Source organism: Cornus florida, unplaced genomic scaffold (assembly GCF_030987335.1).
Source record: "Cornus florida cultivar Cherokee Brave unplaced genomic scaffold, ASM3098733v1 CherokeeBrave_3.0.0_Hap2_Chr07, whole genome shotgun sequence".
In the NCBI taxonomy this organism is placed as follows: Eukaryota; Viridiplantae; Streptophyta; class Magnoliopsida; order Cornales; family Cornaceae; genus Cornus; species Cornus florida.
This window is the reverse complement of record NW_026775577.1, coordinates 14,288,366-14,406,630: the sequence shown is the minus strand read 5'-3', so window position 1 is coordinate 14,406,630 and position 118,265 is coordinate 14,288,366. Positions and strand designations below refer to the sequence as shown.

Genomic DNA, 118,265 nt, shown 5'->3' with positions numbered 1-118,265 from the left:
TTAGCAAAAATAACTGCACAGGTCTCCTGGGCCACCTAACTTTGGGTCATAACAAACCAAAAATGTGATTTAATCACACAAGATAGAGGTGGTTGATCGATAACCAACGTACCTGACCTAGCTTACACAATTTCCTTGCAAGTTTTGCTTACCAAATATATATACATCAGTATATGCATACATCAGTTCATACACTCTAAGGTCAATAGTAACACCCACGGCACCTCCAATTTAACAACAAAATTGACCAAAAAAAAAAAAAAAACACATACACACACACATAAATTCGGATCCTCTCATGTGTACTGAGAACGGAATCCTCTTCAGTGGAACAGTTAAATCTATTCGGTCTAGACCGGAATGTACCTTGCAAAAAGATTATGATGTTTAGCAAATATTACAACATTTTTGTAAGGTACTTTCTGAATTGAACGGAACAAAATGTACTGTTTAGAATGAGAAATTTTCTTCGTATGCACCGAATGGTATAAGCCACCTCTTTCTGTACTAAAAATGATATATATATATATATATAAAAATAAAAATCACGATCGATATATTGTCTAAATTTCGGACAATCAAAAGAGAGGGGGTGTGGGCTTATCCAACCACCCCACAATAGTGAGCCCCACATCCCCCGCTCCCTTCCGTGATTCAAAAACATTTTTTCCTATTTTTCTTTACATCAATCACCATAGAAGATTAGCAAAATTAATTAGAAGCAATTAAGAAGGCCATTATAATAATATTATTATAATAATTATTATTTTGGTGCTACAATTATATTTATCCTTTTGTGTCTAATCAACTTCAATGCACACATTTCAACGATGGCATTGCCTTTGATTATGGCCTATGAATTGCCTTTGATTATGGTCTATGAATGTTTGTTCCTGAATTTTTCCCATAATAAAGTATTTTTTATTACCCTCTATTCCAAAATAATTATTAAAATGAACAATTATTTTAGGATAGATTATTAAAATTAGAGTAAACACAAACACATTGTTTCCGTGTTATTAAGTAAAACTCACTCAACGAAAATAGATTATACGATTGAATTATAAGTCCTTAAGTAAATATTTACAAAAATCTATTCACGAGAAAAAATCTATTCACTATCACCTACTTTACGGTGCTTAATTTCAACCATTTGTTTTATCTTACGTCATCAATTTGACCCTATTTGGAATATTGTTAACCTCAATCTTAACAACAAAATTGGCACCAAAAAAAAAACACGCACACACACCAATATATATATATATATATATATATATATTTCAAATCATCTCATGTGCACTAGGAGCGAAATCATTTTTAGTGGGACAGTAAAACCTATTCGGTCTATTCAGAATGTACCTTTGCAAAAAAATTATGATATTTAGCAAATATCATAACCTTTTTGTAAGGTACTTTCCGAACTGAACAAACTAAAATGTGCTGTTGAAGAAATTTTCTTCGAATGCACCGAATGGTGTAAGCCACCTCTTTCTGTACTAAAAGATATATATATATATATAAAAGTCACGATCGGTATGTTGTCTAAATTTCGAACCATCGAGAAAGAGAGGTGTGGGCTTATCCAACCACCCCCACAATAATGAGGCCCACAACCCCGCTCTCTTCCGAGATTCAAAAAAACATTTTTTTCTATTTTTCTTTATGTCAATCACAACAGAAGATTAGCAAAATTAATTAGAAGCAATTAAGATGGTCATTATTATTATTATTTCGGTGCTACAATTATATGTACCCTTTTCTGTCTAATCAACTTCAATGCACACATTTCAACAATGGCATTGTCTTTGATTATGGTCATGAATGTTTGTTCCTTTCTGAATTTTTTCCCATAATAAAGTATTTTTATTTCTTAACCTTTGAATGTGACTAATCCACACTTGCATATGACTGCCCGGCCCTCAAGTAAATATTTAATTATTATTATTACTCCAAATCATTACTCCGCCGATTCTAAAATAATTATTAAGATGAACAAATATTTTCGAACGTAATGTTAAATTGAACATAATAAACTTATTATTTTCATATTACTATGTAAAACTCAGTCAACCTCCTCAACCTCCTCGTTTAAAGAGAAGAGATTATATATACCATTAAATTATAAATTCTTTAATAACTATGAATACATGTGAGTTTTAATTTATACAAAAATTAATTCACGAAAAAAAATCTATTCACTAACCCCTACTTTATGGTGTTTAATTTCAACCATTTGTTTTATCTTATATCATCAATTTGACCCTATTTGGAATATTGTTACATAGTATTTAATAGTGACAACTTTCTCTAAAATTAAGCAAGTTGTTCACTATGTCATAAAGCAACATACACTTGTCTCACTAATAGAGAACATAATATACCTACTTGCTGCCCATAAATAAAACAAGGTTAGCTACTTAGAGAAGGAAAAAATGGCGCGTTAAAAGTCAAACTTTGTTAGACTGTCACACACACATAGAGTTTACAGCTTAATTAATTTAAACAACTTGTGCATTTCATGGCCAAAACAATCTTAGTTGTTATAGTCCACACAAACCAACTCATAGATACCAATCCAGTCTAATCTTATAAATTAATTCTAACCACTTCAATTTTAGTCACCTTATTTGAAAAGAGACACTTCTTCATTTTCTTTTTCCCTTGTCCCCATTCGCATTCAATAATTTCATTCCTTTTTGGTCTTATTATATGGTTACCAAATTTAATATACCATAACAAATTTAATATACCATAGTGCATGATTATATTAATATATATGTGTGTGTGTGAGAGAGAGAGAGAGAGAGAGAGATTTGGGTCATATCCACGTTTTGAATATATACATCCAAAATCTACAAATCCACCTACACTTACCTCCTCTCTAATTAGGATTTATTACACTACATCTCATGTGTTTTAAATTATTATAATTATCTCCCTTCTAATTACATGTAGGCAACAAAACGACTCTTGACATTATTAGTTTCACCAAGATTCATAGATTGTCAACGCTAATGTAACAAGCTAGGTTTTCATTTTTATATGAAAAAATTTATAAATTAATTACACTTATCTCCCCTCTTGTTGGGGTTTATTACACTCAACTTACTTGTGTTTTGAATTATCACAGCTGCCCCCCTTCTAATTATATATGCGTGTATCAAAACAAATCATGTCGGTAGTTTTACTAACAGTCATAGACAATCAAGTCTAATGTGACAAGTTTTTTTAGCTTACTATGGCAAATATGCCCTTCAAATTAGAGGTCCGGTTGTCTTTTTGCACAACAAACACTGAAAAAAAGTGTATTCACAGCAAAAAATAATAATACTCCCTCCGTCCTAAATAAGTGCCGCTTTTTGAAAATCTAACTTTTTTAAAAAATGATTTTTATGATTATTTTATTGTATTAATAGTGAATGAAAAATCAAATTTACTCCTAGTGGGTTTACAATGATGTGCTATGAAGCACGGACACTTCTAGAAAGGAGTAGTACTCATGTCGTGTCTGTGTCGGACACTTCATATACGTGTCCGTAAATAAAAATATTTTTTTATTATTTTAGACACTTTCTCGACACTTCTGTAAATGCACTTCGCCGACACTTCTTGGACACTTAAGCCAATACTTCAAAATATTTCTAACACAAATCTAACTAGTACATAATCTTTAAAATAATAATAATATATTCTAAAGTATTTAATTTTTTTTCTTGAAGAAAAATTTACATTATAAACATATAATAAGCATTAAATGATATTTGTTCATTTAAAATAAAAACACTATTGTAACAAAGTAGTGGAATAATTGTATATATGATATAAAAGTCATTACAACTCTTAATATAAAAATTAGAAATGAATTAAGTTTTATAATACTATTGCTTAACAGATATATATAAATAAAAAAAATCATATTTATATATAACAGTGTCCAAGCAATACTCGTGTCCTACTTTTTAAAAATTTGACGTGTTGACGTATTCGTGTCATATCGTATTTGTGTCTCGTACCCGTTTCCATGCTACATAGGTGATGTGATACGATATATAATATTTTTTATAGGCTCAATGCAAGAAAGTTAAATTGATAATATTACAAAAAAATATTAACTTTTCAAGTGTAACACTTATTTTGGGACGGATATAAATAAAAATCTGGATACTTATTTTGAAACTAATGAAATAGTAATTATTATAATTAAATAAATAAACCTACCACATCGACGTCGACCATTTCTGGTCGTTAGTGAAACACACAGTAGGAATGTTGTGTTACACAAATGTAATTAGAAGGGGGCAACTATAATAATTCAAAACACAAGTAAAATAATAAGTGTAATAAACCCTAACTAAACAGGAGGTAAGTGTAATTTACCTTACTAAATTATACTCCAAACCAAAGTGATTATATAAATATATACATATATTATATATATGTGATTTGGGTCACATTCACGCTGTGTATACATCAAAAAGTCTACAAATCCACCGATTTCCATATCCCTTCCTTTCCTTCCACACCAACTTGGAATCATTTTCCTTCCTCTCCAAAAAAGTCATTATTGGCTCTTATTTATAAACCTGTTCCAGAGTTCCGCAACAAACTTTCATTTGTGTGAGTCCAATGGGTCACATGAGCTACGAGAAGGTGGTAATCAAGAGAAGCCATAGAAGTAGAACAAGAGGTTTCAGGATAAATTCAAGAAGATTCTCAGTGCAGAGGCTAAGAGAAAGGTTCTTGTATTTGTTTAGGTTTTTCAATAGATGGAGATCTTCTTATGGGGACACTTTCAAGTCACTGAAGAAAGGGATTGCCAGAAGTTGCAGCAAGAGGGATGCAGGCAGTGGGAGGAATCTGATGGTGCCAAACACAGCTCCAGCAGCTGATCGTTGTAGGCTGAGCTCGTTCGCGCGGTCAAATTCTTTTTATTCAGAAGCCATTGCAGATTGTTTGGAGTTCATTAAGAGAACTTCTATCTCTGTGGATGATAATTCAGTCAGCCAGAGATAGAGAGATTCAGAAGAGTATGTATAAAGATCAATATATATAGGTAGTTTTTAATTTTCTGTCATGTTTTGCTCTCTCTCTCTCTGTGTGATTTTGTGTTTACATGGAATTGACCGTGTTGGATCATAAGGCTCAAGGTCCTCTTTTTTTTTTGGTTTCATGTTGTTTAAAACTGAAACTTCTCTCTCTCCAGGTGTATAAACAACTACACTAGGTTTTTTTTTTTTTCTTCCTTCTTGTGGTGTTTGTTTGATTTTGTGGTTATATGGAATTGAGATTCAAAGGGTTCATTTTGTTTTATTGTTTTTGGTGTTCCATCTCTCTCTGTCTGACAATTAAAAGAGATCGATAGTGATTCAAAAATAAAATAAAATTTTTTTGAAAAATGTTGGCAAATTTTTGTTTTTTATTTTTTTTATTAATATTGAAAGAAAAGGAGAGAATTGTGAGATATGTAATGGGGAGGTGACAATCTTGGAAGGTTCTTTAGTAGGTATGAATGAAGATTCAAAAGATTGTGCTACCACCTAACACAAAGTCATTATTTGACTAATTAAACACAATATATACTAAAAGAAAGACTATGAAATTGAGAAAGGTGATATATTTTGTTGAAATATAGAATGAGAGACACCATCATTTTTCAAACTTGGTGAAAGTTATGGCACTATGATTATTACTCAACTTTTGTACTACTTAATTGATAAAATAGGGTGGTTCCATTGTCACTAATCATTTTACGCGCCATTTACTAATTGCTTGCCTTTTCTTTTCATGGAATCATTTTCACATTTGGGGACTTTAAGGGTGGGTTGCTGGGTCTAGCACAGAATTCAGTGATTGAAAATGCATTATCATTAGTGGGGTCTCATTTATCAATTCAATTTCAATCAGTGAATTATGTGTTGGACCATTCCTGTGTGAGAGAGAATCCTTGTCCGGGTTGGGTGGCTATGCTTTATAAGGCTAGATTCATAATGGGCCAACCCCTAAAATTTTCAACTTGTGATATGGGCCTAATGGGCCAACCCCTAATATAGTATTGTACACTTCACAACGTTTTGGACTAGTTGTAGTTGTTATATTGTTGGATGGATCATAACCAGTTTTGTTATGTGACTATGACAATATATGGACTCTTATGGTTACTCTTATTAGGTCTGGTCTAATCGAATTGTTTTTTCCCCTAGCTTGATGTACTAATATATAGGACTCGTTTGGTAATCACTTTTGTTTTTTACTTTTTGTTTTTACTTTGCTTCGAAGCAGGTTTTTTCTTTGATTTGAAGCAAAAATCGTATTTCTGCTTTAGAGTGTGTTCAATACTATTTCAAAATTTATTCGGTAATGTAAATTTGTAAAACAAATTTTATAAAGTAAAAACATAAAAGCATGTTTGGTAAAAAAATGTTTTAAAGTTGAAAATTTGAATGAGTAATTAAAAATGTCATTTTAGAAAAGAAAATTAATTTTTTTAAAAAAATAGTACTTTGCTACAGTGCGGAAGCAATCAAAAACATCATTTTTATGTTTCAGATTTTGACCTCTTTTTCAAAAGCGCTTTAATACTGTAATACCCCTAATTTTAAAATGATAGTCTCGGTATTTATTTATTTATTTTAATTGTATTTTTTAATTATTTAATTGATTAGTTGACTAATTGCTTATGTGTTTAATTGAATTAGGTATTTCTTGATTATTTGATTATGTGTCTATGTATTATTTGTATTTGTCTATGTGTTAATTATTTTATTTTATTTTTCTTTTATGGTTATGGTTAGTAGTAATGGGCCAACCAATTGGGTCCCATGGACTACTTGGATAGGAGGTTGGATGTGTATGGATTATTACCCATGGATAATGTATGTATATATATAGATATATATTATATACATATATAAAAAGGAAAGTAATTTATTAATTATTTTTATGATAACTTGGGTAGTAATATTTAATCTGATATATATGTTTTATATTTAAATAATAAAAATTTACATAGATTTGATACGTGTTATGTTTTAAATTACTTTATAATATTATGGTAACTTAAGTATTATTGGATAGTCCATTAATAAATAATGGAATGTGTATAATTTATTTATTTAATAAACATATACGTAAATTATATACGTAACATGATACGTGTTATGTCTTAAGTTACTTTATAATATTATGGTAACTTAAATATTATTGGATAATCCATTAATAAATAATGGAATGTGTATAATTTATTTATTTAATAAACATATACATAAATTATATACATAACATATTTTGCTTACCTTTTTAATATTTTTATTTTCATTTTTTTTTAGTTGACTTGGATTGGGAAAAGGGTTAGAGTTATTTTATTTAACCTATAAATATATAGCTATAGGTTGTAAAAGAAATATTCACGTGATATATACTGGAAAGATAGTGTTAGAGAAGGAAGGAGGAAAAGGAAGGAATGATGAGAAAAACCCTATGGAGAGAAGATCAAGGAAGAAAAAGTTTAACTTTCGATCCGAAAGTTTAAGGCAAGTTCTTCTTCTGTCTCTTTCCCTTTGATTCGTGTTTCTGTACATGCCTAGGAAATTCCAGAATTTATTAAACACATAAAATTAAATAATTATGCATGTTTAATTGGGTTAGAACATAGGTTTTATGAAATTGGTTCATATCTGTTCTTGTGTTATGAATTGATAAAATGTATGATTTTGATTTGATTTCTTATGTAAATTTTTACATGTTTAAATTATGTATTTTACATATCTATGGAATGATGGAACGTAGAAACATGCTTAGGATTCCTGAACATTAAATAGGGACTAGGTTTGGGTTTTAATAAATTTAAATAGACTCAATCATAATGATACTTGCTATTTGAATGTTTTAAACAAACGAATGGATTTAATCTTTTAAAATATTTTAGCAATTGAGATTAAATGTATAGGATGAATTGGATATAGAGAATCCTTATTTAACGGTATAATAAAATATCATCATGTATAAGATTCAGTTTGTGTAAGACATATGATATAGGAAGTTTAAAGAAATAATAAGTCATTCCTATTATGTGATAACTTGATATCATATTTATCATAGTTATTTATGGAATGTTTGATGTATTTTCTTAATTGTTACATCAATTATTGGATTGTGTGGTTTAATGCACCGGTATGGGACGGTGGCATTCTAGGGATGGATTAACTTATCAGTTAAGTCCTACCTATTTTATATAAGGGAATGGATTAACTAAAATGTTAAGTCCTACTTATATTTAAATCAGGTCAGCTGAACAAGTTGAATGACTTATGGAGGATTAATTTATTATATAAGGGAATGGATTAACTAAAATGTTAAGTCCTACTTATATTCAAGTCAGGTCAGCTGAACAAGTTGAATGACTTATGGAGGATTAATTTATATTGGATAGGATGGTTACTAGATTATATATATATAAGTATGGTGCCATGATATGAGCTTGAGTTTCAGGATCAATGGTTAGGGCGCGTATATCGCCAAGGATGTGTAGCTAGATATAGTGTAGTTATATACCCTGGTAGGTCTAGGTACTCATGCCCACTATATGTGCGTTTTGCATGTTGCCTACTATTCAGGTTGAGACAACCCTATAGTCTAGTGAGGTTCCTTTAGTGTGTATATATATATATACGGACTACTAGTTACTGTTGGATTGACTAGAATGTATACGTGTATCGGATCTCTGCTTGGACTGTAGTAGAGTAGAACTTGTTTGTGGGCCTGACCCACCATTATTTTTCAGGTGTTCGTCACGAGTAGAGGTTGTTCGTGCTGAGCGGGGATCAGTCTACTTCATTCTTCCGATGCTACATAGGAGTTCCTTTATGATTCAGTTTCCTGTTTCAGATTACGGTCATTTGTTTAGTTTGGATTTTCTAGGGGTCCACACAGTATGAATTCTCGAGTTGTATTTTGGAGGATCAGTTGTATCAGAAGAGTTTATTAATTAATGAAAATATATTATGAGGTTTATTATTAAATTATCATTTTAGTTTCTTGTCAGCATTTTATTTATTCTTCTTTATTATTTTGTACTCTGTGTTTGTTTATTATCAATTTGTTTTGATATCCTCGGGTATTCAGGCGTGGGCCTGGCCAACCCGTATTCGGAAATTCGGGGGTATCACAAATACTATTCAAATGACTTACCAAACATATTTCATGCTTTTGATTCACAATAATACATTAATAAAAACGAAAAAACACGAAGCAAAAATAGTTGTCAAGTGGTCTCATCCACCTATACAAGACTTAAGAAGTAATCAAGTAAATCTTTTCTAAAGTAATCGAGTACATCTTTTCTTGGCTATATTTTGAAAACACTAATTTCAAGACTTAGGCCTTGTTTGATACCGTAGGGATTTTAAAAAACCAAGCGTATTTGTTAACCATTTAGCCAACCTTAAAATATTTAAAACGATCAAATATTTACAGTTATTTTGTGCTTTTGCTTTGATCCTGAGTAAAAGTAATATTTTTGATTTTAGAGTGTGTTCAACACTATTTAGAAATTTGTTTGGTAACGTAAATTTATTATAAGATTTTTAAAAGCAAAAATATGAAAGCATATTTGGTAAAAAATATTACAAATTAAAAATTTTAAATGGTTAGTTAAAAATGTTATTTAAAAAAAAAAAAAATGGAACAATGCTTTGATACAGTGCGGAAGCAAACAAAAATATCATTTTGATGATTTTGATTTTGGTCTTAATTTTGGAAGCGCTTTGATACTATTCAAAAGTACAATAAATATTACCAAACATGCTTCATATTTTTACTTCGCTACAGTACATTAGTAAAAGCAAAAAAGAAGAAGTAAAAGCACTAACAAGCTAGAGATTTTACTTAACGCGTATTGCAATGTAGGTAATTTTAGGTTTTAAAAATAAATAATGAGGATGTTGATATCATTTTCTCTCTTTAATCTCCCCTACAAAAATAAAGCAAATATATCTTTTGGTTACATTCTATAATAAACCTGTTGATTGGGTTTGTAAGTTTTCTCATTCTTGTTGCATTTTTGTTCCCTTCTTGGATTGCGGATCCATGAATTTTTGCTTTTAGGGTTCATTTAAATTTATAATCAACAGTCATGCAATGCAATTTCTCTCACCATTGTTATGATGCAAAACTACTATAAGTAAAAATAAAACAAATTGTGTGTGAATTCTGATCTCTTTTTTCATAAATATTTCAGTTTTATAAGTCATTCATAGTATATTATTTTATTTCATTTGATTGTCAATTTTAACAATATAATTTTATATTTGTGTTTAATTTACATGAAAATATTGTACATCTAATAGTTGGACGAGAACACATTAAGTTTTGAACATCTCTTTATAAACAAATGTATGAATATATCAATTATAAATCATGAATCGCTCTATTGGATTAAAGAAGGGAGAAAACCATGATTCAACTTTTACTTCAAAATAATATGAAATTAACCTTTTGAAATTGAACAACCAAGTTCTACTTTTACAATATTTTCAAGAAACTACCGAAAAAAAGAAAAAGAAAATTCATATTTATGAAAATATGCCATAACTCTAATCAAAACAAGAAATCTAGCTTAGAATATTATGAAAATTATTATATAGTTCTAAGACTACTTATTTCTGATCTATTACAACCCATATTTAATTAAATGTCTTAGTGTAATTTAATTTTTTTACTATTATTGATTCGATAGTGGGCCGTGTAAATTTTTTTCCAAAATCATTGGGTCTTAGAATTATTATTCCATGCATAAACGTAGCCTCACAGCACAGATGGAGAAATATACCTTGCTTTTCTTGGCTTCATTGTCAAGAAAAAGAAATATATATATATATATATATATATATATATATGGATATAGTCGATTCGAAACCCTAGTTTCATGTGTTCATAGAATTTGCTTTTCATTCAAACGCGCCCAGTTTTCGCGCGTAAAAACGTTTCTGAGAACGCGGCTTTTTTGGACTCTTTGACTCTTGAGATTTCACGAATAAATGCTAGATAGAGAAATGCACTGTTTCCCAAGGCTCAGAAACGCGTTGAGAAGAGCTCGCGACTTGGTGGGTCTCGCCACAACCTCCTCCGCCGCCGCCTCTTTCACATCGGCGACATCCCCGAAGATCGCAGCCATGGAGGACCTCCAGAAGCTCAAGACCCGCCTCTGCATCATCGGCAGCGGCCCGGCTGCCCACACCGCCGCCATCTACGCCGCCCGCGCCGAGCTCGAGCCCATCCTTTTCGAGGGCTTTATGGCCAACGGCATCGCCCCCGGCGGCCAGCTCACCACCACCACCGACGTCGAGAACTTCCCCGGCTTCCCCAAAGGCATCCTCGGCTACGAGTTCATGGAGCGTTGCCGAGACCAGTCCGTCCGATTCGGAACCCAGATACACACCGAAACAGTGAATCGGGTCGACTTCTCGACCCACCCGTTCAAAGTATTCACCGATTCCAGGGCGGTGATCGCCGATTCGGTGATCGTCGCCACCGGTGCAGTCGCCAAGCGCCTGAATTTCCCCGGCTCAGGCGAGGGCAAGGAAGGGTTCTGGAACCGGGGGATTTCTGCTTGCGCGGTGTGCGACGGCGCCGCCCCGATTTTCCGGAACAAGCCGCTGGCAGTGATCGGCGGCGGCGATTCGGCGATGGAGGAGGCCACTTTTCTAACAAAATACGGATCGAAGGTGTATATAATTCACCGGAGGGACGAGTTTAGGGCTTCGAAGATAATGCAGAACAGGGCAATGAGTAACCCTAAGATTGATGTACTGTGGAATTCGGTGGTGGTGGAGGCTTATGGAGAAGAAGAGAAGGGGGTTTTGGGAGGCTTGAAGGTGAAGAACTTGGTGAGCGAAGAGGTTTCGGATTTGAAGGTGTCTGGTTTGTTCTTTGCTATTGGGCATGAACCTGCCACCAAGTTCTTGGATGGGCAGCTGAAGCTTGATTCAGAGAAGTACGTCGTGACGAAGCCGGGGACAACACAGACCAGTGTCCCTGGAGTTTTTGCGGCCGGCGACGTTCAGGATAAAAAGTACAGGCAGGCTGTCACTGCTGCTGGGACTGGTTAGTAATTTTGTGCTCTCTAGCTTCAAGCCATTGTTATTTTCTTCAATTCATTTATTTTATTTATGGGTTATATTTATCTTTCTTGACATTGTCCATTACTGATTTCATTCTTCACCATGGTTATTGAGCTTTGGAAAATGACTATGAAATTGCGATTTTATATATACCTTGGATTGGTAGATACTATATTATGCATGATAAGTGTTTCTGGAAAATTTGTCTTCCCTTGAATTGAAGCCTCAGTTTTAATCTTAGGAATGATGAGATTAGAGAAATGAAAATGCTTAAGAAAGGAATTTGTTTTTTTAAGGTTCCTTCCTTTGATTTATGTCATTCTTTTCTTGAGCTAAATGCAATATGAAACACTAAAGCTCCATTTTCTAATTCATCCTTAGAGAGGCTTTTAATTGCAATACAATGTTTCATAGTTTATAACCTACTAATTAAGGACTGATATTTAGTATATAGATTAGAGAAGGTATTGCTTGATGACTTAACATGGCAATCTTGTGTATCAACTATCAATACAAAACTTATAGCTTGAATCCTACCCTGGGGTGAAAGTGCAAATGAGTAATTTTGGAGGCATTTAGACTATGATCCTTACTGCTATGTACCCAATTTATATATGATTTTGTGTATTGCTAGAATTTTAGGGGTAATAATGGCCAAACTGGATGGATTGACTAAGGCTATGACCTTAAATAGAGTGGAATGGAAACATAGGATCCATGCAGCTGACCCCAAATACTTTGATGAGGCTTGGTGGTTGTTGTTGTTCGTAATGGCCACACTGGATCTCCTAAAGAATTATTAAGGATGGCAGTGTGGTGTATATAGGATCACACCATGTAATCCTGGCCCTGCCTCACCAAAAAGAAGACCACTGCCCCAACTCTGTCCATACAGACTATACCTCGGTTGGCTTGACATCTCCCATCCTGGGGGATTCATGATCCCTTCAGCCTTATCCTGCCCCATTTCATACATATCAACAAAAATAACTTTTATATAGAAATTTAAGAAGTGGAAAAAGCAATAGCATATTCAAGGCCACATGAAAATTGATCAATGGAAACATTAATGAATTTACCTTCCATTTTAACAATAATAAAAAATAAAACCTGAAAAAAAACTTAAAACAAGGGAGTCTTTCTCTAATATGTGTGCATAGAGAGAGAGAGAGACCACGATTCTTGATGTCAATGGTGAACTTTAATTGAGACAGCATATAATATATTGGAGAAGAGGAAATCTGGTGTAATGAATGATGGAGGTGGAAAGTAAAAACAACAATGGAGATACGCTTGCTCTAAAATGATGGAGGAGGAAAGTAAGAACAATAATGGAGATACCCTTGCTCTAATTTTACACACATATTGGGGCAATATTGGTGACTTTTGAAGGTGCAGGAATGTATTAGTAAAATATCTATATAATCAGGGGAGATCTATTAAACCTACTTTTTTTCCAAACCCTGATCTGGATGCCTCTCTTCAAACTGTCTCTACCTAATAAGGCCCACCAAAATTTAATCCCTTTAGCTGCAGTTGAGGTAGTTTATCCATTTTAAAATGAGTTGGTTTCCATCCTTCAGAATGATAGTTAAGGTTTATGGATTTGAAGGGGATGGTCCATGAGGTGCATATTATTAGCATAGACAACAATGCGTTAGAATGTGATTAATCCAAGAATGTTAGTTAACCAAGCAATAGAAGGCCATTTTTAGAAGTTAGCAAGCAATACAGAATTACAAATTAAATGTTCTTTTTTTTTTTTTTCTTCAGTTTTCTCAGCATCCATGCAGTTGATATAGTTAATAATGATTAATGATTGATTACACTTTTGTAATTGATAGAGAGAGGGATACATTAATAATATCTCTTCTCATTTTCTGCTCCTCTGTTTCAAACTGTATGCTATGCTTATTGCTGACCAGGAATGAGTCACATGTGTGAATCTAATTGGATTCAAGTTGGTGACATTCACTGTGACAAACGCTGTGATGCTAATGTCTTGAGCTGACCCTTTGAGATTCGGTCAGGAACTAAAATTCTTTGAACCTAATCTATTTAACTCACTCGTTAAATAACAGAATAGATGTTACTAGAAATTCCTTTTGTTCTATGCTATGTCAGGTTGCATTTTCCATTTGTCCTATGATTAAGTTAATTCCTCTTTTATCAGAAGCATCTATCATTATGTTCTGATCTATAAGCATTTAACACTGTTCTAGAACTTGTCGTCATCTGCTAATTGCTATCTGCTGCAGAGTTCATTTCTGATTTACTTCAGTGACCTCTATTCTGTGTAAAGCAGATACGCAAGATAGCTCACTGGAATGGATATAAGACACAACATTAATGTAAACATACTCCACCGATTCCAACACATTAATCAATTGAGTTTACCATCTGGACCAACCACAACCTCCCTTATATAAGTAAAGAGGATTGTTGTTTGTCAAACAAATTTTTTTTTTCCCGGTTCTTGTTTCATTTTTGAAGATTCTTATGGTTTAAGAAGATTGTCGCCAACCTTCATTTGAAGGAAGATCAATAAACAGCCTAAGCAGGACAAGCAAACAAAAGTGGATTTATAATTCTAGAAACTTGCTGATTAAGTGTTGTAATATTAGATTGGTAGCATCAAAAATTTTAGTAACAAGCTTGTTACATGAGCTTATATTTGTTGAGGTCTAAAGTGGTTTATTATTGTTTCATTTGGGTGCAGGATGCATGGCAGCCTTGGAAGCAGAACATTATTTGCAAGAAATTGGATCCCAAGAGGGCAAGAGTGATTGATTGCCCAAGATGTGCCAGAGACATAAAGTGCTCCACTTGTAAGCTTTACATTTGGAAGAATAGTTTCCTCAGGGCCAATCAAAGTGCCTGATTCTTTGTCTTGTTTATATTGGTCACTAGCGGTTATTGGTTACCGTACTGTTAAATTTAGAATGCAACTGTTGCATGCTCTCTGGATGTTGATCTCGCTTTTCATCTTCTTCATTTGCTGTTTGTTTCTAGATTATATGGTAAGAGAATTTGAAATATTGAACCTGTTCTTATGCATTTTAGATGGTTTTGATTCAGTTCTTTTCACATCCATGGAATGGATGAAATCAGTAGTCTGGTTTAAGGATACCTGCAGCCGCCGAGCTGTGGAAATTAGTGGTGTATATTGGCCGACACACGATTTATCGCCCGGTTCGTAACCCTTTTTCAAGGGTCCGATACCATTACAGACTTCCATAAACTGGCCGGTTCGGCTAATTTACACCGATATTCGTCCGATTCTGTTATACTGCGACCGCGATTGTTACCGCAATTGCGAACCATAGGTCTAACTTTGAATTGGGGCAGTTTTTTGGGAAGAAATTTTATTCATTTGATTAGAAAGTTGGTTCATTTGGCAATTTTGAATCTTTTCCACATTGTCCCAACTTCAAACCATACCACTGAAGCCACTATATTAGAAGTGTGCTTATATGTTGTGGTTGTCCAGTATACATTTTTCTTTATGCCCAATAACATTTACTTGGAAGAGTGAACTCCAATCTTTGAATGCTCTGCTATATGAGCTATATATATCTAATATTCTTCCAATGGCTTGAAATAGATTGGGTTTGACTTCAAAACTTATCCGATTTGAAGTTCATTTTAAAAACTTGGATATTAATTTTGGATCTGAATTTTGAAAAGGTGTCACAATCTTCATTGAAAGATTCATCATGAATTTGGGTCCAACATGGATGTAAGAAAAAGATTTTTTCCATGTTGAGTATATTTTACCATATTTCAATCTTATTTCAATAATCTGGTTATCCGATCGGATGTGCTAGTGTTTAAGCCTCCTCCCTCTAAATTTGTCGGGATAAAAAAATAATAATAAAAAAACGATTATATTGTGTGCATGGTCTTGGGACTTTGGGAGAAAGAAATGGAGGCTGAGAAGTGAGAACTCTTTTCTTGTCTAGATAATTTGAGAGTAAAAAAAATGACAAAGATTGGTAAATTCTCTTGGTTGGAAAAGTTCTTGTAAAAACAATTTTTTATACAACGCATATTCTTTCTCCAACTTCACTCTCCCAAATTAATTAATATTTCTCCCTTATTTTTCTTTTTAATTTTTGTTTCCATATGCATTCTGATGGAAGAAAATGTAAATCTCTCTGTTCCTTCTACAGAAAATAATAATAATAATAATTAAAATAAAGAACAAATAATTGACTATTTATTTGATTACTAATATAACCCTATTGTAACAAATTCATGTGTGAGGAAAAGAAAAAGAAAACACAGAATTCATGTTTTACCTAATCTCTTACAAAATAAAAAATCATCTCATTTTACATCATGACTTACAAAATAAAATAATCATCATTTTTTTCTCTACATTATATAATTCAAACACGATGAAGGGTTATTCTGGCCATTTTCTTATTATTAATATGTTTTTCTAGGGTTATTCTAGTCCTTTCTTATTATTATTATTATGTTTTTCTTCTTTACTTGAATTCAGGACTTCTTTCCTTTTCCTAATAATTATTCAAAACAAATGTAAGTTATTTAATATATTCTTTCTTTTTCCTTCCCTTCCCATTCATTAATTTTTCCTTCTATAAAAAAACCAAAGGCTCAGTTTAGTTAATTGAAAAAAAAAAAAATCATAAAATTTTCCTACACAAAATATAAAGAAATTTTGATTTCTTAAAAAAAAAATTATAAACTTACAATGATAATGCCTTTCATGTTATTCGAATGATAAAATGTGCATTTTTCATAATTTTTTTTTTTTAAAAAAATTCAATTTAAACTATACCATAAAAAATATATTTTTTATTCTTTCATTCACCTCAAAAAAAATTCAATTTAAACTATACCATAAAAAATATATTTTTTATTCTTTCAATCACCTCTTCTTTTTTTTCTTTTTCTTTTTTTCTTTTGTCATTTTTCACTATTAATTTTCATCTAAAATAAAATAAAATTCAAACGATAGACCAAATAGATACAGGGGCGAGTCATAAAGAGTTAACTCGTTCCGAGTCATTGCACCAATACGGCCGGTCCGTCTGAGACTGGACTGACTAGTGTTTTAGCAGTGCATTCGATCTCATTCATCTGCTAAAAACCATTCTCTTCCTTCCTTCACATATTCATAACATTCCATTTCCAAACCCTAATTTACAAAAACCTACCACGAACACAAGTACACAACCATCTCAATCAACAGATCAAAGAAATATCAACACAGACACAGATGGAAGAGTATCCCGAAGAGCTGCGAACTCCACCGGTGGCTCTGGTTTCGCTGGTCGGATGTCCAGATCTTCACACACTCATCTCGACTCATCTCCACTCGGAGCAACCACCAATCAATACCCTAGCATTACCCGATTTCTCCAAGATCTCTGTAATGGCCAAAATTCCTAAGGAAAATTCAGCTTCTGGTCAAACTGCTGGAATTTTGAAGAGAGATTGGCTTCCGAAGCACCGGACTAGGGTTCCGGCAGTCGTCGCTGCTCTCTTCAGCTCCGATCACGTCTCCGGCGATCCCGCTCAGTGGCTACAGGTCTGCACCGATCTAGAAAACCTCAAGTACGATTTCCTTTCCATTGCTGTTGTCTGGCATTTCCCAAAATTAGCAGAATGTTTACTGCAAAAAATTTACTCTTTTTTTTTTTTTGGTTTTTGATTGATGCATATTCAGTTATGAATTGTTTCTCAATTCGTATATGCTTATATGGTTATGTAAAAATGGACAGAACCGTGATTCGAGGAAGGAGCATCAAATTGGTTCTTCTTGTTGTGCAGTCTACTTCTAAGGGTAAGTTGTCGTGCTTATACCTTATGCGTAGTTCACTGTATAAATTTGACAGAATATGCAATCCATTAACTAGCAATCAGAACTCCAAAAAAACCTAATAAGATACTCATATTCCATCTGCTATTGTTGGGTTTATTTGTCTTTAAAAGTAGGATCTTTAACTAGAGTACCTTCAAATAAACACACTTGATTTTGTTGGAACCTTCCAACCAGATCCAATTCATTATATTTTTTTTTACCTATTCTATGAATGAATTTTCCATTTCAATTAACCCATTTTCAAAATATCAAATGAGCGGATAAGAATCCTGATAAAGTTTTCCATTTGTCGATGATTATAGGTAATACCATTTAGATTATCGATGGAATTTGAACTTGAAATCTATTTACAATTCATTATTGCTATCTCATAATTCTCATCAGCCCTTCTTATTTCTTGTTTCAGCATAATTTTCTTTATGATGAATCTGTTTTTTATCTGATTGTATGCTTATGATATGCACTTTTTTGAAAGCCAAGAAACATCAGTTATAGCAGGAGATGAAATATGATTGCTTTTATTTTATGTCTTCTGCATTCATGCACTAATTTCATTTAATTATTGTTAAAAATGTGTAAGAAAGTGAAAGAGAACGGAATTTGATCGGATAAATAAGATTCCTAGAATCTTTAATATCATGTGCAGTAAAATATAAAATGTGTTGGGTAATGCCACATTCTACTAAGGATTTGATTCATGCCTGGAGAGGATGTCATGTGAGTAGGGGTGTACGTGATTATTGGAGATCTGTCCCATATTGCGTATGGTGGTGCATCTGGAAGGAGAGAAATAGTAGAATGTTTGAAAGGAAGGAGTCGTCTACGGCGACATTGAAACTTGTTATTATTCGTTCTCTCTTTATTTATGTGAAGAGGAGTTCTTGTTCGTCTTTTGATGATTTAATTTCTTTTTAGATTTTTTGGTTAGACCCTGGTTCCTCTAATGTAAGGGACGCGTTCCCCTTTTGAACGCCTTTTTTAATTCATTATTACTTATCAAAATATATATATATATATATAAAATGATAATTATCTTAGGGAATACTTGCATGAGTGAACTAATCAGTTTCTTTTGTATAACTGGCAAAGGGTCCTGTTATTCCTTAGTCTCTATTTTAATGGCGAACTTTAGTAGATAATATATTTATATTGACTAGCGAGTTTTATGTGCTTATGTTTAGGAGTGTAATATATGCACATATCTAATCTCTCTATATATATATACACGTTTATAGGCACGTATATACATGTGAGCTAGTCATATGTATGCATATATACATGTGTGTACACGTCTTTATTTGGGCTTGTTTCAAGGAAACTTGCTTCCTTATCGTTTTCTTTTTCAAGCATTCGAAGATAATTAGTATTATCAGGCTATGTTACCTGGACTCGGGTGCTAATGTCTGGTATGGATATGTATATGAATGTCGGATGTATCAAATTCTCAAATAAAAGGATATAGGGACACTGCTAAGTAGTCATATTATTTAATAATATTCTTTTTATTTTTGGAGTAAAATAACATTTCTATGAAACATAGGGATGAAAATAGACCTCTAACTTGTTTTGAAGGAATAAATATATAATTGAATTATTGGATATGTTTTTAGGTACATCTCATGCCCTTGTCTGAGTATCAAGTATCTGAGTTTCACGTACATAGTTATCAATAACATTTGATAATATGGTTAAGTTATTTTGATGCAGATGATATAAGTGAAGATCGTATGATTGCTCTACGTAAGCGTGCGGAAGTAGATTCCAAGTACATTATTGTCTTTGTCCCTATCGATGGTCCAGAACTAGAACAATCGCTTAACAGGTATGATATTGTGCTAATAATATCCAGATTAGACTTTTTTGCCTTGATGTTTGTTACACATTGTTGTCATTGTATAGCAACCCTTGTGCAGGCTAGGGAACACATTTGCAGAATTAGCAAATACATATTACAGGGAAGAAGGACGAAGGATTAAAACGCGTCTTGAAAAGAAAAGCTTCAGTTCTGTAGAGTTGAATATCCGCTATTGCTTTAAAGTGAGGATCTCATTCCTTATGATTGAAATATATATAAATATATTCTTAAAATATTCATTCTTTATCAGTTGCATTATCTTTTTGCAATATATGCTCAAAACATTCATTTCTTTATTTGTTGCAGTATACGCAATTTCTTGGTATCATGTTATTATTAAAAACAATTATGTTTCATTTTGCATTGAATAATGACCCAAATACTGCCTTATTCTCTGAAATTGTGTATCCTTCTGCTGTATTTATCACTTAGCAGTTGACAATATTAAAGAAATCCTACCAAAGAGGGCTTCTTAGTGTTTTATTGTCAATAAATCAGTACCAACACTGTCAAGGAACTAGGGTAATCCTCTTAACTTCACTATTCCGAACTTGCATGAGCAATGAAATTTACTGAACATGATATGAAATTCATCCTCAGGCTGTATTTGGTTCAAAAACTCGGAATTGGCCCTTCTGTTCTCAAATTTACAAAGATGTAGAATTTAAAATTCACCTTTCAGGTTGGCCTTTTGAGATCCAACTTTTCTTAATTCTAATATTGATAGATTTATGGTGGAGTTATTGGTGGTTCAGATGTGATGTTGAATGTGATGGAATGTGCGAGCAACTAGTGCTGTAAATGAACCGAACTATTTGTAAACAGCTCGGTTATGGTTCAATATGGGCTCAGTTTGTGTTCATTTGTTTAGTAAATGAGCTGACCTCAAGCAAAAAAATTATGCTTGTTTATTAAATGAGTCAAGCTTAAATATATCTCTCTGTGATTTATTTCTTCGTGAACACGTTTGTTAATAGGCTTGTTTTGAGCTCAAAATACAGGCATTTTTAAGAGAGATAAGTTTAGTCCACATACAAAAACGTCTCTTAAAACTTTTTGATTATCTTCCACTTGTCCAGTCCAACCCAACCCAAATAATCTCATCCCTTTTTTGAAAAAACCCAATTAGCTTAAGCCCGTGACTACTTCCGAGCCACACATGCACGCACACGCACACTTCTTTCTCCAATTTCCTTTACCAACAAAATGGCGGGAACCCTAGCAGCCACACCAGCACATTACACTCATTGGTGATGAACCGTCTCTCATCTTCCGTGCTTTTATTGACTCTCTCTCTCTCTCTCTCTCTCTCATATGTTAAATAGGGCTATAAACCATTTCGGTACCCAACTCTCTGCCTCTTTCATCTCTCAACTACAATGGCACCTTCCAGCGATGATCCCTCTCTCAACGGCATCATCCACCGACAGCCCCTTTCTCAATGGCATCTTCTCTTGAGTTAGGCGTGTTTTATTATACAAGCTATGGGGCCAAGCTTGAACTTTCTCAACCATAGGCTAGCCAAGTCCGAATGCCATTGTGGGAGCTCAAGCCAAGTTCAAACACCCTTTTTACATTTTCGAGTGGAACAGACCACTACTTGGCACGGTTCGGCTCATTTACAGCCTACGGGCAACGTACAACAGTGGTGCTACTGCATCATTGGATTTTGTGATTGTGATGGTAATTATGGTGGAATAGGGGAGTAAAGTTTATAATAACTATTTGATGTCTAATGATAAAGGTGGTAGTAGTAGCAGCATCCATTGTGCGTTGGTGTAGATGGTGGTGTGATTATGGATGTGGAGATGGTGATGATGGCAGAAAATCTGGCAATGTTATAGGTGGTGACTGGTGATATATATCATGGAAGTAGTGGCAATTGTGATGACTGGGCAGCGCGGTAGCATTGGTTTGCATTGATGTCTATGGTGATTCTGCTGATGCAAGAGTCCATGAGCCCATGACTATTGGGGTTGCTCAAGTGTTATTGGCTGCAGTCACAATGTCAATGATGTTCTAAGTCTCTCCCCCCCTCCCCGTCATTCCCCCCCCCCCCCCCCCAGGTTTCTTTCAATTAGTGGGATTTGCAATTACAACTTGCCCCTAGAGTACATAAGCCTCCTTTTTATAACTAAAACAAAATTCTTAAATTGCGGTAGAATTCTAAATCTTATTTGAGGTTTGCGTCCCAAAAACAAATTTTGGATTAAAAGAGCCCAATCCAAATTTTGCCTCCTTAGTTCACCCCAAAACCTTGACCTAAACACACCCTTATTAATTTACGATGGGGCACATAGCTTTTGTTTTTAAATTATTGATGGTTTGAATTAATAAATAATGTTCTGTATCCATCAAAACCTTAAAAAGCACTTATAACTTTTTCCCTGCTCACAGAATCAAAAAAAAAAAACTGATGCTAATAGCTCAATGATGTAGAGCATCTAGAGATCTGTCGATTTTGTGTCTTTGTTTATATTGCTTGTTATTTATCTAAACCTTGTGGTTGCTAGGTTGCTGTATATGCAGAATTCCGGAGAGACTGGGTTGAAGCTTTGAGGTCATATGAGGATGCCTATCATATCCTACGGGAGGTAATCTATTTGTTTTTTGATACTTAAAACTCATATTTTGAACTAATGTTGTTAATCTAATCACTGATGGTCCATGTGGCACTTTTGACTGGGTTCTGGTGGGGCCTTTTGTTGTAGATGTAACTTTATTCCAAACAAGTTCATCGTGAGGATTTTAACAGAGATGGTAACGTGGCTGTCTATTTTCCTTCAATAAATAATGAAATAATGTAACACCAAAGGTAAAAAGATATAGACTGTAATACACACCGAGTCATGGACTATGATAAAAGAGAACAACACAAGTTTTTGACCTTTGCCAAATTAATAAAGAATCTGCATTGAAGTATTATCTTTTCTTAATTTTTTATTCACTATATAATTTGAAATAATTGAAGTCAATTGCTACAAGCTTTGCGTCCCTTGGTAATTCACATATCGGCTCCCAGGTCTTGCGACTCCTGAAAATTAGTACTGTCCTTATGGTGGCCAGCCTAATTTAATTTTATACTGCCCTCTCTAACTTAAAATATTTAATCGGGTAGCCACTACAAAGTTTGTTTATGTAACCACAAATATCACATAGAATCCACATTTTGTCAAACTTGGATGAAAATGCCAATTTAGATTCCATATGTCATTAAATTAAAGAGAAAGGAATATGCATGTAAATATCACTTGCTCTTTTGGCCATTATTTTATTTAATCAATTAATTGTGAAAAATAGAATAAAGTTGAAAGAATACTTGGAAAAATCAGACCATGTGAATTGTCTAGACAATGCTAGTGAGCCCACTTAGCATGTGAACCACATCCACGGGACAAAATAATGGAGATTAGTATATTATAGTGTATTATTATTTCTATTTGTTAGGGGAAAAAAAGAACCCCAAGGGGTTGGCTCAAGTGGGCAAGTGTTACAAGGAGATATTTGTCCCACATCGGATCCAGATGGGAGAGTGATTGGGTATAAATGGGTGGGTATGCAGCACTAGAATCCACATTTTGTCAAACTTGGATGAAAATGCCAATTTAGATTCCATATATCATTAAATTAAAGAGAAAGGAATATGCATGTAAATATCACTTGCTCTTTTGGCCATTATTTTATTTAATAAATTAATTGTGAAAATTGGAATAAAGTTGAAAGAATACTTGGAAAAATCAGGCCATTTGAATTGTCTAGACAATGCTAATGAGCCCACTTAGCATGTGAACCACATCCACGGGACAAAATAATGGAGATTAGTATTTTATAGTGTATTATTTCTTCTATTTGTCAGGGAAAAAAAGAACCCCAAGGGGTTGGCTCAAGTGGGTAAGTGTTACAAGAGGATATTTGTCCCACATCGGATCCGGATGGGAGAGTGATTGGGTATAAATGGGTGGATATGCAACACTACCCAACAATTGGAGCTTTTGGGTAAATGGGTAAGCGCCTACCCGTTATAGTTGGTATTAGACCCAAACCTAATCCTTGATCCGGTGTCACACCAAGCGTCCGGGTGAGCCACCCTGGGTAGGTAGGGTGGCCTGACCGCAACGAGGGCATTGTGAGTTCTCGTTGCGGGCGTTGCGAGTTCGGGTAGGGGAGAATGTTACAAGGGGATATTTGTCCTACATCGGATCCGGATGAGAGAATGATTGGGTACAAATGGGTGGGTATTCAGTATTCAGCACTACCCAACAGCTTGAGCTTTTGGGTAAATGTACAAGCGCTCACCCGTTACAGTAAGTCACTTGGCTCTGGTGCCTCATGCATCATCAACTAGGAAAAAAAGAAGAGGGGATCATTATATCTATCCTCAGAAGCTTCAGAATTATACTGGAAGCATTATTCGTATTTCTGTTTTCTGGAGCTTTGGAATATGTAAGGCATGAACCTGAGGAGTGAACTGATACACTGTCTGTACTTTTCATGTAGCCCATTAAATGGTAGACATGGTTTGTAATTTATAAATTAGATATCCCGAAAGTAAAGCAAGATTGCTTCAATATGCAGCAGGAAATCTGTTGTCATAATGTGGTTCTATGGTGCCCATTTCGCTGGTTGTCTGTTTTTTTTTTTTACTGCTTTCACTTGCCTATATTAGTGCAGCTTCTTGTTTTTATTATCCTTTCATATTGTATTCCCACTTCTTGTATATGTACATACACACAGATGATTGGGACATCAACAAGATTGCCTGCAGCTCAACGCTTAGTTGAGATAAAAACAGTTGCTGAGCAATTGCACTTCAAGATATCAACACTCTTGCTGCATGGTGGAAAACTTTCAGAAGCAATCACACGGTTCCGCCAGCACAATGCTTCTTACAGGAGGCTCGTGGGTATACCACAAGCTATTTTTCTTCACTGGGAATGGCTGAGCAGACAATTTTTGGTTTTTGCTGAATTACTAGAGACGAGCTCTGCTATTACTCAAAGCAATCCATCTCCAGTTACAGGCGGTTCAGATAAATTGACTGAGTGGGAATTTAGCTCAGCTTATTATTATCAGGCAGGTGGCCTATACTTCCTAGCTCCTACCATATTTAGTTATTTACGGTTTATATTATGTTAAGGATGATAGGACACTTCCTTCTATGCCGGACTCTTCAAGTGTTTGAGATATCTGTAGGAGACATGTCAATGAATTTGTACGGGTATTTGTATGAGATATGGACTTGCATCCATTTAGTGTGTTAATATACATAAAACTTCCTTGTTATGTACCTTTAATACATGGTTACTTCAGTCAAGTGCCTATGCTTAATACTCCTTAAGTTCCATAAGCGCAGCTTGTTGTCCAAGGAAATAAAAGAAAAAAATGAAGGAATTTTGATTATTTAGCTTTATAAAGCATAAGATTTGAAATTTCTTTTATTCTTGCTAATTCCTTTTATGGCCTTTTTTGGGCTGATGACCCTGCGCTTGCTTTACAGTCTTTTGGTCAAACTCCTCTGCTTTTTTTTTAATTTTTAACCCCGTAGTCTTTTTTGTTGTCTTTGGTTTCATTTGCTTGTAATTCTGTTTTCTCAACTGAACGCCATTGCACATTGGTGAACCTTCTCGACTTATCTTTTTCTTCTTCTTTTTTCACTTACTGCAACTGTTGCTTAGATTTTCATCGATGCATTAATTTTGTGTTCCAAGAAAGAAAAAAAAATTCCCAAAAGGGGTTTCAAGAAGTTGATTTGGGTAATAATAGCAATATTTGGATAGTTGATCGAGGGTTGGCCTTGGCGCAATGATAAAGTTGCTCCGTTGTGATCTGGTGGTCACAGGTCTGAAACGGGAAACAGCCCCTTCACATGCAGATGTAAGGCTATGTACATCTCATCCTCCCTAGACCCCACAATGGCGAGAGCTTTATGCACTGGGCTAGCCCTTTTTTTTTTTTTGGATAGTTGATGATCTGGTCAAGATGTTATGTTGGTTAGAATCTTCCGTGTCTTCCATATTTTGAATTTCATTTATTTATACTAATTCTGGATCATATTTCAACATTTCATCTTGTAACAGTTAGCTGCTCACTACTTGAAGGAGAAAAGGTCTTGTTTGGAACTTGCGCTTTCTATGTCAGACTCTACTAATGAGATTGATAGCATGGCTGAATCTGTGGTACCTTCTGTTTATGTGGGTCAATTTGCTCGATTACTTGAGCAAGGGGATCAATTTTTAATGCAATCGTAAGCCCTTTAACAAATTACATTTTAGGATGCTTCCTGCAGTATGCATTACTTTTTTGAACATGCTGATATTTTCATTTGACTTTGCAGTCTTACTGATGAAGAGTATATCCGTTACGCTCTAGCTGAAGGGAAGAGATTCCAGGATTCCTTTGAAATTATTGCTCTGCTCAAAAAATCTTTTGAAACATATAGCAACTCCAAAGCCCAGAGGATGGCTTCTAATTGTGGGTTCCAAATGGCCAGAGAATATTTTGCTTTGAGTGATTTCAGTAATGCTAAACAGTTTTTTGATAGTGTTGCAAGTCTTTACAGACAAGATGGTTGGGTGACTTTGTTATGGGAAGTTCTGGGTTACCTGCGAGAGTGCACAAGGAGGCTTGGTTCTGTAAAAGATTTTGTTGAGTATTCCCTTGAAATGGCTGCTCTGCCAGTATCATCTATGTCTGGTGTCCAATCATTTAGTTTTAAGGATAGTGGCCTGGCTGGGCCTGCAAGTCTTGCACAGAGAGAAATCATACACAAGGAAGTATTTGGTATTGTCAAAGAAGAACCTGGGCTGTCATCCGATGAAGATAATAATAACCTAAAAGTGACTGGTGATCATCCCCTTCATCTTGAGATTGATCTTGTCAGTCCCCTCCGAGTGGTACTTCTTGCGTCAGTTGCTTTTCATGAACAGATAGTTAAGCCTGGTGTACCTACCTTGATTACGATAAGCCTACTATCTCAATTGCCCCATCCTGTTGAGATAGATTACTTGGAAATTCAGTTCAATCAATCTGATTGTAATTTTACCATCATCAATGGTCAGAGACCTCAGGTATCTGCAATTTCTAGTGATCAATCGGATTGCCGAGTGGAGACTGCTCCTGTTCTGGCACTTGTTACAAACAAATGGCTACGGTTGACATATGACATCAAATCTGGTAAGCTAGTTATTCTTTTTTACTCTTTATATAGTATTTAAGTTTCTGTACGATTGTTGGACGCACATAGTGCACATATATAGCATTATGTCACTAAATGGCTTCACGTGGGAGGTATCTGAAGCTTGATCCAGCTTATAGTGTTGGCACAATCCATCCTACAGAACATCATTTCATCTGTCAAAATTTTGTGGGTTTGTCATTTTATATTTTGCCAGAACAATGGATTGTCGGCGCATCCAATGCAATAATAATTCTCTTGATATTTTGGCCTTTGCTCCACCAGCTTAAACTTTTACAAGGTATGGAAGAAATTAGTGAGCCAGATTTTTTTCCTTGGTTTGCAATTGACCCATAGGTTGTGGCTGTGTATTGATTTATTCAAGCTTGGTTGCGACATAAAAATATAATTGATATCCCATCTCTGTAGATTAGCATTACCTTTTTTGAAAAGTAAAGGCTGGATCGCATTCATTATGTCAAAGTATTACGGGCATACAAGTGGTGCACTACCTTAGTAGGAGAGTAGACACTGTCTTTAAGTTGCAGAATACATGTTAATTTCCATGAAATGTGCAATTCCACCTTGGTTGTTTCGAGTCATTTGGTTATTTTCCCTGGGCCTTTGCCAAGTTGGTCTACAGTTTGGCTTTTAGAGCATTGCTTAATGGTTAAATGTTCTTTGCTGCATGCATTCCCGTCATGCTAAAAAATCCTCTCAATATCATTGTAGCATAGTTTTCCACTGTGTCCCATCTTTCATTGTATTGTAAATGTAAGACAACATTATGACTGATGCAGAACAAAGTGGAAAGCTTGAATGTGTATCTGTAATTGCAAGAATGGGACCCCACTTCACAATCTGTTGCAGAGCTGAAAGTCCTGCCTCGATGAACGATTTACCACTTTGGAAATTTGAAGACCGTGTAGAAACTTTTCCAACCAAGGATCCTGCTCTTGCATTCTCTGGTCAGAAGGCAACCGAGGTGGAAGAACCAGATCCACAAGTGGACGTTCAATTAGGTGCTTCTGGCCCTGCATTGGTTGGAGAGAATTTTATTGTACCTGTTAGAGTCGCCTCAAAAGGCCATGCCATCCATTCTGGGGAATTGAAGATTAACCTGGTGGATACAAGAGGTGGGGGGTTGCTTAGTCCACGGGAAGAAGAACCTTTTTCTGCAGACAATCTTCATGTTGAGCTTCTCGGAGTATCTGGACGAGAATGTGAAGATGAGTCTCAAAGTTCTACTGATAATATCAGGAAAATTCAGCACTCCTTTGGATTGATTCCTGTTCCATTTGTAAATGTGGGAGACTCGTGGTTGTGCAAACTGGAAATAAAATGGCACCGCCCCAAGCCGATTATGCTTTATGTGTCATTGGGCTATTCAACACATAGCAGCGAGCCTAGTGTGCAGAAAGTTCATGTCCACAAAAGCTTGCAGATTGAAGGCAAGACTGCTGTGTTAATTAGCCATCAGTTCATGTTACCATTCCGACGTGACCCTCTGTTGATCTCAAAGATCAAGCCAGTTCGTGATCCTGATCAGATGCCATCATTGCCTCTAAATGAAAAAAGCGTACTCATTGTTAGTACTAAAAACTGCACGGAGGTGCCATTGCGATTATTATCAATGTCTATTGAAGTGGAGGATGATGGCAGTGGACGGTCATGCATTGTGCAACATGGGGGTGAGGACATCGTAGACCCTGCTCTCCTCGTGCCTGGCGAAGAGTTTAAGAAGGTTTTTTCTGTCATTCCTGAAGTAAATTTGCCAAAGCTTAATGTAGGGACAGTGTGTCTAAGATGGAGGAGAGATTATGGACCTGAAGAGTTATCTCATTCTGATACAACAGATATATCGGAGGTTTTGACACAACACAGACTTCCTGATGTAAATGTTGAGTTGTCTCCATTAGTTGTGAGTTTGGAGTGTCCCTCTCATGCCATCCTCGGGAACCCCTTTACGTACTTCATCAAAATTCAGAATCAAACAAAGTTGCTGCAAGAGATTAAGTTCTCATTGGCGGATTCACAAAGTTTTGTGTTGTCTGGGTACCATAATGACACGATATTTGTTCTACCAAAATCCGAGCATATACTCAGTTACAAGCTTGTACCACTGGCCTCAGGTTACCAACAGCTACCCAAAGTCTCTGTGACCTCAGTGAGATATTCAGCTGGATTTCAACCATCAATAGCTGCAGCTACAGTTTTCATCTTCCCCACCAAGCCTCGTTTTATGACAGCTGATGTGGAGGCTAGGCCAGACGCTGTAGCGATTGAGTAAATTCGTTTCCTGATGAGAAATTGTGCGCATAAACGAGGTGCTATGCAGACACCATCTGATGATGATCATTGCATCTTGTTTCGATGGTGTCTCAGTCTGGACCAAATCAATCAATAATAGAGACTCTGAACAAGATTTTTGTTGGGTGCATTTTCTGAAAGGGTTTCTCTCAACAATGCTCGATTCCGGAACCAGCCTCTCATTCATATTCACGCAGACCTATCCGGGGAGATCATGGTGGTTACTGTTACAATTAGTGTTTTTTATTATTATTATTATTTATATATATATATATATATATATATATATAAAACCGCATGTCAGTCGGTCAGGTGTTCTGGAAAATCTGTGTTCCATCAGAATGGTCTGATATTGTGAATGTTTTAACAAATACGTACTAGTCTAAACAAATTCATTCTGCCAGTGAGGTGATTAAAATGTTAAATTGTAGAACTGGTCTACTGCAAAATTGTATAACATAATTAAATAATACCATTTTGATAATATTTTGAGGTTGATTCATGTCATGAAACACCGGTTTTAGTTCCTAATATATCCTATTTTATCTAATGGTTTCTTGGAATTCTGATAATAAGCCAATTTTGCTTCATTATTTTTTTATTTCTTTTATTTTGTTATATGGACATTTTAGACATTTCAATAGCTAAATTGATATAATGTGGGTTAATTAAAGGTATTTGCGTATTTAGTTAAATAGCAGGGGATTTTTTTTTTTTTTTTCCCTCCATAGAGAGCATAACATATCTATTCTCATTTCCTCTATTTAAAAAATAACTAGATTTTGTTGAATTTTTTTCTCTTATCTGTCCCATGAAATTATTTTGCTTAAATCAGAAATGAGGGCAAAAAGCTATAAATGCAGGCATGAGCTAATTAGAGTAGCTTAATAAAATTAAAATTGGAAAAAAAAATAGTTCATCCGCATTTTGATAATTAAAATTAATTTTAATTAACAATTGCCTTGTCAAAGCTTGGTGCTTGAGCAATACAACATCCAAATTGAGGACCTGGTGTACTAACAAATTACCTTCTCTAGAACAAACTCTCTGTATAAACAATGACAACACAGAAAACCATAATACCATTCAAAACAGCTTCCAAGCCCAAAAGGTCAAAAACAGCTTATGAAAAGCCAATCCAAACAGGCACTAAATGAATATTCATATAACTCCGTAAAATGATACATGTTTCAGCGAAACTAGCACAAAAGAAGATTGTACCAATTCAAAAATTATATTGGCTCTGAACTACCAATCATGCGATAAATATTAACTATATTTAGATTGAGTGGACAAATATTACAAAAATTTGCGTGAGTGAAGTTGAGGAAATAAGAAATCACAAAACTGCAGTACCAACATTACTGCTGAACTCACTCTAGCCAGACATCTTTCACATCTCACTGGAGACTCAGCATCCTTCTTCAATCTTTCGCGTCTTGGCCCCTGACTCATGCCTTTGAAGTGGCGATGAGCAATCATACGGCAAAACTGGTGGATGAAGTCGACAAATACATTTTCCGGGTCACAAAAAGTATTAAGTATATTCCACAATTAAGGAGAAAAAAACCTGGATCACAAGGACTCGGGACTAGTGGATGGTCTGATTCTGGAGGGCATTTGCATGGGTCGCTGCAATTCACCTCCAAATCTGTAGTTCAAAGAATTCTTGGGTGTGATGGACATTTTGTTCAATGCATAGTCAAATTCATCAATATCGAATTCAAGCTCCTCACAACTGCTGGAGGCACCACCATCCTCAATGTCTAATCCATTCCCCCTGAGACAGATCTCATCAACATCCTCATCGCAGCTATCTTCTTCGTCGTCGTCGTCGTCATCATAAGTGGTTCTAACCATCGACCAGTAAATGAAATTTGGCTGGATGAATCTTCAGATTAAAAAAATCCAAAAAGGAACATGATAAAGTCAGAAAAATCAGGCAAAAGCACCACAAGAGGTCTCAACTATATTGCAGGACATCTTTGTTAATTACAGGCTTGGAAAAGTTGTGTCTCTGCTACACTTTGATCTAGAAAGAAATGGACTTAAAGAGGATCATTCACGATATCATCTTCTACTACTTTACGAGCTATTAGCTTGCATTTGGTTTGATGTATTCAAAAGAAAAGTTGATTTAGTGTTCAAGTTTACATAAATATATAACAGAATCGCCTATTGTAGTTGGACTGACAAATAAGAGATTATATGACACAGGTAGAGACATATATCTAACAAGCATCCCTGTGAAACAGAACCCTTCAAGCAATAAATTTCAAATGCATGAGAAAATGAAAGGCTTTCATGGAACATGAAATTTAAATCTCAGTGATAGTCCTAAGATGCTTAAGTCAAAGTCTGTCCATTTCAAACCCATCAATCCAAATGCAAACTTGAGGACATAAAGCCCATCCTTCCAAACAAACTTGTTCTAAATTTTCTAGGGACAAGCTGAAATTACAAGCAACTGAAAATGCCATGCTAAAAAACCCTTGTTCCAGAATTTTGGGATCTAAAGCAGCAGTCAAAAAGACAGGCATAAAGAACGGCCATTTTCTGTATTTATCCAAAAGAGAGCCTACTATGTCACGTGCAATTTTTGACTATTTCCCTGGGTAAAAGGCTAGACCAAAAGATCAGAATACGAACCTGTCAGATTTTTTCAGTAAATACGGGTCAAATGGAAAGAACATGTCAAGCCTTTCCATCCCACCAAAAGCCCTGGAAAATTCTGATTCCAGTAGATCATCAAAGACAAAGTTCTCAGATATGGTAAATAGATGAGCTGCCTTGGCCTGCCGAAGAAATTCTTCTACTATGGATGGCAAGCACACCTGTCGGGGAAGACATTAAGGAAGATTAGGCCCCATTTATGTTAAATTTACAAATGGATTCTGCAAGTTCACGTGACATGAATGTACCATAAAAAAGGACTGGACTAGAAGACACAGACTAAATCATATGGTTAAGAGAAAAAAAGGATGTCAAAGGTATGAACTTGTGACCAAAATAAAGGAAAATTCATTTTACAAACTTAAACATTGTGCCATGTTCACCTTCAGTGGGTCCAATGGATGCTTCAAGATTGCCTCAATAGGCAAAAGGTGAAGTAGTGATTTGAGATGGGGGTCAACCATTATTGATCTCATACGAAAGCAAAGCACATACATAATGGCCTGCACAACAGAAAATTGACATCAGAAATCCACATCTACAACTACATTTTTTTTTTCAAAATAAAATTCTATTCAAAATTAAAATTGCAAATAGCACATAAAGGCTCTCTTCTTTGCTTTCAGCCTGCACAATTAAATAGTGGGTATCAAATAAAGTTCCCAAACTATACTGCTTCATGAATAACCGTATAACCGTCAAGATTTATATAAAAGTGACTAGGAGACAGAAAAGAACCACTAATAGGATTTGCAATTTCCTGGGCAAAAATCACTATTCAAGAAATTAAAAAGTTCCTCGTATATAACAAACCCAAAAAAAGAAAAAGGGAAAGAAATAGTTCCCTTTCTTTCTCTATGTTAAAATTTTATCTACCGCCAATATGAATATAATTTATTCACTTTAAGAGACCAAACCTTTACCCATTAGGAAACGCTAAAAAGCAAGGAACTTTTTGAAACTTTTAATCAATAAAAAGAATGTTACTACCTCTTCACATGACTTCATATTTATCAACTGTAACTATTTAACTCATGCCGAACATAACTGAATGTCAAAGCATCATTATACCTGGCATCCAGAATAAAAAACTCTATGAGCTTCTGGATTGATTTCACCATCCCGGATTTGACAATATTCGAAACACCAATCTACCAGCCTGAAATATCATAAATATAGGGAGAGACTGCATAAGAAACTATACTTCCTGTTCTTATTTTAGACACATTGAATAGAATAGAAATAAAGAAGCAAGTTTTATGAGTGAATATAAAACTGCTCAGCAACCTCTTCAACATGATAGCAACAATAGAGGCTGACACAAACTTTGCACGAGACAAATAGCTAGCAAGAAAAGCAATAGCACTCATCCTGCATAGAACCAATAAAGAAATTAGCACTATATAGACCTTTGAAAATTTGTGCATGACAAACTAGATAAATAGAAGTTTCATAGCATTTACATTTCTGGTTCTATTTTGTCAACATTGTAACAGAGTAAATCAAGAATACTAAATGTTGGAACTGAACTGCATCATTATTAAAAAATAAAAATAAAAAAATTTAGCTAGTCAAATCAAAATGGCCTAATGACTGCAGTTGTCTGGTTTTCAATAAACTAGAAATCAAACACATTTTCATCCATCATTGACACCATTTATGTAGTAGGCCTATGGTAGAGAACAAAAAGAGAATGCAAGAAATATAGAGAGAGGCAGGGAGGGGGAAGTATTAATAAGACAAAACTTACAAAAGAAAAAGTGCACAGCTTATTTCAAACTCCTGTTGAATATGTATAAGACGTATGTTGCACAGAAATACTCGAGTAAATCTGACAAATACTCCTTAAAATTTCTTCATACAAAACACGCGCGCGCGCGCGCACAAATTTTTTTTAATAAAAAATCCATTACAGTGCATGAAATGTGAAGCTCATTAAATAAGATGTATGTAAAGAAAAAAAGAAATACTAAGCTCATCGAGCCTTTGCTCATGCATACACAACATAATTCATAGGATAATTATATAAAAGCAGCAACAAACCTTGCTGTAAACTACCATCGTGTAACAACTAACAAGTTCAGAAATTTTTCTCTTTCACCCTCCCCCAGCCCCCCATATCTGCTGTAATTGAAACTCCTTGCAGTTTCATGTTTTAGCAGAAGTATCCTTAATTGTAAGAATGAAAAATAACGAGCTTGTGTCCATCTAAAACGGTTCAAAGATAACAAGTAAAAGGTTGCGTAAATAAAAAGATCGTGTAGTCTAAAAAATGAAATAAGCATCAGAAAACTAATCCCCCCATGACCTCATTAGTTACCTATCAAGTGGGGATTGACCACCCATAAAAATATCTGCAAGCATATTGGCAAATCTCACACCACAGTTATCAGGATCCAATGAACATGCATAGAACATCACAAACTGCAAAATGTAAAGCAAAAAAGTTAAAGACAATGTGTGTAATTTAAAGCACGATTTAACAAAATCCATTCCTAAATCCAAGATAAGTATATCCAATGAATATAAATGAACAAAGAAAAACAAAAACAAATCAATAAGAGCAATTTTTGTTTGTTCATAATACTTTTGTGAGATCTACTCACCTGAGCAAATTTTGACTTGTACACAGTCAAAACAGTTTTCTGGAATGACTGGAGTAGAGTTCCGAATACCTAACCAATGGATAGGTGAAGAAATATAGATTAGGGGACCTGGGACAGCAGCATGACAGTTTTTTTTTTTTTTTTGGATGGATAGCAAAATAACGTTTTGAAAAATGATAGTGACAAAGATAACCTCAATCAAACGGCCAGCTTCATTACAGGACTTGAGATGCTCAAAGGTTAGGACCATCAAGCTATCCAACTTTTCAGCAACCACAAGTTCCACATAACTCTTCCGACCCAAAGATTCTATTAAAAGCTGGGCAAAAAATAGCATTAGCATATAAGGAAGGTAGAAACAACAATCAAATGCACTTTAAGTATCACAATCTCCAAGGGAAATTTAAAACCTATTTTTTTTTTTTTTTTTTTAACTTTTGGCACTTAACCTAGTGCATCTTCTTATACGTAATAGTTTTCCTCTCAATTTGAATATTGACGTGTTTTTAACTTTTGACATCAACTGCCCACTGCAAAATGTTCCAGCCATCGTCATTCAGCATCTGGAAGTAATCTGTTGATGATATTGCCGCCACTACTTTACCATCATAAGCTTCTTTTTCTTGTTCTTTTTCCAATTCTTCATCCTCCTTTTGCAACGGAGTTATTCTTGGGACTCAGAAATCAGTATTTTCTTCCCTCATCCAAGACAACAAGCTAATAAGAGGCTTAAACATTTATTCACAACTAAAATCCAAGAACTTCACAAAAAAATTCTACAGACCTTTTATGGTGGCAAAGGTCGAACATTTTGGTCAACCTCCACCTAATCGACAAAATATTAGAAACTACAAAAAAAATATTGATGGACCAACAAAAATATTGAGGTCCCACTTACATAAACTACACGTAGAAAGCCAAAAAAAAAGGGCTATATATAGAATTTAATTGTAAAATAATTTTCCTTCTTCCAATTCCTTTGCTAATTTTTGCAAGTTTTAAGCAAAATCTTTTCACACACACTGTGATTTAGCCAGTACCAAGAGAGACTGTATTGCCTTTTAATGCATCAGTATATGATCTTGAATCTGATCAGTTTAGCTACTACCACGAAGATTTACAGATATAAATTCAGGTTAAAATCAGTACAATGTTACATATCATATATATATATATATACACACACATATATTTAAAAGCATTAATTTCCAGCCTCTGTGCATTGATGAGTATCAACCAGTATCAATTTGGGCTTCTAAATCCTTTTTTTTCCCTACAAAAAAATATTTAAAGATTTGCTCAGCTGAATTGCAAAGTATCCTGTCTTATCCCAGCCATATCCAATTTCGGAAAAAAGAATATTTTTATTGTTTGGGATACTTTGCAGCCATATCAGACATGTATCCGACGTGTATCCATGTCAGACATGCGTCAGATATTGCCACAGCAACCTTGGAGAAGTATTTGTCAGTTCTAGACTACAACTGAACCGCACTACTTGAGTTTGTATCAAGATCAAGTAACAGAAGCTCATTCAATATTTATTTGCCATATAAACCAGCCAAGTTCCATTCAAGTCCCAATTTAGTTCACATTTCAAGCTGGCTTAAGCAGCCTACCACTTGATTCAACTTGGCTTGGCTATAAAAGCCAGATTGTTGGACTCTTAACACCATACAGATTACTAAGGAAATATAATTGTGTAAACTGTACCTCAGCAAGACATGACGACTGTATGATTAACAATTCATCATACTTGTCAACAATTTCATGGGTAAAACATCACAACAGAACAGTATCAACCTTCAACTAAAGAGAATGCAGTGGCAATCAAATAAAACAAATTAACAAGAATATAAAACACACCTCATCACAGTCTTTCTCGGCATCATATGCAGTTCCTTCCATCTCTCCAAGCTCCATCTCAAAGATGCCTTTACTAGAATCATCCTGTAAAATATCATTCCAATCTATCTGCACCTGTATGAAGATCAATTAAAAGATTTTTGAAATAGCTGACTTTAACTCCCTTTTCATTCACAAATTTACAAGATAACTTGAAATAACTCACATCCAAGTCTATCAGCCTATCCACCACTCCAATAAGCATCATGCTTCCAATAATTTCTCCCATTGCACCACTCTCCAATCTCAGCATGTTCTCTATATATATCACAATCAACTACAACAACAAATGGGTATTACTTCAGATCAAATGATGTGCTGCAACAAATTTTAATTCATAATGAAGACATTGTATGGCGATAAAATATGGAGTGATGTCTAGAAGTACTTGATTCATGCATGACATTAATTGAGACAAACAGTTTTAGGGCAAATGTCCCAATTACCATAGCAAATTCTTCATCATGCCTGCTTGCATGACTACCTTAATCTGAGATGCTGGCATAAATAACCACCAATGTCACTCAAAATCGGCATGCATAGACAATATTGGCATCAAGCAAGGTAACATAAGAGCATATAGGTAACACAACAGAAAAGTAAGGCCTCTTATCTGAACAAGTGTCTCATATGGTAAAAGGGCTAGCCCAGTGCACAAGGGGGTCATCAGATCTACACAGCCTTATCTCCGTATAGAGAGGCCGTTTCCAGTTTCGAACCCACGACCTCCAGCTCACAATGGAGCAACATTAACATTGTGCCAAGGCCCACCCTCAAGAGCCTGAGTCTTGTATGGTACCTTACAAAACACCATCACCACCAGTTGGATTGGTTGGAGTGCCCATTTGAACCAACCAACCCCCCCCCCCCCCCCCCCCCAATTTTTTTTTTTTTTTATAAATCCCAATCATTGCATCAACGTGGACTTGCACAAATGCACCCCAAGGATGCTATGGCACAAGTAAGAAGCCAAATTATGTGCAAGTTAGTTGGCAGGGAATTCAATTGAACGCAAAAGACATCTAATTCTTTATTTGGATGACATTACTTAATTAAGCAGAACCTTCGACAACCAGGGAGGGTACAAAATCTTCAAAATGACAGTACTACAAACCTTGAAGTAAACCTCACTTGCATGGCCTTACAGAAATATGCATAGAGGCATGAGACAACACTACCAATTTTATTGCTCAAATATAATTTGAACTTACAGATTCTTCAGCATATATATTCGGCATTCTTTCGGTTATTAAGTCCTGTAGTTTCAAAGGGGCGAGAGGCACTAAATCAGCAATGTCTTTCAGCGCTGAATGCACGCGATAAAGAACTTGGTCCTTTCTTGCAACACCGCATGGCTGCTTCAAGAAGGAATAAGGTGGGCCAGGTGGAATGAAATTGTTTACAAACATATTCAAGCATGAATCAACATAATTTCCACTTGAGGCAGCCTACAACATTATAAGAGAGTGAAATATCCGTCTGTTAGGAGTGCAAAAAATAATAAATATAATATATATTGGATGAACAACTAAACTACTTAAAAACAACTTCTCAGATAATCAATTTCACCCACATACCAAGGCTATTACTAGTTCAACTATTGAATCCATCACATCAGGCCCATAGTTCCACAAGCTCATTGCAAATATCTGAAGACCACTCGCCAATAAGAAAATCAAAACAATCAACAAATTACTGCAATGTTCATGTATTGGACTTACAGAAGTAAGAAGGGACCGATGGTGAACATTATCTATACAAGAAACTGCTCCAGATAGTGCTTTTAAACATGTCTGCCAAGCACACAAAAAAATAAAAATAAATGTGAAAAGTAACTATAGAACAAAGATTACAATTGAATTGAAGTTTGCTTTTGAGTAGCAACCTACCACAAGAAGAGCAACCTCATCAGGGGTGAGATGTTCAGTGTGGTGGATGACCCCAATCAGCTGGTTATAACTGTTGCTGTCACCCTGGTCATAAATATTCAGATTTTGTACAAGTTATGACATCAAAGCACACGTCGACAGAAAAAAAAAATATGCCAAACAATACACTTACTTTCTATGCATCAAAAGGACTACCATTTTTCTCTATAAAGTCTAAGAGAATAAAAAGGGGCAAATATTCCATAAAGCTGGCCAAAAAGAAAACTGGAAATCAAAAAATTAATTTTATATATTTTTTTAAAGAAAATTAAATAAGGAAATCAGACTGAAATAATTATCATATATTAATTAACTAAGAAAATCAGATTGAAATAATTACCATATATTTACCAAAAAGAAAAATGGAAATGATTACCAACTATCAAAAGATTTGGGCTCTAATAATTCAGCATTATATTGAACGATACAAATATATTTTGGTATGGTCCAATGAAAATACACCTGAATCCACATATAGAAATTATGCTTGTGAATGACAAAGCCTTGTCCTAACATGCACTACAACTCCTGTTATACAATCAGACCATCAAATATCCATAGGTCATTAAACACGCATGTAGATAAACTATCACCGGAAGGGGAAAAAATGAAGTTACTCGCAATGCTGAACAGTGAACACCTATGTGCCAAATATAAATCAACTCAAAAATCCTGTGGTCGGGTATTCAAATTTGCCAATCAAGAATACGAACATTAAATAAAAACTTTTTATTATAATAAAAAAGGTATATTTTGACTGGCTCTTACTATACCTGATATTGTAATAACAGTATGGTGTTACAAGAGAACTGAACAATCAACATAGGTATATTTGGAGAAAGCTTACCAGGGTAACTAATCTAAGGGCATCCCGAACGTGATAGACCAGCTCTGAATCGCTAAAATTAACATCCTCAATTTCATCAAGTCCTGTCATCTCAGATTCTAATTCCACTCCCATGATCTCTGTGGGACCGTGATGCTAGTGATACTTCTGTATAAGGCCATGGAATAAGGAAAGTAATAAACCAAACCTACAAAGATGGGAAACAACAGTATGTGTGCATGCATGTAGCAACCAAAATCCGTATGTAAGCCTCAGAATTGTTTTGGCTAATAATCTGATGCTTGTATAACATAGTTATTCATCACATGTGATACATTTCTATCTTTTATGAGTATGAAATTCCAATCAAAACGAAAAAAAAAGTACAACCCTTCTTACCATAAGGTACTCTTATTAAGAAAAATCAATTCTTTTGATAAGCAAAAACAAAAAAATCAAATACAAAACGCGTCACAAGGCTATATGATCCCATATTGAGAGAAAATCATACAATGCACTACTCTCTGAAAACAGTAACCGAATAGCCTAAAATTAGATAGCATAAAATATGTATAAGTATAAATATATATATATATATATATATATATATAATTTAACAATTTATCATGTGAGCTAGGGTAAAGTTCGAGTTGCAGGAGACAATTCAACAGTTCAACATCGAATTCATGTGTGTGTGTGACTGTGTGTACGTATCACGTGTTGAAAATACATTGGGGGCGATCATTGTGTTACAGACCTGAGATTGAATTCAGTTAAAGCGATATCGAGAGAGATGTGAGAGAGATGAGAGCAGGAAGTTGAAGCAGGCAGCTCTCTGTCTCGCGAAGTTGAAGCAGGCAGCTCTCTGTCTCTCTTCACTCTCTCTCTCTCTCTCTCTTTCTTGCCTCGGGGATTGCTTGCCAGTTGCCGCAACACCAACGGACGCCAGTTGGGGACTTCAAACATAAACCCTAACCCTTAACTTTACCAGCCTAAAACTTAACCATGGTTATATTTAAACCAAGGTTGTCCTTTTTAATCACAAAATAAAAGCCAACAAAAACAATTTCTTTGATAATTTATTAATTAAAAATACACTTTAATTTATTTATTAATGAAAAATATCGGTGAACTTGCCTATTAAATTATAACCTTTTTTATTTCTTTTTAATTTAATTTATTCACAATCATGTTCGGGGATTCTAATATTTAATTCAATTTTGTACTTTGTATATCGATATAAAAATCATACAAATACACTTGTATATTGGTACGACAAGTATAAAATTAGACATATATAAATATTCGTGTGATTGTGGACATTATTGAGATAAATTATTAAATGATCATGAACCATTTGACACTGCTAACTAATCCAATAAACAAGCTAAGATTTGTTACCAAACCCCTAAAAATGTTTTTTATACCCTACATAAATTGTTAGTTTATATAAATACCTCTACTTTTGACTCCCAAAACTCATAAAAAATATTCATTGGCCCTTCCAAATAATAATAATAATAATAATAATTTCAAAGCACTTAGTTACTTGCCCCAATAATTATGAATTTACAAATAAAAATAATTTGTATCATCTCAAAACTAATACAAAATTTTAATTGAAGCTCAAATCTTGTCTAACAAAGGTATAAATTCAACTCTTTTTTTTTTTTTTTTACTGCAATATCATTGTTTTGTTTACATTTACACTTACATATACACAGCTAGAATATCCATTATATGAATTCAAGAGATATAAAGCAAATTTTCATTAATGTCTCCTCATATTTAATAAAAATACATAAACTTTCCTAGTCACTCATTTTCGTGTGAAATAGAAAAAATTAAAATACTGTGACACCAATATGACAATAATGCCAGTAAAGATAATATTATTATACATACTAATATTTTTAATTGTCACTTGTTTGATGACATATTTTATAATTATTTCTTGTATAGGTTATTTAAGCACTTCTATATTTTGTTCCTGCTAACTAATGATGTTTTGTTTATCTAAAATATTATATTTTCTCTTAGAATTTCTTTATTTAGTTCATGCTAATTGTGTTTTGTTTAGTTAAAATATTATATACTTTTCTTAGCATTTATTTAATTGTTCATGCTAATTGTGTTTTGTTTTGTTAAAATGTTATATTTTTCTCCTAATATTTCATTAAGGTAACAATGACATATTTTCATAAAGTGAAATCAAAGTAATCAATTTTTTTATTTTCAAAAATTAAAACAATTGTTGAATAAAATTTAATCCTTCAAAATCTTTTCCTTCAAAACTTCTTCTTTTACATGTAACTTATCATTCCATCTACTCTATTTTATTATATTTTTTATTTTTTCTTTTTTCCATTTCATTTTCCATTACTAACTATTTGGGTTATTAAATTTATCAATTTTTGGATTGTATATTGCTCAATATATTCACTGATAAGAATAATATTGTAAATAAAATAAAAAAGACATCATATTGCGATTGATTAATAAAATTTCAATTTTTAATTACATAGTACTAGTTTGCCCCAACCATGCAATAATGGGAGTCTCATGCGATGTTGATCTTTTAGTCCCTCCCTCCCCCAAATTCCTCATGATCATTTTCTCAAATGTCATTAGTTTAGGACCCTCTATAATTTCTCTAAGCTTTAGAGGGTCACGATGCAACGGGTTGATGAGTTGGAAGACTAATCTAATGGCTAGTCGTGATTAAGATTTTGAAATGTATATAATATACATGAAACTATAAAAACATTAAAAATAAATGTAGAATTTTGGTTCATATCGAGTTGGTGATATTTGAACTCTGAGTAACCATAATTAAGTTTGTATTGATATTTATAACCAATTCTAATCCAAATTGTAAAAACTCGTGAAAAATTTGGTCCGGCATAGAGTATAGCTTAGGTTCGCGTTGCCTTGCCCAAATTTTGACGGGCTCTAACTGAAATAACTTTTTAGAATTTGAAATTTCTTTGTACGTACTCTCACTTTATTCAACTTGTTACACAAGAAAATAATAAAGTTATTTGCATTTTTTTTTTATTTGAGATTGAAAATATAAATTTAAGAAATAACATTGGATCAAACCGTAGTTTTATTACGTAACTAATAAATAATAGTTATTTGTAAATTTATGAACAAGAGATCATATATTATTGACATACACGATAGGCATGATGTGAAACCAATTTTGTTGAGGAGACTTAACTCCTCCATGTAACACTTTGAAAGAAAAAATATATATCAAAGCATATGGGTTGATGATAAATTATTACTAGTTAATTTAGATGGGTGAGAGTTTGTCAAATATTTTTTTTGAAAATATAAGGCCGATTTTTAAAGACGTAAAAGATATTACATACATGTACGTATGTCGTATGTGTGTTTCAAATTCACAACTTGATGCATAAATTATAATGTACTTCACTGCTTTGGTAAGTAGTAAATCAATGGTAAATTCTTACTAGTTAGATGGTTGAGAATTTGTCAATTTTTTTTTTAAAAATAGAATTAAAGTTTCAAAGACGTAAAGGAGAATACACATGCGCATGTTTTAAGTTCACAACTTTATTTAGAAATTATAATATATTTTATTATATATCAGCATGACGCGGTTTTGATATACATGCAAATACTATTTCAAACATAAAAATTAGGTGCAACGTTTATTCCATCTAAAATACACATGTAACACCAATTATTTTCAGTATTGCATTATCAATGTAATTGTATTTGCATTTTCGAAATAATTATGTTGCATGCGATGCAATTTCAATAATAATAAAAATAAGTGAAATGCAACATAAAATCCACAAATTCCTTTTTGCATATTATTTTGGACGGGTCGGAGAATCTTCTGGAAGCTTTTATGCACATATAACACTTGTTGTGCGATGCAATTTCAATCATTTGTAACATAATTTGTGGTATTAATTAGCGTGTTTTAGTGCTCAAATGTTTATTTATTGATGGCAAAAAAAAAAAAAAAAAAAAAAAAAAAAAAAAAAAAAAAAAACCATTTAAGCACATGGGTCAATGGTAAATTCTTCTCGATTTGGTGGAAGGTTGAACTTTGGATATAATAAGTGTTACATGCTTTAAAAACCACAAATTACCATATGCATATTTGATTTTGGGCAAACGAGAAAGTGACTTTTAAGTGTTATACCAGTAATAGTGGAGGATAAAATTGTTATTTTATAAAATAACTTTACATGTTAAATTTAGAAAAATATTAAAGTAATTAGAGTGTTTTCTAGCGTATGAAATTTGGACAGTTGCATAAAATTAAAGTATTGGAATTAAAATTGATGGAATTTGAAAAAAAAATTTAATTCAATTATCTTAATTGTTTTACTCTAACTATACAATTTTTTTTTTAAGACTGCAATTCTATACAACAGAACGGTTAATGTTTTTTAAAATGGTTAAGATTAAAGAAAGGCAAAATGATAGTTTTGTTATTCCGCCTACAAAGGGAGGTCAATTATGGAAATTAAGATAAGAGCACAATAAAAAGTAGAAAACGCAAGCGTGAGTAGATCTTATCAACGGCTAATCATTCGATAATCGAATCCAAGGTGTATTTTCCACGAATTATCAGATAAATTTTCTATATTCATATATTGTAATACACTATATATATCACACAAAACGGAGAGATGTAATGGAGCAGAATATTTGTATAATTATTACAAAGTCACTGGATTTTCCATACATCGAACAAAGACCCATTTCTTCACACAGTACCTGGTTTTTCTCCCCACAGATTAATCACACACGAAAATATGAAATTCGAACGCTCCTAAGTCCTAACAAGGTTGTTCCCTCTATTTTTCTCATAGATTTTTATTTATTTTTGTTTTATTTTTCTGGGTTGGTTTATTTTATTAGAGGTTTTTGTTTGTTACTGTGTGCGCTTTTCACTAAATACGGCAAGAGCTGGTTTTCATTTCCATGGTTCAATCTTATTGATTGAAGTCTTGTTTATTATAATTATATTAATTATTCATTGTTGAATTTTATATAATTTGTTACATATTCTCTATTATTGATCTGGGTTTGCTTTGAATATTGATGTATATTTTTTTAATGGATAATGTTGAATTTGATTCAGTTTTTTCCTTTCGTTTTCTTTGTTTTTGATCTGGGGTTGCTTTGGAAAACCAAAAAAAAAACAGTTTTGATTAGATATTTGTAGTTCTGATTGTTTGGGAAGAAATGGAGCCGTCTCTGAAATCAATTGATGAGGTGGTTGAAGAGATCATGAGAATTCACAGATCTTTGCCGACGAGACCTGAGATTGATGAGGTTGAAGCTGCGAAGACATTGATTGAGAACGTGGAGAAGGAGGACCAGCTGAGAATTGAGGCCATAGCGAGGCAGACGAAGAGTGCCAACGTGCCCGAAGAGCTGTTCATGGTGTTACAAGAGATGCAGAAGAGTTTGGTTTATTTTCAGAGCCAAGAACAGAAGAGGGAAGCTATGAGATTGCTGGATCTTGAGAACATCCACACCCTGTTCGGTGATTTGATCCAGAGAGCTGCGAAATGCGCTTCTTCCAACCCGGCCTCCATTTCTCATCAATCCAATTACCCCAGCACCTCCAATTTGTCCACGAATTCGAGCAAATTTTCATTGATGAATTCTGCTTCCTTTTCTGGTCGGGAGTTGAATTCGCCTGTTGCTACCACTACCACTTCGTCGTCGAGCTTGTACTATGAGAAAGATCCTGTTAGGAATTCGGAGTTGTTCACCAGAGATGACAGTTATTTGAAGAAGGTGAAGTCCGCATTATATGTTGATGGAATTGGTTCTCGATTTCAACCCAGCGACATGTCAGCAACGCAGATTATGGATTCCACTCTAAAATCTCCAAGGAGTTCAGGTGAGATTCATTCCCCTTTTACATTGGCATCAATTCATGCCTTTCGAGTTTTGGCTGTTGTTAACTTGTGTTTACGGTAATGTTTCTTCTTTAGAATGATTGGGATATGGGGATATGCTTGAACTTTGAAATTTTTTTATTTTAGTGAATGTGTAGTATTGGAATTAAGACTGAACAGAAGGAGTATTCATTATGATCCTTTTGTTTAAGTTCTTTGTTTTATGTGAAAACAATGGTTTATTTTGTAGGTCAAGATGCTGAGAAATTCAGTCTAATAAAGCTTGCTAGTCTGATTGAAGTATCTTCAAAGAAAGGCACTCGAGATCTTAATCTTCAGAATAAATTGTTGGACCAAATTGATTGGCTCCCTGATTCGATCGGGAAGTTGTCAAGTTTGATCACGCTAGATTTGTCTGAGAATCAGATTGTGACCTTGCCAGCAACGATTGGAGGACTTGCATCATTGACAAAATTGGATCTTCATTCAAACAGAATCAATGAACTCCCAGAGTCCATTGTCAATCTCCTTAGCCTGGTCTTTCTTGACCTGAGGGCTAACCGGCTAACACATCTGCCTCCTGCATTCGGCCAATTGGTCCATCTCGAGGAGCTTGATTTGAGCTCGAATCAGCTCTCTACACTCCCTCAGTCAACAGGGTCTCTTGTCAGCCTCAAGAAATTGAATGTAGAGACTAATAACATTGAAGAATTTCCGCACACAATTGGCCAGTTGTCTTCACTCAAGGAGCTTCGAGCTGACTATAACCGTCTTAAAGCCCTTCCTGAAGCTGTAGGGCGACTTGGATCCCTGGAAATTTTAACTGTACGTTACAATAACATTAAACAATTGCCTACCACAATGTCTTCTTTATCAAGCTTGATGGAGCTTGATGTAAGTTTTAATGAGCTCGAGTCGGTGCCTGAGAGCTTATGTTTTGCTACTTCACTTGTCAAGATAAACATTAGCAACAATTTTGCTGATTTAAGATCACTTCCGAGGTCTATCGGGAACCTTGAAATGCTTGAAGAGTTGGATATTAGCAATAATCAAATACGGGTCCTTCCGGATTCCTTTGGGATGCTATTGCGACTACGTATACTACGCGTGGAAGGGAATCCTATTGAAGTTCCACCAAACAATATACTTGAAATAGGTCCACAGGTAAATTTCATTTGTTCCAATGTGATTATATGGGATCTGTTGCTTTTGTTCCAAAGTTATTCATGATTTTCTACTTCTCAGTCTGTTGTAAAGTACATGGCTGAACTTGTTGCAAAGAGGGGCGTCAAGTCACAACCAGTTAAGCAGAAGAAAGCTTGGTATCAGATATGCTGCTGTTCAAGGTCTAACAAACGGAAGCGAAATGGTATGAGCACGTGAAGGAAAGATTTTGCAGTGTTTAGGACCAAGTGACACACAACAAAATTTTTGCTGGGTATGTTGTTATATATTCAATTATCGACTTTTGATTCACTTAAAAATAAATTAACTCTTCTATGGATGCTAGTGTATGTAGACTGAAATTCATTGCATAGGATTCTCACCTTAAAGTGGTGAAGATTTCGTCCTTACACTGATTAGATGCATCTGTCTAGGACTAGAATATCTCCCCTCCCCTTCCTTTATAAATGATAAATTTAGAAGAGAGAATAAAAGGTTTGGTATGAACAGCATATAAAATCAACATAATCCTGATCTAAAGTGAGATACCTTATGTTTTATTATTTATTGTACAGGGAAATTGAGCTGTCAGTGGGTTTGAAGAAATCCGAGATCTCAGAGGAACCTTCTGCCCACAGTTAATGAGGCACTAGCTTTTCAGATATGGTTTTGATCCTTCTTCTCAAGTTGTAGATTTTTTTTTGGTCCTAATATCTCCCATTCTCCCTTTCCCTCTTTTCCACTTGTATTTATTATGTTCTTGATCTAAAATAAGATGTACAATTGATTGTCTTCAACCAGCAAAATGTGGTTGAAAAATGTTGTATGTATTATGTAATATCCCTAAATGTTAAATGAAGTATGAGTTTACCTTATCTCAAAATGTTTTCAGACAATGCCTCCTACACTTCCTTCACCTACTCTATTTGATAGAGGTGTGGAAGCTTTTGGTAGTTCCTTTTGGGAACTTTAGGTAGCGCCTTCTGTGGAGCTCATCTTCATCTTTTGCAATGCAAGGTAGTGTTGCAGCTATAACTGCTATGCCTGGAAGATTCTTTACCTTTACAGCCGAAGTGAGACCTCTGTTCAAAGATGATGACAAAGGAAAAGTGGAACTTTCCCTCGCTTCACGTATTGATGAGTAGTATTACTGCTCCTGGGCTAGTTTCTTTTCCTAGAGAAACTTGAACCTGCTTCTGTCTTCTCCATCTTCTCTAGCTTAGTCGAATACAGTGTTAAAGTTTATACCAACTTTAGTACTAGCATTATTGTTCTGTCTAGTGGGTGAAGAAGGACTCCATAGACAGTTTAGCGCATCCTTTTACCGTCCAGTACTTAACTGCTTTGTAAATGTGAAACGGTGTCTCATTAGCCAAATAGTATGGCTAAATCATAACAGCATAATGATAAATTATCCACTATTCTTCTATAGCTAGTATGACCATGTTCTTGTAGACAATACCATAGTCAAAATGGAATCTGGGTATGGTTGGTAGCAAGTCTGGATCAGATTCTACCTGGAACAAAGTCAAGTTTTTGAGTCTATTTGTAGACTTGTTTTTTGGGTCTAAATAATATGATGTCTGTCTTACACTCTTACTAATACAGCACTGACCTTTTTTCTAGTATTCCCTTGAGGAATAGAAGTTTGTTAAGTTTGTGGTGCATCTTATTGCTTGAATCAATCTACTATAAAACCATGCTTGAAGATCATATCTCTTGAAGTTCAGCTTTGGAACGAAAGAGGAATATGTATGATTTAATGCATGTGTTATAGATGCAATAAAGCTCAATTTGTAACTAAAAAGACCTCCATAAGTTGTTCAAGATGAGGATCGGAAATTAGGGAAGGGCACATTCTATTAGGTTCAGCGGGACAACCTATGTTTTCAGGGGCGATCTCATAATCAGATTATGAGGAAAAGGGAAGTGCTTGACCCTTTGCTGCTCCTTTAAAACCCCAGAAGTATTTCTGGATTAAATATTACTCTGGCTGTTATGGATACCATTTGGCACTAGGTTGTTATTTGCCTGCAGTATCATCTTCATTTAACCTTGAAACTTTGGTCCTACAACCTCAGTATTACATGCTCATATTGAGGAATACGCCCAAGCGCAAGTTAGCCATACTAATCAAGACCACAGCGGCTTTGCTGCATTCCGAACAAGCAAGCAAGGAATGAGCAGCTTTAAATGGATAGGGGAACTAACTTCCATTACTGACACTGACTCCATTTGTTTAACCATTTGTTTTGGGGCTGCTTTTTGTGCACTATGTTCTGTCTGTTTAACTCTTGACTCAGTGATATGTTTGGTTTTGGGAATACGACAATCCCTTACATGGTTAAGTTTATATTTCTACTGCAACTGTCATCCCCCCTCCTCTACAGCTATCAAAGGGTCTAATAGCCTCCCAATGGCAGTTTTTCGTTACCTGGAAAGCTGAGAGCTACTGTTTTTCTTAATGTTCGGTGTGGCCCAGTAGAAGTTGTGGTTCACTAATTTGGAAGAGGATCCTGCACCCCTCAACTGTAATAGGGACGGCTTAGAAAATTTTGAGCTAAACAGCAGTAGGATGCTGATATTGGCACGGGATAAAGGCAAAGATGATAAAGTGTAGGATGCTGATATTCAAGACAAAGCGAGTAGCTTCTCTGTTATCGGAAATTCTGCAGTGCAGCGAATTGCACAAGTTGCTTGAACAGCCTTGAACCCTATCAGCCTTTGGCGTTGCCTTTGTAGTATACTGCTATACTGGTTCAGACCAGTTCCCGGCAAAATCTGACCTGAATTTTCCATGTATTGTTGAGGTTTATGTATGCTTTAGAGACCTGAATTTTTTATGTCATCAGTTAATAATGTTGTCAATAACTATGTTTGCTTTAGATGTCTTTCTTTACTACTTTCATTAATTTTGATTTAAACATGTCAGTGGGTTTGTTCTGGCTTTTGTTTTAGCCAACTTGGCAATGTCTTTGTAACTCCCCTTTCTTATGATCGAACTTGGAGAATTTGAAGGTTTGAGAAATTCCTGTTTATGAAATTCCTATCTGACCAGTACTTAAGAAGTTTCTATTTTTGTCACTCTGCTGTGTTCAACTTTACTTCTAGAATCAAGAGCACTGTGGGAGTTCTTTGTCCGGAAAAATAAAAAAGAGAAAACCTTCTCTGACCAAAATTCTGTAGGAGGTGATGGTATAATGTGAATAAAATAGATCATTATTTGACACCATCTTTAATTTTGTTAATAATTCTACATCGGTTGCTGCAAACTTATGTGTGTGTGTATATATATATTCAATACATATTCAAATGTATGCATTTGTTAATGATGTTTAGCAAGTGGGGCCCGAAACACAAAATTGCATAAAATTTTACTACCTGGACTTGGCTCAGTATTAGCCTCACAGGCTAGATCATAGACACGGTTAGCATTAAATCAGTCGACCCAATATCAATTGGGCTTCTATCTGGACTAACCCAACTTCAAGTAAGTGACAAGTATTGGGTTTATTAGCGGCCAGCAAAGGGGGGCAGAAAACTTGGGCCGTCTTATCAGCAGGCCCATTTGGCATCACAACGAACTCACCACGTGTAGTTGGACTCGGTGGGCCTGCCTTACTAGAACATTCCTGCCTGACGTCTCCACTACACACCACAGGACTTACGTCACACAATTCTTCTCAACAAATGTCGTTTTTACATTCCGAGCACGCTCTCGCTCTTAGGCTCCGCGCTCGTTTTCACTCAAATTCTGATAGTTTATAACTTAATTTTATCGCTCTTACGCTCCCGCTTTCGAATTCACTTTCGTTCCTATGTGATTTAGGAGAGGTCTATTCATTACTTCCTCCATCCCTCAATAGAAGTCCATGTTTAAAAATTAGAGTTTTTAAGGGGACATGCAATCCTTTTTAAAATTACTAAATTATACTTTTTAATTTAGATATATATAATTATAAAGTTTGAAAATTTTAAAAAAGATAAAGGATAATGATAGAAATATAATGAAAATATGTTTTAACTTTTTAAAGGGAATAACTAATTTGAGATACGTAAAAATAAAAAAATAAATTACTAATATGAGATAGCGGGAGTATCTTTGACTTGCGAGGAAAAGATTGGCAGGCCACCGTACACCACACAAACCGAGGACTGCTTGGAGGCCAAGCAAAACGTGCCGGAATGGATTGAGACTTTTCTTCATTTGACAGGTTGAGGGGGAAAAAGGAATTCTGGGGATTGGATTCATTGTTTGGTCAATGTCATCTTTCCAATGACTAGTATAATATTGTATTGAGTTGGATTGCAACGTAAAGTTAAACAAATAAATGGATCAATTGTTTCAGTTTTTTAATATGTAAATTTCTCTATCATTAGCTAAAATTTTAAATTAAGGGAGTCATAAGTGAAGAGTTATTATCATGATCAACATGCTATACTTATTTTAGGGCTCAAGCTAAAATTATAAATTAAGGGAGTAATAAAAAAAAAAATTAAAAATTATAATTTAAAGTGATAAGTAAGAAATACTAAAGTAGGTAAAGAGTTATTATTATGATTAACTTATATATATGTACGGCATTACCTAATAATAAACTAGAAAATAAAATTTCTATCTCTAACATGTCTTTTTTAGCCTATTATTAAGTAATACTGTATACCCGCACTTATATGTCCAAATTTATTGTGAAATAAAACCTCTTTAATAGAAGAAGCTCAACTCGAGTTGAAGATGAATATTAACTTAATTTATATTAATCTATAATATACACACACATATACGTTTATAATAGTGATCTACCATGTTTTCTGATTTATTTTTTTAAAATCTTGATTTTTGTACATAATTTTTTGAGATTTTGGATATAAATTTTCTAATATAAAATTAACACGAGATTAACTCAATTTGAAGCACGCTTTTTTCAACTCGATTTTGAAAATTTGAGCATGGGTTAGATTCATGTTTAAAGGTTTTATGTTTTCTGGGTTGCTCTTCAACTTTTCTGATCCAATATTAGCTTTAATAATTAAAATTATCAATAACACATCTCGTCATAGAAGTAATATGTGATTTTTATTTTTAAACATTTTAAATTTGAACAATTTAATTTTTTTTTTTAAAAGAGAAGTTAATTTTTAATTTTTTTTAATAGAGAAGGTAACAGTGATGTTAAAAAATATTTATTGTAACACGCATTTAAGTATTGTCCTATTTTGCATTAGAAAGTATTCTAATTCCTTCACCACATGTTGACACTTGGTAGGGTAAGAATTTGACAATTATTGAAAGTTATTTTAGGGAAAAAAAAATTATAAAATTATAAGCTACTACGTATTAAATAAAAATCAGTCCCCTTTTTATTTTGGAGTTGGGACAATTAAAAAAACCCTAGCATAAAACCCTAATTGGACATTGGTGTTTGTTAAACCTGCGGAGCTGGGCAAAACGAAACCCTTTCGACGACCTGAACTCTCTGAATACTAGTCCTTCAGGTAATCAATTTTTCTAATTAGGGTTTAGTTCACCTTCACTTCTGATCCTGGAAAACATGCTTTCGTACGATTTTCTCCTTAATCTTTTTGTATATATATTCGTATATGTTTCCTGAACCAAGTACGCGTGAATTATCACAAACGCAGATCCATATTCTCTGTATCAATCTTCGTTCGGTTCGTTTTCTTCTCATCATGGCAACTAGTAAGTTCTCCAAAGGACTATCTTTTGTGTGTATTCGCAATCATATATATTTGTGCAATACATGTATGTATCAATAATTATTGTTAGCATGTGAATATTTCTTGTGGGTGACTTTGTGCAGGACTTCAATTTGAGAATTCATGTGAAATTGGAGTGTTCTCGAAACTGACCAATGCGTATTGTTTGGTCGCAATTGGAGGTTCAGAGAATTTCTACAGGTTCGTTTGTATGTTGGGGAAGTGTGGAATCTCGTTTCTTTTGTTTACTGGGTTTTGAATAGGCTAAATTTTCATTATGGTTTTGTGTGCAGCACTTTCGAATCTGAGTTAGCAGATGCTATCCCCGTCGTCAAGACCTCCATTGCAGGAACTAGGATAATCGGTCGGCTTTGTGCTGGTGTGGATTTTGAAGGCTCTTTGTAGTTTTATATAAAGAACACTTTTTTGATATTTGAGCTTTTTTAAATATCTCCATATGATCATTTGAATTTAATTGCAGGAAACAAAAATGGGCTCCTCTTACCTCACAATACCACTGACCAAGGTAATCTTGTGGCAGATATTATTTTTTTAGCTTGGATTTCTTATTTATGTTGCTCTTATTTTCGTTATTGTTCGAGAGGTTCTTAGCTTTTATTTGAGCAAAGCTCTTCCTTTATACCTATCTCTTTCTCTTTCAAAATATACTTTTAGGTATACTGTCATATGTATATAACTTGTTTGGGTGAAAGTTATAATGAGAAAGAATAGCCAATTAGAGGTGACGAAACACTTGTATTGAAGGCACGATTCTCCATGCCTTTGAAATATAAATCAGCCTCGAATAAATAGCTACATTCAATATCTCTATTTTCTTACTCATAGGAAAGGGTTGTTTGGGTCCAATCTTGATAGTTAAGTGGTATTGTTAGATTTAAATTAAATCATTCAAGTCTCTTTTCGTATAGAATGCAACTAAAATCAAAGGGAAGATAATTTAGAAGGATTAATTGAGTTCCCATGATTTTCCTTTCTTGTTATACTAGAGTGATTTGCCAGACTGTTATGTATTCAAGTGATTGATATTTTTCAGTAGCCATTAAATATGTTGAAAAAAACATTCATTTTGGTCATTTTTTTTTATTGAATTTCTTTGAGATAATCATTGTGTTAACTACCTCTAAGTTTCAGATGAAGTTTATGACTATGTGAGTGTCTTAGTTTGAAAATATAATTTATACAATTCCTGCAGGAAAAGTACTTTTCAGAGTTATGATTCTTTTTGTTTTTCCAGTTCCAGAAGCATCTTCCTCCCTTGCAGCACCATAAAGAATTTTGCGTTCTTTTGTTCTTGAAGGACAATTGAAAATTTTGACCCTTGTGCATAAGTGCTATGCTTTATGTTCATATGGAATTTTTGACCATTGACTCTACCTCTTTGAATTTGTTATAAATGTTTTGTATATGTGTTTATACATCTAATGCTACCTAAAATTATTTGGATTAAGCATTTTGAGAGAGTGGCAGATAGCAGAGAGAGAGTTCCAGACAAAAGGCACCCTGTTGGAGTTACTCTCAAGCACAGCACAGGGTGCACTTGAAAAATGAATAACATAAAAGCTTAAATGAAGATACAAAAAGAAGACCAAGCATTACAAATAAAATAAATAATTCACCAAGAACTAAATCACTTCCCCTTGAGTTGCCAAGCTGAGGCATTGGTCCCCACAGAGTAAGAGGAAAATAAGTCCAATTCTATCTACAGACAAGATAATCCATTTTGACTGATGACTAATATATGAGTGTGTATATATATATAGTTTTGTTAGACCCATGAAAAAGTAATAGTGAAATAAAATTGAATGGCTCTCATGAGGTGGAGTGATGGAAAACCTCTGAGGACCTTCTTGAATGAGGTCCTCCCTGCTGCTGCAGGTTCTGAAAACAGTGACAGGAACACGCCTTCTTCAGAATTCTCTTGAGGACTTGGCCTTATTTTGGTATCCAACGAGTTACAATGAGTGTGGGGTGTTTGGGACAGCAGGTACGTGGTCTCTGGAACTGTCTAAGCGGTGGTGGCATTGCTGTGGTGGTTTGAGTCCGGGAAGCCATATTGATATGGCTCCAAATTAAGTGGTAGTTGAGTACTGGGAGGCACACTTTTGCAATGCTATTTGCTTACACATACTACCGACTTGGTATAGATATAGGTAGTGTCAAAATACGCATGTGGGAAAGATGAACGGGTGAGAAGCATGTTTGAAATGTGAGTTAGTTGATGGTAATCTTGTAACAAATATTCTCTTGTTATTGCTATTGCTCTAGAGGTTCTTAGCTTTTATTTGGGCAAAGCTCTTCCTTTATCCATCTCTTTCTCTTTCAAAATCTACTTTTAGGTATTACTGTCATAATTTGTTTGGGCAAAGGTTGTAATGAGAAAGAACAGCCAATTAGCAGAGCAAGGGCGTCTGATTAGGTGACGAAACACTTGCATTGAAAGTTGGCGACATGTAAAATCGATTCTCCGTGCCTTCCAAATATGAATCACGATTTTGGTTACGGCCTCGAACAAATCGCTACATTCAATGTCTTTATTTTGTTACTTATATAAATAGGTTGTTTAGTTCCCATCTTGATAGCTAATGGTATTGTTAGATTTAAATTAAATCTTTCAAGTGCCTTTTTGTATAAAATGCAACTAAAATCAAAGGGAAGATAATTTAGAAGGTTTAAAATTTTCATTTCTTGTTATACTGGAGTGGTTTGCGAGGCAGTTATGTATTCAAGTGATTGATTTTTTTCAGCAACCTTCAAAATAAGTTGAAAAGATATTCGTGTTGCTCATTCTTATTTGTTGATTCCTTTGAGAGAATCATCACTTAAACCATCTCTAACTTACTGAGTTCAAATAGCTGAAGTGAGTCTATAATTATTGTTTTATTACTTCTAGTTGATGATTTGTGAAGCTTATTGTCATCGTGTTATAGTTTCACAACGTTTACCACTTCATGGTAAACAGCCATAGATTGCTGTGTTCTTCAGAAAGATGTTACACTTAACATAGTATTGGTCTTGTTGAATGTACAGTTTGATTTGGATTCATATGTGTTTTAGACACGGGCCTCACATTCATATTTTTCTTATTCATACTGAAGAACTTCAGCACTTGAGGAATAGTCTGCCAGATCAAGTTGTTGTTCAGCGCGTCGAAGAGAGACTGTCTGCTCTAGGGAATTGCATTGCATGCAATGATCACGTTGCTCTTACACACACTGATCTTGACAGGGTAAAGTTTTCTACTACTTAGCTAATCTTTGGAAATCTAATTTCTTTTGCTAATTAATTTGAAGAAGATATTTTCCCTTCTCCTTTCTTTTTTCACTTGCAAAAGGTCTATTGAAGCTCCTAGAATATTCCTGCAATTGAAGATGTGTGTAATACTAATAGCACATACATGAGCAGCAGGCGGTGACATGATGCTACATGGATATATTGATACAGTGAATCCTTAAAAAATAAAAATAAAAAGGCACTGCCATGACAATTATTTTAATTAATTTTTTGATTTTCTATGCCAATTGTAGCATAGTATGGAAGATGAAACTCAATAAATTTCACAAAGATTATTATATTATATGCACTACTGCCCTCTTACTATTTTTATTTAATTTATGTCCTTAAATTTTTTTAAGAGCAATGCTAAGGACAGTCACCTTAGCGATTGTCAATTAACAGTTGATCTTCTCATTGGTCCTAAGATTTGTAATTAATGCATTCATTAATAGTTTGTTTCTTATTTTTATAAAACACTAAAAATATATATTTGTTTGACAATACTGCCCTTTCAACCCCCCCTCACTTGAATGCATATACATACAGTGTGTATATATATACATATATAAACATCTACTTTCCTCTTTATTTAGGAAAAAAAACTACTCTTCTCTTTATTTACCGAAAGAAAAAATTAACTTACTTTCCTTTTCTTTCTTTCTTTTTTTTTTTTTTTTTTCTCTCTCCTCATTTAATCCATATGACTGCGTATGTATATAAACATATAAACAACTCCGTCCCTTACTTTTTTTTGTCAATTGTCTTTTAATTATATATATGTGTGTGTGTGTGTATCAATTGCTATCATCTAATTTTATCCTTTACTAACTAAATCATCTTTATCTCTTATATAGAGAATGAATTCTTATCTCTCAATAACCAAAAAAAAAAAAAAAATCTTATCCCTCAACTTTCACTGTTAAACAATAACTAAAAGAAAAGAAAAGAATCCATTGTTATATATGCACACGGACGAAGGGGTGGGAAGTAGAGGCAAATGAAAGAAATAAGGTAGTTTTGTGTTAAAATTAATAATTTAATGTCCTATTAAAAGTAGGAAACATGTAATGCATTAATGACACCTTTGATATGGTTTAAGTGAGGAGAGAGACTAAAAGGGTAGTATTGTCAAAAAAAAAATATTTTTAGTGTTCATTAAAATAGGAAACATACCATTAATAAATGCATTAATTACAAATCTTAGGACCAATGAGAAGAGCGACTGTTAATTGACAGTCTCTAAGTCGACTGTCCTTAGCATTGCTCTTTTTTTAATTGCGTGCTTTACCACTGATGGATCTTAGTGGAAGTTTTGATGCTTTTTAGCTATTGTTTGTGTTCATGCTCTACTCTGCTTTAGTTAATGTTATATTTAAAGTTTCGTCTACTGCTTGGTTTTCTAGTAATGTGGAAGTACATCTTTTATCAACGTGGGAGTGATATTGTGTGGGTATAATTTACCTTTATAGAAGCAATAGTAAAAGTAACCCTACAGTAGCAATAAATTTATATGACGGGAACAGAGGGTTCTTTTTTGCTGTTTGTGTGTGTCACTTTGAAAATTGACTATTTTGTGCCAGTATTGAAGAGCTGCCTTTTGCAATTCGACTATGATTTTTTGCATGTGTATCGAGTGAAGAGCTGCCATTTGGGCATCTCCGAAACCTTAAAAAACTCCGATGGGGTTTGTTTCTTTTCCTGGGAAAGTCTACTTGTTTTAACGATGCAGCTGTATTCAACTACTCTTTATAGAATACATGATTCCTTTTTAACCATTTGCAGGATCTAGGATGTATTTTCTTTAAAAATAATAAGCTGTTATGTCTTCTTGCAGCTTCGACTCTCTCCCTTTCTCTCAATGCTTTCTTCTGTTTTCAGAAAAAATTCTTAATGTTCTTCTTGACTCTGAAGTTGCTTCTAGTTCTTTGGTTTTTGTTGTTTCACATTGCTAAATTATCTTTTAGATAACGTCCTCCTGTTTGGTCCCCAATTGGTGAGGCCTCTAACTGATTCCTCATGTGTGCTTTCAACTAAAATTCTATTTTTCAATGTCTTGTTATAATCCCTTTTAATATTATTATTTTGGCAAATTCAGGTCATTAATGTTATCATCTTCTTGTATATTTACTTCTCATCGCCCTGATACCACAAAACATCCCGACCTTATAGCCATCATATACAATTTTTTCCTTAATTAGGTAAAGCATTTGAGACAAAGCTATATTCCAGAGGCACTTATCAACTTCATCTATGGGAATTTGCACTTGTAATTTGCAGTTTTTGTAATTTTCAATATACCCATTCTATGGATAAATGCTGCAGTAATAAGGAGCCACTTTCAGTTAGTATTCAGTTTCTGTATCTTTATTTTCTACTCTTTAAGTTTACTAAATTAAACTTGATGTTTGTCCCTGTAATTCTAGGAACTTATAGTGTTATTGTTGACCTTTGTTGTAAGGCTATGTGGTAGCAATTCTGCATGCTTGTTCAATTTTGTCCCACTGAGTCCTTGATCGTTTTTTATGCTCCTTTTGTGTATGAAATTAATTGAAGTATCCCTGCCGTCATTCCATCGTATGTTCTCTTTCTCTCAAACACATTCCATTTTCAAATATGAAGTAAAATATAGATAAGTAAATACACTCACACACACATTCCCTCACCAGGGTTTGAGCCCTCAACCTCTCCTTTGAGTAGGTGGAGGACATACATTCAAGCCAAGGCTTTGGTGATTAAAGTAAATATTTTATTACTAGAACAAAAGAAAGTTTTAGGTTACCTCAAAGGACATACTAAATGTATTAAATTTGAAGAAATGATCCCACAATTCAACAGCGGGTGCACAAAGATGGATCTAGACAAAGTATGCGACTATCTTTTCAAACATCCATCTAGAGTAAATTCTAATCAATATTTTCTCAAATACTTTGGAATCCAAGGCTCGTGAAGGATTGCTTTCAAAATGTTGAGGGTTTTCCTGTTTGTTAGAAGCACAGTAAAGAATTTGGTTTGGCATTATCATTTTTCCTGATACTTAGGTGGGATCTTTTGGTGGATTGCCCATTTTAAAGTGTTATAACCATGCAGTTAATGATGCCTTTTTCTGTCTGATGCATAATTTCTTGTCATCATAACTTTACTGGGTATTATTCTCTCATGTTAATTTTCTGTGTAAACTGTTGTCAGGAAACTGAGGAGATGATAGCAGATGTTCTTGGGGTTGAAGTTTTTCGCCAGACAGTTGCTGGGAATATTCTTGTGGGCAGCTACTGTGCCTTCTCCAATAGAGGCGGCTTGGTAAGAAATTATTTCTGCTGATATGCAGATTTTTACTAAAAAACATTTGGTGAAATTTGTCATGTCAGTCTCCTGTATTAAGTGAAAACTAAGTGAAAACTGGTGTTGGGGCAGGTCCATCCTCATACATCCATTGAAGACTTGGATGAACTCTCGACCCTCCTTCAGGTCCCTTTGGTGGCAGGGACTGTGAACCGTGGTAGTGAAGTGATAGCTGCTGGCTTGACTGTAAACGATTGGACAGCATTCTGTGGATCAGACACTACAGCAACAGAATTGTCTGTCATTGAGAGCGTCTTCAAGTTGAGAGAAGCCCAACCTTCCTCCATTGTTGATGAGATGAGGAAATCATTGATTGACAGCTATGTGTGATATTTAATGTTGGCCATTAGGTCAGTGCATCAAAGGCACTATTTGTGTTATTTTGGGATTTAAACAGTTTAATTTTTTTGATGTTTGCTTTTGGGATAAAATGTTCATTTGCCCTATTATATAAACATATTTTTATGTCACTGATAAATTACTTACTATTATTTTGATATTTTGATATGCGGTTGTTGCCATTGGTATTAAAGTAGGCACAATTTCAGATTCTAGAATTGTAAAATTTAAATAGATTCCTAATAGTGGTTATATTTCAGATTCTAGAATTGTAGAATTTAAATACATTCGTAGGGAGGCCTTCAAGATTATTAATTCTTATTCAGGGGGTGAATTTAGAAATACTAATAGCTATTCTATCCGGAATACAACATATAATTACTCCTCAAAGATATTACACAAAATCAGAGATTTTCACCCTTGTTCTTGCATCTTCTTGTTACAAATGACACCTTATATAAACTCCTATTAATTTACCTTATATAAGCTCCTATTTACCTTCTAAATCTCTCTTACAACTCTATCAAACTTACTCTACACGTCTGCAAACTAATCTTTCGACTCTCTCTACCATTCTTCACATCCAATACTCTCCACTCTACACACGTCTACAAACTATTCAACATTCTAAAATCTTAACTCTCTCTACGATTCTTCACATCCACTCTACTCATGCCATGCTGTGCTTGGGTCTACAATACCTTCACATTCACTCTACTCATGCCATATAGAATCCTCCTCTGCGTTTGCGTGTTGCCATGATGTAGCAATTCCAATTCTCTTGATTCTCGAAGCATTGTAATACCATTGAAAATTTGGCTGGAGTTGAGGATAGTATTTTCCTACGCTAACAGAAACAACACCAAATTATCCGCACAATACTTTATACAGGTTCTGCCCAACAACACTTCAGTTTGTTTGGATGTAAAATATATCTATATTTTTATTTTTTTTGGCGTTTGATTGTCGTAAGATATTTACGAAGAAAAAAATATTAAAATCTAACAAAAATAACTTATTCATTAAAGTTATTTTACACGCCTCATTCGACGGACTTGACCTCAATCTTGACCAAGACCTTTGTCAAAAATGGAAAAATAAAAATAAAAATAAAATATTTTATTTAAAAAAGGAAAAAACTTTAAGAGCCGTTCTGCCCTAGTATATACACTCTACAGCAGTTGCAAATTGAAATTGGTGAGGGTTAATGGTGTAGAATGTAGTGGGTACAATCCTTTCACATTTGGATTTTGATCTTAAACATCAAGGCCTCCAAAGAAAAATAAAATATACTTTGTGGCAATATTAGTGGAGCTATTACCAAGAATGTGCAAAACGAGATCAAAATTATATTAGTATACAATATTTTTTTACAAATCTTTCAAACACAATTTGTAAAACCTTTGGGGGAATCCAAACAATTCAACATTGGATAAGATTACATTAACAAATTCATTCAGGATAACCAAGCTAACAGGTGGAACTATAAATTAATAAATTCTCCTAATTTATGTAAATTCATTCAAATCCAATTAATTCTTTCAACATGGTAAAAATAATTAAAAAGAAAGAATGTCAATTAATTAGGTCTGAAGTTACCTTACAAATCACGCGTTTTATAGCATAGTGCCACGGATGGATTGCTAACAACACTACAAGCAAGGAAGATACACATGCTGGTTGGTTAAGAGCAACAATTGACTGGGAATGATTCCAGAGAAGGGGTGTGTAGGACCACAAGGTGGTATCTTTTTAGAGTTCAGACAGGTCAACTCGGTTCAGTTAAAGAAGCTTGTCGCTAGTCGTGGACTTGACTATGAAGAAGGGAGTTGGCCATCCTCTCACAAATTGATCGGGAGCTGAAGCAGTTCCTCTGATGAGATCAAGACAAGTCGAAACCAGTCAACATGTAGCCTCATAAATATGCTACATGCTGGAGTGGCTGCTGGAGTGAGCATTTTTGTTACACTCATAAATATGCTACCATATATTATTTTGACTATTGCATTAAAAATTATTGTTTCTCGTTAATTTATCCCACTTATTTATTAGTGAAAGTGAGGTGATATTTGCACTTCAAAAAGTGTTATTGTATTAAAGATGTGCAGCAAGAAGAGCGGAATGTGATTACCCTTCAGAGTATCAAAATATCACCTCATTGGATGAGTTATTAACATTTCTAATACATTACTAAAATTATCTACACCTGAAATTTTACTTCCTTTTTTTCTTTCACGAACAAACCCACAGCTGGCTTCCGCCTTGATAGGGCAGTGCTATGATCAATTAAATTACAATCGGAGGGAAATAGGAGACATAGCATAAATTTCTATTTATTTCTATTTATTTTTTTATTTTTTTTATAAGTAGTGTGATAGGGGAACAAATTATTATTCCTGAATTTTTATCGAATCTCTATGTGACGAAATCACGTGACACGTTCATTAAAATTCATAAAATGAGTTTTTAACATTTCCTCTTAAGACATGGGTTAACCAGACCTCAAGCCTCAATATATGTGTTTTGTTTACGGAACGATGATTTTCACCCACAATCTAAATTTGAACTCTGTTCGATCACCGATCTCAAAACGAAAAAGAAAAAATGAAATGGTTTCTTCGAGTACTGCAATTGATAAGAAAACACAAATATCAAATCAGCAAAGAGAATATTCAATAGAAGCCAACACTAATTGCAACCAGAAGTTGATCCGATATAGTTTTCGAATCCTCTCACATATAATTTGACTCTTTTTGGTAAGAAAAAAATTTGAAAGCCAGATTCCCAAAGGCGGAATTGGAGAACACACTCTCTCATGACCCCTCCTCCCTTTTCTTCTATGTTTTTGGTTTTTCGTCAAATCATAGTCAAGTGGATCACGAGTGCTAGGACGTGGTTTGTGAGGTTGAAAGAGACAAAACCTACCCAAGCCACGTGAGGTTAGAGAAGACGTTAAAATACTCACGTAAAAGTCTTTTAACCAATTTGACTCAAATTCGGGGAAAGTTCGGATATAATCATTCACTTTTTCTATCATTATTCTTCTTTTATTCCTCCCCAACAGGTATTTTTAAAGGATAAATGAGTTAATACTAGTCCATGATAGATTGGTGAATTACGTATATACTTGCCTGACCCCGGCATCATACTATGATCGTGACATGAATAGTTTTAAAAATCGTCAACATAATGGAATGGCATAATTAGTACTAAGGAATCTTTCCGTTTTTCATGATTCCATAGAACATTTTGATTTATTTGTTGGTATTCATGTTCATGAATCATACATTCTAATTGCTATTCAATAAAAATATATTTATAAGAACCTATATCAATATATTATTTATATTATACTAAATTAAAAAAATTAAAAAATAGAATTAACACAAAGGATAAGATTCGTTCAGGTAGTGATTTACCATCATAAAAAAAGGGGGATTAAGTTACATTTCTCCCATTTTCATTCATTGTTGGGAAGAGAGATCAAGAAATTATCTGATATAGTTTCTTCTCTAATATTAATACTACACTAATAATTTTTATTTAAAAATTATTCTCCTATTAAAAGAAACTTGTACTGACTAACCAATAAAAGAGCAATTGTATTAATTTAATAATTAATATATCAAACAAAACATAACTAATACATTAAAAGAAATATATAAATAATATAATAAGTTCACATGGATGGAATTCTTCTTCTATTGGAGGCTTTAGACGACTACTTTAATTGTCTTATGGTTGAGCCAGTCTTGCAACTGTGCAGTTGGTCGTGTGTAATCATAATTATTGAGAGTTTTAGGTGAGGTCAACAAAATTATCAAAGTTATACTCCCCTTGTCCCTTATCAGTAGTCCATTTTTTTCTTTTTACATGTCCCAAATTAGTTGTCCTTTTTGAAAAGTTAAAGCATCTTTTCTTTATATTTCCATCACCGTCCTTTATCTTTTTAAAAAATTTCAAATTTTGTAACTATATATATTTAAATTAAATAGGACAATTTGGTAATTTTAAAAGGGGACAATGCATTCATTGCATGTCCCCTTAAAAAAAATTATAAAACCAAAGATGGATAACTAATAAGTAGTTCAATTATATATATATATATATATATATCTCACTTATACCACCTGACCTCCCCAAGTTGCCATCGCACCTATGTAAGGACATGCATGAGAGATGAAGTAATCACCAGAATCACTCCTTGTCTTAATTACAAGTCAAACTTTGCATTGGCATATATGTGACAAACAAACTAGCAAAGATAGTCATCAAAATTTCAGACACTCGATCATGAGGCTGGTTTTGCAAACAAACTACACATTTAATTTCATTTTAGGAACTAGACACAACTAAACAAACACAGAAAGCTGAAAACACAACAAAGCCCTCTTCACCCACCCACTCCCCAAACGAAAAACGAAGGCAGACAGGAAAAGCATAAGAACAAAGACACCAACTTTAACTATATTTTTTATGTCTTCACTTTCAGAGCTCAGCCCCATGATTGGTTCCCGAGAAAAAAGGGAAGCCGGAACGATGGATGGTCTTCACCGGAGGGTTGGTTGGTCACCATAGAGTTTACAATTGGGAATGTGGAGGATCCTAGTGGGAAAACGCGGCCACTCTGACTCAGTTCACCAGTCATGGGATTAGGGTTGTACATGTGAGTAAGGCTGAAAGGCTGGGATATGGCCGGAACCGGTGGTTTGGGGTTTGGGGGGACTCTGTGCCTCTGAGGCAGCGAGAGTGAGGTGGAGTTGACAGACTGGATGTCATGAATGCTTGGGCGACGCCGATCGCGCGGCGTGGAGCTGTTCTGGCGCCTGAAGAACTTTTGGGCATGGCTAGCAACTTGAGTAGGGTTCTTGGTCACAACATAGTGCCTTGATATGCTCCTCCAGTCACCTTTCCCATACTTGTTTAGTCCCATTAGGAACAACCTCCATGATCGAACAATCCAAAAAGAGAGAAAAAGAACAGAAATAATTAGGTGAATGCAACAAAAAAGGAAATTAAAGTGCTAATAAACATGCACAAATATTAAGACACACTAGAAAAATTAAGGAGAGCTTCATAAGAAAATAATCATATACAGTAGTTTCATGACTAGCTGGCTAGGAAAATAAATTATCCACCGAGAAAGTGAAGGAAAGTGAAAGAGAAAATGGTTCCAATGGAGGAATTTGTGTTTTGACTAGTGGAAAATTGTCAACATTAATTAAGTAGGCATCTTTAGTTTGATGGAGTGCTCAAATTGTTATATATGACAAAAGAATAGTGATTATCACCTCTGAATAGTCCACGTAAGTAATTAATAAAGTTTTAAAAGAGTCTTTTTATGTATTTTTAATTTTAAATAGATCCAGCTATGATCTTATTTCACCAATCAATTAATTAAATTAATTTGCAGAAAATTACATTCAGATTTAATAGAACCACCTCTCTTTAAAAAAAATAAAAAAAAAAAACCCAAGAAAATGATAGAAAAACAAGATTATTCTTAAAAAAAAAAAAAAAAAACCTAACATGCATGCAATTCTTAAGCTCAAGAAGAGGGAAATCCACCAAAAGCTAACCTGCAAACAAAGTACCAGAAAAAGAAAAAAACTCGAGATTAAATGAATCTATATATATATATATATATATATATAAAGCTTAATTAAGAGCTATACTTGTGTTCTTCTTCAGTCCATGGAAGCCCCCTTCGCCGTGAATGGTTGTCATTAGGCTTTTTAGCGCACGAAGAAGATCCTTTCCCATTCTTGATCTCCATGCCACCTTGAGGCTCCTCTGCAGCTTCACGATAATCGGGCATGGGGACAAGACCAGATTCTATCATCTCTATGTCTTCGACAAGTGCCTCGTAGTGCTTTTTGATCTGTCCAATGGACTTCCATGGTACCTTGGAAGCAACATTTTCGAAGAAGAATGGCGAGGTAGGATCAAATTCAGCCAAAGCATCCTCGAACTGCTTGTTTTCTTCATAAGTCCACTCCGCCGTGTGCTCGAATTCAAATTCTGGTGTCGAGAGAGTGCTGAACAAAGGAAGATCTGGAAGTGGTAATTCATCAAAGCCTGGCAATTCCATTGCTTATGACTTATCTTTGAAGCTTGAACTGAAAAGAGAGAAAGAGATACATTGAGTAAGTAATCAACACACACAAAAACACACAGACAGAGAGAGAGAGAGAGAGAGAGAGAGATTCTGGACTTGTCACCTTAGGTGAGATTTGCCAAGCACTTCTTCCAGTGTTTAAATTTGGCTCAAGTGCGTTTGTGAGTCATCATGGGTAGTTGGTTCTTATAGAATGGGAAAGTGATCGAAATTACCAAAATGGACATTGAGCTTATTAATTGGTGAGATGTTGCATCCAGGGTCATAGATCTCACACGATCCTGCGAGATGTCTATTTGGTTTGCCTGAAAGGAAACATAATTAAAATTAACTCAAAATTAAAGGAAATAATTATATTTTGTACCCTCCTTGACATTGAGGAAAAATAACCAAGGGAATGGCAAAGGGAGAGAGAGGGCAATACTACACTCCTATTTTTTAAAAGAAGGTTAAGGGTTTGAGTTTTAGTGGAAACTATAGTCCACTATTAAAGTACGTGTAGTCTTTTTACCCTTGCACGTACGTTCACACTAGACAATTAGTGAAAAAAAGTTAAGCGACTCCAATGCTTTGTTCAATAGGAAGGAAAATAAATTAGATAGAAGGGAGAGAAAAATGGATGGATCAGAAATCTTTAGAGAAGGATTGTTCGGTTGGACGAAAAAGAAGAGAAAAAACTATTAACTTATTGTGTTCGTTAAACTATAAGAGAAATTAAATAGAGTTTTAAATTATTTTTACCATTAATTATACTCGTCACTATTTATAGTATTGTAATTTATGAAAGATAATATTATAATTTAAAACGTTTATAATAGTTTTACTTGTCTTCCCTTCCTTCCTTTTATCCATCCATGTTTATAGGGATGAAAATTTGTGAATTAAAAATGAATCATTCATCTTATTATCCTTTCTCTTGTTGTCTCCTTACTACCGAACGAATGAAGTTTGTTCATTTATTTCTATCTTCCATTCACCTCTCTTCCTTCTTACGGAACGAGGAAGAAAGAAATCTAAATAGTCAACTTCTAAGACGTGAAGTGAAAGTCATATCATTTTCTCACTATTTAGAAAAGTGGAACTTTTGAACAAGATATTCTCGTCTCCCTTGTTTATAGGTTCTCAAGCAAAATCAAAACCTTACGTGTTGGTAGGCTATTGACTTAATCTAAAAAGCACCTTATCGGGCACTGATGGAAGAAAGTTTTCGCTTGTCGCCTTTTGATTAATAACTTTCTCCTAACTATTTTGGATTGACTGCTATTAAGATTGATTGGACGTATCGAATTGGGCATTGATAGAAGAAAGTTTTCGCTTGTCGCCTTTTGATTAATAACTTTCTCGAACTATTTTGGATTGACTCCCATTAAGATCGATTGGACGTATCGAAAAAGCTTTGCTAGAATAACATGGTCAACAGGCGGTTAATTTATTGCAAATAAATAAATGAAATTGTTCTCCATAATGTTACGGAAACTTAATTTGTTGGTTACCGCATCTCAATCAAAGCCAAAATCCTAACTGAAACTTAATTTGTTAGATATTATATTTCGATCGAAGCCAAAACCGTCTACATTGGAAATGCCCCCATGTAGTTCTTGGGATTCAATTCATGTCTATCGGAGATCATCTCGTAAGATTCTCCTAAGGGCATGTATCGATTGGATGATTATGAGATTCTCCTACTATGATATTAATGTACCGATGTACTAGAAAGTGAAAGTAGAATAATTAATGTATCCGGTAATCCATCAATCATTCCCATTTTCTATATAGGATTGACTATTATATAAGATCAATTGGATGTATCGAAAAAGCTTTGTTAGGACAACAAGGGGAACAAACGGTTACATAATTGCAAAATACATAAGTATATAAATAAAATTATTCTATGATATGTTAACAGAAAATTAATTTATGAAATATCGTATCTCAATCGAAGCCAAAATACTAATGAAAAATTAATTTGTCGGATATCGTATCTCAAGCCAAAACCCTAAGCAAAGGATGTTTGGAGAAAATGAACATTTCTTTAGTATATTTGTCTATCTAAAATAGTACATTAATAAAGTAAGTTATTGCTAAATTGGTTATATATTAAGAGAAAAATATGAACATGACATTTAAAATAGAGGGGTAAAGTTAAAGAATCAAATTCATATTTACAAAAATAAAAGAGACTTAAGTAAATTATTTTCCAGAAAGGGATTGGTAAAATCATTTAGTAATATAATCAGAAAATTTTAAAAACTTTAACATACCACATCACAAGCATATAAAATTGCCACCATACAACAATTAACTGTGGCCGTAACTATTTTCATGTTAAATATCAATTAGCATGGCATTTTTTCATCTTGAGATGATATTTTGACGAGATAATAGAATGTATGAATCATTAATTTTGCATGCTATACGTGTCAGATGGACACAACAATATTATATATACATATATATATGCATCATATATATATATATATGAAAATTCAATGTTACCTTCTGTTTTTTGGAATATTTCATTAAATATTTCAACGAAAATGACCACGTGTTCATTCCTCTACCATTTGTGGTACATGTACCCAAAGTGTGTTCACACTGCTTTCCTCCCTTGCTTATCTTTCTAAACTACTTTATAGTGTCTGTATTTTTGTGCCTAATTGTCGTGTACAAATTAAAAGCGTCTTTAATTTGAAAATTTTCCATCATTTATACTTAAAATAAATAAAATATATATATATATATATATATATATATATATATATATATATTTGTTGAAGCAATAGATATTTGTTTAGGCAATGGATATTTGTTTGGCAAGTAGAAGTGAAATATCTAGAGAGAGATTGATTTTTGAAATGAGAATAATTATCAAAAGTGCTTTGCAAACTGCTGCGTTGCCAAACACCAACTAATTTTTTAAAACAATAGTCTTGTTTGATTTGTAATCCTATAAATAATTTTTTATTCTTAGAAAACTGAAAATAAAAAATTATACAAAAATTTTTGCTTGGTTTAATTTTTTCAAAACTCAGTTATAAAAGATCTCTTTTCAGAGAATTGTCTTTTTTAAAAATTGCTTTCTGTTATCTGAATTCTTGATAACTATTATCAAAATTACAAATCAAGTAAGTCCAATATTTTTTGATGGCTCGACAATTTTTTATTTTTTTTTTGAAAAAAAAAATACTTGTAAAAACAAGATTAAACAATGAATAATATATATATATATATGTGGAAGATGATTATCAATTTGTTACACTCTATTCTTTCTCTAATTTCTTCTTGTTTTTGTAGATCAACAATTGAAATTTCTCTCTTAATTATTTCAAAAAACACATGATAAACCTCCATTTATTATCTCAGTTCCATTTGCTTTCTCTCTTTTTCCCAACTACCCCATCTGAACGGACCAAAAAAATGAATAGAAGCTAACTGTGCATTTGTCTTTGCATTAGATATTCTAGAAATTGATAGAACCGGCTAAGTATTACTGTCAATATAAATAATATTGTTGTGTAAGAAAAATGTTAGTTCAATGCACAAGACTTTTGGAAACTCTTGTCATTGCAAGATTTGTCATTGTAAGGTTTAGAAAGAGTAAATTTTTGAAAAGTGCATTTGTTCATAGACGAAATGGTGAAGAATAAATAAATTGAAAACAAATATTTTTAAAATAAAATAATAAACATAATAATTTTTATAAATAGTGGGGTAAAAAATGTGAAATGGAGTTTTTTAAAAATTAAGTGGGGGCATTTTTGAAATTTTATTTGAAACTATAGGTAATAATGTAAATTAGAAAATTCAAGTGGGGGCATTTTTAAAATTTTAATTGAAATATATGTAATAATGTAAATTGGAAAAAATCCAGTGGGGGTATTTTTTAAATTTTGGTTGAAACAATAGGTAATAATTTAAATTAGAAAAATTGAGTAGGAACATTTTTAAAATTTTAATTAAAACTATAGCTAATAATGTAAATTAAAAAAATTCTAGTGGTGGCAACCGCCCCCACTGGCCTGAATTGAGCCCGTGCCTGTATTTGTTTTTGCATTTTATGATTTAGAAATTTATGGAGAATCGTGTCATTGTGAGGTTCTGAAAATATTGATTTTCAAAAAGCACATTTGTCTTTACATTCTATGATGTAGAAATTTAATGAATAATCTAAGAAGCACTATCAATATAAATGATACTGCGCTTCAGAAAAATTAGTATTTCAGTGCAGAAGACTTTTACCATTCCTATCATTGTGAGGTCTTTCATGGTGATTTTTGAAAGTACGTTTATATTTACATTATATGATCTAGAAATTTATAGAACAATTTAAGTAGTACCATCAATATAAATAATATTGTTACCATAAAAAATAAAAATTAAGTCACGAGACTCTTATTATTGCAAGATTTAGGAGTGTTAATTTATGAAAAGTACAAGTGATTTTACATTCTATAATCTAAAAATTTATAGAATAGCCTAATTAGTATTCTTAATGTAAATGATATTGCTGCCTAAAAAAGGCTAGCCTTGTTACGAGATAATGCTCATTTATTGCAATTGATTTATTGAAAAATGATGCAAGTTCACCGTCCAGATAACGCTTCGATCTCATAATAGACTTACTCTTAATAATTTTAGTAACTCTTTAAATTAAAATTAGTTAATATACCATATATCATTGGACCAAGCAATATAAATATGTATGATATATACAATGGTACATTAGGGAATGATAACATTGCTATTAGCATTCAAACACAAGCATAACAACTAAAATTCAACTCAATTTAATTTTTGAAAAAAAATAAAACTCAAACAAAATCCAAGTTGCTCTGGTAGAGTTTATATATTAAGACTCCGTTTGTTTGGATATAAAATATTTTTCAATTTTTTTATTTTTATTTTTTGGTGTTTGGTTATCGTAAAATATTTACGAAGCAAAAAAATATTAAAATTTAACAAAAAATAACTTATCCATCAATTTTCGGCAAGTTATTTTACGTGCTTTGCTGGACTCCCTCAACCTCGACATAAACTTTTAGCAAACACAAAAAAAGTAAAAATAAAAAATATTTTATCTAAAAAAGGTCGAAACAAACAAAGCCTAAAAATAAATAAACTTTCCAAAGTGGGTCACATTTAGGATGTGTAACATTTGGGCTAGGATGAAAATTGTGAATCAAATCCACGATTAGAATTGTTGGGCCAGCCTCGGTAATTTACTAATTATATGTATTGCAATTTCTTGGTGGATGAGTTTTGGCCCAACGTAAAATTGTTCTATTACGACTCAAAAGTAAGGCTACACTGAAGCCTTGTGCAAAAATCAAAGGAAAGACCCTCCCCAGATCATACAATAGAAAGAGTCTTGTGAACTGAGTTTGCCTTTTTGATGGAAGAAAATTCTTCTAACTTTTGATTTTTTTTTTTTTAATTTTAATTTTTTTTTTAAGTAAATGTGTTTTTTTATAAATCAGAGGAAAGATTTAAAAAAGTAAATTCTGATTTTCTTGTGTTTTTTTAGGGGTAATTAAATAAGTGTGTGCAGCTCAAAGGAAAGATAACCCATAGTCCACTGTCATTAGCCCAATAGGCCTACAAAAAGAACAGGCCCATTAGGACAGAACTCTACAACAGCAGCCCAAGTCGATTCAACCCAATCTAATTCCATGCCCCAGTCTTCTCTACTCTACTCCGTTCGTCAGTTGCAGAGGTGTCTACACAGCTCATCGTCATCTTAAACCTTCGTCGATTGTGGTTAGGGTTTCGCATGCATTCGCTCGGTAAGAACTTTTATTCAGCAATTCTTCTGGCAGAGTAATTCGTTTTTGTTGATTTATATATAAAAGATTAGGGTTAAGGTTAGGGTTAGGGTTTAGTCTTTGCTTGAAGTCCAAGAATGAGTACATCATTGAAGAGTCGTCGAGGTGATGGAGAGAGTTTTGATAGATTCAGCAACATTCCCGATTACATTCTTCTTGAAATTCTCACCCTCCTTCCCACCAAAGACATCGCTCGAATGAGTCTCGTCTCCAAACGATTCAGAGAGCTATGTCTTTATGTCCCAGATCTGTTTCTTGATTTTGCTTCACACAGTCTGGAAAATTTGGGCAATTGGACCGAAAGGTTTCTTACTTTGCGTGATGGCGCGAAATTGCGGCGATTTGCTCTGACCACGTCCAATTCTCTTGGTCCGACTCAGATTGATCGTGTATGCAAATGGATTCACAATGCTACAGTCATTTGCAACGCTGAAGAGCTCGATCTATCTCTTGAAATGTCCGAAGAAGAAAGCATTTATCTACCGCTATCCATCTTCTTAAGAACGGTCAATTTCAGACTTGGAAGGGGCATTCTCAAACTGCCATCCTCTATCTCTACCAGCAGTTTCAGTTCCCTCCAGGTTTTGGAGATAAGAAGCTTCTTTGCTCCCCAGAACTTAGAAGAGGATTGGGTTTCATCTCTCTTCCCGGTGATTAAAAAGTTGAATCTCGAAGTTATAAGTGATCTAAACAATCTCAATATCATAAGCTCGTCTCTTGAATGTTTGACCTTAATGGTCTGTGGCCTTCTCTCAGTCATTGTGTCTGCAGATAGACTCCAGACACTGCATGTGGAGTATTGTTACGAGAGTAGCAGCTACAAATGGGACGGTTGGTTGTTTAGAATTTATGCTCCCAGCCTTCAAAAAATCAATTGGTGTCAAGATCAATTTGCCTTCTATGGGAGCTCTATATGCCTTCAAAGTGCCAGCTTTGATGCTACGAGGCTCGTACAGTGTGCTGATGTGCTTCTTCAATATATAAAACATGCCAAATCAGTTACACTAAGAGACCGTTTTCTTGAGGAGGTACTTAAACATTGATGCTTCACACAATTGCTATATATATATATATATATTTATCTTAGACAGCAACTTCACTATTCAACACCACCAATTGCACCAAATAATATTAAAGCTAACTTTAGTTATGGGTGCTATTTTAGGATATATTTACACAAGATTTGGGACTGTTGGATAATGTGCAAAATTTGGAGCTGGAACTTCCTTGCGGGAATGAGGATCGTAAAATGCCGGCATTGGCCACTTTTTTTACAAGATTGCCTAATGTGAAGACCCTGACCATGAGAGACATCGAGTATTGCATTTTTGGTTATAACGAAGTAATATTACTATTCAATTAAGTCTATCTTTGCTTTTCTTTTTGTTTGCCTCATTTTTTTGTTTTGTTGTTGATATCATTGCTTTTTTGTTTCAGTCACATGATTTCGATATAGAGTACTGGGAGTCTCAAGAGGTTGCATTTATTCTTCATTTGAAGGAAGTGGAGATTGAGATTCATCATTGGGGATTTGAAGTTGGACTGATAAAATATTTGATCAAGCACGCGACAGCACTAGAGAGGATCACTGTCACTTTCTCAAGACATGTTGGTATTAGTAGATCGCCGATTTGCAAAGAGTTGTCAGAATTCCATGAAACTTTTTCTTGTGCAACGCTAGATTTTGTGTTGGAATGAAGGTGTTAGGAAATTATTTTTATGTCTTTAAGACTTATATTTTGACAGAGTTAGAATTTAAGGTCTTATGAGAACTTAACTTTACACTTTGTATTGAGAAGACTGATGCTCAACTAAATTGCACTCATATTGTTGAGACCTGATAGAACAAATATATTAGCTGATGTCATTTTTCATCATGCTACGTGCTGGTTTGATATTTTATTAGCACCGAATATCCAATCACTTCTTTTATTTATTATTATTATTATTATTATTATTTTTTTTTTTTATGAGTGCTTCTGTTGGAGGGAGTTAGACTACTGTGCACAAGAAAGACAAGGAAGAAACTATCTGGCAATTTCCTTCTACATAGATGATTGTTACGGACAAAGGATTTTGGCAAAGATGCAATTATGTGCATTTGCTGGCAGAATCAAGGAGACAACTTATAGGAAAATTTGAAAGTCATCACGATCATAATATATAAAGGTATACTCCTGACGCCCTTTCAATCATAAAATCTTCATGCTCAGTCAGTGGGAAGTTGCCACAAGCAAAGGGGTTCTCACATCGAATTGATACCAATTCAGATTTGCATTCCAATTGAATTATCTGGTGATTTAGAAACATAGTAAAATTTATCAGTTGTACTAGCTTTCATGCATTTTATCATTCTGTGTGAACATATATGTCAGCATTACCGACATAGGTAAATTACATTATTGAGCTTCCATGTTTTGGTGATCACTAGTTTGAATGCAAAAATAATGGAGTAATGTTTTTGTTCTGAATTTTCAATCACCCAATTGAACTTGCAGAGTATTTTTGGTGATTGCATGCGTTCCCTGGTTTCAGCTGGCTGTGATCAGCGACAAAGAATGTGGAATATGATATGTCCTACTCAAATTTTAGATTTCTTGGAGACTGCCTGTCATTTATTGATATGGTGGTCTCACAGTCTTGTTACAAACGAAACTGCGGGATTTGTTAATCTAGAAAGAACTGCATAAACTAATAAATAGACCATTCTTAATGTATATATGGTATTGACTCAGACTTGCACTCAGTCCTATTATGCTTGATAATTAATAGGAACATTATTTTTAATTTAAAGAAAAAATATCCAAGTTTAGGTTCTTAGAATAGACCCATTCCAAGATTTTCCCTTGTCTTTCATCCATTTCCTTTTCTCATTTTTAATTTTTCTTTCTTTCGAATCTTTTCTTCTCCTACTCTTAGCCTGCCTGAACGTTCAGCTGTATATAGTCTTCTCTCAACGCTCAGGCTCCCTGTCAACTTCACCCTTTCCAAAACCCTAAATCTCAATTTAGAATTTTCGTTCATCGATTGGCTTGCAAGGCTCGCTCTCTCAAAATCCCTAGACGCAACAACATCAATTGCCTAGATTTTGCCTCATTGTTGTATGCAGATGCACAGATTCTGATTGGAGAAGAAAGGTAAGTCCCTCTATATATGTGTATGCATCTTCATTTTTGTGTATATATGAGTTAGTATTGTTAGATTACTAATTATTATGAGTTCAAAATGTTTGAATTTTCTATAAATTCTTTAGAACATTCCCATTTCTTGTTTGTAATATAACAATTGTTCTGAAAAAAAAATCAATTTCTCATGTGTACTGTGAACAGTGAACCACTGTTATTTTTGTGTCCATTTCTATCCCAGGATTTTCTGCATTGTCGTGTATTTGCAGTGCCAATTATGTATTCAATCTGTTTCATTTTAAACATGGTGTCTCAAATTTTAGTTCAATGAACCAGAAATGTGGGACTACACTCTACAATTAGCCTTTTCAATTTTGAATTTTGAATTTTCTTTTATTTTTTATTTTTTGTTGTGTTTCAACTTTCTGTTTTGATTCTTATTACCCATCTCCTAATACTGTACATTCTTCCCGTCAGCTCTGACAATTATATAGGTACACCTTGCACATGCTAAATGGAGCAAACAAGTCAACTTCCTCCAGCATTGAGGCAGTTAAATTTAAAGAAGTCATTCAAGCTGGATATACATTTCTCTGCTCACGTTCGAAGGAGGTTTTTAGTGTTGGATATATTGTGCTTTCCTATTCTATTTTATCCATTTATACATATTTTTTGCCTTTGTTTTTACTTTTAAAGAGAGATTTCAAGATTCAGCCATCTCTCTTACAGTCTCTCTGAGAAAAGAATATAGTTTAGAACCTTCTCTTCCTCCTTCCCTGCTCAAGTATTGGTCTTTTTGTTAATTAATAGGATCTTAGTGTGTGTATATATGTATATATTAAAAGGTGACACTTACATAGAATGTTTGAATAATAAGCAATGAAAGTTCGTTTAATTATTTATCATAAAGCTTTTTTGTCAATCTTCTCATTTTATTTGTATTTCTTTAGAGGTTTTGGGTGCTAGGTCTTATTTATTTTATTTTTGCATAAAGGAGGTCTCCAAAGCATTACCAAGGTTTACTAATGTTGAGCAAGAAGGTCTCCATCGGCTATTTATACAGGTCTTTCACATGAATTTATATTAAGCTTATAATAAATTATAAATATTTTTTCTTTTCTTTGATAAAGTCACTTTGGGGATTTGAAATGCATTGAACATGACCCTTTGCAGATTTATATTGACGTGGTTTTGACAAATTTCCTTTTGTAATAAACTGTCTTGGGAGATTGGCAGGTTGCTTGAGAACAGGAAGGGAAATTAGATCATGGGTTTTATAAAGTTTCTTCTTGGGCTTGCGCAATGGGTTTAATAATCATATACAATTAGTTGGTATTTTGTGATGCAAGGCAAGTTCTTATGTTACTAAAAGTCTTCTTGTATAAAAGCTTGTTCTTATAATTGCATTTTGTAGTTTCTGGCTTATCTTCTTTACAATAAACTTAATAAGAAATTCAGTAGAAATATAGAAGCTACACTACATTTGCACTTTATAAACTTCTCTTGCACTGCTGACCTTCTTACTCTTCTTCTTCAAATTTCTTTTTATTCTTTCATTGCCAAATTGGTGAAAAAGATAAACATAATTATGCTAGTTGTCTTATTGCTAGATTTATTTTGGGTCATGCATAGCATATAACTCCCCCATCCTCCTCTCGCCCCCCCCCGGCGGCAAATTCCTGGCGCTGCCCCTGTCAAGTTGTGATATACTGTATTACCTTATGTCCTGTTTAAAATTCTATATTCAACCCAGAGTTTCGTCAGCGAGAATTTATGTTCAGATTAAAGTCTTTATTTTTTCTTTTTTGTTTTTGGTAATTAAGAAGTTGTTTGTTTCCAATCAAGCATGGTTGTGAGAGATTTTTTCGTTTTTTTTTTTGGTTGTTAACAAGTAGGTTTTTCCACATTATGGTTGTGGTGGTAATTTGTTTCAGAGAGAGGAAGGGCATACTACTACCTTGTTACATTTAATTTTTTTTGGATGGAGTAGAAGAATTGGGTGGTTTCTCAAAGTTAAATGTTAGGAAATGCCAACAGTATTCAGTTTTGTTATGACAAGGTGCTGAAGGAGCGATTTTAGATTTTCTCAGAATCATAGTGCATGCTGTAGCTTCTGGCACCGATTGTGTTTTTTTAGTATAATAATGTAAAATGAACAATAATTTAGTGCATTTAGTAAGCTTCAAAGATTCCATTTTGGGTTATTATCTGTATCTTTAAATCCTTTAATGTTTCTAGGTGTCCTGAAATACTACACTTGTACTAATACTCCATGCTATGCCGTCAAATTTTCTGGTTATTACTTCTTTACATGAAAATATTGAGGTACACATTGTCTCATTCTAGTTGTATACTCTTAGAACAAAAGAGACAACCGGCCAGTCGCCTAGCGGTATCAGCCTCTTACTTCCCAAAGGGAGGTTAGAGGTTCAAGTCTCAGAAGAGACAAGTGTGTGTGAGTACCAACTAGGAAAAAAAAAAAGAGGAAAAGAGGAGAGAGACAGCTCAACTGGTGTAGTAGTAAATTTCAATTTTTTTATTATTTTTCATTGGAGGAGCAATGGCTAAACTAACTCTCTCTCTCTCACACACACACAAACACACGAAATGATCATTTTGTATCTTTCAATATCCAACATGCTCGTAAAATATTTTTATGTCAAAGCATTTATCAGCTGAAGAATTTTTTCCTAAATGTTTAGAAATGTTTGCAAACATATGATCAATTTTGTAGACATGTACATGGGATGACCTTGTAGGCACATAGATGAGTGCTAAGGTAGCTTCAGGGACCATCCCCTTTGTTTGAATAGTTTTTATTATTATTTTTTTATTTTTTAAGTTGGTTATAATTTGCTTTTTAAGTTATTAGTTGGACTTGAATAGTAACTTCTCTTTTTGGATTTTACAGGATGAGTTTGAGTGTTTATGCCCTGAAAAACAGGTGTGCCTTTTATTACCGTCATTGTAATTCTATGAAGTTGTAAGTGAAATTATAGTACTGATTTGATAGAGGTTCTGATTGGCCTTCTCAAGTGCTATTATCTTTGTGCATCATATAGAGTAATCAAATTGTATGTGTCGAAAAACTGATATCCGGTGATGTGGCTTCTTTTATTTTTTTTAATTGTTTAGAGGTTTTCATTAATGATAGTTTATATTTAGGATATCATTGCATTTGGCCGTCTTCATTAGGAACCGCTCTTTAATGAGTACGTGCTTTCTGGTATCCATGATTGTGATACTTAATTGGGTAAAATTGTTGAAGAAAAGTTTAGATGGTACATGTTTAGATCGTGGAAGAACATAATCTGGACTCTGTTTTTTTGATGAGTACGTGTTTTCTGGTATCCATGACTGATACTTATATTGGGTAAAATTGTTGAAGAAAAGTTTAGATGGTTATACGTGAAACTGGACAAATTTCCCTTCTTTGTTCAGAAAACTTGTTTGAAATGTTTTAGATCTATTATTTAACAAATTATTGTGTTAAATTATGTCAGAAGTTTCTGTTATGTAGTTCAATGACACGCATTTTCTTGAGAAACCATTTCTCTGGTGCATGAGCTACACTAACACAATATGCTGTTAATTTAAAATACCTATGTCTGTGTTCGGCCGCATGGAGTTGGAGCCTTGGAATTGGTATTGGTGAAAATTTTAGTTTAATTTTCTGAGTTGCTTTTCTCCAATTCCAATTCCAAGGCTCCAATTTCATGCAGCCGAACATAGCCTATAACGGAATTCAGAGAATTCAAATATTGGAATTATGTACTTCTATATTCTATTGTAGTTATGCTCTAGTTTCTTTAGAAAGAGGGAATAGGTTCCCATTTTTTTCCCGTGTATTGAAAGAGGGAATAGATTGGTTTGTTAGAGCGTAGGATTGTATCATTGAAGCTTTGGTTTCTGTCTGCCCCTTTTCAAGGAGTTCAGAATACCTTTCTTTCCAGGAAATTATTTTTCATATATGTGTCCTTGTGTGATTGTAGGTGTTCCTTTTTGAGTTTGTCTCATTCAATAATTATTTAGTACATTAAGTAAGCTTCAAAGATTCCATTCTGTGTCTTTATCTATATCTTCAATGTTTTTAGGTTTCCTCAAATACTACATTTGTACTTAATACTCCATGCTTTGCTGTCAAATTTCAGGTCATTACTTCTCTGCATAAAAATATTGTTTCATTCAATTTGCGTACTCTTTTCCTTTTTAATCTGTTCAACACATTTGGCTTTGTTAGGAAATAGAGAAAAAGAAGGTTGATTACTCTCTATATCTCACACGCACACATATATGGACTGACCATTTTTGTATCAAATTACACGCACATGCATGAGAAGCTGGTTGGACCCACCAGAGTCGGCTAATTTAAATTACATGACTTTATATTTTGCATTCTTTAAATCATCATCATTATCATCGCTGTAAACAAATCAATTGATTCCTTATCTTACGATTGATCTACTCTTACTTGCCCCATTGACTTCAGTTATTTATGTCATTTTTTAATTAATTAAAGAAGTTAAGAATTAAACTACAAATGGACGGCCTAGATCATCAACCAGTCACGTTTACTTTCTTTTTGAATAACCCTCGGAACGCCCTTCAACAATGTTATGCATGTCTTCATTCACTTCGGGGCCTCTCTTAAGTTTAGCTCATCACCTTCCTTCTCTCTTCCTCTTCATGAACGATGAACCTTCTCTACACCTCCGTCAATTGCAATTCTGTAAAACACTCCCTGCCCTTCTCTTGACTGCAGTAGCGGCTTAGTCATCAGCTACTACCCATTTTGGGCAGAAGGCCACCAATTTGAACTCTGTGGATTCCCAGGCTTTGGCCTCTCATGCAGTGACCAACAACCAATGCTCCACCTCTACGGTGTCAAAGAATTTACTTTTTTGAAAATACCGTTACCATTGCCTATAGTGACATAATCAACCGTGTATCCACCTTCACTTCCATCTATAGAATGTTTACAATACGGTTCTAAGCATTCTTATGTGTTCACCATGGGAGCGATTCCGGAGTTTGATTGTGAGTCAACAGTTACCGTCCTGGTGCTTGACGAGGCAGTAAATCATGTTCTTCTGGTTAATGGTTATGCAGGAGCCTTGCATGGTGGATTCAAATTAACATGGTGAATACTGGAAAGTTTTTGCGGATCGTGTGAGGCCACTGGTGTTGTGGATACGGTAATGGTCTCCTTTGCTTTTCTAAAGATGGACAATATTTCTCTAATTGTCATGACAATGATAATTTCTTCATACATATATATAAGTTGTTCCACTAGCTTTATGCAAATTGTGTAATCCTCTAATTTAACTTAGCGGAGTTAATATATAATATACAGGTGATTGCTAATTTTTCATTATTATAGCTGTACTTGGGTTGAAATTTATCTTTATGAATATTAATGCAAAATTTCATGGGCATGATTATGAAGAGGACTTCGTGTGTATATATATATATACCATCTGCTCTCCCTCCAATTCAACAATTTCTTTCTTCATCTATCTAAAAGTTTTGGTTTTCACAAACAAAGACTTCTAAAAGCTCTACTTCTATAATTGCTATTGGGCTTAAGAAACTAAATCTTTTGGGTTTAAACTAACTAAAGGCCGAATGACACTCACAGTCATAGAGTGGTTTTTTTTGAAGCCATGTTTGGGCTTAAGCACCTTGAAATCCTTCTGGGCCATAGCCCATTAGGCCTACATAAAGAACAGGTCCATTAGGATAGAACTCTACAACAAGAGCCCAGGTTGATTCAACCCAGTCTAATTCCATGCCCCAAAAATCTTCCCCGATTGTCAGTTGCAGAGGGCCTCTACAGAGCTCGTGGCCATCATCAACCTTGGTCGATTGTTGTTAGGGTTTCGCATGCATTCGCTTGTTAAGAACTTTTATCCAGCAATTCTTCTGGCAGAGTATTTTTTTTTGTTGATTTATATATAAAAATATTAGGGTTAGGGTTTAGTCTTTGCTTGAAGTCCAAGAATGAGTACCTCATTGTAAGAGAGTCCTCGAGGTGATGGAGAGAGTTTTGATAGATTCAGCAACATTCCCGATTGTATTTTTCATGAAATTCTCTCCCTCCTTCCCACCAAAGACATCGCTCGAACCAGTCTCATCTCCAAACGTTTCAGAGAGCTATGTCTCTATGTCCCAGATCTGTTTCTTGATTTTGCTTCACACAGTCTGGAAAATTTGGGCAATTGGACCGAAAGGTTTCTTACTCTGCGTAATGGCGCGAAATTGCGGCGATTTGTTCTGAACTCGTGCAATCTGGAACTTTGTAGGCATATGGATGCTCTTCGTGTAAGCAAATGGATTCACAATGCTATAGTGATTTGTAACGCTGAGGAGCTCGATCTATGTCTTGAAATATCCAAAGATGAATGCATTTCTCTACCACTATCCATCTTCGTAAGAACTTATCAATTTCAGTATTGGAAAGGGCGTTCTCAAACTTCCCTCCTCTAACTCTACCAGCAGTTTCAGTTCCCTCCGGGTTTTGGAGATAAGATGCTTATCTGCTCCTCAGAACTTAGAAGAGGATTGGGTATCATCTCTCTTCCCGGTGATTAAAAAGCTGACTCTGAAACATATAAGGAATCTAAACAATCTCAATATCACAAGTTCCTCACTTGAATGTTTGAGATTAGACTGCTGTGGGTTTCTCAGTCTCACTGTATCTGCAGAGGGACTCCAGACACTTAATGTGGACAAGTGTTACCATAGTACTAGCATGTTGGACGATTGGTTGTTTAGAATTTACGCACCAAGCCTTCAAAAAGTCTATTGGGGTTGAGATTTTTTTGTCTTCCAGTCGAGCTCCATATGCCTACAAAGTGCCAGCTTTGATGCTTCGAAGCTTGTACAGAGTGCTGATGTGCTTCTTCAATATATAAAACATGCCAAATCAGTTACACTAGGAAACCGCTTTCTTGTAGAGGTACTTAAACATTGATGCTTCACACAATTGCTATATCTATTTATATATATAGTTATTTTTGACAGCAACTTCACTATTCAACACCACCAATTGCACCAAATAATAATAAAGCTAACTTTAGTTATGGGTGCTATTTTAGGATATGTTTACACAAGATTGGGTACTGTTGGATAATGTGCAAAATTTGGATCTGGAACTTCTTTATGGGGATGAGTTTCGTAAAATGCCTGCATTGGCCACTTTTTTTACAAGATTGCCTAATCTGAAGACCCTGACCATGAGGGACAAAGAGCATTACATTTTTGGTTATGACGAAGTAATATTACTATTCAATTAAGTTTTTCTTTGCTTTTCTTCTTGTTTGCCTCATTTTTTGTTTTGTTTTTGATATCATTGCTTTTTATGTTTCAGTCACTTGATTTCTTTTTCGATATAGAGTATTGGGAGTCTCAAGAGGTTGCATTTATTCATCATTTGAAGGAAGCTAAGATTGAGATTTATCATTTTGGTCTTGAAGTTGGATTGATAAAATATTTGATCAAGCACGCGACAGCACTAGAGAGGATGACTGTCACTTTCAAAAGACATGTTGGTATTATTAGTAGATCGCCGATTCGCAAAGAGTTGTCAGAATTCCATGAGACTTTTTCTCGTGCAACACTAGATTTTGTGTTGGAATGAAGGTGTTCGGAAATTATTTTTATGTCTTACTTATATTTTGACAGAGTTAGAATTTAAGGTCTTATGAGAACTTAACTTTACACTTTGTATTGAGAAGACTGATGCTCAACTAAATTGCACCCATGTTATTGAGACCTGATAGAACAAATATATTAGCTGATGTCATTTTTCATCATACTACATGTTGGATTGATATATTATTAGCACCGTATGTCCAATCAATTGGGTGAATTTTCAATCACCCAATTGAACTTTTGGCAGGTTGCTTATGTTGCTTGAGAACAGGAAGGGAAATTAGATCATGGGTTTTAGAAAGTTTCTTCTTGGACTTGCTCAATGGGTTTAATGATCATATACAATTAGTCGGTAAAGCTCAACTGGTATAGCAGTAAATTTCATTTTTTTTTTTTCCATTGGAGGATCAATGGCTAAACTCTGTCTCACACACACACACACACGGAATGATCATTTTGTATCTTTCAATAGCCAACATGCTCGTAAGTGAAATTATAGTACTGATTTGTTAGAGGTTCTGATAGGCCTTCTCAAGTGCTATTATTGTTGTGCATCATATAGAGTAACCAAATTGTGGTTCCATACCATTCTGGAAAGAGAGTCAGGGTGATCCAATCCCTTGGGGAGAATAATATTAATGACTTTAATTTGGGATCTTATTGACTGGTTTATCCAATTTCTGGATCCATGCCATATTACCCTACATGTTAATTCAAGGACTATGTAAAATGTATTTTATTCATATTAGGTTCAATTCCTACTCTGCAGGACTAATTAAACACGATCAAGATTTAGAGTTACCATTATTTGACTTTGAGACCATAGCTAACACCACAACAGGGCCGGCTCGACCCTTTGGCGACTTAGGCGGTCGCCTAAGGCTCCAGCCAATAGGAAGTCCCAAAAATTTTAAAATTTCCTTATATTAAGTTCTACTATAATTATTTCCTAATATTATTAAACTTTAATAAATATAAAAATTTTATATTAGGCCTCAAATATTTATATCCTAAAATAACTTTTTTGTTGTTTATTCACCACTCATTTCGATTTTATATTAGGCCTCAAATATTTATATCCTAAAATAACTTATTTTTTTATCTCTCCTTATTCATTCCGATTTTATATTAGGCCTCAAATTTTTATATTCTAATTTAACTTCTTCTTTTTTCTCTTTTCTCTCTCCTCCCTTGTTATGTTGAACTCTAATTGATACATAAATTTAATATTATCCTCCAAAGATTTACTTCCTTATATGACTTTTTTTCCCTCTTTTTTCTACTCTCATTCACGTTTTACAATAAAACCAATATAGAAATTTAATTTTAGGCCCTAAAAATTTGTATCATTAAATTTTTTTTTTCCCTCTTTCTTTCTCTCTCATTCATATTTTTTACCGCAGCACTAAAAACATTTTGGGTAAGATCCACCAATAGTAAAATATTAAATATCTATTTAATGTTGTTTGGAAAAATGACCAAGATTTTTCATTATTTATTTTATTTTTTATTTTTTATTATGTTTTATGTTTTTCTTTTGAATAAGTCTTCTCCTCTCACTTTCATTACAAGTTTACAGTTATTATGAACACATTTTTATTTTATTGAAAATTTGTAGAAGTATTGGATTTGGGTTTTCCAAATCAGGTTAAATGGTTCTTTTTCTTTAATTATTTTTTAATTTTATTAACTTTTGTTATTATAAATTTGGTGTGTGTATATTTGTATATTTTATTTTTGAGTTATGACTAATTTTATTTATATTATTAAAAAGGCTACTTTTTTTTTCGCCTAAAACAAATTAGATTGTTAAAAAGGCCACTTTTTATTTTTTTGCCGAAGGCCCCAAATTAGATTGAGCCGCCCCTGCGCCATAAGTAACTTTTCGATTGACAATAAGTTTGGAGAGGGCGGTTTTGGACCTATCTACAAGGTAATGATCATATTTATATAAAGCTATGCAGCATCTAGGAAAATTAGTTTCTGCTACCAACGTTCTTATGGTACCATCTCTATGCATCAAACCAGTATTTGAATAAATAGTTTTCAGTGACTAGTTTGTCCTGAATATTTCTCAATTTAAAACTCTTCATTCTGAATGCTCAGCAATGTTATTCAGTGCTATTCTTTTCAAAGATATTCAATCTAATTTTTTTTCCCGGACGAAGGACTTTGTATACCTCTTCGAATGGTAATGATTGAGAAAAGATGCTTTCTTGGGCATATAGCATATAACTAAAAAAGTGTGCCGAATTGAGATGTAATGAATTTGATTATAATAAATATTTTTGGTTTTATTTCAGGCTTCATGTTGCACTAGCAAGTAGGACCTAAACACCATTGAGATGTAATGAATTTGATGGCATTTTCTATTTGTGGCAGTTATTTAGTACTTTATGTTTAGTATTTATGATATTCTGTACTTTAAGTTAGTTGTATATTGATGTATTTTAAGACTTTATGTTGAGAATATATTGATATATTTTGAGATTTTATGTTGTTGTATAGGTTTTAAAAATTGGATTGTGACAGACATAGCACGTATTTTGGAATATCAATTGCTGTAACAAGTTTTAAGAATTTGCAATCCTAACGGGTTTTAAAAATTGGATTGTATTAGGTTCTGATTTAGAGGTTTAAAAAAAAATTACAATTGTTTTACAGGTTTTCAATTTAAATTCAAATTTGGTTGCCAATTGCTTTACAGGATTGTAACAGCTGCTTTTTTTCCCAAAAAAAAAAAAAAATGATAATTAAGGTGATATTGGGAAAAAAAAAAAATTAGTGCTGCTTGTAAGCTTACTTGGGGATATTTTTGTCATGAAAAAATTGAAATACACTTTTTTAAAGTCAACAGATGGTCAAAATGGTAGAATAGTTATTTTATACTTAAAAAGTATTTCACTTACATCCCAAAATTTACACCCCCAAATTGACATTATAAGTGAAATACAAAATTACTTTTTAAAATATGAGTGAAAATTAAAACTAAATTCTTCATTGAGGTAAGAAATGATCTAACTTCAGGGAGTTTAAGTATAATTTACCCTAGTTTATATTTATGATATCATTGCAGTTGCCCATCTTCATCATGTCAAGAATGTTTCTTTTTCCCCCTATTTTCAAGTAGGAACTGCTCTTTAATGAGTATGTGTTTTCTGCTATTCATGATTGTGATACTTACATTGGCTACAAACATCTCTCTCATATATATGTTCAAAGTTCAAACCAACAAATACTCCGTAGTTGCTAATTCCTGAGAAGTTCATTAAAGACCAACCGAGAGTCTGAAGCTTCAACCATAAACAATCCGGTGGAGAGGAAAGAGGAATAGTGAGAAAAAGGGCAAAAAATAAAAATAAAAATAAAGGGTAAAATGTTAATGGGCAAAAGGGTCATTTGTTATTTCGAGATATTTTGATTTTTTTTAAGGACTAATTTCAAAAACAGACCCATTGATTCTGTGTATAAATAGGTAGGAAGGGAAAGTCACATTACTATTTAATTTCAAAAACAGACCCATTGATTTTTTTTAAGGACTAATTTCAAGAACAGACCCATTGATTTTGAAACAGATTGGGGATTTATGATTAAAATTTGAAAGTAACAGTTTTTTTTTTTTTTTGCAATTAGCCCTATTTTTAATAATATAATAATAAGTGTATATGAGTAAATTCACTATAAAATCTGACATTGGGAGTCTTTGCAAAAGAATAACAAATTTTAAGTTTAGTTGCATTTAGGCCAAACCTCATAGAGGTCATTGTAGTTTATCCTTGTTTTTTTAGAAGCCATTTTTCGGCTTAAGCACCTTGAAATCCTTCAGGGTCATGGACTCATAACCCATTAGGCCTACATAAAGAACAAGCCCATTCCCAACAAGAGCCCAGGTTGATTCAACCCAGTCTAATTCCATTCCCAAAATCTTCTCCGTTTGTCAGTTGCAGTGGTCTCTACAGAGCTCGTGGGCATCATCAACCTTGGTCGATTGTGGTTAGGTTTCGCGTGCATTCGCTTGCTAAGAACTTTTATCCAGCAATTCTTCTGGCAGAGTATTTTTTTGTTGATTTATATATAAAATATTAGGGTTAGGGTTTAGTCTTTGCTTGAAGTCCAAGAATGAGTACCTCATTGAAAAAGAGTCGTCGAGGTGATGGAGAGAGTTTTGATAGATTCAGCAACATTCCCGACTGTATTGTTCATAAAATTCTCTCCCTCCTTCCCACCAAAGACATCGCTCGAACCAGTCTCGTCTCCAAACGATTCAGAGAGCTATGTCTCTATGTCCCAGATCTGTTTCTTGATTTTGCTTCACACATTCTGAAAAATTTGGGCAATTGGACCGAAAGGTTTCTGACTCTGCGTAATGGCGCGAAATTGCGGCGATTTGTTCTGAACTCGTCCAATCTACTTGCTCGGTCTCCGAGATTGGATGCTCTTCGTGTAAGCAAATGGATTCACAATGCTACAGTGATTTGTAACGCTGAGGAGCTTGATGTATCCCTTGAAATGTCCGAAGATGAATGCATTTCTCTACCACTATCCATCTTCGTAAGAACAATCAATTTCCGTCTTGGAAAGGGCATTCTCAAACTGCCCTCCTCTATATCTACCAGCAGTTTCAGTTCCCTCCAGGTTTTGGAGATAAGAAGCTTATCTCCTCCTCAGAACTTAGAAGAGGATTGGGTATCATCTCTCTTCCCCGTGATTAAAAAGTTGACTCTGGAAAATATAATGAATCTAAACAATCTCAATATCACAAGCTCCTCTCTTGAATGTTTGAGCTTAATCTTCTGTGGGCTTCTCAGTGTCACTGTATCTGCAGAGAGACTCCAGACACTTGATGTGGACATATGTTACCATAGTAGCATGTCCGTCTTGGACGATTGGTTGTTTAGAATTTACGCACCCAGCCTTCAAAAAGTCTATTGGGGTGAAGATCTTTTTGTCTTCAAGTCGAGCTCCATATGCCTACAAAGTGCCAGCTTTGATACTTCCAGGCTTGTACAGAGTGCTGACGTGCTTCTTCAATTTATAAAACATGCCAAATCAGTTGCACTGTTTAACAGCTTTCTTGAGGAGGTACTTAAACATTGATGCTTCACACAATTGCTATATCTCCTTATATATAGTATATTATCTTAGATAGCAACTTCACAATTCAACACCAATTACACCAAATAATATTAAAGCTAAGTAATTTTAGTTGTGGGTGCTATTTTAGGGGATGTTTACAGAAGATTTAAGGCTGCTGGATAATGTGCAAAACTTGGATACAGAAGTTCGTTGTGGGAAGAATCACGAAATGACTGCATTGGCCGGTTTTTTTAGAAGATTGCCTAATCTGGAGACCCTGACTATGAGATGCGATGAGTATTGCTTTTCTGTTTATAAAGAAGTAATATTACTATTCAATTAAGTTTTTCTTTGCTTTTCTTCTTGTTTGCCTCATTTTTTGTTTTGTTTTTGATATCATTGCTTTTTATGTTTCAGTCAAATGACTTGTTGGCTTTAGAGCCACATGATTTTGATATAGAGTACTGGGAGTCTCAGGAGATTGCATTTATTCATCATTTGAAGGAAGCAAATATTGAGATTCATCATTGGGGATTTGAAGTTGGACTGATAAAGTATTTGATCAAGCACGCGACAGCACTAGAGAGGATGACTGTCACTTTCTCAAGATATGTTGATATTAGTAGATCGCCGATTCGCAAAAAATTGTCAGAATTCCATGAGACTTTTTCTCGCGCAACATTAGATTTTGTGTTGAAATGAAGCTGTTAGAAAATTACTTTTATGTCTTTAATACTTATATTTTCATAAAGTTAGAACTTCAATGTCTTAATGAGAACTTAACTTTACACTTTGTATTCAGAAGAATGATGCTCAACTAAATTGCACTTATGTTATTGACAACTGATATAGCAAAGATATTTTCTGATTTCATTTTTCATCATGCTACATGCTGGTTTGATTTATTATTAGCACCGTGTGTCCAATAAATTTTTATTTTTATTTTTTTATGAGTGCTTCTGTTGGAGGGAGTTAGACTAATGTGCAACGATTGTTACCGACAAACAATTTTGGCAAAGATGCAATTATGTGTATTTGCTGGCAGAGTCAAGGAGACAACTTAAAGGAAAATTTGAACGTCACCAAGATCATCGAATTGATGCCAATTAAGATTTGCATCCCAATTGAATTTTTTGTTGATTTAGAAACATAGTGAAATTTATCAGTTGTATTAGCTTTCATGCATTTTATCACTCTGAGTGAACCTATATGTCAGCATTACTGACATAGGTAAATTACTCTTACCGAGCTTCCATGTTTCGGTGATTGCTAGGTTGAATGCATAAATAATGGACTGATATTTTTGTTCTGAATTTTCAATCACCCAATTCAACTTGCAGAGTATTTGTGGTGATTGCATGCATTCCCTGGTTTCAGCTGGCTGTGATCAGTGATAAAGAATGTGGAATGTGATATGTCCTACTCTAATTTTAGATTTCTTGGTTACTTATCAAAAAAAAAAATTTAGATTTCTTGGTTACTTATAAAAAAAAAAAAAAAAAAAAAAAATTTAGATTTCTTGGAGACTGCCCGTCATTTATTTATATGGTCTCATAATCTTGTTACAAATGAAGCTGCAGGATTTGTTAATCTAGAAAGAACTGCATAAACTAATATATAGACTATTCTTAATGTATATATAGTATTGACTCAGACTTGCACTCAGTCCTATTATGCTTGATAATTAATAGGAGCATTATTTTTAATTTAAAGAAAAAAAATGCAAGTTTAGGTTCTTAGAATAGTCCCTTTCCAAGATTTTCCCTTGTCTTTCATCCCTTTCCATCTCTCATTTTTAATTTTCTTTTTTGAATCTTTTTTTTCTTCCGCTCTTAGCCTGCCTGAACCTTCAGCTATACATGTTCTTCTCTCAACGCTCAGGCTCCCTGTCAACTTCAGCCTTTCCAAAAACCTAAATCTCGATCTAGAATTTTCATTCATTGATCGGCTTGCAAGGTTCGCTCTCTCAAAAACCCTAGACACAACAACATCAATTGCCTAGATTATTATGACTCATTGTTGTATACAGATCTACAGAATTTTATTGGCAAGGAAAGGTAAGTCCCTCTATATACGTGTATGCATCTGCATTTTTGTGTATATACGAGTTAGGATTTTCTGCATTGTTGTGTATTTGCAGTGTCAATTATATATTCAATCTGTTTCGTTTGTCACATGGTGTCTCAAATTTTTGTTCAATGAAGCAGACGTGTGGAGTCACACTCTTCAATTAGCATTTTCAATTTTCTGTTTATTTTGATTTTTTTCTGTTTTCAATTTTCTGTTTTGATTCTTATTACCCATCTCCTAAATACTCTACATTATTCCCTTCAGTTTAGCAGCCCTGACAATTATATAGGCACACCTTTCACGTACTTAATGGAGCAAACAAGTCAACTTCCTCCTGAATTGAGGCATTTGAATTTGAAGAAGTCATTGAAACTGGGGTATACAGTCTCTGCTAACATCATGTTCGAATGAGGTGATTAGTGTTGGATATATTGTGCTTTCCGATTCTATTTTATCCATTTGTACATATTATTTACCTTTGTTTTTACTTTTAAGGGGAGATTTCTAGATTCAGCCAGCTCTCTAAGAAAAGAATATTCTTTAGAACCTTCTCCTCCTCCTTCCCTGCTCAAGTATTGGTCTTTTTGTTAATTAATAGGACGTTAGTGTGTATATTTTATATATATATATATATATTTATATATATTTTAAAAGGTGACGCATACATAGAATGTTGAATAATAAGCAGTGAAAGTTGGTTTAATTATTTATCATAAAGCTTTTTTGTCAATCCCCTCTTTTTATTTATATTTCTTTAGAGGTTTTGGGTGTTTGTTCTTTTTTATTTTATTTTTGCTTTAAGGGATTCTCCAAAGCATTTCCAAGGTTTACTAATGTTGAGCAAGAAGTTCTCCATCGGCTAGTTATACAGGTCTTTCACATGAATTTATATTAAGCTTATAATAATTATAAATATTTTTTCTTTTTTTGATAAAGTCACTTTGGGGATTTGAATTGGATAGAGTATGACCATTTGCAGATTTATATTGACATGGTTTGACAATTTTCCTTTTGTATAAACTGTCTTGGGAGATTGGCAGGTTGCTCATGCTGGTTGAGAACAGGGGAAATTAGATCATGGGATTTAGAAAGTTTCTTCTTGGGCTTGCTCAATGGGTTTAATAATTATATACAATTAGTTGGGATTTTGTGATGCAAGCCAAGTTCTTATGTTACTAAAAGTCATGTTGTATACAAAGCTTGTTCATATAATTGCATTTTGTAGTTTCTGGAAAATCCTGTAGAATATTAAAGCTACATTTGTACTTTAGAAATCCAACCAAACCCCCGCAAACCCCCCCCCCCCCCCCCCCCCCCCCCCCCCTCTTTTTTTTTGTAAAAATATGTTAAATTCTTTATTTCTTTTCCTTGTTATTCTTATTCTTCAAATTTCTTTTTATTGTCTTCAAAAAAATTTGCATTTCCTTTTTTCAATGGAAACCTAATTTTCCCCCTTTAAAGTTCTCTTATATGCAGTAACCTTCTTTTCTCTCTTCTTATTCATTTTTATTCACTTATTCTTTAAATTTATTAGTGAAATTTTATACACTGAAGGCATGTTTGACAATTGTTTTCTGGTTTGCGTTTTCATTGTCAAATTGGTGAAAAAGATAAACAAGTCATGAAAATACATTAATGCATTGTTATTACATAACTATATTTCGGCTTGTTGTCTTATTGCTAGTTGGAAATCTTTCTTTTTGCTATTGCATAACTATATTTCTTATTGTTATTACATAACTATATTTCTGCGCCCCTGACTGCTGTCAAGTTGTGATATACGGTATTACCCTATGTCCTGTGATGACAAGCTACATTTAAAATACTGCGGCAGAAAGACTACAAAGAGAAAAACATCAGATTCAACCCAGAGTTTGGTCGATGAGAATTTAAGTTCAGATATAATAGTCTTTATTTTTTCTTTTTCATTTTTGGGAATTAAGAAGTTGTTTATTATTGTTGGATAATGTGCAAAATTTGGATCTGGAACTTCTTTGTGGGGATGAGGATCATAAAATGCCTGCATTGGCCACTATTTTTACGAGATTGCCGAATCTGAAGACCTTGACCATGAGAGACACTGAGTATTGCATTTTTTGTTATGACGAGTAATATTACTATTCAATTTAGTTTTTCTTTGCTTTTCTTCTTGTTTGCCTCATTTTTTGTTTTGTTTTGTTTTTGATATCATTGCTTTTTATGTTTCAGTCACTTGATTTCAATATAGAGTACTGGGAATCTCAAGAGGTTGCATTTATTCATCATTTGAAGGAAGCTAAGATTGAGATTTATCATTGGGGTCTTGAAGTTGGATTGATAAAATATTTGATCAAGCACGCGAAAGCACTAGAAAGGATGACTGTCAGTTTCAGAAGACATGTTGATAGTAGATCGCCAATTCGCAAAGAGTTGTCAGACTTCCATGAAACTTTTTCTCGTGCAACACTAGATTTTGTGTTGGAATGAAGGTGTTAGGAAATTATTTTTATGTCTTTAAGACTTATATTTTGACAAGAGTTAGTATTTAAGGTCTTATGAGAACTTAACTTTACACTTTGTATTGAGAAGACTGATGCTCAACTAAATTGCACTCCATGTTATTGAGACCTGATAGAACAAATATATTAGCTGATGTCATTTTTCATCCTGCTACATGCTGGTTTGATATATTATTAGCACCATATGTCCAATCACTTCTTTATTTATTTATTTATTTATTTTTATTATTATTATTATTTTTATGAGTAAGAACCTATCTGGCAGTTTACTTTCTACATAGATGATTGTTACCGGGAAAGGATTTTGGCAAAGATGCAATTACGTGCATTTGCTGGCAGAATCAAGGAGACAGCTTATAGGAAAATTTGAACGTCATCAAGATCATAATATATAAAGGTATTCTCCTGCCGCCCTTTGAATCATAAAATCTTCATGCTCAGTAAGTGGGAAGTTACCACAAGCAAAGGGATTCTCACTCACATCGAATTGATGCCAATTCAGATTTGCATTCCAATTGAATTTTCTGGTGATTTAGAAACATTGTGAAATTTTTCAGTTGTACTAGCTTTCATGCATTTTATCAGTCTGTGTGAACATGTATGTAAGCATTACTGACATAGGTAAATTACTGTTACTGAGCTTCCATGTTTTGGTGATTGCTAGGTTGAACTTGCAGAGTATTTTTTGAGAACAGGAAGGGAAATTAGATCATGCTTATATTGGTTGAGAACAGGAAGGGAAATTAGATCATGGGTTTTAGAAAGTTTCTTGTTGGGCTTGCACAATGGGTTTAATGATCATGTACAATTAGTTGGTAAAGCTCAACTGGTGTTGTAGTAAATTTCAATTTATTTATTTATTTATTTTTTTTTTTTCATTGGAGGATCAATGTCTAAACTCTACGTCTCACACACACACGAAATGATCATTTTGTATCTTTCAATATCCAACATGCTCGTAAAATGTTATTATGTCAAAGCATTTATCAGCTGAAGAATTTTTTTCTTAAATGTTAGTAATGTTTGCAAACATGATCAATTTTCTAGACATACATGGTATGACCTTGTAGGCACGTAGATGAGTGCTAAGGCAGCTTCAGGGGCCATCCTTTTGTTTGAAAAGTTTTTTTTTTTTTTTTTACATTGATTATAATTTACTTTTTAAGTTATTAGTTGGACTTGAGTACTTCTCTTTTTTGGATTTTACAGGATGAGTTGAGTGTTTATGCCCTGGAAAACAGGTGTGCGTTTTATTACCATCATTGTAATTATATGGAGTTGCAAGACTGAAGTTATAGTACTGATTTGTTCGAGGTTCTGATAGGGCTTCTCAAGTGTTATTATCGTTGTGCATCATATACAGTAATCAAATTGTATGCGTCGAAAAACTGATATCTGGTGATGTGGTTCCTTTGATTTTTTATTGTTTAGAGGTTTTCATTATTAATAGTTTATATTTATGATATCATTGCAGTTGCCCGTCTTCATCGTGTCAAGAATGTTTTCTGGTATTCATGATTGTGATACTTATATTGGCTACAAACATCTCTCTCATTCGCTATATATGTTCAAAGTTCAAACCAACCAAGAAGTTCATTGAAGACCAACCAAGGGCCTGAAGCTTCAACCATAAACAATCTGGTGGAGAGGAAAGAGGAATAGTGAGAAAAAGGGCAAAAAAAAAATAAAAAAATAAAAAAATTATTGGGTAAAATGTTAATAGGCAAATATTAATGGCGACCTGGAGTTCTGTCCCATAAGTCACATAATCCTTTTAACACAGGTCTTGCTTTCATATTCCGCGCACGCTCTTACTTTCATATTCCGTGCACACTCTTACTCAAATTCTTACTATTTATGACATAATTTTACCGTTCTCACACTTCCGCTATCAAATTCGTTCTCGCTCCCGCTTTATGTGACTTAGCCATAAAACCCAATGTGTTTCTTCTTCCATTTTGCATTGCGGATAGTGTTTTATCGATTTGGGGATTGGCAATTCATAGAGCTATTTCGTATGTGTATTGATAATTTATTTTGTTAGGGCTTGCAAATGATAATTTATTTTGTTAGGGGTGCAAATTCATAGAGATTTATACACAGAATCCATGGGTTTGTTTTAGAGAGAGAGAGGGGCAGAAGTGAGAGTTAGAGAGAGAGAAGGGGTGAAGAAGAAGTCACAGGTATTTTTGTAATTTTAGAAATAGTTATTATATTTTTTAATTTAATATTAAATAGCAAGGTCAAATTTGACATTTCACAGCCCAATTAACATGTCGGATACAGATATTGGGGCAATCTGATCACTTTTAAAGTGTAAGGGTTTTTTTTTAAATAGGTTGGGAGTTTATGAACAAAATTTGAAAGTAGTGAGATTTTTTTGAAACTAACCCTATTTTTAATAATATAATATTTAGGGTGTATGAGTAAATTCATTATAAAATCTAACATTGGGGTCTTTCCCAAAAAAAAAAATATAGCAAACCTTAGTTTTAGTTAAAATTAGACAAAACCTCGTGGAGGTCATTGTAGTTTATCTTTTTTTTTTTATTTTACTGGAAGCCATGTTTGGGCCTAAGCACCTTGAAATCCTTCTGGGTCATAGACCCATAGCCCATTAGGCCTACATAAAGAACAGGTCCATTAGGGTAGAACTCTACAACAAGAGCCAGGTTGATTCAGCCTAGTCTAATTCCATTCCCAAAATCTTCTCCGTTCGTCAGTTGCAGAGGGGTCTCTACAGAGCTCGTGGCCATCATCAACCTTGGTCGATTGTGGTTAGGGTTTCGCATGCATTCGCTTGGTAAGAACTTTTATCCAGCAATTCTTCTGGCAGAGTATTTTTTTTGTTGATTTATATATGAAATATTAGGGTTAGGGTTTAGCCTTTGCTTGAAGTTCAAAAATGAGTACCTCATTGAAAGAGAGTGATCGAGGTGATGGAGAGAGTTTTGATAGATTCAGCAACATTCCCGATTGTATTGTTCATAAAATTCTCTCCCTCCTTCCCACCAAAGACATCGCTCGAACCAGTCTCGTCTCCAAACGATTCAGAGAGCTATGTCTCTATGTCCCAGATCTGTTTCTTGATTTTGCTTCACACGGTCTGGAAAATTTGGCCAATTGGACGGAGAGGTTTCTTACTCTGCGTAATGGTGCGAAATTGCGGCGATTTGTTCTGAACTCGTCCAATCTACTTGCTTGGTCTCCGAGATTGGATGCTCTTCGTGTAAGCAAATGGATTCACAATGCTACAGTGATTTGTAACACTGAGGAGCTCGATGTATCTCTTGAAATGTCCGAAGATGAATGCATTTCTCTACCACTATCCATCTTCGTAAGAACAATCCATTTCAGTCTTGGAAAGGGCATTCTCAAGCTGCCCTCCTCTATATCTACCAGCAATTTAAGTTCCCTCCAGGTTTTGGAGATAAGAAGCTTATCTCCTCCTCAGAACTTAGAAGAGGATTGGGTATCATCTCTCTTCCCGGTGATTAAAAAGTTGACTCTGGAAAATATAATGAATCTAAACAATCTCAATATCACAAGCTCCTCTCTTGAATGTTTGAGCTTAATCTTCTGTGGGCTTCTCAGTGTCACTGTATCTGCAGAGAGACTCCAGACACTTGATGTGGACTTATGTTACCATAGTAGCATGTCCGACTTGGACGATTGGTTGTTTAGAATTTATGCACCCAGCCTTCAAAAAGTCCATTGGGGTCAAGATCTTTTTGGCTTCCATGGGAGCTCTATATGCCTACAAAGTGCCAGCTTTGATGCTTCGAGGCTTGTGCAGAGTGCTGATGTGCTTCTTCAATATATAAAACATGCCAAATCAGTTGTACTGTTAGACAGCTTTATTGAGGAGGTACTTAAACATTGATGCTTCACAATTCAACTCCAATTACACTAAATAATATTAAAGCTAACCAACTTTACTTATGGGTGCTATTTTAGGAGATGTTTACAGAAGATTTAGGACTGTTGGATACTGTGCAAAACTTGGATACAGAAGTTCGATGTGTGAAGGATCACGAAATGACTGCATTGGCAGGTTTTTTTAGAAGATTGCCTAATCTGGAGACCCTGACCTTGAGATGCAATCAGTATTGCTTTTCTGTTTATAAAGAAGTAATATTACTATTCAATTAAGTTTTTCTTTGCTTTTCTTCTTGTTTGCCTCATTTTTTGTTTTGTTTTTGATATCATTACTTTTTATGTTTCAGTCAAATGACTTGTTGGCTTTAGAGCCACATGATTTTGATATAGAGTACTGGGAGTCTCAAGAGATTGCATTTATTCATCATTTGAAGGAAGCAAAGATTGAGATTCATCATTTGGGATTTGAAGTTGGATTGATAAAGTATTTGATCAAGCACGCGACAACACTAGAGAGAATGACTGTCACTTTCTCAAGATTTGTTGATATTAGTATATCGCTGATTCGCGAAAAATTGTCAGAATTCCATGAGACATTTTCTCGCGCAACATTAGATTTTGTGTTGAAATGATGATGTTAGAAAATTACTTTTATGTCTTTAATACTTATATTTTCATAAAGTTAGAATTTCAATGTCTTATGAGAACTTAACTTTACACTTTGTATTGAGAAGAATGATACTCAACTAATTTGCACTCATGTTATTGACACCTGATATAACAAATATATTAGCTGATTTCATTTTTCATCATGCTACATGCTGGTTTGATTTATTATTAGCACCGTGTGTCCAATAATTTTTTTTTTTTTTTTTTGTATGAGTGCTTCTGTTGGAGGGAGTTAGACTAATGTGCAATGATTGTTACCGACAAACGATTTTGGCAAAGATGCAATTATGTGTATTTGCTGGCAGAATCAAGGAGACAACTTATAGGAAAATTTGAACGTCACCAAGATCATTGAATTGATGCCAATTAAGATTTGCATCCCAATTTAATTTTTTGTTGATTTAGAAACATAGTGAAATTTATCAGTTGTATTAACTTTTATGCATTTTATCACTCTGAGTGAACATATATGTCAGCATTACTGACGTAGGTAAATTACTCTTACCGAGCTTCCATGTTTCGGTGATTGCTAGGTTGATTGCATAAATGATGGACTGATATTTTTGTTCTGAATTTTCAATCACCCAATTGAACTTGCAGATTATTTGTAGTGATTGCATGCATTCCCTGGTTTCAGCTGGCTGTGATCAATGATAAAGAATGTGGAATGTGATATGTCCTACTCAAATTTTAGATTTCTTGGAGACTGCCCGTCATTTATTAATATGGTCTCATAGTCTTGTTACAAATGAAGCTCAGGATTTGTTAATCTAGAAAGAACTGCATAAACTAATATATAGACTATTCTTAATGTGTATATAGTATTGACTCAGACTTGCACTCAGTCCTATTATGCTTGATAATTAATAGGAGCATTATTTTTAATTTAAAGAAAAAAAATGCAAGTTTAGGTTTTTAGAATAGTCCCTTTCCAAGATTTTCCCGTGTTTTTCATCCCTTTCCATTTTTAATTTTTCTTTTTTTTAATTTTTTCTTCTTCCGCTCTTAGCTTGCCTGAACGTTCAGCTATACATGTTCTTCTCTCAACGTTCAGGCTCCCTGTCAACTTCAGCCTTTCCAAAAACCTAAATCTCGATCTAGAATTTTCATTCATCGATCGGCTTGCAAGGCTCGCTCTCTCAAAAACCCTAGACACAGCATCATCAATTGCCTAGATTATTATGACTCATTGTTGTATGCAGATCTACAGATTTTTATTGGCGAGGAAAGGTAAGTCCCTCTATATATGTGTATGCATCTGCATTTTTGTGTATATACGAGTTAGTATTGTTAGATTACTAATTATTATGAGTTCAAAATGTTTGAATTTTCTTTAAATTCTTCAGAACATTCACATTCCTTGTTTGTAATATAACAATTGTTCTGAATTTTTTTTTTTTCAATTTCTCATGTGTACTGTGAACAGTGAACCATTGTTGTTTTTGTGTCCCTTTCTATCCCAGGATTTTCTGCATTGTTGTGTATTTGCAGTGTCAATTATATATTCAATCTGTTTCGTTTGTCACATGGTGTCTCAAATTTTAGTTCAATGAACCAGACGTGTGGAGTCACACTCTTCAATTAGCATTTTCAATTTTCTGTTTTATTTTTTTATTTTTTTGTTTTTCCGTTTTCAATTTTCCGTTTTGATTCTTATTACCCATCTCTTAATACTCTACATTCTTCCCTTTAGTTAGCAGCCCTGACAATTATATAGGCACACCTTTCACATACTTAATGGAGCAAACAAGTCAACTTCCTCCTAAATTGAGGCATTTAAATTTGAAGAAGTCATTCAAACTGGGTATACATTCTCTGCTAACATCATGTTCGAAGGAGGTGATTAGTGTTGGATTTATTGTATTTGTGCTTTCCTATTCTATTTCATCCATTTGTACATATTATTTACCTTTGTTTTTACTTTTAAGGGGAGATTTCTAGATTCAGCCAGCTCTCTAAGAAAAGAATATTGTTTAGAACCTTTTCCTCCTCCTTCCCTGCTCAAATATATATATATATATATATATATATATATATATATATATATATATATTTTAAAAGGTGACACATACATAGAATGTTTGAATAATAAGCAGTGAAAGTTGGTTTAATTATTTATCATAAAGCTTTTTTGTCAATCCTCTCTTTTTATTCATATTTCTTTAGAGGTTTTGGGTGTTAATTCTTATTAATTTTATTTTTGCTTTAAGGGATTCTCCAAAGCATTTCCAAGGTCTACTAATGTTGAGCAAGAAGTTCTCCATCGGCTATTTATACAGGTCTTTCACATGAATTTATATTAAGCTTATAATAATTATAAAAAAAAATTATTTTCTTTGATAAAGTCACTTTGGGGATTTGAATTGCATAGAGCATGACCGTTTGCAGATTTATATTGACATGGTTTTGACAATTTTCCTTTTGTATAAACTGTATTGGGAGATTGGCAGGTTGCTCATGCTGGTTGAGAACAGGAAGGGAAATTAGATCATGGGATTTAGAAAGTTTCTTCTTGGGCTTGCTCAATGGGTTTAATAATTATATACAATTAGTTGGGATTTTTTGATGCAAGCCAAGTTCTTATGTTACTAAAAGTCATGTTGTATACAAAGCTTTTCATATAATTGCATTTTGTAATTTCTGGAAAATCCTGTATTCTTATTCTTCTTCTCCAAATTTCTTTTTATTGTCTTAAAAAAAAATTGCATTTCCTTTTTTCAATGAAAACCTAATTTTCCCCCTTCAAAGTTCTCTTTTATTTTAATCATTCTTAATTTTTTTTTTTTTTTTTTTCTTGAACTCATGTATGATTTATGTTTAGTAACCTTCTTTTCTCTCTTCTTATTCATTTTTATTCACTTATTCTTTAAATTTATTCGTGATATTTTATACACTGAAGGCATGTTTGACAATTGTTTTCTGGTTTGCGTTTTCATTGTCAAATTGGTGAAAAAGATAAACAAGTCCTGAAAATACATTAATGCATTGTTTTTATATAACTATATTTCGGCTTGTTGTCTTATTGCTAGTTGGAAATCTTTCTTTTTGCTATTGCATAACTATATTTCTTATTGTTATTACATGACTATATTTCTGCGCCCCTGACTGCTGTCAAGTTGTGATATACGGGATTACCCTATGTCCTTTGATGACAAGCTACATTTAAAATACTACGGCAGAAAGAGTACAAAGAGAAAAAACATCAGATTCAACCCAGATTTTGGTCGACGAGAATTTAAGTTCAGATATAATAGTCTTTATTTTTTCTTTTTCATTTTTGGGAATTAAGGAGTTGTTTGTTTCCAATCAATCATGATCGTGAGAGAGTTTTTTCCTTTTCTATTTTTTGGTTGTTAATAAGTTGGCTTTTCCACACTATGGTTTGTTGTGGTAATTTGTATGAGAGAGTGGGAGGGCATACTACTGCCTTGTTACATTTAAATTTTGTTGGAGGGAATAGAAGGATCGGGTGATTTCTCAAAGTTAAATGGTAGAAAATGCCAACAGTATTCAGTTTTGGTATGACAAGGTGCGGAAGGAGCGATTATGGAATTTCTCAGAATCACAGTGCACACTGTAGCTTCTGGCATAGATTGTGTTTTTTTAGCATAGTGATGTAAAATGAATAATAATTTAATGCATTTAGTAAGTTTCAAAGATTCCATTTTGGGTCATTATCTATATCTTTAATGTTTCTATGGTTCCTCAAATACTACGTATGTACTAATACTCCATGCTATGCTGTCATTATTACTTCTTCGCATGAAAATATTGAGGTACACATTGTTTCATTCTATTTGTGTACTCTTAGAACAAAAGAAAAGGAGGAAAAGAGGAGAGAAATCTCAACTGGTGTGGTAGTAAATTTCATTGCTTTTTTCTTTTTCTTTTTTCATTGGAGGAGCTCTCTCTCTCTCTCTCTCTCACACACACGCACACACACACACAAACAAACGCACACACGAAGTGATAATTTTGTATCTTTCTATATCCAACATGCTTCTAAAATGTTTTTATGTAAAAGCATTTATCAGCTGAAGAATTTTTTCTTAAATGTTAAGTAATGTTTGCAAACATATGATCAATTTTCTAGACATGTACATGGTATGACCTTGTAGGCACGTAGATGAGTGCTTAGGCAGTTTCAGGAGCCATCCTCTTTGTTTGACCAGGATTAAATTTTTTTTTTTACATTGATTATAATTTACTTCTTAAGTTATTAGTTGGATTTGAATACTAACTTCTCTTTTATGGATTTTACAGGATGAGTTTGAGTCTTTATGCCCTGAAAAACAGATGTGCCTTTTATTACCATCATTGTAAATTTGTAATTATATGGAGTTGTTGGAGTGAAAGTGGTCAGCAATTAGTCGCTCATTTCTAATGTTTGGTCAGCCTTACGCCGTTGGGCAGCAGTCTTTAGAAGCATGTCATCTATGAACGCTTCGATGAAACTAGAGATGGAATAAAACCTAGCTTTTCGTCATTATAGTACTGATTTGTTAAAGGTTCCGATAGGTCTTCTCAAGTGATATTATCGTTGTGCATCATATAGAGTAATCAAATTGTATTTGTCGAAAAACTGATATCTGGTGATGTGGTTCCTTTGATTTTTTAGTACCTTTTAACATTATTGAATTTTAGTTGTTTAGATGTTTTATCATTGCATTTGGCCGTCTTCATCATGTTAGGAATGTTTCTTTTTCCCCCTATCTTCAAGTAGGAACAGCTCTTTGTTGAGTACGTGTTTTCTGGTATCCATGATTGTTGTACTTATATTGGGTAAAATTGCTGAAGAAAAGTTTAGATGGTATGTGTTTAGATTGTGGAAGAACATAATCTGGATTCTGGACTGTGTTTTTTATGAGTACGTGTTTTCTGGTATTCATGATTGTTATACTTGAAACTGGACAAATTTCCCTTCTTTGTGCAGAAAACTTGTTTTAAATGTTTTAGATCTATTATTTAACAAATTAATGTGTTCAGAAGTTGCTCAAGTAAGTGCTTGGTGATTTTATGTAGCTCAATGGGATGCATTTTCTTGAGAAACCATTTCTTGGTTGCATGAGCTACACTAACACACCAGTCATTTCTTTTGCAGAACATTTGTTTAGCACAGCAAAATATGCTGTTATTTTTAAATACTTATAACGTAACTCAGAGAATTCAAATATGGAATTAAGTACTTCTATATTCTATTGCAGCTATGCTCTAGTTTCTTTAGAAAGAGGGAATAGGTTCCCTTTTTCCTTTTTTCCCAGTGAATTGTAAGAGGGAATAGATTGGTTTGTTAGAGCTTAGGATCATATCCCTGATGCTTTGATTTCTGTTGGCCCCTTTTCAAGGAGTTCAGAATACCTTTCTTTCCAGGAAATTATTTTTCATATATGTGTCCTTGTGTGATTGTAGATGTTCTTTCTTGAGTTTGTCTCATTCAATTATACTTTATATATTTATATATATATACTCCATTTTGTATCTTTATCTATATCTTCAATGTTTTTAGGTTTCCTCAAATACTACATTTGTACTAATACTCCATGCTATGCTGTCAAATTTTCAGGCCGTTACTTCTCTGCATGAAAATATTGAGGTACACGTTGTTTCAGTCTATTTGCGTACTCTTTTAATTTTTACTATGTTCAACATATTTGGCTTTGTTAAGAAATAGAAAAAAAAAGGAGGGAGGGAGGGAGGGCGGGAGGGAGGGAGGGAGGGGACCTAAACTGGTGTAGTAGCAAATTTCATTGTTTGTGTTTTTTTTTTTTTTGTTTTAAATGGTTACCCTCTCTCTCTCTCACACGCACACACATGAAATGGACCATTTTTGTATCTCTTTAGATTCAGCATGCTTGTAAAATTTTTTGATGTAAAAGCTGGTTGGACCCACCAGAGTCAGCTAATTCAGATTACAAAACTTACGTTTTGCATACTTTAAATCATCATCATTATCATCGCTGTAAACAAATCAACTGATTCCCTGTCTTACGATTGATCTACTCTTACTTTCCCCATTGACTTCAGTTTTGTATTCTTGTCATTTTTTTTTAATTAATTAAAGAAGTTAAGAATTAAACTACAAATGGACGGCCTAGATCATAATCCAGTCACGTTTTCTCTCTTTGAATAACCCTCGAAACACCATTGAACAATGTCATGTATGTCTTCATTCACTTCATGGCCTCTCTAGCTCACCACCTTCCTTCTCTCTTCCTCTTCATGACCCTTCTTTACACCTCCGTCAATTGCAAGTCTGTAAAACACTGCCTGCCCTTCTCTCGACTGCGGTAACAGTTTCGTCATGCAGTGGCCAACAACCAATGCTCCACCTCTACAGCAACCTCTACGGTGTGAAAAGAATTTACTTTTCTGAAAATACCCTTACCATTGCCTATAGCGACATAATCAACTGTGTCTCTGTCCTGTGGCACCACGTGGTGTTACATTAAACTATACTTTGGACAATAAGCTGCTATGTTTTTCTATAATTGTACATTGTATCCACCTTCACTTCCATCTGTAGAATGTTCACGATACGGTGCTAAGCGTTCTTATGTGTTCACCAAGGGAGCGATTCCGGAGTTTAATTGGCCAGAGGTACTGTGAGTCAACAGTGACCGTCCCTGGTGATTGACAAAGCAGTAGATCATGGTCTTCTGGTTAATGTTTATGCAGGAGCCTTGCCTGGTGGATTCAAATTAACATGGCGAATACCGGACAGTTTGTGCCAATCGTGTGAGGCCACTGGTGGAGTTTATATATAATATACAGGTGATTGTTACACCTATAGCTAATTTTTCATTCTTATACATGCACTTGGGTTGAGATTAGTCTTTGTGAAAATTAATTCAAAATTTCATGAGCATGATTATGAAGAGGACTGACTTATATATATAAATATACACAGGTGATTTTTTTTTTTTTTAATGCGAATTCTCGGTTCATATTTGGAGATTTATCCAGCACAAATGCAGGTTCCACATCCTACCATCTAACTGGAATGATCTTATAGCTTGGTCATCACATCATTAGAAAGATGGGAAGAAAAATCATTCGGTTTGGCTGTGCAAATTGAGTCTCAGCAGCATGTGTGTACAACATTTGGAAGGACCGTAATGCAAGGTTCTTTCAAGGCAGAGAGAGTCGACATCCAAGCTACTCTTGAATGTCGGGACAGGGACAATTAGAGGCAAGCTTCTTAGCACGAAATGGAATGGAAGAAGAAGAGCTGTCAGTTTAGGTTTTCACGGATCCGGATCTCCCCTCCACCTACTTTTCCAATGGCGTTCATTCCTTGAATCAACAGAGATGTTGGTTGCTCTGAATGATCAAGAGCATTTTCCATCTGTTGAAATTATGGCTGTTATGTTGTTAATGTCTTTTGCGCCTTCATGGACTAGTGGGCACGAGGGTGTGATGGTGGTTGTTGGACTTTAAGTAGGGCTGCAACTTGGGCGGACTAACTCAGCCCAACCCGAAAATTTGAAATTTGGGCTCTAAGTTTACAAATTGGGTTCATGTTTGGGTTGGGTTTTGTCAAAATTCAGACATATTCGGGTTGCGTTAAGGCTTAACCCGAACCCAACGCAACCCAAAACCCAAAACAAAATTTCATTTTTTTCCCCTCCTCTCTCTCCTCTCTCTTCTTCTTCTCTCTCCCTCTCTTCATTCTCTTTCTCTCTCTATAGTCGTCCCCATACATTCAAGTTAGCAGTTGCAGAGAGAGAAAGGGGGCAAACTTGAGAGTTGAGAGACAGCGGCTGAAGCTTGCGAACGGCGAACCCGAACTGGAACAGCGGGTGATGGAAATTGAAAGATCTGGGTTTTGATTTTTGATTCTTGCCGTTGAACTTTTGATTCTTGCAGATCTGGTTTTGATTCTTGTAGTTGGGTTTTGATTCTTGCAGCGGGCGATATGGGTTTTGAATTTTTGATTCTTGTAGACAGATAGATAAAACTGAAATATATGGGTTTTGAAGTTCTGATTCTTGTAGATTTTGTAGTTTGCAGGGGGGGGGGGGATGATTTGCCCTAAATAAAATATAATATATATATATATAATTTGTTTTTTTAATAATAATATAATCAAATATATAATATATATATAAGTTTTCGAAAATTTAAAAAAAAAAAAAAAAAAAATCCTCAACCCGTTAACTTGACCCAACCCGTTCGAAAATATTCGGGTTGAATTATGATCATAATTCATGTTGGGTACAATTCGGACTGGTTCAACCCAACCCGATTTGGGTTGAGGTTGGATTGGGATTGGGCTGGTTAATTTGCAACCCTAACTTTAAGCCTTGAGACACATTGGATATTTTATATGTTTCTAATTTTTGTTAGCAAATTTTTTTGGCATCGTACAAAGTATGTTGTTACAAACACAATTCGCCGGGTAACGGTTTCCATTGGATCCTAAACGTGCTAGTATCCGTCGTAACAAACAAAACAAAGGCGCTTAGCAAAAATTTAGAAATTTAAGTTAGTGTCTGGCTCACATTAAATGGGCCAATGGGCCAATTTCGGTCAGTGTCTAGCCCACAAAAAATGGGCCAATTCCAGACTCGTGCTAGACCGGATGATGGACCATCTCATCTTCTTTTGTTTCAAAATAAAGCTTGTTTGGCCTTTGGTGAAGGTGTGAGAGTCAGAGAGTACTTGCATATGTAAAAAATTTATGCACGGATTAAAATTCATATGTAAAAAATTTATGCACGAATTAAATTTTAATCGTTGGATATAAAAGCATATAATGGAATCTGATAATTAATACTTGAGGTGTGCGTATATTTTTCTGCACATCAAAAAGCAAGTGAACATTTTTGTATACATATATATATACCAAAAAAAGAAAAAGAAAAAAAAATGTTATATGGATATGTTTGTGTTTGTATTATGTATCACTTGCTTGGTTGATATTTTATTTTTCTTTTTAATGATTTTAAGCATCAAAATATAACCCGAGAATAGCACTGGAACAAGTTCGATGGTTGAGTTTCTATATTGCTATAATCTAAGAGAAAGTCATTTTTTTTGTAAATAATAAAAATAATAATAATATTATTATTATTATTATGTAGTCTAATAAGTGAACTAATCAGACTGTTTCACTGTGGTGGAGTGTGATTCCCATTTACAACGAAATAGTTGGACTAGCTAGTTTGAATGTTGTATCAACTCTTTCTTGTTTTGACTCAAAAGACCTCCAATTTGGTTATAAAAATCAAATTATGGATGTGATATATATATATATATATATATATATATATATATATATATGTGGATCTATATTATATTATATAAATTAAAATATAAAATGTAAATCTTAATTCCCTAATGGTGCATCCACCACCGCTATAAGGAATCAACTAAGATTCCCTTTCAATTAGAGAGCTCACGTTGTGGACACAACGTGCTACCGAATATGTGACATAAGTAAAATAAAAACTTAATTATAATAGAATTAGAAATATTATTATACTCGGGGTACATATATTTTATACACATGCATGTACATATTTTTAATTTCAAGGATTACATAACAGTTAACACCCTACTTTTTGGCTGCAGACATCTCTAATCTATCCTTTTTTGATCCATACGCCCATCTATTGATTTTGTTAAGATGTGACAAATTATATATATATATATATTATATACCTAATAATGTGTATATATTATTATAATGTATTCAATGTTTAAGCAATTGGCTGCATGAAGCATGCATGCCAACCAATCAACCAAGATCACCTCACTTGGCAGTTGAATAATAATTCCTTAATTTGATGAAGCTCTCACATGCGCCCATGCGAATATGCAGACCAACACAAAGCACATTCCAATTTTCAAGAAAAATCAAGCTAAGCTTATAATGAAACGCATGTCAAAGTATGAGTAGATATTGGGTGTGTTTTGTGTACCGGGTTAATTTGAGCTGTGTATGCGTGAATAACACATATCGGCATTATGAATAATTTAGATTAACTCGGTGTACAGTGCAAAATCAATGAATGAGAGGGACAACGGCCCAATATGGAGCAAGAGAGGATCTCGCTATCAATTCGACTCATGTAATAAGCACTGAAGCCTCTCTTTTGTGATGGATTGCACGAGCTAGCTCTAGGTCTCTCTTTGCTGATTTTCTTGAGGCCAGGAAACGATTAGTGTACATATTTTACAGAATCATGAAATCAAAATAGTCGATAAAGTAACTCGCAGATATGAAAATAAATGTATTCAAAAGTTTTGTCTAGACAAGATATGCTGAGCGTACTAAATATTTATTCTCACAATATAGCCAATGAAAAGGTTCACTGATTTATTTTAGTAGGGACAATCATGAACAATAATAAAAATAAATTTGTTTAATAAAAAAAGAACTCTTAAGCATTGTGTATTTTTAATATAAAATTGAGATCAAAGAAGATTATTTTCTACAACTATATAGTAAACCATACTTAATGGTTTAAAAAAAAAAAAAAAAAACTTGAAAAAGAAGAAGAAGAAGTTATATTCCGAATTTCTGACCCTTCTCTCAAAATATGGATTTCTTGAGCTATATTTTGTAAGACGTCTTTTTTTTTTTTCTTTTTTTTTTTTTAAATATTTGAAATACTAATATTTTCATAATAATTAAAAAAAAAAAAGGAAAAAAAGTTATTGAGATTGTATAATTTCTTTCATTAAACTAAATTTATAGTTAATATGATGCATACTAAGACCAGTGGTATAGATCGATGAACCTGACTCCTCTAGAGGGCTGGGATCATTCCACACGCTATGCTGTGTTGCATAGAATTATTACTGTTTGATATCGATGTATTTTAATATTTATTATCTTCCATTATTAGGCTCTATAAATATAAACCACAAGGTTGTAATCCTATATATTTTGTGATTTAAATAATTGATTAAATAAATTGTTTTCTATTGTCTTTTAAAATGATATATAATTTTAATTATTCGAAATGCGTGTGTATAAAAATAAAATAAAAAATAAAGTTTCTTCTATAAGTATAATTTGATCCAAAATCAACATTAAGACTTTCCTATTTACGGGGAATTTTTTATAAAGAAGATTCCTTACTACTCCATAATTAAATATAGATTATGATCTATATTTATTTGACATAGGATTTAAATTGCCTTTTTTAATAGAGTGATAATACTAGCACAGCTAATGTTGAGCTTGAAAGGGTTGAATTGAATATAAGCTGGCCAAAATTTATTACAATTTTTCTTTGTTTCCATTTCATTTACTCCTATTATTTTCGAAATTTCTTATAAGTAACTTATTTTATTATTATCATTATGTCACAACCTGTTATGTAAATCCCGGAAGTGTCTACATAACTGGAGAGTATCCCAACAACGTGGAACGTCATAATTGTCATAATTACACTTAACATATAATAGAACAAGATCAAAAATAAATATTCATCTTTTTTGTTGTCTTCTATTTTTTTTTTTTTTTTTTGATCGTGAAAGAGTTAAATGCCACATTTAAAAAGTCAAAGTATTAATTTTTTTAAATATTACCAAATTAACTTTCATGCATTGAACTTTTATTAAACGATCACATTCCTTTGAACTCATTACAGATAGATTTAATAATAAATTAATTATTAATATAAAAAAAAATGCTATACTTCACTAATTTCGAGTGATTTTATTTTGAATTAGGTGGCTACCATTTGTAAGCTTATTTAATTGTTTTGTGTATTTTAAAAGCAATTTTCTTAATATAGGAAAGACACAAAATAATAATAATAATAACCAACTTATGATTATAGAATCCAAACCCTAATATAACAAAATAACTTGAATTACTGTCTTGGTTTGGGACACTCTTTCTTCTAAATTTTCAAATATTAAAATTAAAAGTTACAATTTTATGAAACCTAATTTACATAATTCACTTAAAAAATTTAGAATTGTATTTTGATTTAATATTTTTTTCTTATTACAGTTACATTTTAAAGAAATACTTAACAAAGACATAGAATAGTTGAAAAATAAAGAGAGTGCATAATATATATACACACACACTCTTATTTATATAATAAAAAATATTAGTAGAGAAAAATACATTAGAGATAGAAAGAGAAATTTAGTGTAATTATTCATTCTTTCCTATTCTTTCAATTGACAATTCAAACACATATGCATAAATGAAATATGTATTAAAATAGATGACATTAAAATCTCACGTATCTTTTAAAAAATTAAATTTAAAAAATAAAAGACATTTATTTTGATACGAAGAATAAACAGTATTTACACAATGGGGGCGGGTGTGACACGAGGTCTAACAACATGAAATATGCAAGAATCAATGCAAGTATATTATGGGGGCATAACTATAAAATGTATATAATATATATGTAAGTCTATGAAAAACAGATCAGCGAAGCACGTTCTTCGGTGGTATCGTACCAAATTCAATTTTGAACTGGTAATGCTCTCCTTTTCTCTCTCTATGTGATTTTGACATGTAGCGAAGAGAGATACTATTCATTCTCTTGCCATTTTCTTCATCAAGATAATAAAAACAACTTTGAACCCTTTTTTTTTACTTGTTTTATACAGATCTGTAGTTCACAGTTTGGCAATCTATTGTCCTAAAACACTGTTCGATTGATTTCGTGATATTTTGCAGAATTTTCCATCAAAACTGCACAAATTCAAGAGCCAATAGAGCTAGCCATCTTGCATTATCGTTTTTCATATAAGATGTTGCAGGGACCATGAGATTTTAACATTTTTTGCAATCACTGTTCTTGAATCGCTTGCCATCTGCTTGGTTCTCTCTGTTTCTCCGAGGTACCTCTCTCTCTCTCTCCCTATTTATATATAGATATATGTGTATTGCGTTTTCCATATATAGATATACGTGTAATGTGTGTGTTCGGATTGGTTCCTGAACTGCATTTTGTGCTTATATGTTCTTCCTGTTTTCCAAATGTTACTCAATATACGTATATGTATATGTATATATATGTCCAATTTTGATCCTGTTGTATGGCCTGATCAGATTGGGAGCATTGGGTAATGTACGTTTATATCATATATATACACATGAGTGATACACGCATACATGTATTGCCTTCGATGGGTTGCACAGTTACTTTATTCAAAATTCAATCACTTTCTTTTAGAGCATCTACATTGAATTGGCATTGATCTCATTGTGGTTGTGAATATAAGATCCTGTATTGTATGCGCTAGCTCGACTGGTAAGGTCTTTGGGATTACTCTCCTTGCATCTTAGACGTAGACAATGTGATTGCGTGCATCCAGAGTTTGGGCATCATCCAAGAGTCCAAAGTGGCAAGTGGGTGGGTGGGGATTCTTTTATTTAAAAAAAGACATATTTTGTGGCTGTAGGTTCAACTACTTGAATTGGGAAAGAATTGCATTATTTTATTGTATTTTTGTTTGTTTTGACACAATAAAAGGGCTAATTGAGAAAAGGTTTAGAAGTTCAGTCAGTGATTTTACTCTTTTGGATTGAAGTGTTCCATTTATTTCGGAAGGATGAACGGAGCTGTGCTAGTAGCAATTGCTGCAGCAATTGGCAACTTGTTGCAAGGATGGGATAATGCAACAATTGCAGGTAATGTTTTGTGATTTTTATGCTTTTTAGCTCATTTGTGATTGATGCATTTTATGGAAAATCCTGTTGAATACAAGCTCGTCTTATGAATACAAATCCCATATGGTCACTTTGTGCTTTAGTAATATCATTTTCAATATATATATATATATTTAGCAAGACACTTCTTATCTTCACAGCAGATACTCTTTCTGTTTACACCTAAAAAAAAAAAAATTTATTTTTTATCACTGTTTAGTGTTCACTATATGTACAGATTCATATTGTGCCAGGAACAAATATTTTGTTGTTAAAAAGAAATAAATTGGATCTATTGCAGGGGCTGTTCTGTATATCAAGAGGGAATTTAATCTACAGAGTCAACCAACTATAGAAGGTCTAATTGTAGCCATGTCACTTATCGGGGCCACAGTAATCACAACATTCTCTGGACCTGTATCAGATAATCTTGGACGGCGACCAATGCTGATAATATCATCTATTCTTTATTTTCTGAGTGGCTTGGTAATGTTATGGTCTCCCAATGTTTATGTACTGCTTCTGGCAAGGCTCTTGGATGGATTTGGAATTGGTCTCGCGGTTACTCTTGTTCCTGTCTATATATCTGAAACAGCCCCGGCAGAAATAAGGGGCTTGTTAAATACCCTTCCACAATTCACTGGTTCTATTGGAATGTTTCTGTCATACTGCATGGTCTTTGGAATGTCATTGACGGAATCTCCGAGTTGGAGGTTGATGCTTGGGGTTCTTTCTATTCCTTCTCTTGTTTTTTTTGCATTGACAATACTATTCCTGCCTGAGTCTCCTAGGTGGTTAGTGAGTAAAGGGCGGATGCTAGAGGCTAAAAAGGTATTACAGAGACTACGCGGCAGGGACGACGTCTCAGGTTCGTCAGTTGGTGCTGTTTCTATGCAAAGAATATGAATTCTTTCTCTGCTACAGTATATAGTATCTTTGCATTGTCTGGCTAGTTTTTGTTCACATTTTAAATTAGTTGTTAAAAGCTTCCTAGATGGCCGAATGCATTTTTCAGTCTCTTTTACTAGTTTCTTATACGCTAATATAAACTTTAATTTATTTAACTCCCAAAAAAGCTTCTCAAGTGTTTCATGGCCATTTCATATGAGCTTCATCTCTAAATGCTGGAATTCTCTATTTGTCTTGGGACATGAGGTGGCAAAGTTCATATTTCAGTTGTTCTCTCCTTCACAATGAAAATTGATATATCTGTATTGGGTGCTTTCAGTCATCTCTGTGATCTTATCACTTACAGAAAGGGAAAATATTTCTAGTTTGTTCAATAAAGACACAAAAGCAGCTACATACCAAGAATCTGATCTCAGATTTTTCAATGTCCTACTCTCTGGACATATGTAACACTCATGCATCGAATTGGTAGTATATGTTGGCTTTGTGATCATATAATATGGCACCTATTAATATTCTTTGAAATATTTATCGATGCTAGTTAGTACACGATTTGAATTTATTCGCTACATTAATCCTATCTAAAGGGGCCTTAGCTTTGGGAATTTGCTTGTTTGGGGACTTCCTTTCCTAGGATGTGGACACACATTCTATGATGAAAGGTGGGTACTTTATTTTGGTCTTCAATATGTGCTTTATCTGGTAATCATATTTCTTTCAATTGAAAGTTCAATGCTATATAATTAAAAGATTTAAGTACTAATACTCATCAAGGTAGAAGTAAAAGTCATGTTTCTGGCGTTCCCTCCTTAGTAAAAATCCTATAAAGTAAAGAATGCCTGGACCAAACACATACTCATACATGCATTTTAATCATACAGTAGATATATGCATAGATACATGCGTACAATACAAACAGGCAAGTACACGCACACACTTACACACGTTAGTTTTATATCTTTTAGACATAGGCTAATTGTATTTCAGTGTTGAGATTTCGTGAAACTTAAGTGAGGACGCAATTTTCCTTAGTAGTTAGTTTTATATCTTTTAGACATATGCTAATTGTATTTCAGTGTTGAGATATCGTGAAACTTAAGTGAGGACTCAAGTTTCCTTTGTAGTTGCCAAGCAACAAGATTTTATGTGATCATCTCTAGTAGTAAGACCAAGTATTAGCAAGTAATTTCTCAACTTAGACGAATCACGTCACTATTCGTTCTTCTTCTTTGACCCCATTGCCTCCCCTCTCTCCAATTAGTTGTGGCAGTCCTCTTGCTACAGACATTGCAGTTGAAGTGCAAACTAGTTCCTAATTTATGAGCACATTCGGGCAAACAAATTCTAATAGCCTGACACTCTTTTTGTTCAACAAAAATATCAGGAGATGCTTTATTCTTAATTATTTAGAGTAACCACTCTATGCATTTTTTATACAAGATATACGCATTTCTTGAGAAATGTGAATAATGTTTAATGCATAGTTCCATTTAAGAATTTCCTTTCAGTGACACAGGAAAAAAGAAAAAGAATTTTTTCCTTACTTTGTTGGAGAAATCTAAGTCCATTCATTTCATGACTAGTAGTTAGCAAAGAGAATTTTTTATAGGAGATATCCCACTTGTTCTACTATTATACTTTTATGGTGAAAGACAAAACACATCAGAAACTCTAGTGTTATAACTTATTTGCTATTGAAATTTGGCATTGTTTATGGATTCTTCAGTATCCTTCATATAATTGAGATTCCGATTTTAATTCTTGACGCTCATTCTGATCCACAGGTGAAATGGCTTTGCTGGTCGAAGGTCTTGGTGTTGGAGGTAAAACATCTATAGAAGAGTACATAATCGGCCCTGTTGATGAGCTCACCAATGACCAGGAACATGAAGAAGATAAAGATCAAATCAGGTTATATGGTGCTGAAGAGGGCCACTCATGGATTGCAAAACCTGTCACTGGCGGGAGTACTCTTGGTCTGGTGTCCCGCTACGGGAGCATGGCAAACCAGAGCATGTCTCTTATGGATCCTATGGTCACTCTTTTTGGCAGTGTTCATGAGAAGATGCCAGAGATGGGAAGCAGGCGAAGCATGCTTTTTCCCAACTTTGGCAGCATGTTCAGTATGCTAGACCAACATAGTAAAAATGAACAGTGGGATGAGGAAAACCTCCAGAGGGATGGTGAGCACCATGCACATGATGCTTCTGGGGCTGAATCTGATGACAATTTAAGGAGTCCATTGCTCTCCCGTCAGGCCACAAGTATGGATAGGGACATGGGCCATTTTGCATCCAACAATGAACCGATCAGTGGTATGGGAATTGGTGGTGGTTGGCAGCTGGCATATAAATGGTCTGAGAGGAAAGGTGAAGATGGAAAAAGGGAAGGACTTCAAAGAATATTTTTGCACCAGGAAAATGTGCCTGCATCTCGTCGTGGGTCACTTGTTGCAATTCCTGGAGGTGATTTCCATGCAGAAGGTGAATTAATTCATGCTTCTGCTCTGGTGAGCCAGTCTGCCATTCATTCCAAAGATGTTGGTCAGAATCCTTTTGGAGAGGCAATGGTTCAGCCATCTGAAGCTTCTGCTAAAGGGTCAAGTTGGGGTGACCTTTTTGAACCAGGGGTCAAGCATGCATTGATTGTTGGAATTGGTATTCAAATACTTCAGCAGGTATGATAACGTTCCATTGAAGGTCATTATAAGATTGGTTAAATTAAGATTTGAATATGATGCTGAGTTTTCCAGCTGAGCTGTTGTAGATATTACTTGTGTCATGGATAGGCATTTTTCTCATACTGAAATTTGAATTTCCTTTTAATTTCAATGAAAACTGGGCATCCTTAGAACCTGTGAACAAAATGTTCTATAATTCTTTTCCATGATAATCACATGCAGTTTGTGAACTACCATGCAAGGGATATTAACTAGAAATTTCGTCGAGTTCCAAATAGATTTAAATATTTGGGTAACCGGATACTTGATCTTAAGTTCTCTGTGAACTCACTGATGTGAGTCCCTTACACACACTGGCAGTATGTTATGCGTCTAGTTAAGTATAAACTCTTGTTCAAAAATCACAATCTCTTTGCTATTCGAAATCATCCTTTCTATTAAAATGCTGATGTTTGAAGTATATGCTCTGCCTCAACTTAGTAGTTCCTATCATTTCGACGATCTGATTTAGCACAAGATCAACATTTTTTAGTGCTTATTTTCAAAAGGATTTGCCATACAACCTGATAATTATCCCTAAAGGTGGGATTGGGCATTTGTTGTGGCCTTCGGAAACTAAGCCTAACCTAATAACAGAACTAGTAATGGTAGGAAGCCCTTCCATTAATTTGCCACTTATATATGATTTTTTTAAGTCAACTGATTTGTTGTAACATATATTTATAATGGTTCCTTTTTTTAGGTTTCTCTTTCTTATCTTAGAAGTGGCTTATAATCCCCTGTATGAATATCTATCTGTAAAGCATGATCTATAGAATGTTTGGTGAATGGACATTGTGAAATTAGGGCTCGAAGCCCTTACTTAAATAGGGCTTCAACCCCAACCATTCCGCCATCTCCAATGATGTTATGTTATCTGAACTCCCATCAACAGTGATCATCTTTGCACTGACCAATTCCGACATTGGACAGCATTTCATGGAAAAATCCCAACTAGACAGACAAATATGATTTAAAACGCATTTGAATTGAGCCCAAACTAGTGACGTCATTCAACTCTTAAGGATGATCTTACCTTAAGCTTTCCTAAGCCATTCTAGTTGCAACACTTTAAGCTATTAAACATGATTTGCTTGTATATGATTATTCACAATGAGCAATCGTAAGTTTGGCCAACCTTGTCATGATTTGTTTTCCATCTATCTATGTATTTATAGTATTGCATGCTTCTCATGGATAATTTTATTTATGTGCAGTTTTCTGGCATAAACGGGGTTCTCTACTATACTCCTCAGATTCTTGAACAAGCAGGTGTAGGAATTCTTCTGTCAAATATAGGCATTGGTTCAGACTCTGCATCTCTCCTTATAAGTGCTATAACAACCTTGTTGATGCTTCCGAGCATAGGTATTGCTATGAAATTGATGGATATTGCAGGCAGAAGGTAATTTTCTATTTTGTTGAGGAAGCTTGAACATTTTAAAGAAATTATTTGTTCTTGTTTTGGAAGTTTCTTTAACAACTAAAACGTGGGTCGCAAATCGTCTTCGCATAGTGCATTTTTATTAAAACATTGGTTGTTTTTTCGGTTGATAATGGTGGTGTTGGGCTTCTTAGAGAACCTCAATATTCCACCACCTCACCTCGTACACACGTTGGCTTTCTTTACCCTATTCTATTCTCATGCTCTACTTCCTACTTATCTCTCGGCACTGTCAGCAACTCGAAATGCCATGTGATGCTTTTTTTTTTTCCCCCTCTACATGCCTCTTTCTTTTCCTTACTTTTTCATGTAAAAACAAATGTTGAAATTAAATTTGCAGGTAAGTAAAAATATTGGGAGAATCTAATTATGGTTAAAGTCAGTAAGATGGAATAATGTATTCTTCATGAAATTTTTACTGTGACTTGTAGTTATATCTTGACTATGTGGCTATGACATCTCCAATATTATCGAATAAGGATGGTGAGTAACTGTTCTATAAAATAGAGAACAGATTTCAAATCATTGAAGCTGCTTAACTTCCTTAAGTTCATCCTTTTCTTTTTTAGGGGGAATCCCATTTGTGTCTTAACCATCTAATCTTCTCCAGGTCGCTGCTGCTAACTACACTACCTGTCTTGATATTGTCATTAATCGTACTAGTTGTTGGCAACATTGTAAACATGAGCTCCATCGTCCATGCCGTGATATCAACCATCAGTGTTGTGCTCTACTTCTGCTTCTTTGTCATGGGCTTTGGGCCAATCCCGAATATCCTCTGCTCGGAGATCTTTCCTACCCGTGTTCGAGGCCTCTGCATTGCCATATGTGCTCTTACATTTTGGATTGGGGACATCATTGTCACTTACTCACTCCCTGTTATGCTCAATTCAATTGGCCTAGCTGGTGTCTTTGGCATCTATGCTGTTGTGTGCACCATCTCGTGGTTCTTTGTTTACTTAAAGGTTCCCGAAACAAAGGAAATGCCCCTTGAAGTCATCACAGAATTCTTCGCCGTTGGCGCAAAGCAAACTGCTGACACTGCTGCAGTTGCCAAAGCTTAGGTTTAAAGTTTTGGCTGGATTTTGTTTCTCCTGGAACGCAAGCTGATTACGACGTTTAACAAACACTGATCAGATTGAAGGTTGCTTGTTCATAATACTGAAGTGATTGGCGAAATCTGAAGAAAAAAAAAAACATCATATTAACGAGATTTGGACCGGTGGAGCACTAGCTTAATCTTGAATCTTTAATTTTCTTTCTGTGCAATTTGATTTTTGGTATTCTTTTCCCTCCACTACTGTCTTCCCAGGGATGTTTGAAGGTGGGCGCGGATTCTCTCTGGCGTTTATCAATGCTTAGTGTACCTATATTATCGAATTCTCAAATTTTGTCCATGCATTAATTTGGTGAACATTTTTTCTGAGTACATTCAATGGTCATCTGATTTGTAAAGTTCTGCAAAATTTTGGAAATCCATTGGGTACTTGCAGGTGATTCAACACCATTGTTCTTAACAGAACTTGAGACATGAAGAGTGCATAGACACTTCTGTTATTTTGCATTGTTGGCTAAATGAATCATCTGATCTCATGCTGTTGTTGTGGTCCAAGTGAGGGTTTTTTTTTTTTTTGAATAACGGGGTATCCTGACTATCGACGGAACATGCGCAAAGCGCTTCCTTCAAGTGTTTTGCATTTTTCCATTTTTCGGGCCAGAAAGTCCCGTGTGGAACCTGCTACCCGAATTGTTGTGTACGGGAATTTCAGTTGGGTCTAATTGCATCTCATGTATTTTACTTAATGTATTTTATGTGGGTTTTACATAGTTTGTGTATATATGTTTTTGTGTGATGTAAAAAGAAAAGAAATTAAAAAAAAAAATTTAAAGAAAAAGTGATGGGACCCACCTCAACCATTTGAGTGGCCTAGAGACCATTTTGATCTCATTCTCACACTCTCTCCCCCAATTCTCATCTCATTTTTTTTTTCTTTTTCTTTCCAAGTGAACTTAAATCCTAGAAGTTCTCCCTCAATTTTTGGAGTTTTTGAGTGCCGTTTGCGGCAAATTAAAGAGTAAGTCGAGATCTACGTTTTGATCGGAGCAAATCTTTGTTTGGTGCACTTTGAAATTTCGAATTTCTAGGGCTTGGAATATAAATTTGAGGTTTTTCTTCAAATTGAGGTAGGGGTTCCTAATTCATGACTTCTTAAGCCTTAAATGAGTTTATTTCTCCATGATTTATGATTTAACATGTTACATTGTGTTGATTTTTCCTTAAAATGAATTATGTGTTGTATATGAAATTATATGCTTATGTGAAATAGATGATTTATGTGAGAAAGCATGCTTATGTGAAAATTTTCATGTTAATTATATACAAATTGTTGAAATTTGTTGTATGGAAACAAGTTAATTTTGTGAGTTGTAAAGTTCCTTATTGACATAGCAGTGGAAAGCATGAGACATTTATGCATATCATTGGGCATGAATGGGAAAATTTTGATTTAAATGAAAAGTAAATGGTTTTTGGGAAAAAGGTTTGCGAAAACCCGGACGCCTGGGAACTGCCTAGTGGTCCGTGGTGTTAATGTAATCTAGAGGGAAATTGAGCTATCTAGGCCTAGACGACGCCATGGAGATACCATGTGGTTGGGGATTTCTAGCCAACTTTCTCCTCGTGACGCCATAGAGGTGCTATGGATCGAGTTGCATTGACGGTTTGGATTGGTGAAACGGAATTGTTTGGGAAATTAGGGAGAGAGACACTTCATGACATTGCATTTCATTGCACGGCTTAATTTAATTACGACTTGGAATGTTGATTTTGTGCTTCGTTTACTCGGTATGGCACGACCCCGCTTCTATATTTTCCATTCATTGTTGGATTTATTGGGTTTCAAGAGATGTGTCTTAGGCACCATTTACTGAGCTTAGGCTTACCCCGTTATTATTTAACATTTTTCAGGGCTTGGGAAAAAAGTGGCAGATGACGGTCCACCACAAGTCTAGTTTGAGGACTTGAAGTTTTTTTTTTGCTACCTTTTGTGTATATGAACCATTCTTTTGTAAAGCCTAAATTTCCAGATTGTATCAGTTGTAAAGCATAGCTATGTAATTCAATTATGATAATTGACTGTGGTTTAATGTAAAAGTAGAACTATGTTGGCATCTTGGTAATGAATGGAAATTGTTAGCATATTCTGTGATTGATTATGGATGTTTTTAACTCTATATTATCATACATTGTTGTTGTGAATCCGAAACTAAGTGATTATCAGGTTTGGCTCACTAAGAGCCCAGGTTTTCGGACTATTAGGCTGCATATAGCAGCTATTCAGGGCTTGTCGGCCAACTAACAAGGAGAATCAGCCGACCGACAAAGCTATCCGGTCATGCCGTGTCAGAACGACCGACCACATAAGTCAGAACGACCGACCGGGTAGGCCATCCGAACGAGCATACCCTGTTAGACCAATGGGTATGCCATCTGAACGATCATACCCTATCAGACCGACCGACCGGGTAGGCCATCCGAACGAGCATACCCTGTTAGACCGACCGATCGGGTAGGCCAGCCGAACGAGCAAGCCCTGTCAGCCGACCAACCAAGGGCTATCAGTTGGCCGACCCTTCCTCACTG

The 118,265-nt window shown here is 34.2% G+C and overlaps 11 protein-coding genes and 1 non-coding gene across 15 annotated transcripts; 9 read left to right on the top strand and 3 right to left on the bottom strand.

The window, feature by feature from the left end:
• Positions 1-10,932: 10,932 nt before the first annotated feature.
• LOC132266503 (thioredoxin reductase 1, mitochondrial-like) lies at positions 10,933-15,196 on the top strand. The gene is made up of 2 exons (XM_059767387.1): positions 10,933-12,102; positions 14,839-15,196. The coding sequence occupies exons 1-2, from the start codon at positions 11,037-11,039 to the stop codon at positions 14,907-14,909; spliced, it is 1,137 nt and encodes a 378-aa protein (XP_059623370.1). The 5' UTR covers positions 10,933-11,036; the 3' UTR covers positions 14,910-15,196.
• Positions 15,197-17,174: 1,978 nt separating this feature from the next.
• Positions 17,175-29,845, top strand: LOC132266501 (uncharacterized). Its single transcript, XM_059767383.1, has 9 exons — positions 17,175-17,705; positions 17,873-17,934; positions 19,681-19,795; positions 19,887-20,010; positions 22,342-22,422; positions 24,563-24,901; positions 25,906-26,072; positions 26,163-27,001; positions 27,803-29,845. Exons 1-9 carry the CDS (start codon positions 17,368-17,370, stop codon positions 29,290-29,292), a joined length of 3,555 nt encoding a protein of 1,184 aa, XP_059623366.1. The 5' UTR covers positions 17,175-17,367; the 3' UTR covers positions 29,293-29,845.
• A 725-nt stretch (positions 29,846-30,570) lies between these two features.
• On the bottom strand, positions 30,571-40,202 carry LOC132266502 (RNA polymerase I-specific transcription initiation factor rrn3). Of its 3 annotated transcripts, none has more exons than XM_059767385.1 (16): positions 40,008-40,202; positions 39,272-39,458; positions 38,386-38,469; positions 38,218-38,289; positions 38,074-38,145; positions 37,708-37,944; positions 36,663-36,773; positions 36,458-36,571; positions 34,785-34,910; positions 34,592-34,660; positions 34,306-34,409; positions 33,273-33,356; positions 33,057-33,144; positions 32,369-32,488; positions 31,962-32,146; positions 30,571-31,203 (listed from the first exon to the last, which is right to left on the bottom strand). In XM_059767385.1, exons 2-16 carry the CDS (start codon positions 39,383-39,385, stop codon positions 30,888-30,890), a joined length of 1,896 nt encoding a protein of 631 aa, XP_059623368.1. In that variant the 5' UTR covers positions 39,386-39,458; positions 40,008-40,202; the 3' UTR covers positions 30,571-30,887. The 3 variants fall into 3 exon arrangements, with proteins under 3 accessions (XP_059623368.1, XP_059623367.1, XP_059623369.1); XM_059767384.1 differs by having other exon boundaries at positions 39,272-39,418; XM_059767386.1 differs by having other exon boundaries at positions 36,458-36,565; positions 39,272-39,418.
• A 3,621-nt stretch (positions 40,203-43,823) lies between these two features.
• On the top strand, positions 43,824-47,189 carry LOC132266500 (plant intracellular Ras-group-related LRR protein 4-like). Its single transcript, XM_059767382.1, has 5 exons — positions 43,824-44,084; positions 44,446-45,152; positions 45,401-46,314; positions 46,396-46,588; positions 46,890-47,189. Exons 2-4 carry the CDS (start codon positions 44,486-44,488, stop codon positions 46,531-46,533), a joined length of 1,719 nt encoding a protein of 572 aa, XP_059623365.1. The 5' UTR covers positions 43,824-44,084; positions 44,446-44,485; the 3' UTR covers positions 46,534-46,588; positions 46,890-47,189.
• Positions 47,190-51,654: 4,465 nt separating this feature from the next.
• LOC132266499 (eukaryotic translation initiation factor 6-2) lies at positions 51,655-59,135 on the top strand. Its single transcript, XM_059767380.1, has 8 exons — positions 51,655-51,810; positions 51,958-52,015; positions 52,137-52,233; positions 52,326-52,411; positions 52,514-52,558; positions 55,149-55,279; positions 58,513-58,623; positions 58,738-59,135. The coding sequence occupies exons 2-8, from the start codon at positions 52,006-52,008 to the stop codon at positions 58,993-58,995; spliced, it is 738 nt and encodes a 245-aa protein (XP_059623363.1). The 5' UTR covers positions 51,655-51,810; positions 51,958-52,005; the 3' UTR covers positions 58,996-59,135.
• On the top strand, positions 54,450-54,576 carry LOC132268045 (small nucleolar RNA snoR86). Its single transcript, XR_009469187.1, has one exon. It is a non-coding gene; the product is annotated as a small nucleolar RNA snoR86 (small nucleolar RNA).
• A 4,364-nt stretch (positions 59,136-63,499) lies between the features above and the next one.
• Positions 63,500-63,937, bottom strand: LOC132316290 (transcription factor DIVARICATA-like). Its single transcript, XM_059814797.1, has one exon. It carries the CDS (start codon positions 63,935-63,937, stop codon positions 63,500-63,502), a length of 438 nt encoding a protein of 145 aa, XP_059670780.1.
• A 615-nt stretch (positions 63,938-64,552) lies between these two features.
• LOC132316289 (protein RADIALIS-like 1) lies at positions 64,553-65,095 on the bottom strand. Its single transcript, XM_059814795.1, has 2 exons — positions 64,680-65,095; positions 64,553-64,583 (listed from the first exon to the last, which is right to left on the bottom strand). Exons 1-2 carry the CDS (start codon positions 65,093-65,095, stop codon positions 64,553-64,555), a joined length of 447 nt encoding a protein of 148 aa, XP_059670778.1.
• Positions 65,096-70,777: 5,682 nt separating this feature from the next.
• Positions 70,778-81,743, top strand: LOC132266498 (putative F-box/FBD/LRR-repeat protein At4g03220). Of its 2 annotated transcripts, XM_059767379.1 has the most exons (4): positions 70,778-71,972; positions 72,110-72,286; positions 72,382-72,447; positions 72,482-72,621. In XM_059767379.1, exons 1-4 carry the CDS (start codon positions 71,022-71,024, stop codon positions 72,488-72,490), a joined length of 1,203 nt encoding a protein of 400 aa, XP_059623362.1. In that variant the 5' UTR covers positions 70,778-71,021; the 3' UTR covers positions 72,491-72,621. The 2 variants fall into 2 exon arrangements, with proteins under 2 accessions (XP_059623362.1, XP_059623361.1); XM_059767378.1 differs by having other exon boundaries at positions 72,382-81,743.
• Positions 81,744-85,557: 3,814 nt separating this feature from the next.
• On the top strand, positions 85,558-87,641 carry LOC132266497 (putative F-box/FBD/LRR-repeat protein At4g03220). Its single transcript, XM_059767377.1, has 3 exons — positions 85,558-86,804; positions 86,947-87,120; positions 87,216-87,641. The coding sequence occupies exons 1-3, from the start codon at positions 85,842-85,844 to the stop codon at positions 87,498-87,500; spliced, it is 1,422 nt and encodes a 473-aa protein (XP_059623360.1). The 5' UTR covers positions 85,558-85,841; the 3' UTR covers positions 87,501-87,641.
• A 6,402-nt stretch (positions 87,642-94,043) lies between these two features.
• On the top strand, positions 94,044-96,030 carry LOC132266495 (putative F-box/FBD/LRR-repeat protein At4g03220). The gene is made up of 3 exons (XM_059767376.1): positions 94,044-95,234; positions 95,324-95,497; positions 95,593-96,030. The coding sequence occupies exons 1-3, from the start codon at positions 94,272-94,274 to the stop codon at positions 95,875-95,877; spliced, it is 1,422 nt and encodes a 473-aa protein (XP_059623359.1). The 5' UTR covers positions 94,044-94,271; the 3' UTR covers positions 95,878-96,030.
• Positions 96,031-109,453: 13,423 nt separating this feature from the next.
• On the top strand, positions 109,454-116,800 carry LOC132267497 (monosaccharide-sensing protein 2-like). The gene is made up of 5 exons (XM_059768655.1): positions 109,454-109,532; positions 109,852-110,418; positions 112,244-113,136; positions 114,396-114,583; positions 115,233-116,800. Exons 1-5 carry the CDS (start codon positions 109,454-109,456, stop codon positions 115,684-115,686), a joined length of 2,181 nt encoding a protein of 726 aa, XP_059624638.1. The 3' UTR covers positions 115,687-116,800.
• The last annotated feature ends 1,465 nt before the right edge of the window (positions 116,801-118,265 follow it).

Bases quoted from the DNA above. Each gene is read 5' to 3' on its own strand.
- LOC132266500 (XM_059767382.1), top strand. From the start codon at position 44,486: ATGGAGCCGTCTCTGAAATCAATTGATGAGGTGGTTGAAGAGATCATG. The intron at 45,153-45,400 runs GTGAGATTCATT...TTTATTTTGTAG, and splicing joins AAAATCTCCAAGGAGTTCAG to GTCAAGATGCTGAGAAATTC. The intron at 46,315-46,395 runs GTAAATTTCATT...TCTACTTCTCAG, and splicing joins TACTTGAAATAGGTCCACAG to TCTGTTGTAAAGTACATGGC.
- LOC132316290 (XM_059814797.1), bottom strand. From the start codon at position 63,937: ATGGGACTAAACAAGTATGGGAAAGGTGACTGGAGGAGCATATCAAGG.
- LOC132266499 (XM_059767380.1), top strand. The intron at 52,412-52,513 runs GTGTGGATTTTG...ATTTAATTGCAG, and splicing joins AATCGGTCGGCTTTGTGCTG to GAAACAAAAATGGGCTCCTC. The intron at 55,280-58,512 runs GTAAAGTTTTCT...AACTGTTGTCAG, and splicing joins CACACACTGATCTTGACAGG to GAAACTGAGGAGATGATAGC.
- LOC132266498 (XM_059767378.1), top strand. From the start codon at position 71,022: ATGAGTACATCATTGAAGAGTCGTCGAGGTGATGGAGAGAGTTTTGAT. The intron at 71,973-72,109 runs GTACTTAAACAT...GTGCTATTTTAG, and splicing joins GAGACCGTTTTCTTGAGGAG to GATATATTTACACAAGATTT. The intron at 72,287-72,381 runs GTAATATTACTA...TTTTTGTTTCAG, and splicing joins GCATTTTTGGTTATAACGAA to TCACATGATTTCGATATAGA.
- LOC132266502 (XM_059767385.1), bottom strand. From the start codon at position 39,385: ATGGGAGTGGAATTAGAATCTGAGATGACAGGACTTGATGAAATTGAG. The intron at 36,774-37,707 runs GTAAGTTCAAAT...TTGTTGTTGTAG, and splicing joins ATATATATGCTGAAGAATCT to TTGATTGTGATATATATAGA. The intron at 34,410-34,591 runs GTGAGTAGATCT...TACATTTTGCAG, and splicing joins ACAAGTCAAAATTTGCTCAG to TTTGTGATGTTCTATGCATG.
- LOC132316289 (XM_059814795.1), bottom strand. From the start codon at position 65,095: ATGGAATTGCCAGGCTTTGATGAATTACCACTTCCAGATCTTCCTTTG. The intron at 64,584-64,679 runs GTATAGCTCTTA...CTTTGTTTGCAG, and splicing joins TGGACTGAAGAAGAACACAA to GTTAGCTTTTGGTGGATTTC.
- LOC132266501 (XM_059767383.1), top strand. From the start codon at position 17,368: ATGGAAGAGTATCCCGAAGAGCTGCGAACTCCACCGGTGGCTCTGGTT. The intron at 17,935-19,680 runs GTAAGTTGTCGT...ATTTTGATGCAG, and splicing joins TGTGCAGTCTACTTCTAAGG to ATGATATAAGTGAAGATCGT. The intron at 19,796-19,886 runs GTATGATATTGT...ACCCTTGTGCAG, and splicing joins CTAGAACAATCGCTTAACAG to GCTAGGGAACACATTTGCAG.
- LOC132266503 (XM_059767387.1), top strand. From the start codon at position 11,037: ATGCTAGATAGAGAAATGCACTGTTTCCCAAGGCTCAGAAACGCGTTG. The intron at 12,103-14,838 runs GTTAGTAATTTT...ATTTGGGTGCAG, and splicing joins TGTCACTGCTGCTGGGACTG to GATGCATGGCAGCCTTGGAA.
- LOC132267497 (XM_059768655.1), top strand. From the start codon at position 109,454: ATGAACGGAGCTGTGCTAGTAGCAATTGCTGCAGCAATTGGCAACTTG. The intron at 110,419-112,243 runs GTTCGTCAGTTG...TCTGATCCACAG, and splicing joins CGGCAGGGACGACGTCTCAG to GTGAAATGGCTTTGCTGGTC. The intron at 114,584-115,232 runs GTAATTTTCTAT...AATCTTCTCCAG, and splicing joins ATGGATATTGCAGGCAGAAG to GTCGCTGCTGCTAACTACAC.
- LOC132266497 (XM_059767377.1), top strand. From the start codon at position 85,842: ATGAGTACCTCATTGAAAAAGAGTCGTCGAGGTGATGGAGAGAGTTTT. The intron at 86,805-86,946 runs GTACTTAAACAT...GTGCTATTTTAG, and splicing joins TTAACAGCTTTCTTGAGGAG to GGGATGTTTACAGAAGATTT. The intron at 87,121-87,215 runs GTAATATTACTA...TTTATGTTTCAG, and splicing joins GCTTTTCTGTTTATAAAGAA to TCAAATGACTTGTTGGCTTT.
- LOC132266495 (XM_059767376.1), top strand. From the start codon at position 94,272: ATGAGTACCTCATTGAAAGAGAGTGATCGAGGTGATGGAGAGAGTTTT. The intron at 95,235-95,323 runs GTACTTAAACAT...GTGCTATTTTAG, and splicing joins TAGACAGCTTTATTGAGGAG to GAGATGTTTACAGAAGATTT. The intron at 95,498-95,592 runs GTAATATTACTA...TTTATGTTTCAG, and splicing joins GCTTTTCTGTTTATAAAGAA to TCAAATGACTTGTTGGCTTT.